Source organism: Chelmon rostratus, chromosome 5 (genome assembly GCF_017976325.1).
Source record: "Chelmon rostratus isolate fCheRos1 chromosome 5, fCheRos1.pri, whole genome shotgun sequence".
NCBI classification, from domain to species: domain Eukaryota; kingdom Metazoa; phylum Chordata; class Actinopteri; order Chaetodontiformes; family Chaetodontidae; genus Chelmon; species Chelmon rostratus.
Genome location: NC_055662.1, coordinates 7,218,749 through 7,362,927, shown reverse-complemented (window position 1 = coordinate 7,362,927; position 144,179 = coordinate 7,218,749). Strand labels below are relative to the sequence as shown.

The following is a 144,179-nucleotide window of genomic DNA, read 5'->3' as shown; positions in this document are numbered from 1 at the left end:
TTACCTGTTACCTGCGACTAACCCTCTGTCTGGTCTCCCTGCAGCCCCATCTGCTCTTTCTGACCCTGTCTCCTGCCCCTTCATCTCGTGGGCCTGGCTCCTCTGCCTCTGACTCCTGTTCAGCCCAGCTTCACAGACCTTCCCTGCTCTGCTACGCACTCCTTGGTCTCCCCGTTCGGCTTGGCCCTGGCTCATATCTCACTCTTTTTGCCCCTGACATAAGTTATTCTCTTTCTCCTCACCTGTTTGTGTTTGTTAACAAAACTGCAGGATTCATCCTGTGAAAATCCACGGCAAACGTCAGCACCATTCTGGCCTGATGTTGCCTAGATCTCTTTCTCCAGACCAAAGTGTTTGATCTTGTGTTTCAAGTTTAATTGTGAAAGCTGATAGAAACCTCCACTCTTATCACAGAGTGGATGCTGACTAAAGTTGTCTCCATACTAAAAAAAAAGAAAAGGGGGTGGATGTGGCGGATTACCACTTTAAGCACCCAGAGGCTTAGTGCCACTATTATCCTCCTGTGGTGGGATTTTCTGTGTGAATTATGTAACAGTAATGCTTCAACACAAATCAGTACACGGCTGTTTTGTTTTTTGTCTTTTTTCCACTGCTGCTCTATCTCCTCTGTTCAGCACTCGGCTCTCAGACGATGTGCCCGACTCCTCGGCTCCGCAACCAGAAACGCGGACTGACAGGAAGAGTGGACCAACTGTAGGCAAGCGGAGGCGTTGTCATGGCAACAGATTGACTGACAGGTGTTGCAATAATACCGGAGCACTGATGAGCAGTAACATGAAGTACAAGAAGTTCATAACCATCATGCAGGCAGCTCTCGGAGTCGCCCCCCTCAACAAGAGAGAGCTGATCCCACCGCCACGCAAACTCTGGAAACCTGCACGGTGAGTTGTTGTTGTTGTTGTTGTTGTTGTTGTTGTTGTTGTGTGTGTGTATATATGCTTTATCTAGGTATATTTCCACTGAGTATATGTGTGAGTGCATGGGAAATGAGCCAAAGTGGCGTGGTCAAGAAATCAATGTCAAATCAAAGAGAATCTATTTATGTTAATGACGCCTCGGCTCACTGCAGGCCTTCAAATCAAAAGCAGACATTAATGTTTAACAGCCACTCCAACTGTTCATCCACTTACATGTTTTTTGCTTATGCAAGCTCCATGCATGTTCACTGGTTTACAGAGCTGCAGAACTCTATTTTTTCAGTGCATTTATGAAAAGAATACTCACTGGTTATGGAATTTCTATAATATCTCCTACAGTGTCTTATTTAATTATTAGAGAGGAACCATCCATTAATGTAATTGCACTTAAAACAATTGGTTTTGAAAATAAAGTCACAATATAAACAGTGACTTTGCACAGAGATTCATACAATATAAGTCAAAGTATGAAAACAGTGTAACAGAACTACAATGTAATAAAATACTAAAAAGAACGTAGTTTGAAACAATGAGGTGAATTAAGCATATCTTATGTCAATACAGTATTTCATTCGACCAATACGTTGATGACCAGTGCTCAGTTCTGGAATATTTCCATTTCATTGTTGCAAATATTAAAGAGGTAATAAAATGAGATATAGATCTGAAGTTCAAGTTAACAAATCTACAGTAGCAAGTACCCTATATACTATATTATTTATATTCAAATACCTGCATGGCCAGATATGGCTGCTCAGGCGTTGGGGAAGAAATGAGCTGTGGGACCGTAATGAGCCACCATCCCCCCAGGTTTTATCATGTGTCACTCAGTTTGTAGTGACTTGATTTAATATGAATTTAGGAATGCACTGGAAAACAATGTAAGCACAATATAAAGTGAAATAATTTAAAGATTGTAAAATGAGATTTGGCACAGGGCATCTCCACTAAACAGGAACCTAAGATCAGGTAATGATGCAGGATCATCCTCTCTAATGTCACCTTCCACTGGGCTTTTCTGGTGAAATGTCCCAAACAGATTTCCAATTAATCAAATTACACACCCTGAGTGAGAAAATGAACGTTTTTTTCTTGTCCCTGAAGGTCTGAGGTCTTGGAGCAGTTGCTTGTGGGTAATCCATTCAGTTAAAATTTCATTTCATATATCTATTTCTATAAATTTCTGAACTGATCTATAAATCGGATTTGATATAGTGATATATTTATCATGGAACATCACTCTACTAGTTCTTGTCACTTTAATGTAAATGCAGTATTTTGTTTTGTTCTGTTTTATTGCTCACATTTGACTGGTGGGGAGTTGTGGTCTGTGGTGTGCTCACATAGATCTTTATCATATGGTTAAGGCCAATGTTTTTTTCCAAGCCTCCTAATCCTGCCTCATCACTCAAACTGACCTGAACAAAAAGGAGAAAAACTCATCTCAAGATCTTTTTTCTCCACTTCAAACTTCTGATATAAAACTATTGAAGTCAGCTGAAGTCTTCACCAGTTCCTCATCTGTTATTTTCTTACATATTACTTCACTTATTGCTCACTCAGAACATTCAGTTAGAGATGCCCACCCTCACCGTTCAACAGGGAGTTAACCACATGAACAGGAATAATGAATGCAGGCAAATTAATGAATAGCAGATCTTTTTATAGACTTGATGAGATGACATACACTAACATACAGTGTGCACGCTGCACACTAATGATGGCCAGTAACAAGGCCAAAGAATGCTCCCAGTGGAGCAGGTTAAACACTGCACACTACATCAGCCACATGGACCTTATGAATCATTCAATCCATTTGATTTATACAAAAGCTCGGGCAGCAGAAACACTCATCACTTTAAGCTTTCAGAATGTGCTGCCTTTTGCTCGATTTTCATTATCCTTATTCATGCTCTAAAGCATTTGGATTTGTTTTTAGCTGTTGTAATCATTGTTCCTGTTGTCATGTTTTGAATGAGGAAGATCGCCCCCGTTTATTATGCGCTTACCTAGTCGGCTATTTTTATACACTTTACGCCCACCGTTGATCGAAAGCAACAAATTCACACCCTTCTCACAGGATTGCTGAAAGGCACAGAGGCGCACATCAGTCACAACTCATATACCACAAAACTCCTTCAAAGTATTTAACAATGGAGTAAGAGCTCGAATGTTTTCACTGACTGGAGGGCGGATGCTGAGTTGGAACAACTGCCTGTGTGTGTGTGTGTGTGTGTGTGTGTGTGTGTGTGTGTGTGTGTGTGTGTTACCACTCATAGTTCTTCCATAATGTGGTGGGCACATGACATTACAGATTCAGTGTGACATCTAAATAATGAATGGATTCAAAGGCCTGAATTTATATAAATTGTGTGTGTGTGTTTGTGTGTGTGTGTGTGTGTGTGGCCATGTATTACTCAAACATCTGTTTACACATACACATTGTGGGGACTTGGCTTCCTTATGAGGACAAAATACAAATCCATATGATGGAAATCATTGCATGATTTGGTGAAGACATGGGTTAAGCTTAGGGTTAGGGTTAAGGTTGGTTTAGGGTTAGGGTAAGTCTCTAAATGAATCTCCAAATGAATGCAAGTCTATTTAATGTCCCCAGAAAGGATGGAAACATTACTTGTGTCTGTGTGTGTACAAGGGCATAATTCCCACTGGGGGATTACCCCCATCACTTTTCAAAATCCTATTTTTGCCTCCTTCCACCTTTCCAGTTTGAGTGTGATGAGAAGGGAGGAGTAACATAATAATGTTGATGCACTCATGAGAGTCACCTTCAGCTTTTATCAAGCACTCACAATAATTCAGCTGGCTGCTGAACTTTTTCCACCCTGTATTTCAGGCAACATGCATTATAGGGTGGACGCTGTTGCTTGTATGTAGAATGAAAGCAAGAATACAGACACTACTCAGAGCCGAAAACGTGCTTCCAGCTTATCTGCCAGACTTTTATATATATATATATATAAACAACATTTAACCTTACTAGAAAGAGACTTCATTGCAAGACATGAAGGTAGCATCAGTTGCTCCCCAACATGACAAACTACATTTATTTTTAGTTTATGCTCCAGTGACAAAGCCCTCTAGTGGTCATAGTAAATATGACAGGAGCAAAGAAGAAGAAATGAAAATAGGTGCTCAGTTTTATACATCCCAATTAGGAGTTTATGCTTTTGTAGTTTTTTTTATTTCTATTTAGGTCTGCATGGAGCAGAATGCAGCAAATTGCAGTCTGATTTACAGTAAATGTGTGTTATGTTCGGTGCTGAATGTAAATGTAGCGATTAGTGTATGTAAATGTGGAGAAAGAAGGAGTGGAAATGGTGCTTGATTTTGAGGGAGAGAACAGTTAGTTTTGAAAGATGTGCTCATTAAATGCGTTTTGTGTGAGGGCAGTGAAAAGTGATCTGCAGTTCAGGCCACACTGACTGTGTGAAGAGTTTGGAAAAAAGTGTTGGAGAAATGCATGTGCATCCTAAAGCTGAGCATTAGAAGCAAACACACACTAATGCACACACAGGTGCACTCACACACAGGTGCATGCGCGCACACACAGAGACATAGACACACACACACACACACACACACACACACACAGGCGCACACTCACAAGTCTCGCATGCAGCAGCAGTAGTAGCGCAGCTATCCTCCTCCCTCTCTCCCTCCATCTCTCCCCTCTCTCCTTCTCTCCTCCTCCCTCCCTCTCTCTCCCTCTCTCCCTCTCCCTCCCTCCCTCTCTCTCTCCTCCTCCTCCTCAGTCTTGCCCGGTCTCTGCTCTGTCAACAGCTCCTGCATCTCTCTCTGTCTCTCCTCTTTTTTATCTGTACATCTCACTGGCGTTGTTGTCGTCTATCACCATGCGTCTCGGCATCTCCTCCTTCATTTCGGACATCCTGAGCACCTCCAGTAACATCTGTTTCTGCTGGACTGAGGGCAAGGTAGAGTAAAACCTCCTCCACCTCCACCGCCCCGCTGCTGCCGTGCTCTGGAGCAAGGCAGCAGCTGGGCCTCTGGGTTCTGCTGAGGACACACACTTTGTTTTATTTCATAGTGGGCTGCTGTGGATATACTGTGGTGTGTGTGTTGTGTGTGGGCGTGTGTTTGTGTGCAGGAATTTGTCATTATTGTCATGGCTTGGCTTGCTCAGCTGTTTACTATTGGATTGGTTGAATTCATGCAACAATAGGTGACAATACACAGTCCAGGTTTGTGCATTTGGGCCTGCTCTATGTGCTGGTACTGGTGACAGTCTGGGGGTGTGTTGACAGAGGAGCTGTACAGAGTTCACACTCAGTTCATACAGGCTACTGTGGTTTTGAATGTTCTTATATTAGCCAAAGCACCAGCATCTTCACGCACTAATGGGGACTGTTGTGTTTCTTTGAATGCTAAGTTCTATCTTTTCCAACATAAAATCCAGTCTGAACAGTTTTACACTACCTAAAGCCCAAACGAATTGATTTGATTGCCTAACCTTCATCCCAGTCAGAGGAGAAGCCCGGAGTCCTGTCTGTGGATCCAGTGCAGAGATGTCTGGATGTATTTAGCCTAGCTTAGCACAAAGACTGGCTGCAGAGAGAAACTGCTAGCCTAGCAAAAGTTTTCCATTGCGCCATCAAAAAAAAAAAAAACGTTCCAAAAAGAATAACTGTCCTACACACCCTCTGTATCTTTGTAGCTAGCAAGCTAATCACCAATGATATCATTAATTATCTTAATTATATCATATACTGTGTTATCTTAGTGATGCACATAGTGATTCTCACAGTAATTATGGCCCGGCCTGACTGAGGTCCTGGGCTGGGTCTTGGTTGCTGAGAACCAGGAGGACTCATGAAGGTGATACATGCAGTCACTGAGCCCCGCTGCTGCTCATCGGGAAACTGCTTCCAAACCAATTTTTTTTTTCCCAAGTGACGGCAATGTCGACCGGATGGTTGATCCGCCACTCTGGCCCAGACTGAAATAGCCCCTCTTCGTAGGTTGCTGTGAAATTCATCGTCCCCTCAGGATGAATGTAATAACTAATCATCAGGTTAGAATTTTGAATTTGTCCAACCTTTTGGGTTACGACCAATAAGTACCTGCACAACTACTGACATTCCCATCATCCTCAGCTGTACTGTGTTTTTAGAGCTAATTAGCAAAAATTAAGATGGTTACCATGGTAAACAGTTCCTTTTGTATGTCAGCACATTCACATCTTTTATTGTAAAATCTTTTATTGAATCTGTCACTCTCGACACAGTTCTCCTTCTTAAACGAAAATGTTTGTGGTTAGTTAGTCTGAACAAATCCTCAGGGTAGCTAGATAGTTGATGCACAAGTCAACTGAATAGAGTTGATGTGTTTATTTTACAGAATATCAGACTATGACACAAACTTGCATCGCTTGTCTAGCTTCAAATTGAAAACCACTTGTTTCATTGCACAAACAAAATTGTATTTTAATTATTGCAACTAAGAAAATAACATTTTGTGCAGAAGGATACTGGCCAGGGTTACTGGTCACCAGTGCATGAGCTTCCTATCAAAGTTGATTATTTTTTATCCATCTTTCTCAGGTCAGCTCATCTGTGCGTGCAGTGAAACTGATGTTGTACGATGTTTGGTTGTAAAATGCACATTTATTTTAGCTGTGTTTGGCTGGGCTGCTTCACAAGGCTCTATCAGCGTATCACAACAGATGCAGCGTGTGTGGGTGTGTGTATGTGTGAGATCGTAACGACAAGAAGATAAAGAGATGACTTTATTGATATTGACAGACATCCTTTGGGCGTGTGTGTGTGTGAATCAGGCAGACAGAGCGGCAGAGAGACAGAGATATATAGAGGCTTGAAATTCTGAATGTAATGCAACACTGCTGCTGAAACGTTACTCAGATGGAGCTCATGTGTGTGTCTGTGTGTGTGTGTGAGAGGGAGATTGATGGATTTGTCCCGGGACTGGAGCAGTATTAGATTCAGTGCTGGGCGTCGGCGGGGCAGTGCAGAGGCAGCTGCGGATCTGTCGCTGATAAACCAATCAAACACTACAGCACACAGCTGGAGGAACACATCGTCAATCCTGCGCTATTTATCTAGTAGTCATTACTGTAACACAGCCCAGAGGCATCGATTCAGCTAAAGCTAAGGTGTGGCAAGGTCATCCGACGTCAAACGCAGCCAATGTACAGATAGCACCTGCATCCGGCTTATTTTGCCCATAATTCTTCAGGACATCTAACATCATTCCACTACAGTACATCCATATTACAGTATGATATAATCCAAACTGTAGTAAAATCCCAGAGTAAAGCAGAAAAAACTGCACTGAGAGAATGACATAGAGAAGAGCTCATTAATAACATGAGGACATTCATCATGCTTTAAAAACGACTGCCAACCACAGATTAAAGGTCTGAATGTATGTGCTGCTACGTCAAACAGGGCTGGTTTTATAAAGTTTTCCATCGAAGGTCATCACCTCAGTAAAAGACTAAAACCAGCAGAGTCAACTTCTTAATCTTAAAACATTTCAAGAATGAGCTGGACACTGTAGTTTTTAATCAAACGTTACACAAACAGTGGAAAGACATTTGTTGTTCAGCCGTGAATGAATCCACACTCGGTGCTCTGCTGAGTATTTGAAAGGTGTACGTGGTAGAATTCAGCAATCTGACCTGAACAGGACGAGTCATGACACATGACCCGGGTTGTGTCTTACTTTGGGGTGGGGTTGGATGATTTTCAAAAAACTTATCTCTTATTCTCTCTCATTTTCTCCTTCCGTCTGCAAGGATGCTTGTCAGGTGTTGCAAGTAGGTACACAATGCAGGAAGAGAGACAGCATGTCGCGTCAGCCTGGCAAGCTAGTAAAAACGTGCTTCCTAAAGCCCGAAATAATTCAGGGAAGGTCAGTGCATTGTGGACACATGATGACATTGTTGTGACAGCAGATAAAAACCTCCAACCTTCCTCATGGCCTTGCCTGCACAAAGTTCTGTCAAATCAGCCACGTTCATCTGGTCGATATAGGAAAAAGGCAAAGTGGATTAACTAACTAGTAAGGCAGGGCATGTATTTTTGACATTCTATAGTGTTGCATGAAGGTGGTTGAATGTCAGATTTGTTATTTTTTATTTTGAGACAAATACTTTCCAAAGCGAGCGTATGACTTTGTCTCTCTGGAAGAAATAAAAGAAGATATATGTATCTCTGTCTGGACATGAGATTAGTTGACACTAAGAGAAACAGACTAACTTGCTAATGTATTCAGATCCAGAGCTGAGATAACTGGTTTGCTTCCAGCTTCTTCTCACATACAACCACAGCATTCCCCACAGGTTGAAAACGGAGTCTGGAAAGTCTTGAAAAGTAACACAAGTACTCAACTGGTAGCACTAGTACTTTTCACAACCTTTTAAGGCAAGAAGTGTCCACATTCCTTTTGTTATTCCTTTCATTTATTCCGTCATATTCCCCGCACTCAGATCCTCAGTTAGACCAAATACAACAACAGTTAGAATCAGTTTTTCAAATCTTTTTTCAAGTCATTGTGGTGACATAACAAAAGCACGCAAAAACACTGAAACAGTGCATTTAGTAATGTCAGTAAAGTGTAAGTGTTGTCCTGCTGACTGAGGAGCTGACATGTAGTCGCAGCATCAATGCAATACATTTATTTGGGTGAGTCAGCCAAATACTATTGTTTTATCAATGAATCACTACATTAAATCACAGGAATTCTAATTCTAAATCTCTTTGTAGTGTGTTTTCACACTGATTTGAAACAGAGACATTTGTGAAGTGACAGGTTTGTGTTTGTGAACTGCCCACTGATCGTAATCCTCGCTGTATTAACGCAGCGCTGGTGCTCTGAGAGCTCCGGTCAGAAAAGACCCTGACAACACACACGTGCTGTCCATGCAGATGCACCTGCGTGCAGACGTTCAGCCTGGCTCTGGCCTGCCTCACCCTCGTCACTAATGTCCTCAGCTGTTTAACGACTGCGAGCTGAGCCTTCACGCCTTGTTGTAGGCCGCGGCTCAGTGCGAGGCAGTGAGAGTTTTCTGTCGCTCTCTGCGCAGTGAAGCCTGTGTGTGTCAGCACAGTGTCACCCTAGACTGGTGATGGAAGGAAGGGGGTGTCGTTTTTATTTTGTGTGTGTGTGAGTGAGTGTGTGTGTGCTTGCGGCAGAGCGCGAGTATTTGCCAGGGGTGGGTGGGTCCATATTTCTTATTCTAATCAGTGCTGTCCTGTCGGGGCTATAGGCGAGCGCTTCTACAGATTAATGTTCCTCTATCGATTGATCCATTTGGCCGTGTGGATAGATGGCACCCTAAGGTGACCCACAGCCTCCAGCATCCAGTGGCTCTCCGTTTACACACTGCTGCACACCGCAACGCACTACAATAACACTGCCACACACACAGGTTCACCTCAAAAGAGTGGCAGAGCGCTGTCAATGCAGGATAATCAGCAGCAGGCTGTATGTTAAACAGCCAGAGTGACCATGAGGTGACAGGTTTTACTGGGGGGGTGGCTGCTCCCTCTATGCTCCATCTACACCATTTCATTTAATCGACTCCACAGTCACTGTGATGTCACCCAGAGTTGGATTCTGGTTTACCGCTCACAGCAATTTTTCAATTACTGTAACCAGGAAATCGTAATGTGGTCAAAGACTTTGGAGCTGCCTTCCACCAGCAGACGCCGGCTGCCAAGGCCAGGCGTGACAGAAGCCTGTCAGTCAGTCAGACGCTTCCTCTGATGCTCTCTGCATGTGGTCAGCAGGCAGGGTGTGAAGCACAGCACAAAGGCAGAGAGTTTCAGTGGGTTACGAAGCTTTAAAACAAAATAAGGCGGGGGGATGGCCAGCTATCAGGAAGGTCACTTTCAGGTTACACTGGGGATCACTATCTTTACACTGTTAACAAGCTCAAAGTGAGACTGGTTAGAATTGAGCGCAGCAGTGATGCTTAAGAGCAGTGTGCAACATCCCAGTTAGCTTTTTTTTTTTCTGTCATCTGTCTCATGTGCATCTGATGGAACAGATACACTTCTGTCCTCATCTGTCTACACTTCCCAGTCTTTTTAAGTCTGCTCATGCAACTACACTACAGCGATCGTGTGTCGTGCTCTGAGCATATGACCTACACAGCTGCCCTGCGCCTGAACGCAGCCTGTGTGATACTGAAGCTGCTGCTCTGCTGACACGCTGCTTTCACCACGCAGCCTGTGGAGACATGTCATACATGACACGTGGATTCTCCTTAATGTCTCCCTAATGTTATGAATATATCCCGATACAATAATGATTATCATAATTTACACCAAGACACACAGTAGCACACGTTAACTCAGGTTTTACGAGCTTCGGATGGTTGCTGCTCTGCCCATAACTGTTTTTCACTAATGAAGCAATTTATGCTCAATACGGCCGCTGTCAGTCATTGAACAGAATATAGACAGGGGCCTCTTAAATGATTCAGGGGCCCAGTGCTGCACAGGGGCCCTGGAAAAATATTTACATCGTCAGAGCCGTTTTTAAGGTTCCTAACAAAAGAGCACCTGAGGATGTGACAGGCAGCCACTGGTACACTGTTTACTGTCACATGGATCTCTAAAATTAGAGTCCAGTCATAACACCAGTGCAACAGTGAGCCCTCAGAAAATGTCATCAGTCTGTCAAGTCAAGGTCAGAAAAGCTGAACTATAAATAACAACAGTGAAAAAACTGGTCTGTGGTGTCAAAATAGTGGTCTCTATGAAACCTCATACGCACACAGACGTTATTTGTTCAGTCCAATTTCAAAAGACCAGTTGAAATGATTTTTGCTGAAGAACTGCATGAGTGGAAGCATGTAGGACCATGACATACTGAAATCTGTGACTAACCAGCAGTGTATCACAGTACAACCTTCAGCAGCATGATCCTACAGCAGACTGATGAACATGTTCTCCTGCTAATGACTGCAGTCAGCACTGAGGGGAATGTCAAGGAGAGGGTACCAGACAAGATATGTTTACACAGAGGAGCAGAGTGAGGATCGTCCAGAGCGTTGATGGTGATGAAGATTTACATCAGCTCCAACGACGGGCAACGATTCGGCCCTTTCAGATCAAGGACGCTTGAGCAGTGAGGGAGCTTGTTGACAGCAGGCTGACCTCTGGGGTTTTCCAGGAGAACGATTGTATCTGGATGTCACCCTGGAACACAAAACCTGATTAAAAGAAGCTACAGAGTTTTGCCTCTGGTTCACCCAGTCACACACTGACGGCAGCGGGCTGCCATGCAATGCAGTGTCGTGCAAGGTCACACGAGCCAGCTCAAAGTTCAGTTCACTCAGGTTAAAATGAACCTGTTCACATTCATTTCTTCTGTTCTTTTATATGAGCGGCTCACATTCATTGAACAGATACATCCAGTTCACTGAAAACATGAGCACATCCACTGGCCAACCATCAGGAGTAAACTGGGTTTCAGTCTCTTATTCACACTTTGACATTTGGACAGGAGGAGTCGACCCACTTTACCTCCTGCCAACAGCTGCCTCACTGAAATAGGTAAACTGTAGGATAACCTGCATCATTTGAGAAATACAACCACTTACTTATATACAGATGATCCTCTTCTGTATTACTGTGAATCTTTTGCAAACTTGGAACACTCCAGAGGCTGAATCTTAGTCGATTTTGCCTGTGGAGGCCACAGCCAATGTTTCAGGACTTCCAGTGTAGCCAGCAGACACCCAGGTAACAGATGACAGAAATCTGGATCAAGGCTTCCTCTTCTGTGCACCAGTCATTGTTTAAAGTCAGATAAGCACCTTGAGACGCTTTCCAATTACATTTCAATTAATCTCTGTAGAAAGATATCTCCATAAGTGCAGATACATTTTTATAAAGCAAATTAAAAGCTAAATCACTGTCAGGTGATAACTAGTTCTGAAATTCAGGAAATGTGCTCCACCTCTTTTGCTCTTCACACGGATCAAAGCTGAATATACAAAATACTATTCAGACTCCAAACATAAACCAGAACACAATACCCCGCTCAACAGATTCTGCATTCTTATGCAGAATCTGTTCATAAAGGTTAGATCTTCTGTCCCAGATGCACTTCATAAACTGTAGTCTGTCTTTAATATACTGCAGTCTCAGCTCACTCAATCAACACTTGTGATGAATGCAGATAAAACAAAGTCGATGCTTCCAATGCTCGGAGGAAGCTCACAGACGTTGTGGACAGTGTTACAGCTCACAGACGTTTGGTTTGCTGAACGTCTGTTGAGACTGATGTGAGATTCTTACTTCAGACGCCCTGTTTCCCTTGTGAAGTCAGGAAAAAGCTGGTCACTGCCACCTTTTACTGATCCTTGATAACGGTAACACAACAGCACTCCGTCTCCATGTTTGGACTCTAAATATAGCACATTGACATGTATGAATAGAATTAGCATCACTCGTGTGTTTACTTCACAACACTTTGTGTTTTTTGTGACTTGTCTAAATTTGCTAATTCATGAGAATTAATAATTAATAAAGTTAATAATTTTTATTTAGCAGGTGTTTTGTATTCCAACTGGCCTGCACATAAACAAGCAGCCTGTAACTCAGGAGACTGCAGTTATTGGCTATTCACTCAGACTACCCAGCCCCCGCAAACACACTTCTACACACACACGTGCACACAAATGCACACACACACCTCTGCCAGACTTTCTATTTAAGAATTCTGTTCCAGTTTTGTCTGCAGTTTGGATTAAAAGCGGCTCGTTGTATTGATCTGTCTCACTTCCTCCATTTCATTAAAACGGCATAATGGTGGAGAATCCTGCAGACTCATCTTACCAGCTTACAGATCCTTACCTGCTGCCCCACGGTGCTGGCAGAAACACACACAATAAAATTATGCACTGGCTCATTTTGACACGTTTTTTTTTTTTTTTTGCGCCAGGAAGATACACACAAACACAAACACACAAGCGTTAATGCCACACACACACTTTGTGCATAGGAAACACGCACACACAGCATTTTTTTTTTTTTTTTTTGCTACCTTGACACATTTTCAGCAGCCACAGCGACACACAGGTGAAAATAAAACATGGCTCTGACCCAGTGTCCGGGGGGGTCACCTCGTCTTTGTCTTTTCCCATCCTGCCCTCTGCTCCTCTCTGCCTCCTGCTGTCTCACTCAACAACCTGGCAGCCTTCATCATGACACCCAGAGACCAGAAGACATTGTGCTGCAAGTGTTCATTAAGCTCACGAAGAATCAAAATGGCAAGAAGTGTGATTTATATATATATTATACTGTCTCATATCACCAGTGGCTGTGATGTACTGTATGTATAACTGCGGGTGGCTTTTTATCACTACAAATGATCCACAGCACTATTAGCCCCCCAGTCCCACTCTGTTTTATTGACCAATACTGTGCTAAGTATGTTGCTCTAACACACAGAGCGTGCACAGTGGGGCACGGCAGCTACACTGCAGAGGATGCAGTAGCCTTGTTTTCAGCAAGGTATTTTTATGTGCATTTGGATAAATCCCATTCAAAAGCTTTGATAGAAACGGCAAAAATTTGATAAAAACTCCTAGCAAAACAAGTTTTTGCGCTCACTTGAGGTGGTTTTTGGGTTTTTCGGAAGAGTAAATGGGAGAAACAGCTTTGTAGAATAAGTTCTGACGTAGCAAACATAGCTCACAGAACTGATCAGCTGTTTCTGTAACAAAACACAAAGAAGAAGAAGCTTTCTGCTGTCGTCCTCTTCCCCGAAATTTTTGTAATGCACAAAAACATGGCCGATTACTACGGCAGGTACGTGAAAACATGGCCAATACTAGCTGACATGAAAGAGTAATTATGACAAAAAGGCAAATTCGTGTTGTTTCCTGTTTTCAACATTCTTCTTCTTCTACTTTATTACTATTACTTATTACAGCACTGCATAACGTAGCTTATACAGGCAACTTCTGATGAAACTTTATGTAGCCTAGTTTATTTGCTCCAAACCAGTTTGTGGAAATGTGCCTAACTTGTATTTAAAATTTTCACTTACAATAGATGGAAACATGGCTAGTAAGTGAGAGTGCAAGAGTAGTTTAAGTGTAGCCCAGAAGTTTGACCACACAGTGGCAAATAATGATGAGTATGTTCGTTTGGTTGTTGAAGGCCAAATTCTAAAAAAAAGCTAATTTTCTGGTTTACAAATGCAGTGCTGGTGCAGTTCAAATTATTTATTTCAAAAAGACAAAAGGCTTATTAGATGGAGAGGCAGGCCAAGGTCAAAACCAGAAGAAGGAGTCCAAACACACAAACAAATCCAACACAGAGGACACTGTCCCAATAAAAACAAAGCAAAGATCCAAAAGCACGGAAAAGGGCTGGACCACCTGACACATAAGGTTTGAAGACGAACTGACACAGACTGAAGGAAAACACAGACTTGCAAACACTAGGAGGGACAGGTGAAACAGATCAACAATCACAAAGGTGGGAAAACACCAGATACCTGAAATAATGAAACTTAAACCCAAAACCAGGATAGTAACTCCTTACTCTTCACTTACAAAGACTTAAAAGCCTCATTGTAAAAAAAAAAAAATAATAAAACGGTATTGTTCCAATATTTAGCACACTAACACATTTTTATCAGCACTCCTTGTTCAATGTTTTGAACAGCCCAAACACATCTGTAGTGCTGGTCATCTGTTTTTATAGCACATCCCCTTGAGGTCACAATGTAAGTAAATCTGTTGGATCTTGTTAGACCTCGTTATTTATTTCACTCCTTCCTGTTTTTATCTGTTGTCAAAGCTCTACTGTCAAGCCTGCACACTCTATTTTAGATACTTTTAGCCAGTGTTGTGATCTAATTTGGTTAAAACTATTGTTCATTGGTTTCTTCTCACATGTGCATCAGTTCCATCTAGAAGCTGGCAGGTGTAAATATGTAAACGATCAGTTCACCCACATTAGTAAAAAACAGATTTCCTCCCCTACCTCTAGTAGTACCTGTCCATACAGACAGCTTTGCTTCTATCAGTCCAGGTGTTGTGATACCTGTCTCTGAGATTTGTGCCTCGACTCCAATACAACGTCACCTACTGACGGTAGCACAGAAAGGATTCAACAGCAGCGTCTCCTTTTAGAAACCGTCTCCCTGTCATCTCTCAATGGATGCTGCTGCTGAATATTTAGCTCATGAGTCCAGTGGCCACCAAAAACCACTTCCCATTCACTTCAATTGTATTGAGGCAGAAATCGCATAGACAGATAATTCAAAACCTGGACTAATACAACCAGAATTATCAGTATGGAGGGAAATCACTACTACTACCAGCACAGGGAGGTCAGAAAATATGCTTTAGTAATTCAGCTGAAGTGACCCTCTCATAAATAAGTTCTTGATAAGAAATAGTTGTGGCAGCATGTTTTGATAGTGAAGTATAAATCTTGACTCAGCCGACTTGTTGCAAGACCACCTCTGATTCCCAGAGACGTGTTTTCCACATGACACCACACATTATCAGAGAGAGCCATGCAGCCGATGTACGTGCATGTATTAACACAACACAGACCAGAATCTCCTCATCTCGGTCTATTCTTCAACATCTTCCTTCCCTCCCTCTCGTCTCATGTTTTACAGCTTCCAATGGCTCCTTTATCGTTTGTCCTTTTCTCTTCCTCCTCTCAGCTTCTTGTCCTGCACGTGCTCTCAGAGTCAGAGAGATGCGTGTGTGTGTGTGTGTGTGTGTGTGTGCATCTCCTGCAGCAGTGTTAATTAGGAGAGGCCAGATGGATGAGGTGATGGTGTGTTATAGTACCCTCCACAACGCCACTCCCACTGTCATCCAGCATGAGCACACACATGCACACGAACACACACACACGCACGCACGCACACACACACACACACACACACACACACACACACACACACACACACACACACACACACACACACACACAGACGCACGCACAGGCTTACATAACCCAAACACAGTGCAGTGCAGATGTGCCCTTACTTACAGTTATATCTATTTTGGGGTAAAAGTGAAAGTGTTCTGCTAGCTGTCTGCAGATAATTAGACTGCACAGCTGTCGTCATTTGAAATCTATGACTTTTCAACTCAGTTTCCTTCATTTCTTTTACTTCTATTTCTATTTCTGGTACCTTGGTACAGTTTATTTTTGGAAGAGGCTCAAAGGGTGACACAGTTATAAGACAGCCATTTTTCACACCTTTCCAAAAATAGTGTGGGCAGCAGCCAGTGAAGAACTGATTTACAGAGAGAGAAGTGGAGGTGGAGGTAAAGCCTGGTTTCAATATTCATGATGTTACTCTCTCTGCAGACGCACTGCAGTAGTCTCTCTCTCCTTCTCTCTTTCTTCCTCTCCACTTCTCTGTTCAGCTTCCTCAGCAGGTTGCCACTATCCCATAAGCATAATCTCTCTCTCTCTCTCTCTCTCTCTCTCACACACACACACACACACACACACACACACACACACACACACTGACACAGTGACCTTGACAGACAGCACCGGCACAGGCTGGAGGCAGAAGTTGCTCTTTGACTCTTAATCACTGATTCAGGATCAGAACAAGCAGTATTTACCATAAGCAGTATAATTACAAGGTCAGATCTGCAGCAGAGTAGAGTAGTGTAGGGTTACACTGTTTGTGACAGAACCTCTGCAGCAGACCTGCGAGATATTACACGTGCAGAGTGACCCAGCTCTGCCTTGCATTAGAAAATATACGATCCTAAAATAACTTTAAAATAAATGTAACTGTGATCTAAACCTTCTCAAAAGCTGAAGCAGAAGCAGTAAGATATGTTCATGCCATACTAACCAGTTTCAAAAGGGAATAAGGCATAAAGACGCTGCAGAGAAGTTGGCCAGGTACGGAAGCCGAGAACGGCCAGGTCCGTATAATTTTTTTTACCGTTTTCTCGTGATAACGAATTAATTATTTCGTTATCTCGAGATAACAAAGACCGTCTTCCCGTGATAACGAATTCAATTATTTGGTTCTCAGCATAGACTGGTTCTCGATTTCGGGGTTTCTACACAGACAAAACCCTAACATAGGCTAGTGCTAATTTAGCACGATGTAGCTTGATAAAGTGTTTATTACCAGTGATGTGTTTACATTATGGTTAGTGCGGCACAATGCATTACAGTGATCAGTTTAAAATGTGTCTATAATCAGAGGAAGTATGCCCCTTTGTATTTAAAGTTCAGGGTTTCCTCCAGTGATTTACAGGCCTGGTGGGCCGCCAGGCTTTTCTTGTCCCCGCCAGAGGTTAAAGGTAAAGTTAGCAGCGTCTGCGCTAATGTTAGCTCTGTGAGCACTCCTCTCTCCTGACTCAACTCTGAGTTGTCCGGAGCCAAACTCGGCAAAAAATCCACCTCGGCTCTGTGTTCCCTTGTCATCAAATTAACCGCCGTCCTGTTGGAGGTTCTGTGTGTAGGCTATACGGAAGCCTGAGAACCAAAAAATTCAATTCGTTATCACAGGAAAACGGTCTTTGTTATCTCAAGATAACTAAATAATTAATTAGTTATCACGGGAAAACAGTCTTTGTTATCTCGAGATCACGAAATAATAATTTGTTATGTGTATTCGAGAAAACGGTAAAAAAAAATAAGAATTATACGGACCTGGCTGTTCTCGGCTTCTGTAGCCAGATGTATTGTATTTCCACTATGTGAATGGGCATGAAAATCACCATTTATAGGAATGTTCTGCTTCATTGAACAAGACTGTGTCCAACAACATTTGGAGAGAAGTCAACTATATTACATTACAAACCATCCATCCATTATCTATACACTATAAGGGTCACAGGGGGGCTGGAGCCTATCCCAGCCTACCACAGGGCTACACATATAGACACTCATTCACACCTACACCTCAGCATGTTTTTGACTGTGGGAGGAAGCCGGAGAACCCACAGGGAGAACATGCAAACTCCAGAAAGAGGCAGGTTCGAACCAGGGATCTTCTAGCTGTGAGGCGACGCTGCTAACCACCGAGCCCTCTGATGGGATGACTGTAATTCAGTATCCAGTATTATGTCTACATGATCATAATATATGATCCCTGCATAGGCCCTGTTCATGTGTTACCTCAACACATGTCAATGTCAATGACAAGTTAATGTAGTAATAATGACAGGTATTGTTTTGACTGTTAGCAGAGGAAACCAATGTGCATTTGTATTATTTCGTGTTTGGAGACAGGAATGAAAGATTTGTGTTGACTGATGAATAAAGTTGCAGCTTCAGAAAACCGCAAGGAAATTCCACCAACAGGAAGTAAGAAACATGCTCCTTGGAGTTTATTAGTTCATCTGTCTGTGCTGAGCTGCACTGTTTCCAGCTGCGAGTAGCTCCTCTATCTTGTCTATCTTATTATGGGATAATAGAGCCCATCACTACTGACAAAAGACATCATTTTAGATACTTAATTTAGTCATAGTTCCAGTTTGAACCCATCATGCACTGAATACACAATTGGACCTACTATACAGAGTGGACACAGAGCAATCAGCAGTGACTGGCTGATGCAAACTGGGCTGAACATGTCGTGAAGTGGATGTGGAGGCCTGCTGGACTCACACCAATAAATTCAATCATCTTGAATGTAGCCGAACATCCCCATTAGAATTACAGAGGTACGTGAGATAAAACAAAACCCCACAAAAACCAACGAGCAGCAGCAGGAGAGTCAGCTGATCTGCAAAGGTGAGTTAGAAATGGTCACTGAGGCCGACAGAACCTGCACTAGTTCTGGTCAGGGCGTCTTCGTGAACATCTCCCACTGAGAGTGGGGGTATCTCTGATGCTTTATACTGCAAAGTGAGTTTGAATGACTTTTCTGCAGATACTGGCAAAAGTATAAATGTCAAAAGCCTCATGAATGGATATGAGGTCTGGGTCTGATGTAGAGAGCAAGTTCAAACCGAGATCTGCTGACTGCTGCTTCTACGGGACACAGCACAACAGAGGGGGTGTCTCCTGCATCACAATGCTCCACTTATACAACTGCTCTGTCGTCGGGACACACCAGAATCTGATGCTACAACCTGAATGAGGCTAAGTCTTGAGATTAATTGTTTCAGAAGATAATCCTGCAAAAGAAATGTGGTGTTTGACCTATAATCAATAACATTCTGAGCTCTTTGCCCTTCAAGCGACTGCTTCATTTATAAATATTAATGGGGATTGGACCAGTATGAGGTTCAATATCAAAACATCATCCTTGTGATAGAGGAGATTTATAAGAGAAAGGATAATGTTAATTCTGTCCTAAATATGACATGATAGTAAAGGTGATCCAAAGATCTGGATATTAAACTACTTCTACTGATATTTATGTAAAACCCATCCATCCATCCATCCATCCACCCATCTAACATCCGTCCATCATTCTAGGTCTTCCCAGACCAGGCAGAATTTGTATTTCCTCTAGTCATGTAGTTCTAGATCTTATCCAAGTTGGAAATGCCTGAAGCTACAGCTAAGTGTCCCGGGTCAGCTGCATGAACCATTTGAAATTCTTTTTCTTCTCGAGCAAGAAGGCTTTCTGCACCATCGGTGTCTTTGGTTGCAGCAACTCAGGGTTGCTATCTTGTGACTGTGGCTCTGTTGTACCCAACCTTGTCTTAACCAGACATTTCCAGTTTACACACACTACATGCCTGGGTTCAGTGGATCTGCCACCTGATCCAACCGACTCAGTATGAGTATCTTAGACACACTGTATGACCTCTGATCTGATGTGACCTGATACGCTTGAGCATAGTGTTCAGTATGCACAGCACAGAAGTCAGATAACAGAACACGTGTGAGCTCCTATTGTAATTTAGTTCTGTCAAAATTCCCTTTCTACCTGGTGTTTCCATTATTCTGTCCCATGCTTAGGGATACTGTGCCTTTTGTTAGTCCTGGTTAGCCTCAGCCTAGCTTTATTTATGGTTGAGTTGGCTGTCTGATCACATACACTAACAAGTTGTGCAACTATGTTTCTTTGGGCGTTCTTACTCTTTTTGTTCTTTCTGTAGGACACATTGTCCTGCCTCCTCTTTCTTTCTTTTTTTGTGTATAAGCACGTATGAAAAAGGTTCCAGTGTAAATGCCGGTGCTACTGCAGAATGTATGTAGAATGTGACGGATACTGCTCTGTCTGTCTGTCACCCACACACACACACACACACACACACACGCACACACACACACACACACCACACACACACAGCAGGCAACACGCATAGAGGATGAGGGATGGGATGTAGTGGTTTGATCTGATACACAGAGACAGACACAACTGAAATATAGGACTGACTTGCCACTGCTTGTGTGTGTATGTGTGTGTGTGTGTGTGTGTGTTGTTTATCCAGTTACCTTTATTAATGTGGATTTCAATTTAAGGAGTGTGCAGTTGTTGCTTTCAGTCAAACATTGGTGCATGTTATTCCTCACTGTTCTGTTCAGTCAGACCACCATACAAATGTTAGGAGTTGGTTCATGGAGATAAAGGTAAGAGATAAGAGGAGGGCAGTTGTTCTGGTTATTTTGTCCTAACCAATCAGGAGCTGCTGATGACACAGCTGATAAGGAAAGTTACTGAACTTACATCACATTTACTTAAAGGAGATTTATTTACGCACTTTAACTGACCAGCATTGATGAGAAGCAGTGAATTCCTCCACCCATTCCCCCCAGAGTGAAGAGGTATTACGGGTGTGAGGATGACTCCAACTGTAAACTGGAGATGTGGTTCAGGTATTGAGATGATTTGTGAAATTGTGTTGAATACTTCAGAGGAGAGAGTTGTTATAAAATGCATTTTATCCAAGTGGACTGACAACAGCTGTGCAGCTGTGTCGATCTCATCCACACCTCTCAACAATTCGTAGAGAATCTTTTCTGGATTAAGGTCAGGTGCTCACTGATGGATCGTCCTGTTCCTATACGATCCATCAGTGAGCACCTGACCTTTTACAGTCTCTAAAAAACGAGAAGTGGGCGTCGATTAAGAGGTTTAAAACCAGGCTGTGGAGAGGATTACTGTATCACAGCTCCGGTTCAAATAGCCAGATATCCAGACTGAACAGCCATTTTCTCACCATCCCATTTTTCTGTCTGACGTTGCCTTTCTGCTAGCAATTTTCTGTTGGAATAGGATTTAGTGTTGCTCTTCTCTTTTCAGGCGACACCCAGGCTGCAGTATGACAAGTTGCAATTCAAGCAGAAAACCTTGTGCTGTTTGTGCAAAGACAATTTTCTTTGTTTGGAATTATATTCATAGTGTTTCTAAAACCAGGTTAAGGTCAAAATGAAAGGATGCTGGCATGCTTTCCATTCACACCTTTCCACATAATATGATCCACATCCATTACCTTACTAGTACAACACCAAATCAGCTGCGACTCAGAGACCTTCAGGTGCAAGAACCAAAAGACAGATGTTACATGTCCAATGTGTGCAGTCCCTGTGAGGACAAATTGCTCTCACTGGAGCAGAGTGCTATTAATACCAGATAAAGAGGGGATTTTTTACTGAGCAAGAAGAGAAAGGAGAGTGAGAGGGGCTCGTCCAACAGCGGGGCTGACCTCGGGTTTCTATTGAGAAGACGAAAGTTTAATCCTTCGGGGAAAGATGAGGATCAGAGGAGAACGGTTACAGGTTCACCACAGGCTGAGGATCAAATAGGCTGAACCGTGGTATGAGGACAGTTCTGACTGTGCAGATTTTGTTTCATCAGTTAAGCTCAATCAAACGTTTGTGTTTTCTGGATCAGCAACATTTTGGCAAAACCTCTTGTTTCCTGTGTCACATGAGAACATGCATACAACATACAACAACGTACATACAACGTACAAGCATATTTAGCCAAGAACAATGAATGGAAGCAGAGGAGAGCTGCTAGCGTATAGCTCAATGCTCCCAAACCGCCTCATCTAAACCCTTTCTTCTAAAAATGGTCAAACTACTTTGATTCAGCAAACATTTTTTTAAGAAACATAATGCCACTGTGACTCCTTATTTTATATCTAGACAACAATGTCTATGTTACAATGTTCATAAAATGTTCACTGTCATCATATTTTGTTATTGTCCAGCAATAACTGCTTCTGCCAACGTATCCCCTTCTTACTGTCAGGGGGTCTAGTGTGCACGTGTGGAACATGTCTACGTCCATTTTGAGTGAGCACCTTAGTTTGTTGGAGGTTTAAATTTGATTATATGGATCAAACTGCTTGTCCTGCTGTACATGTGAGCTGCAGTATAGACAATGTACTCCATTAGTCAATTGTCTCCTCTAAACATTATTATGCATGTGCACGTTAGCTGTTGTGCACATGCACGTGCATCCTGGGCAGCCCCCCTACTACATTCCTGCACACATGAGGATAGATGGTAGAACATGTCAACATTGACATGAAGCACGAGATGTGACATGTTGAATTTGTCAATATTTAACCTAAAGCACCATCTTTCCCTCACCTCGACCACAGTGTTTCGGTTTCCTAAATCTGACCACATGCAGGTTTTGAGCCTCAGTTTCTGCTGCTGCTCGATGTTTCCAGTGAACATAATCCAGGCAGCAATTGCAGCCTTTTCTTGGGAATCAGGAGCGAAAACGAATATAGAACCAGCCTTTTTAATAAACGTATCATTGGCAGTGCTGCTGACCTACAGCTTCAAACAAAGCACTGGCTGCAAAACTGCAAAAAAAGGAGGGACTTTCCTCACGAAAAACAACCTGGACTGAGCTTTTTCAAAACTCTCTCTGCTAGTTCAGGTCCATATCAATATGAACACACAGATATTTAGATTTATATTTAGACCTCGTTCACAGACGCACCTTCCCATGACTCCAACGCTGTCTGATGTACTTGTTGTGTCCTGTTTTGTGATGTTATTGATGTTGCTTTAATCTAATTCTGAATATGTAGATGTAGCTGCTCTATGCATGTAAATCTGTTCAGCTGTGTGTCTTTGTCCCAATGTGTGTGTGTGTGTGTGTGTGTGTGTGTGTGTGTGTGTGTGTGTGTGTGTGTGTGTGTGTGCGTGAGCAGCATTAAGACAGAGAGAGTGCTGACCCTGGTGTTTCCTTGTAGGGAGTGGTACAGCTCAGAGGTGTGTGTGCTGAGGCACTTGGATGGCTTAAACACACACTGCCTGCACTCCCAGCAGCCTCACACTCTATGTGTGTGTGTGACTCCCTGTCGTCACCAGGTATTCCACCGACACACTCAACTGCCACTCATGTCATGGATATACTGTACACCACTGTAGGTCAGTCCGACTCCAGAGCAGGTGATTCAGCTGAGCTGGGTTACCTGTAACTTAATGCTTAATGTTTTTGCTTTTATTCAAACACGATCCCACATAATTCACATACTGGACCCGGACAACAGCTGCAGCTTCGAGGGTTTTTTTGTGTTTAACTTGTACTTTCTGTTCTGTTTCTGCAAAACCTACATTTTCACAGCATGCATTTCTGTCCTGCTATTGCACTGCATGGTTATGATTACCTGCTTTTCTGTTTAGCTTCTGTATTTCCAATCATTCATTTAACCTGCTTTGGTTTCAATGTCCTGTAACTTAAGGGGTCATTTTACCCAAAGCATCACCACAATATTGTGGAGAGTGAGCGGCTGCACAGGAAACTGAAGGTGAAATTTTGAATACGCTTTATTTCTATTCATTTTAATCTCTGATGTATCTTCTTAATTATTTCTTCTTTTCCTGAATGAGTTTGTAAATATTCCGGTTTCCGCTGTGAGACATGGGAAGTTTAGCTATAGATAGCGACCTTTTCCTTCCGCTCCTGATGCTGCTGTGTCTCTGTGATTAATTGTAGCCTGTTTGACTTCAGGAGAGGAGAAAATAGCTGCGGTCTCCCAGCATGTGACTATCTCCTGTGCACCTGTGTAATTACGAGTAAAAAGGGGAGCATCAGGAGCACTAATGAATTGTAATTATTTGTGAGAAGCTGATGGTCTTTCTGGATTTAGAACATGGGCAGCACCTGAGAAAGGCTCAGGGGCTGATCTTTACTGATTCTCATGTTTCTCATTTTATGTACTAAACTCGCATCACTGCTGTGCACTAAAATGAAGCAAGTGAAGTGAACATGAGACAGCTACTGTACGTTTACCCAGAACTAAAGACAGAAACATAGAAGATAAGAAACACACTTGATTTGTCTGAACTAATTTAACTTCCTGCATTTTGCACGTAACGTCAGTTAAAGCTCGACCGGAGGAGATCTCTTCAAGGTCAGTATGAACAGGAGGAATGAGCAAAAAACTGCTTCAATGGAATTCTCTTTCTTTAGTTTATTTGAAAATGTGATGGATGAACACTATCATCACACAGACAGTTAACTCACCTTTATATCCACAGTTGGGGTTATACAGGTGTGTCGGTATACGTGCAGGTTTGAAAGGTTGTGCAGCAGGATCAGTGCAGCGTGCTTCCTGCCGTCACCACTGTAACCTTCCCACATGTCTGTTTGGTCGATAGACAGTCCTGTGCTGCATCGGTGTGCCGGGGTCGCAGCCAGACTACCCGTTCGCAGGTTTCACCTTCCTGCATGCATTGATCGTGCTCCTCTTCCTCCTCCTGCTCATCTTTCTCCTCTCTTTCCTGTCGTCATTATCCACCTCACTCCTCCTGATTATCCAAAAGCAAAACAAACCTGCTTCACATTAGATGATTTGGCTCGACATGGGAAACAATAGCCGACAATGTTGACTAGCATTTGGCCAAAGCAGCGCCCACATGTCCAGCGCCAGCTTCTAGTGATACATATGTTTTGGCTCACGTCACTGTGTGCAGTGTGAAAGAGGTTGCCTTGCAGTGATAAACTGTAGCTCATTGTTGGGGTTTTATGGATGCTGCTTTACTGTTTTTGTGATTCACACTCATGGCTCTCGTCAACCTTATTTCCAGTAGCAGAAAAAGCTCTAAAAAGCCACAGTATGCTACCTGCTCAGCGCTAAACAGCAGACAGGCGCAGGAAGCGAATAGCTGGTGAACATAGACGCTAGAGAGACAGATATTTTTCTCCAGAGATTAGTTAGAGACCAAAAACAGATGGACAAAAGGATTGTGAATATTGGACTTACATTCATCAGGTGGACACAAACACAACTCCAAATGAATGAGAATGATGTTCTGTGACTGCTGGATGTGGTTTGTTAACATGTTCACCCTCATGACTTTATAAGGTGATGATATGCCAGTGATGGGTTTGCAACTTGTCACACTTTCCCAAAAATCAGCCAAAAAATCAGTTGCAGTCATACATACTTTAAAAGATGTGTGATGAGTTCAGCACTTCACACACACAGCCTCTCTCCCCACCGCTGTCAACGCCGAGCCTGGAGGGCAGCAGCAAATAATCTGATGTGCAAACCAGCACGTTGTTAGATGGTGAGTTAAACTGAGTTCCTGAGCAGCCACTCGCTAATTTCCTTAAGAGAGAACTGGAAACACAGCTGACAAGACAACAGTAGCATCTGGATACAGGTGATGCTATCCAGGCTGATACCTGACAAGTAAAAGCACACAGCACAAGTGTCACAACCATTAATAACTGTTTCCTTTGTTACAGCAATCTGTGGCAAGTATTGCATTAGAGGGTAACTAGGTGAGCACAGTATATGATTGATAGGCACAGAGTCCAGTGATGGTCAGCACAGACACTGACACCATCTGCTCCATTCATCTTCTCTTTCCTGTCGTCCTGGAGGCTGCCTTCCTCCTATAGGAAGTCATACAGTTAACAAAGTTCTGATGATTTAGGTCATGTGGCTTTTAATCAGAGCGAGTGTGTGAGTGTGCACAGGCACGACAGGGACAAAAGCAGTCAACTATAATGTCAGCCGGGACATAAAAGCAGTTTGTGGATGGAAGCGTTGCTCGGGTGTCCCTCCAGCTGCATCATGATCCCATGTAAGGGACTGATTCATATTCTGTCGACGGTGAATCTGTAAACACAAAGCACCTCATCTCTAATATGACACCTCAATAACCTTCTCTCGCTTCTCAGTTTTAATTCGTCACCTCACCGCGCCACAAACTGTTTATCGGCACACAGTGCAGCGTGATGCTCAGTGCGTCAGCTACACCTCTGATTTGTATGGGAGAAGATATACAAATGCAGATCAAACAGGTGACTCAGCAGCTACAGACAGATTTCATGTCAGTGTGTCACATTCTGCCAAATAACGTCCTAAAGAGTGACACACAATATCAAATGGCAAGCATCGTCGTCACATTTACACTGAAAATATGACCGTAAAAGAAACTTAAAATGTGTAAATGTCTGCACTGTTAATTGTTTTTTTTTCTGTTTATTAATTAGTTTAATATCCTTGTCTAAACTGTGAGATAGAGGCAAGTTTAGGTGGTAACAGAAACCTGCTGTAGTTCACAGGAAACTTTGGTGGTACTGGTATACATCTTCACTTCAGCAAGTTGAATGTTGGGTTTCTGGGGATCAGGGTCCTCAGGGTAGTTCCCCACTTTGCCGTGTTGGTATTGCAGCCTCGTGTGTCGGTCCGTCCATCCAACACTGACGCTGACTTCTCATCTAATAACAGGATATTCATTATCCCCAGAGGACAAATCAAACTGTTTCCCGTACTCCTCTGCCACTTTTCCCTGAGACATCATGGAACGTCTACCTAAACACAGTCGAGGGCTTGCTGTCATTTCAGAAATCAATACGATTAATTTGAGTATTGCTGTGGTAGCAGTTCATTGGTCAATATATATATATTTTTGTGCTGCTAAATTGCTTTTTGAGCCACATGACTAATTCACGGTGTAGCATTGTGCAATATGGAATTACTCTTGTTTTTCCCTCTCTCTTTCTGCCTGTCACAACATATTTCATCAGCCTCCGTCAGTGAGTCAGTTTTGGCAGGAGAAAGATTCATCTGCCATTAGTGTCACATCTCTGAAAGACAGACGGGAGAAAAACATTGCAATTCTAGGACACTGGAAGTGTGTGTGTGTGTGTGTGTGTGTGTGTGTGTGTGTGTGTGTGTTCAATGTGTTCAACTGTTTTGAGCTGGATGAAGGTGGGGTTCAGTATAGTGTGGCTCAATAACAAGAACCGCGTTTCTCAAAAGCATCTTAAGGCTTTGCTATCATCTTAGTCTTCAGATGCTTTGGGGGATCAGGGCCCAGTTCTTTTGTTTGAGCAACATTCAGCTGATGGTAGCTTATCTGTGCACCACTCTGTCACGTGGGAACAACAATGTTGTTAGGCGGTGTGAGTTATCGTCACTGAGTAGTGAAAGCACGGCAGCGTCATCAGAGTGGCTGAAGTGTGTGGTGTTGGGTGAAGGGCTGGAAAAGAACAAGATAACCCTGAGGGCAGTGAGTCACGTACATTGATCAAAACAATTATCATACAAATGACTGCATTGAAAAAATTGCAAATCGGGAAAATAAAATAAAAGAAGATAATAAAAATGAATTAGGTCTCCATAAACCATGGGGGAAAATGTTTATAAATACCTACAAGAAGCTAATAAAGAAAAACAAGTGAATCAAATACTGGGATGCATCAACAATGTTCAGTCTTAAAAGATAGACATCGAAAATATCCTTATCTTTAAATCTGGAAATCTGGAATGAAGAATGAGATCTGTTAATCATACAGTAGAAAAAATGTTTGCTCCAACGCCAAGAAAAATGGTTTAAGATCAAGTAACTCAATCCTTTAATGTTACGGGTGAAGCTGTATAATGCCTCTCTGTTTAGGAGGATGGTGTAAATGCTGCTGGGGCTGTTCAGTCCCACAGCATATTAGTGTGGATGCACAGCCACAGGACTCTATTGCTCATTAGTGTGTGTGATAGCAACTTTTCACCAGTCACTCGCCGTAGTTATTGCTACCTTTGTCTTCAAATAATAATATTGCAGTAGTGCTCTCGTGTGTCTCATCCTGCTGTTTGGTGTGTTTCCCTCAGCAGCCTCTAGATGTCGCCGCCTCTCTGTGACTGACAGTGATGCTGGAGTTTGACTGGTGGAGCTCTCAGCTGCTGGGACTATCTTTAGACTGAAAGGAGGGCTTTGTCTGAAACATGGCAGGCCCACTTGTTTGGGCACACACACACACACAGTCACACTCATAGGCCTGGCTACATCACAGGCCACGCTTGATGAGTTTCGTACATTTTTCCAGGAAATTCAAGATCAGTAGACACTGGATGGACTTCACTGCAGCTGATTGAGTGGTGTAACTATTTACACACTCACACTGTCATATGGCTATCCATTATTTTGTTTATCTAATCATTGTTGAGAGAATTCAAGTGAAAAAGCTTAAAGAAAGCTTGAAATAGTTTCATTTGTAGATTTTTTTAAATGATACTCTGGGATTTGATAATAAATGTGTATGTGTAAACAAGATTGGAAAATGTAGTCAGTTAAGGGAAGAACAAGGGCTTTTTGAAAAGTAGTGAAATAATCTAAAATATGAACTTTAGACAGTCGGCTGATGTAAAAAGGAATTAGGCAAAGGGAATAATTGGAGTCATTTGATGCATAATTGGCAGCAAAGGAACTCTATGTACAAAACTGTTAAAATTAAAATGAAATGAATACAAGGGCCCGCTATCATAATGTCATCATGGAGGGGATAATGCTGGTGATGATGATCAGCTCACAGTGGTGAACTGTGACAGTGATGATGGATTACGTGGTTCGAATGTGGCTCTTGGAAGACTGCTTTCAGAGTGAGACCATTATACACACAGTATATCTCTGACAAAGTTTTGCTCCCAGCTGTGCTTTCTGGTGCCACTGGCAGCGTCGCCACAGGCTGCCTGAAGTGTTCGTCAGCCGAACACCTTGATTCAGAATCCTCCACAGAGTCTTATCGTTCTGGTGACCCCTTTGACCTTTCCTCAAGCGCCACGCTCAGGAAATCACAAGTAAAAAGGAAATTTAATTCACTCTAGTAATCCCAAACTGGGAAATTAGTCTCTGCATTTCACCCATGCACATGCAACATGCAGTGAGACACACAGGAGCTGAACTGGCGACCCTCCGGTCACAAGCTGCTTCTCCAACCTCTAGGCCATGGCTGTCACACAACTCAAGTGTGAAAAACAAAAACTAATCAGCCGAATTTAATGACCTGAAACGTTTTTTGTCACCTGAAACGAGTTCAACAAAAGAACAGGCTCCACCAGCTGGTTTTACAGTTCAGCAGCTGCTGCTGTGATGAGTTTGAGTGGCAGGACTGTACTGTCCGGTTCTGAGCTGTGATTGGTGGACAGGAAGAAGTTTCCTTATGAAGGAAAAGTACAAGATGTAGTTCACGTGCTGGATTTCAGCAGGAAATCAGCCCTCTGTGTGTGTTGTGTGTTTGGTGAAGCCCACAGTAAACAAAGTTACAGCTCATTCCCTCACAGCGGCGGTGTTCACCACACTTTCAGAGGGATGCCTGACTACGTGTTGCTATTTCCAGCAGCACAGAAAAACAATGCTCCCAATGAAGGAAACAGGAAATGTGGTTTTCCGTGATTGTCGGCCTGTGGTAGCGGCGGAGCGAGCCCACGGCTGACGGACCTCCCTCTTTGAGCCTGCTGGCTCCGGTAGGCTGTCCGCCCGGAGGAACGGCCGCCCGTCTGCCCGCCTGCGAGGAGGGCGGAGCCGGCCTGGCTGTCACAAAGGCATGTTTCATTTAGCTAGCCACCGCGCTAACCGCCGTCCAAATCCACACGGCTCTGGCTCTGACCGCGACGACAAAGCGCCTGTTCAGACGACCCGAGGAGACGCAGGATGCCGGTGAAAGGCGGCGGGAGACTGGCCTCGTACCCGAGCAAGAGCGAAAATGTCGGAGTAAGTGCGACTTCACTGTGTTTGACATGTGTCGCGTTACATTTGGGCGACGTGTAGGAAGTTCACCCCGCCGCGGACACGGTTAGTGAAATCATCCGACTGTGGGTGTCAGGAGTGTGTATGTGCGTCATTTCCAAGCCGCTGGAAGTGACCGTGAAGCGCACGTTGGCCAGCCAATGGTCATCCCGTCAGTACACCTGTTGTGCTTCAGGAGAGCCAATAGAAAAGCTCGTCACAGAGCTGAGCTAATGTTTACTCTGCTGCTGTTCGCAGTTGTTGATCGGCCTGAAACCTGAGAAAAGTGCCAGAAGTTTCGCCTAAATGCGGTGGTTGTAATCTCGTCCAGACTGACATCTGTGGTTCTCCGGAGATTAGAAGGTCATAGAACATAATCTGTAGAACAGAAGGGAAACATATGTGTGAGGAAAATGAAGGTCTATACCGCCTTTGTGAAAAGCACCCTAACCTGCTGTTGCCCCCTGTGAAGCTTAAATGTGTGTGAAATTACTACAGAAGAAGGTTTAATCCTGCACAGGACAGAGAGGACATGTTTTCTCTCTTCCATTTCCTTTAAATCTCTGTACTTTCACTGCAGGACTCTTTAGCCTGGCGACACTGTTCAGAGGTGTAGCTGCTCTCTGTATAAGAAAACACTTTGTCTTTTAATGGAACGTAAACTAAATATTTGAAGCACGTAACTTAACCTCATGTTGTGCCAGAGAGGTGATGATCATACCAAACAGCTCTGCTGGTAGGTCAAGGTTGACTGTGTGTGTGTGTGTGTGTGTGTGTGTGAGTGTGTGTGTGTGTGTGTGCGCGCACACGCGCATCCCCCTGAGGCTCCCTCTGGTCTGGCTGGTTGGGTGCAAAAGAAGAGGGGCTGTTCAGATTAATGGTCATCCTTAATGATGAGCCTGGGAGCTGTGTGTGTGTGTGTGTGTGTGTGTGTGTGTGTGTGTGTGTGTGTGCGCGCGCTGTACTACAGTCTCCATGATCACACACTAATGACCATATGAAAGTCTCCAATCCTCTCAACCGTGGTCGTCTAACATCTTGCCCTGAATCCTGCTTTTCATTATGAATGCATGCACACAGTGTGCCTCGGCTCAGGTTTAGAAGTGAAGCGAAGTAGAAGAAGTAGTTGAAGTGTGAGCGAGTGCACTGAAAGGCTTTGGCGCATCATTTGACGAGGAAGTCCAAAAAGGAATTATGAAGCGCCAGCTGATGCGTAAACTCTCAGTTAAGAGATGGAGGTGGAGGAACTGTTGTTTGGTGTGTAAAGGCTGAAAGCTGTTGGATTATCAGTTGAAGTGTGAGGCCTGGAGATAGTTGAAAGGTGTGAGTTCCAAGCAGTGAGGTGTCTGTCGCCGTGTGAGCACTGACAGACTCAGCAATGTCAGATCAAGTGTTAGAGCCGTCAGTTTTCGAGAGAGAAAACTGAAAGCAGTTGCAATGCCATGTGACATGTAACAGCTGAAAGCAGCCGAAGTGTCATTTTAAGCAAACACTGAAAAGCTCAGTTGAAGTGGGAGAGATGAAAGCAGTCAGTGTCATGGACGAGCCTCCTGGAATGCTTTGAGCTTCATCCAAACGTTTGTGTTTGTGTTTTTTTACTCTTTTTGAATGAATGAATTGCGATAGAGTTTCTGTGTGGATTGTCAGAGGTGCTTCTCATCTAAGTTTAGAAAAGAAACTCAGCAGTGACTAATACTGAACTTTACTGAACCCAAATCCACTGCTTTTCTTAATCAGCTAAATCCACTCCTGTTCCTGAGCCATGTCTAATCTAGCCATGACACATTCACACAGACAAACTGAATCCAGCACAGCACCTTATTGTGTTCTGGAACATGAACGCAGCTGAGTCCTGTCCTTTCTGAAAGGGAGGGAAGTGTATCATCATGTGTACAGGTTACTGGAAGCCATCATCACCTTACCAAAAAAAAATCAAGCTCCTAAGTATCCTGAGTGTACTTCCATGATTCAGTGGGGTCTGTTCATCAACCCCATTTAGTTTTCTTACAATAGCAGAGAGCCGAGTTCGGTCTGAGTGACGTATTCATACTAACGCAGCTGCTGACGGTGAACAGGGAGAGCATTCACTCACTGGCACAGTCAAACAGTGATGCAACCCCCGGCCTGGGAACCGCTGAATTAAACCTCGACTTGTAAAGTATTTGATTTGCTGGATTAGCAAATAACACACAGTCCTGTGTGGGAATTCTGTCCATCGGCTGAAAGCGTGCTTTATCGCAGCATATATTCACATTGTTATGACAGAATGACATACAGCACAAATGGAGGATGGCATCCATATTTTCTACTGCTGCTGAGGGCTGTGAAAGGAGCTCATTCGTTTCCCAGGCAGGGAGGGGGAAACATTAGAAGCTGTGCAGGTCCGGTATAGCAATGTTAGAGTTAGAGTTTTGCAGCTTGAGCCATACTCTCAGCCTCTACTGCTCCAATTTTGCAAAATCTTGCAAGTCGCCCAACTTGACCAATTAATTTTTTCAGTCATAAATCAGAAAACAGTGAAAGTGCAGGCCTGCTGAGCTTTGCACCCCAGGGTGCTTCGTATCTGATTGTTCGGACTTTAAGTTGAGACGTGGTTGAAGTTCAGCGTTTTAACAGCGAGAATGTCTGATATCCCAGCGGGTGGCTTTAGAGTGTGTGTTTATTGCAGTTGTGTCTTAACAGTAATCCCTAAGTGATGGTAGATGTGCTCGGGGCTTTGGACCAGATTTGGGCATTAACCCCCCACCCCACCCCTCTACACACACACACACCCCTCCTCCCTCTCCTCACCCCACCCTGTAGTGCAACGCACAAAGACGTTCTATAATTAGACTGCTCACATTGGGACGATTCTTAAAGATTGAGGCTGTTTGTGGCTGTAGAACGAGCTCCTCTCGTCCTGATGTCACCGTGTGGAGCCGGGAGTCTGGAGCTCACAGGCCCTGAACAAGGCTTCACGTGGCTTTGTTTGTAAGATCCTCGGTACATTTAATGTTAAAAAATAACTGTTAGAATAATAAAATAGAATAAAAATGTTCTTTTTTTAGCTAAAAAATGTTTTACATTTAGCTGTAAACAAATGATTTAGTAGACTTTTACAGCCAGGGTTTGATATCAGGGTTTCATAAATCTTAAGTTTCAATGATTTAATGCATATAATTACTAAAATACCAAACAACAATATGAAAACAGAGTGTACATCAATCTGACTAGAGTTTTTCTGCTTCAAATCTTAACGACAGGACAGTTTCTGTTGATACTCCAGTTGTTCTCACCGGTTATTTCAAGCAGGGTTGGTTTTTGCAAGTGAAATCGAGACAGTCAACATTACCAGTGTGCAGGGGAGCCAAAATGGCGTGCAGACACAATCAGACAGGCTGTGGGCTGTGAATGTTATCTTGTAAGCAAGTGAGCCACAGCTCAGCTGAGCCTCGCCTCGCTCTGACAAACGCTCACCTGCCACTCTCACAGTCCCTGTCCATGTGTCTTCATCCACCATTTCACCTGAATTAGCTCACCTTTCTAGCCTTTTCTCGATAAAATGTAAGGCAAATGAATGAGCATGAGTCCAGTGGCAATGAGAGCAGACAGCAGGCTGAGGTTATGACGGGTTCAGATAGCAGACAAGTTCACTCTGTGATTCTCTGAATTCCTGGAGTTATGAAACTCCACTCTCTGATCCTCCCTGCATCAAAACATCTCAACTATGGCACAAAGTTTGGCATAGCAAGCTGGACGTGAATACTGCTGCTGTTTACATTCTGCTAGTCTGTACCATCTGAGTTAATTGTTGTGTAGAATGGGTCAATTTTCATGTAATCTTCTTCATCTGTGTATTCTACCTGAGCTGAAAGATACATGCATTCAATGTGAAAAACAAATAAGGAAGTACCTGCAAATTCCAACTCTTGTAAATTGATGGGAGTCAATATTTTCGTTCTTCCAGTAGCCTTCAGGCTCTGAGCCTTGTTGTTTCATGTAAATGTTTCACATTATATTCAGCTTTTTTTGTCTTCCAGTCAACCTAGGGTTAGACCTTTAACTTAGTGTCCGCTCTTTCATGTGACTGCATGTGGAAGCAGGAGGCACAGCCCTGCCCTCTATCATGCATTCATGTTAGTAAAGACTTGCGCAACTTCAATACAGAGGTCCCAATGGGGTCCAGATGAGAAACCTCATCCCCTGTTCCCTGAAGTGTTTGAGGAGTTTGCCTGTATGAATGCACTCCTTAAAGTTTCAAGATATTCCAAATATTCCCTGACCACTGGGAATCGTACCACACGGGCTCGGACAGCTGCTGGGAGTGGCTGACTGATAAAATTCCTGTGTGTGTCTTTATATCGCCCTCTCGCTCCCTTTCTCTGTGTCTGTGTTTAGTGTTTGTTGGTGCTGCCCTCGGAGGCCAAGGGCGTGGTGCACTGCTGAAACCCAAGCTAACATCAGGGAAGACCACATTTGGTGCAGTGCTGGTCTGTGCGTGTGTACCGGACTTGAACTGCATGCAAAGCGTAGAAAATGAGCACATAGACAGGGTGTTCAGTGCGTGTGCACACATGAAATCAGTTTGAATAGAGTAGACTAGAAACAGACAGTGGTTTGACATGGAGACACCTCCATGAAAAGTAAAGGTTAGTCAAGTGAAACAGCTTTGAAGCTGTTAGAAGGTGTATTTCTTCCAATTTTGATAGAGGTAGGCTAGCAGTTTCCCCTTGCTTCCAGGCTTTGTGCTAAGCTATGCTAAACACATCCTGGGCCTGCAGACCTGAATGTAGGTCCAGGATGTGTTATGCTCCAGGATGTGTTATGTTGAACACTAAGAGATCAAATATATAATATTCTCTTATGATTCTTGGTAAAATTGCAAAACCATGTTTCTAAAAATGTCCAACTGTTTAGAGCAATTGTTTTGGACCTTCACCCCAACATGGACCAAAAATAGGTCATCAATTTAAAAAAAAGCTGATTTGTTGGCATATGAACTGCTTCACAAAAATTCCAGATAAGTTTAAGTTAAGTTTTTTCAGTCAGCTGTGAGAGGAGTGGATGGTGTAAAAATAAAAAAATGCCCTGTGACCCTAACAGCCAAATATTTGGCCTAAACTGGCGACTCAGAGTCCAGCCCTGCTGGTTTCTGACCAAGAGCACAAGTAGTCAGGCTCCAGTGGTCCTACGTCACGAGGATGTGAAAATGTGGTGAATACTCTTGCTGTATGCTGGAGCAGGGATTTCTGTGTTTTATTTGCCATAAGCTGACCTCCAAGTACCTTATAAACCTGCTGAATATGAAAATACTGTGTACAGTTGCAATCCCATAAGCTCTCATGGTAGCAGTGCTCCAGTGCTGTTTTCAACTGATCTGTGTCCACAGCAGCACAGACTGAGCCTCTGACTGAGGGTGGACCTGATGAGCCTGTGCGGGACAGTGTTGGCATGCTTGTCCTCAGCTGATGAGCCGGCAGTATCTCTGCCCACTGGGAGTGACACGCTTGGCGCATGCAACTTAATGACATGCCACTTAGCAAAGCCTACCTCAGCTCTTCTGCTTCACTGCCAGTCACGAATACCAGTGCACACACACACACACACACACACACACACACACACACACACACACACACACATGCAAATGTTCATACCACTGATGCCATGTACTCCAGTGTTAGGGACTGAAGTGTTGGCCCATTATTGCAATTGATAACAAAAACGCTTCCTTTCTTTAGCATTCCAGCCCCCACCCTCACCCCCTCAGATCAGTTGACATACTTAAAATATCCTGTCTGAGGCAACTTGTTGTGCGGATGACTGTGGTGCTTACTTCACCACTCAGGCACTCAGGATTCATTCACGATAGAAGATTCAGAGCTTTGTTGTCATAAGCAGAGAGAATGAGTGGCACTCAGTGAAATTCTTATCTTGCTGTCCTCTCCCACATGTAGTGAAAATGTAAAGTAACGCAGCTGCATGTCAAACACCAGGCTGACACGCTTTAGCTAACAGTCTGCACTGACCCTCATCATATTCTGTCTTTGTTTTTGTTGGTGATGCAGTAACAGCTTAACAAATGGGACCTTATGTCTTTTAAACTTGCACGGTTGTCTCTAAATCAGCTCATCTGGTGGGGGTGGAAACAGTTGGCTGTAAACATGCTGAACATGGATGGTCACTACTGGTTGTAGCTGTGAGGGTTACACTATAGACCACAGAGTAGGACCAAAAATGACCCTATTTTTTGTCCAAGTGTCTACTGGAAACAACAATTTGTGAAGTTTTCCAGTGTTTAGTAAGAGCACAGCAGCCGGCAGCCACAAAAAGGGCAGCAATGTAATCCCTCCATCAATGTACGTCCACTAAAAGTGTTTGTTTTTGCCACTGATAGGCTCAGAGTATACATTTTTTGATAGAGTAAGATCCTTTTTGCTTAACCAGAAACAGCCATTATATCACTCTCGTCAAAGCCACCAGACTCCATTCACAAAAACAGTAATTTCATCATCATAAAACAAACTTAATTCAAATGTGACAAAAACAAAATAAAACTCAACAAAAGCTTCTTGGTTTGTCTTTTTACTGTTCCACTAATCGCCACTAATTCTGTTAGGTTGAAATGAACTCTTAATTAACCAAAGAGGGAGAGAGCTAGAGAGAGGGCGGACATCAGAGAAGCAGCGGGGGAAAGTGATGTTTTCACATCTACATTTAAACATCTTCATAGACGTAAATATGACAGATTTTCCCGGTAAAGCAAAACAAAACAAAAAACTATTATTATTGGATGATAGAAACTGGTTTTGTGACTCCTGTCTGTCATGCAGTGCTTTCCATGCAGCTGCCACAGTATTCACAATCAAATGTATGGAATTTTTTACAAGTCAAATGTAAATTTGAATTCATAATATTCATTGGCAGCCCTACCCCAAAGCAAGGAACGGTAAGCAGCAGTGATGCTAAATCAGTTTTTGTTAAGGCACACTGTTACTGCACACCATCTGTTTCTGCACTCAGCCTCAGGCTAGATGTCACTTATGGGTGGAAACTCCATTAGAAAAATGCATTTTGTAGTTTTTTTCAGCAATTAAAAGAAAAGAAAAGGAATCTTTCAGTTTACTGTTGTGTCTTTGGATGAACACTCACAAGCACTGACTTTCTAAGCACGTTCTCCATTGTTGTTTTGGCAGCACAGTTTGTATGGTAAATAATATGGGCTGCAGGCCATCATCCAATAATAGTTATTAGCCACACTAGCCACGTGGCTGTAGGGTTGGCACTGTCGGGCAGTCAGTTGATCTACCACTTTAGTCCAGGCTGAAATATCTCAACAGCTATTAGCTGGATTGTCATTCATTCTGTATGGACACTCGTGTCGCCCACAGGATGAAGCCTCTGCTCTTCTGATGTTTCCTGGAAAAACACCACCAAGTGTACAGTTTTTCATTTGAAAAAAAAAAAAAAAAATCCCCATCAGCCTCTGCATTACACACTGCACACTTTGTGTTTAATGCAGATTAGCAAATGTTAGCGTTGTGAAATGGTAAACATACATGCTAATTCTCCTCATGTCAGTCGTGCCATTGTGATCGTGTTGGCATGCTGATGTTGGCATCAAACGACGGGTGTGTGCAGCTTCAGACTGTTGACTCTTCGTCTCATCACTGTACTTTACGTTCATGTTGTTTGAGGAGGTTTGTGTTTTTGAGGTTCACATTTATCTTTGTTAACTGAAGTTTAACTGGAGGAGAAGAGATCTGAGATTAGGGTCTCTGGGGAGCTACTGGATGTGAGTTCACACAAACAAACAAAGTCAAATCTCTCCTAATGAGACACTCCAAGGCTTCCAAGCATGTATATCACCTCTGGCAAATACTATTTGAACTGAACAATATCAAACAGCAGCTGTGAGTGCAGTGTGGCTGCTCTGTGCTGGTTTTGTGTGGACATTTGAATGTGGGCGACATTACATTTGCCTGTGTGTGAGAGCACAGGTCAGTGTGTGTGTGTGTGTGTGTGTTGCGTGTGTGTGCGTGCGTTCCACCACAGATTGTTGTTTCCTGTGAGTGAACATGACTAAGAAGACGTTATCTGTGGAATGACAGGAACAGGGAGTGATGGTTTACAGGCTGCTTCCTGCAGCGGGAGCCCCTTTTCCCTGTGTTTCCACCTCACCACTCCCTGAGTCCCGAGGCCAAAACAAGACCACAACCACTGTTTGGACCAAAACAAAGATACACAGTACTCACTTTATCCCACAGGACCAGCGCTGCCGCCCCAGGCCCTCAATTATCATTCGTTCATGACATCAAATATGATCATGTCATGATTATCAGCAGTGGGATCTCGGCACAGGACCTGACAGGAGGTTGTGAACAGAGCTGTGTTCGCTGTGTATATGTAAGTGTAAACAAGCCTCTGGTGAGTCCTGTCGACACATCAGATATGTTGCTGTGATCCACTCTGAACTGCATGTACCACCCTCCTTTAATAGGAGTTGCCACACCTGCATAAATTGCCGTGTGTGTCATATGTAAATAAGGGACTGGTGAGTCATGCTGTTGTTGTTCCCACAGCTCATCCAGTTGAGAGTTTAGCTATGAAATCACCACTGACAGTGTGAAATACGACTGTACAGCTTCTGTGGTGACAAACACACACTGCTGTGTCGTTTACATATTAAAGTCATGTTGTTGGACAGGTTCAATTCATATGTAAAGTAGCTTTATATTATCCACTTCACGCCTTAGTAGAATTCATTAATGTCTTTATATGGGACTAAATCATTTTTGAGGTCAGTAAAGATATAGATACAGATCTGATGGTATTGACCAATAAAAGTAAACAGATGTTTTTGGCTGGACTGCAGCAAAGCCCATACCAGCCCTATAGATGTGAAGGTCTGTCCCTGATTGGCTGAGTGAGTGATGGAGTTACACCACTGGTTGATCGAGTGTAATTCATTACTTTTCCTCTAAATTTAATTGCTTTTATCAGTATGTGTGGCAGTCGCGTACTCAGTTGTATTGTAAAGAGCTAATGTTATGTTCCACAAGTGGCCAAGGCCATCTGTGCTGTCGGCACCAAGTCTCAAAAATCGGGAGGCACTAACTCGCTGCTACAACTTGCTCGATGCAAGACACAAGATGACGTCGCTTTTGGCACATGCACCCTCATGAGGGGACGCTACGTCATGCATCAACAAAGCTTTACAGAGTCCTCAGTGACATTGTCAGGTCTGACCATGGTTGACCTGTTGGTCGGTCGGTCTGTCTGTCTATGGTGACCTTTTGTCAAGAGCAAAATTAAAAAACTACTTGCTTTGCTTTTGTTAAAATGAACAGAGATTCATGCTCCACAGAGGTTGAGCCCTCTCCATTAGACAGCCTAGGCCTTAAATAATAAAATATATAAAGAGAGAGCCCAACCAATACTTGATTTTTGAGGCCAATATTTATCTGTTGGTGTCTACTTTGTATGACATTAATATTATGTTTATATATTTGCTATTGAGGAGAAAAATAACAAGTATACCTTTGATCCAGGACGGTTTAACTGAATCACAAGAATGTTCCCAACTGAAGTGCAGTCACGTCATGCCACTGGAGTTTGAATGGCATTTTTCCAAACGAGTGAACTAAACATCTTCACATACCAAACAGGTCTGGTGTGAACAGACCTGTCAACAAAAGAGTAACACAAACTGTACAGGCACAGAACAATGAACTCAAGTACACAGGCTGCAGTTCATGGAAAAGGCAGCCTACAGTAGTGTAGAACAGTAGCACTGTAGGACCGACTATGGCCTTCCCAAAATCTGCATTAGAGAGGTTGAAACTACAGTAAATAACTCACCTTATCTCCCAACTATACCTTTCTTGTTGAAGTGTCCTTTGTACCTTTTATTGAGAAGTCTCTGCACCAACATAATGCTTTCACAGAGTAAAACTATTAATATCAGTTGAAGTCAAGTGATTCCCGAGTTAAAGCAAAGAGCCTTGGAATGGTACCGCAGGTCAAAATTGTGATGAAGATCATCTTTTTAAGAATACACTGGTATGTCAGCAGCTGTCATATTTTTTCCCAGCAGCCATATTTCACAGATGTGCAGCTCTGCAGTTCACGGCTTGAAAGCTGTGTCGAAATCAAAGTGTTGTCCTGTCGTGACAGGGATGTTAATCTGAGAAATGAAGCTGTAATTACTGAGAAATAACAGGAAGAGCCCTTTAGAGAGCTGCTGAATACACTGGCTGTGTGTGTGTGATATCATCAGTGAAGTCTTGTCTCCAGAATGCTCTCTCGTAGTGCTTCCTTAAACATAACAGACATGTCTGATAGAGGAAACAGAGCCCTCTGTCATAATATGATATCATACACATATTTAAGGAAGCAGAGATGGTTCAATGGTTCATTTGTCCTCCGCAGACCAGTGTGTGATTAGTGTGTGAGGAAAGGAGGGCAGAGGAAGCTGCTCTGAGGTCAGAAACAGAACAATGGCTAGACTCACTTCTGCTCCTGGAAACCGGGGGGGGGAAGAGAAAATTGCATTTTACTGCACGGATTGCAGGTGTTTCCAACAGGTGTTTCTATCATTTTGTCCACCCTGTTTATACCCGTTTGGGTCGGCTATATATCATTTTTAACGCAAACTGAACTTTCTAACCTTCATGGGGGGGGGGGGGATTGTTGCAGGACTGTTGTATAAGATGTCATTAGTTTTATTTAGGAGGAGCTTATAAACTGACAAAGTGTGTTTAGATTTTGGAGAATTTCAAGTGCGCAAGTAAGATTTTAAGTGAGGGACAAACCCGACGAATTGTGTGTGCAGTGACTGTAATGGATGACGTGGGGGGAGTCCACTGGAACGCACAACATGGGTATAACCTGCTTAACCAGTCGTCAACACAATGCTATATGGTCAACACATTAAATGAGGGAGGCGACATGTTAGGTCGCCTTGTGAGGAGGCGCGATTCGCAGAGTCACATGAGATCACGCAAGCTGGTGCATCCTGCCCTCTGCTGTAGTGGAGGGGGGGTGTAGTAAACACATCAAACAGGAGTTTATACCTCCCATCAACTTGAGAAAATAAAAATCTGCTGTGTTTGGAGGCTGTCCTGCAGAAGAGCAGAGATTAAAAAAACTGTGAAATGTTGTGCTACATCAAATGTGTTAAATTCTGAATATGTTCTTATCGAATTGTTTTAGTTGTATTTTTTTATTATTATTGTTTACTTATTCTATTTTTCATCCACACATTAGGCACTCTTTGTAATGACAAAATGTGTTTCAAACAAAGAATTTCAATGTGGCCAAATTATAAATATGAGTTATACATAGACTTGTGTAACAAATGTTAACCTCAGTTTTCTTGTTTTAGATGTCATAAATATAGTTCCTGAACCTTAGTACCTGCACCTTCTGCCACTGTGTGTTGCTAGGCAATATGCAGATAAACAGAAAGGAGTGTTTTTCACAAGGCTGGGCCAGGAGTTTTGAAATCCTGTTAGCTCTCAAATCTTGAACATAATCAACAGGAGCAGAGATGTAGCCGCAATCAACCGTCTGTAAATGATCGTCAGCATAATTTGCTGTCAAACACACTGCAGCACCTTTAGTGGAGACTATTCACACCCCCACTCTGGCATCATGTTCCTTCAGAAAAGCAGTATGACCTTGTGCTCAGGTAGACAGTTTATTAGCTTCAACCTAGCTTGTGCAGACACACCTAATTTGCATTCTGTTTGTCGCCACACTTGGAACATAAGCTTAAAATTCCCATGATTGTGGAGTCTAAAGATTAGAATCGCTGTCAGGTGATCATGTAATAATTGACAGGTCGAACTGAGCCTGCAACGCTTGATAAGAGATCTTCTTGATGAGAGAAATGTCTCATGGCTCATGAAAACTTCCAACAGGTCAAAGGCTTAAATTAGGGATGCACAATAACTGTTTTTTAAAACCGATACCGATAACCGATAACTTTCAGCTCCTAAAGGCAGATACCGATAACCGATAACGCACACCACAATACCACAAACAAAACCAAAAACAGCAGCGCGCAGTGAGAGGCGGTTGCTACGCAACGTACGTTTTTACTTTCAGAGCCGCTGCGCAGTGAGAGATGCGACAGACGAGTAGGCTCATTTTAAATCAATAAAATGTGTTTTAATCACTATTTTATGTCACATTATTGAATGCTTTAGTAGTAAGCCGTGTTCTAAGCGGGGTAACGTATAGTGAGCAGTTTCCTACGGAGAAATAAACCCCACCGCTTTGCGTCGGGCTTCTATGTCATTCTAAAGAAAGATACATTAGCCCTTACTTAGACTTATCTATGCAAACAAACTGAATAAAGGCAGTCAATAGTAAGGCAAGCGCCATCATGTCCATGATTAAATCTTCAATAACCTTAGCCCGTGGGTCATCTTTGGCAAATGTCTTGGATTTTTCGAAAGCCTCGCCGACGTGTGTCAGTCCCGGTGGCTTCTTTGCGGCTGCCTTGCTAATGTTAGCGCCGGCCGTCCTCATACGCTTTCCAAACTCCGTCAAAGCGGTGGTTATGTTTCAGGTGGCTGACCAGGTTTGAAGTATTAAAGCTTGTGCAATTTCTCCCTCCTCGTGGAACTCGCTTGGAACATTCGTCACGAATAAACAGCGAACTGTCTTCTTCGGAAACTTTGAAGAAGTCTGAACTCTGTTTTCATAAGCACGCAGTGCTGCATTCAAGGGGTAACGTACATTCCCCTGTTCCCTCGTTTGGTAGTCGTTCTTTCGGCCGGCCTTTTTAAGTTCATGTTTCTATTCCTTATGTGTAACGTGTAAAAATGCTAATTCAAGTCAGCAACTACCAAAATTATGACCGAGTTATCGAGTTGTTTTCTGGCATGAGGAGGTATTCTTGATTTTTCCCAGTAAGAAAGAGTTTTTCTGATTATGCCAACGTCACATGAATGCAGCATTCACTGCAGGCCATACGGGTCTCATAGTGGGAGCGAGGCACTCTCGTGCTGACAAAAACACATATGTTATCGGGGCTGTTCGTCATGATATCGGACTTATCGGAATGACGTCATAATTTCCTGTTATCGGCCCGATAACGATCGTGCACCCCTGGCTTATATATTTAAAAACAGTTTGTGGAACTACTAATGCCACAGGTGTGTGACAGGTTTGATTTCAGTAATTCAACTAGCATCAATAACAATATCGTAAAGTAATGTGGAGCAACATGCCCAAATGTCCACAGACATCAACACAAGCTCCAGTCTCACTGTCCTGTTGAACAACACGTCTCACGGAAGCAGTCAGATATCGTCTCATCTCCTAATTGGCACGAAGTTATCTGAGTTTGGTCAGCTGGAAGTGAATACATGAATGAATATGTGAGTAGAGTAGACGTAGCTGCTGTAGTGAGTCTCCGCCCTCAGGCCTCACATGCGCGCCCACACACACACACACACACACACACACACACACTCACTCATATGCAGAACTGCAGGTGCAGCGAGAGGAGAATGTATAAATAGCAGCAGCATCATTTATCTCGGTGAAGACGCCGTAGCTTCCTCAGTGAGTCAGGTGGCTGCAGCCTCCAGCGCTGCACTCAGACCCGTCGCTGTGCCTCCGCCTGCTGCAGTCATTTACAACCCTCCACACTGTGACTGCCATCAGAGCGCCTCGCACTGTGCTCACATGCCAGCTGTGGTTGATTTTGTCATACTTGAGGAGATACACGCTATAAAGACAATTTGACACAATCAGTCTCTAAATGATGAATAAATAGACAAATGTGGGAATTCTGCAGAGAGATGGGTAGTGTAGGAAAAGGTCCACATGCTGCAGGTACATGTGTGTTTTTATTCTGCTAGCTGTGATTAGCAGGATTAAGTTGGCCAACCATTTGGTCAGACAGTCATATCCTCCTAAACTTTGGTACAGGACAAAAATACACTCACACTACAGGCCGGGTTGCAGTGACATTTCATTCATGCTCCCCAGACGATCAACGCCTCCGTTTTGCCAGATGTTCCCAGTATTTTGAAGTGTGAGAATCGGTTATTATGACAATTTTGATAATAAATTGGCTGATATTCATTTTTGCCAACATACTGATACATTTTATTTATCCATACTCTTTTTTGTTTTCACTTGGACCACTTCAAGCTCTCTTCATCTCCTGGCGTTTGATTAAAGTTCAGGGTATGCCTTTGTCATCACATAAGTGGATCCAACGTCAGCATAATGAAGACAGAATTAACGAGAATATAAAACGACATCAGACAGAGAAACTCCAGAATAGATGGCAGTCTGAATAAAGACGTGTGTGTTGCAGACAGTAGCTCTTCAGAGAGGCTCACTGTCGAAGCACAACTCCACCCTGAGACAGAGACAGTGTTGTGAGGTGGGAACACTCCGCTCTTATTGTTGGAGTGCTCTGAGCTAATACAGTGGAGAACAATGCAGATGGCTGAGGTGACCAGAGGAGACATCTTCTCTCTGATACCCTTCCTACTGCTCACCTCACCCTCTGCATGCTCTAGCATCTCTTCCTCCTCGTCCCCATGCTCCTCCTCCTCGTCCCACTCTGTGCCATTGGTGGACACTAGAAGAGTGTAGATCTCCACCAGGTGTGTGTGTTGTCCCCAGTGCAGGGGTTATTCAATTAAAGTCAAAGAGGTCCCTCTTTTTAGAGCACACCATGTGAAAATGCTTTTCTCTGACTCACGACTATATTTCTGCAACTGTTGTGTCTTTTTGTTTCTCCGCCATGAAGAAACAGAATTTCCTTTAAGTTTAAGCTTCCAGGCTGTTTGAACGTAGTTTTGAGGTTTTGATGTGTCAGCTTCAAATTTTCCCGCCTTCTTCTGTGTGCTGTATTTTTAACTATTTTATTACTATTATTCAGTGGTTTTATCTTATTTTACATTACCTTTCTACCCCTGTTTTCATGCTCATTCTATGTCTTTTTTATGTGAAGTACTTGGTGCATTTGATTTATTTGTTGTGCATTTCATGCATATAAGGTTCTATACAAATAAAGTTTGTTAGTATTATTATTACAACTCAGAACCGTGCAACCGTGCAACTCCACCGTGCCACCCGCTGATTTTCAGAGCTTGCTGAAATTAATGGAAATAATGGTCGGGAAGTAGGAACAACCCACTCAAAAATCTACGACTTTGCCATGATTTCGATAACAGTCAGCAGTAATGTTAAGTATATCATGTGATTTGTTTTAAATGGACTAAAGCATGCCAAAACAATGGTGTGGTTCTTTAAAATCAGACTGTCAGACTGTTGTCTTCTAGTTTTCACTTGCTTATTAGAAAGCTGTCTATATTTATACGTGCCTCTTGCTTGTGCAGAACTATACTTGAGCTTTGCTGTTTTATGGATTTTGGTAGCTCTATAAACCAATCCCACGGCAGTTTGACACCACTCAGTACTCACATGTTCAGCAGTGTCTGAACTGACCCACTGCTCGTATTGTGTGTTTTGTGCGTTATGCTAATTGTGCTACAGGCGACTGCTGGCTCGATGGAACTGGTTCTCATGGCCTTGTGCGCATAATGCAGTTTGTGTGTTAGTGTGTGTGTGTGTGTGGGTTGGAGTGTGCATGCCTGTGCAGATGTACTGTGTGGTTGCAGGTCAATGTTGTGTGTAATGTCACAATGTTTGCATTGTTTTCATTCTGAGTATGTGGGTGTGCTTTGAGCAGCTCAGGCTGAGGGGCTGCTGAGACACACATCTTTGTACATGAATGCTCTGACAAATTAGCATTGTTTGCTGCCTGACACTGACCTTGATAACAGTTTGTCTTCTTAATTATAACTCAATATGAATCGCTATTTTACAGTGTAAAAATGAACATGTCAGTGCGCTCTGGTGGGCAAACTGTAAAAAGTGTCCATGTTGTCATGACCCTCAGGCTCTTAATTAAACAATTCTGCGAAAGAAAACACTGTAATGTTTTGCGCGATGTAAAACCGAGATGTTGCAGCATCTGTGAAGCAGCGTTGCTCAGTGGAGCTCTGTTCTGACTCTGAGCAAAACACAGGGGACTCTTGGATGAGTTGATGATAAACCTGCTAACAAGATAGCAAATGCAATTCAGACCTTAATGCATTTGTTGTAAGACCTTTTCAGCAGAGATATGCTAGCAGTTTTCTCCCTCCGGCTTTTGTTCTAAAATAGGCTAAACTTCCAGATTAGGGTTGAAGTTTTAACAAGATTTGAACATGAGCACAAATTGTATTTTTCCAGGAAAGCCAGGAACACAAAATGCATGTCGTTAATCAGAATCCTTTCTGATTTCATTTATGTTGTATTATGTGGTAACATTTCTCATTACAAATGATGCATCTAATCTGATGGACTGTTTTTTCCCCTGTATCCTCTCTCAGTTTTAATAAGTGCAAGTGGTTACATGCATTGTTCTCATGTAGTTATTTCAGTTTGTTGTTTTGACGTTTTGAGGCACAGGAGCATTATTCAATACTTTAATTGCAAGCTGGCATCAAATGTCTGCTCACATGTGGAGTCTTGTTTACTTATTCTTTGATCAGATAGCTCCTGGTTAAAATCCAAAGTTTCAGAATGTATTTTATTCAGATAAAGTTCTTCAACTTATCTGAATAAAGTAAATTAGACATTTAGCATCTGAGAAGCTTTTATGTTTTGTTAAACGACAGGTCTGGGAGGAAAACATGTTTGTACAGTACGGGATTAACAAAAAAAGGTATTGCTGGAAATCGACAGCATCAGTGTTTTCACATGACTACAAGTTTGAGAGCTAAGAAGTGTCATTTTTTTTACAAAATGCCCGATTGTTTCTTGAACGGGGTTGTATAATAACGTAGCTGTGTGCACTGAGCCTTGCGGTATTTCAGAGTTTGCGCCCTGCAGGACGACCTTGACCCTCACCTTGCTGCTGTTTAGTTAGCTTGAATGACCCGCTCCCCGCACATCAGCAACTGTCAGGCCGCTTCAGCCTCAACGAGAAGTTTAGAGCGAGCTCAGCCTGCGCACATTCACACAGAATCTGGACTGTGGGCAGTGCAAAGGCAATCTTTTCAAGTTTGGTATTTTTTTTTAGCAAAGCGCCAGTGCTTTAATGTCAGAGAGGTGTTATTGTTCTCTGTGCTGCTCTGTGCCTGCAGCCACATTTCCACTTCAAAGCTCTCCTGCCTCATTAGATATGTGTATATCCTGACCTACTGCCTGTTTATAGAACTGTGCATTAGCATAGCACACACACACAGGCTGGCTGAGGATGAGTGTTCCTACAACTTCTAGAGTCTGTCTGTCTAAATAATTGCTGTTACCCCTGCCTACATAGATCTTAACATCTGATCTGTATGGACAGTGAACCATTGGGCTTCACATTTATTTTGAAAAAAAATCTTTATTTCCAAGAAGTATGAGTTTGAAATTTCAGACATATAATAGAAAGAAGTTTTTGCATGTTAATTTGTTTGGATTATGACATTCTGGCTGTTCAAATTCAACCTCCTGGTCGTAATTAAAGCCCAAACAGATAATGGATTTTAGAGGCTGATTCCAGCATTGATGATTGAGACAGCCAGCTGCTCTCACTGTAGGAGTCCCTGCTGACTGTTAAATGTACAACTCCTTTGCATGTAAAAACACTCAGCCGTGCAACCGTGAGCAGAAATATTGCTTGATTGCAGATCCCATCAGTATGGCCATGAAGGCAGTAAAGGGACAACAAACTGCATACTGTGTGTATATGTTGGCATACAGTATTAGCATTAACAGTCACTTTTTAAGAACGTAGCCCCGGTTATGTGTTGAAAATATTGTCATAATACGTCATTAAAACAAAGGTATAATCTACAAAACTTGACAGTTAACTGTGAATTTGGAAAAGTAGCAGCTCTCTCCTCCCTGAAACCAATTTTACTTTTACTTTAATCTGTGGTAAATCCACAGATTAAAGGACTTTGATGATGTAAATCAGAAGCTAGCAGTGACCCTCGCTGAGCCGAAGGAGCACTTTCACATCCAGGCTGTGCAGGTCGGACAGAAGCGAACATGTTAGTTTTTCACGAATTCTGTGTGGTAGCCAGTTTCAGACAGGTGCTGTGAGACCGAGTAGCTTCTGCGTTCACACAGACTACCGTCATCTGTGGTCAGCACGAACATCTTCCTCTGTCACTGTGGATGTGTTCGCTCTGACACGGCAGGAGTGGCTGTGGCACCTGAGAGCGCAACATTCATGACTGTGGGATTGTAGGAAATTCATTTATCAAGGTCTTTCTTTTGCTAATTTCAGCAGAGTTTTTTTGTTTATATTTGACAAAATATCATAAACATGTCCACACAATCTCTATGCTGTAATGGTGACCTTCTGATCTTTCGACCTCTGGTCAAACTTTACATTTGGTAAGACTGGGGAGGCTTTAACAGCTGTGTGTCATTTGCTCCTCCCGGTACTTTCATATTGTGGCTGCAATGAACAGTACAGCCTCTAGGGGCCACTAGCAAGTCTTCAAGAGAAGCAGGTGGCATGTGATTGGCTGAATGAATATACCTATTATTAGGAAGATTACTATTGATAAGTCCTGTGTGCTGTGGGTTTTATGGGGATTTATGGGCTATACAGCAGTCTTTGGTCTCATGAACAGCAGAACAGCTGGGAACATGGTCACTGTTGTTTGTTCCTTACAAACACTGGGACTGCGCAAAATAAAAACAACCTTATTATTTACTTTGAAATTGCAGATTAGTTCAGTTAGATGGGATCAGTTACCTGAGGTCTGGGAATGATATTTGGTTTGAGAGTATGCAGATAGTAGCACGCAGAGCGTCTGCAGTGGTCTTGCGGTGAGCTGCTCGCCGTTTGAACTTTCAGAGTTTGAGCCAGAGAGTCTTTTTTTCTTCTATCTGATTCCTCCTCAGCTCCTCCAGCAGTCTCCTCTGCCGCCGCTGCTGACTCGTCCTTCTCTGCGCTGATGTGGGCTGGAAAGGTCACAGTCTGCGATAGGGAATCCCTGGGCGCTCGGCCTCTCATCTCCTCTTTGAAGATTAGACTTCCATTTTAATGAAAGCCTTCTCTCTCACTTCACCACACCCCATCCCCCTGCACACTGTGGGACAGGGGGTGGAGTTTCCAAACTGCTCCAGTTATTCAGTCTTTTAATGTAAGAAAATCAGCTGGGGACTGTTGGGCTTTTTACCATCACACAAAAATCAATGCTTGCATTTTCTCAATCAGTGCTTTTGTATATACTCAAAACTGCAGACTTCTAGAGATTTAGAAATTAGAATAATGTAAATCTACATAGTGTGTGCAAAAAGTTTCACTTTAAAGTACTAAACAGTTTAAACATTAAAAGGCTATGTCATGTCAGATTGCTTTAATGGCATGCCATGGAGTTAGAGCTGAGCTATGCAGGATGACTGGTGCAGCAGAAGGCACACACACACACACACACACACACACACACACACACACACACACACACACACACTCGACGTGCTCTTTGGGTTGCGGTGCCGCAGTGTTAGCCAGAAAAGACCAGAAGGAGAGTAACGTGTGTTATCTGAATCCTGAATGTGCTTCTGGTTGCCCTTCATCTAGAGCTCCAACATATCTTCTCTTCAAGTGCTCATGCACTAGCTGTGCTCCTCAGCTTGGACTGGTTGCAGTGATGTAGTCACACAGTGCCCTGTCATTGTATTTTTATTGTCAGTTTTTGTCGATTTTATCGATCTGTTGCTGAAGCCATAAATAATAGATGAGCAATTTCTGCCACACTAACAGCAACAGTGATCTGTGTCCTGAGGGTGGCAACAGAGGCAAGGCTGTGCTCGTTCTGGTGCCACGAGACGTCTCACTGAAGTTAATCTCATCTAATCTGATCTCAGACTCAAGTTCTCAGGCTCAGATGTGGGTTGTTGTGAGACTTGGTTTAGCTTTCATCAGCCTAAGATGGACTTGGACTCAGTTTGATGAATATTCTGCATTGAGCTGCAGCTCAATGCAGAATATTCATCATCATAATCATCGATTGATTGACTAATTGATCAGTTAACGAATCATTTCAGTTAATGAATGGGAGGAATTAGCAAAATACTTAGAGGGTAATTACCTGTATCTAGCACAGTTGTCCCAGTGATTTTTAACCTCGATGTGTGTTGTGTTTGAGCTCCAAGGAAGGAGTTATACAAAGAATGCATGTTTTTACAAGCTGACATTTGTTGACTGTATATGGCCGCACTGCTGCGTCCATCGGCCCGCCATATGTTGTGTTTCCACATTGTCTTCATTTGTCACCTGCAGTGTTCTGAGCCCAGTATTCTGCAGCAGCCTCTTCCACAGCTTCATTAAGCTTTCACTTTAATTCTGCCTGACATCTCTGATTCACTAAAGATTTTTGGAATACAGATCTAAGAACAGCGGTTGTATAACACTACAGAAAAACTCTCATCTGATTTTCACTGCACACTGAACTGAAGCACAAGAAGTTCTTCAGCCTAAATGTGGTGTATTTTTACTTCACTTTGTCTCTGCTGTTTTCGGTTGTGGAGGTCAGCAGGTCGTGCTGAGCAGTAATGTCCTGTTCGTCTTTCCCAGCATCCATTACATGCCCAGCACTGTTTGCACGTAGTAAAGATGCAGCCCTCTCTTGTTCCGCCGTAGTTTTTCTCATCCCATTAGCCTCCTCTCTTTGGCTCTCTGGAGGAAACTTGTTCTTTATTCATAATGGAAAGATGAGGTCTGAAATATTTACAACAAGGAAAGTGTTTCAATAAGACATGGGGTAAAACAATGACAGAAGTTGCTCTCAGCTTTAAGGTTGAGGATGGAGTGAGTCTGAAGAACTGGGGGAAGACAGAGTCAAAATGCCTGACAGAAAAGTGGATCCAGTCTAACAGCCAACAATGGAGGATTAAACTGCCTAATCCATAGTCCCCAGATAGAGGAATTAGTTGTCGGGAGTAATGGACGAATAGAACAAAGCCGTTAATTTCATACATTTCATTTAAAGAGTAAATTAACACAGTAGTCCTTAAATCTTTTATTCTATAAATGTCCAGACTCAAGCTGAATGTCCAGAGGCTGTTCACAGAACCAAAACAAGGAAAACCAGTCCAAAACTGAAAGGGCTTTAGTTTGCAGTAACAGAGAAAGCAGCAGCTGCTCACTGTGGAGAAACTGGAAGCAGCTACAGTTTTGGATTATCACATATTATAAATTACTAAAAAGGTTATTTCCTTTATAAAAAAAAAATGTAGTTGATTAGTTATTTGCTATAGGAAACAGATATGATTAGACTTGGAACAGACTTTTTATTCCTGGTTTCTTGTTTTATTGTTTGATCATATTTTGATAAAAAGCCTCCCTGTTTTGCTGCTCCTGTCTTAATTTTTCTTCCAGATCGGTTCAGTATAATGTCCATGACTACATCAGCACAACAAAACTGCTCTGCTTCAGTCACTGTTTGATACAAAGATGCAAAGATTTTTCACATTAAACCCTTCTAGCAGCACAACGGGGCCTTTTCTGAGAGACTTTTAATGTGGAACAAATATAGGAAGTGTTGAGTCTCATCGCTCAACAGCAACAATGAGGAAATCAACATGTCTGTGACTTAAAACAGCATTTCTATAAAAAGAGCAGCTGATTGGTCCATCCTTCCTCAGTGCTCTTTACGTAGCCTTTATTAGGGAGCGCCTTTTATTTGTTTGTGTTGTCTGTTTCATTTTGTAATGATGGATTACTTCAATTAATCAATTATTAATCAGATGAAAAGAAAAAAAGGTACATTTTATTATTTCCAGCATTTCAAAAACCAAAACATATTCCTCGTCTTATCCTACAATGCTCTTTCAAGCAATTTGGCAAGTCAAGCACAGACAAGGCCACTAGAATGAAAGAAAAAAGTTAATAAATGGACACTGAGGATGCAGCCATGCACAGAGAATTAAAAGGAAATAAAACTAATATATTTGATCAGATGTCGCAGCTTTAAAATAGCTAATAGAGAGAGAACAGATGGAAGGTATTTCTTCGCATTATGTTTGTTTCTAAATTAGAAGCTGTAATCGTGTGTTTGTTCTTACTCCAGAGACAAAGCAGACGGCGTCATGTCCTGTAATACATCACACGGGCAACACAAGACGTGGAATTGTCCTGCTTACTGGCCGCACCTCAGAAGTTGCCACGAGAAGTTACAGTGTTTAGAGAGAGAAACAGCCATGATTGATGTCAAAGCCGTATTTTGCCTTTGGCAGCTAATAGATAATACATGCTGTGACATCATCACTGATAAGGTTGCGGCTAGAGAAACCTTTAGCTGTCAGTGGAGCAGCTAGTTAACATTTTTCTGTGATTTTCTCACGACATAGAGGTGACAGAAACCCAGGTGATAATACTATATGACAGTAAAATGATCCTTTCTTGAACTTTTTTGACAGTCGTGGCTGCGTGAAATGTATTTTCCATGTTCCCCGGCAAAATCCAATAGCAGGGATTGCAAGCTGAGATGCGTCTGCACTATCTTAATACTAAGTTATTTATACGTCATGTGTCAGTGTGCGGACTCCATGTGTGAACGTGTAGTTAACACCAAAGTAGCACTGCAGGTCCTTGCTGACACTTAATTAGCAGCTAATTACATTAAAGCGATTTCACCAGACTGGATGAACACCTCACGGCCCGTTTAATTACATCAGTAGTTTTCTGTTGGTGTCTGTAACCCTGCTGCTGCGATTCAAGATTCAAGATTTCTTTATTGTCGTTGAGCATGACATGTCAATGAAATTTGCACTGCAACCCCCATGTTAGAAACAAGATAATAAGAAAGATTATAAAATAAAATTTAGATACTAGAATAAAATAAACCAACATGCAATAAAAATATTCGTAAATGCAATTAAAAATATACCAGAAATGAATTTCTGTGCTGTCCTGTGCTGCCATAATACACAGATCAATATTTTGTCGAGATATTGAACAACTGAATATGCTTTTTTTTTTCTAACCTCACTTGTCAAAATTATGTTTTCATTAAACCGTTATATTTATGAAACAACAATGGGGGAAAAATGTTACATAGTGAAAGGGGTCTTCCACTTGTAGTGTGTCAATAACTGGTACTCCAGAGAGAGAGAGAGACAGAGAGAGAGAGAGAGCATTGAGTTTGGTGCGAGGGTGTCGTGATGACGATGTGCTGTGACAGCACTGAGCAGGCCTGTCTGAAGCTCTGAGGGCCACCCGCAGACACACACACTACCCACGAGGCAAGAGAGGAAAGGGAGGGAGAGTGAACCGAACGAGGCAGCACCCCCCACGTCATACTGAGAGCGGCTTTGAGACGGAGGCTGCAGTTTCTTACAACCGCTCGCACACACTTCTCTGCACCGAGTTCACTTTGTCTGCTCAGCACAATCAGCTAATCTGACGTCTAAAATGCACTGATACAACCGAGATGCACCTCTCAGGTTCATCTCTTGTGCCTGAACACTTTGTCTCCCAGCAGTAACACGCCGGCCTAAAAAACACTAACCAGCCGCGTTCCAAACATGTATATGTGACATACATACATTAAAGAACACATCACTGTGTCCACAGCAGAGGAGAGGATGCCAAATTACTGTACTTTTCATGTATGAATTATTGAGAGACCTACCTGAGAGCAGAGCATGACGTGTCATCTATTTTAAAGGCTGGCGGAGGATCAGTGTGGGCCTGGAGGCACAGAGCCACCCAGTTGTCTCATCCATCTTTGGAAAAATTAACCACTTAGTTGTTTGCCGGTTATTATCATTTCGCTGTGTGAACCATGTTAGCGTCAACAAATCCTAACCGCATCAATTTTGAGACATTAGTGTAATTACTATAAACAGTCCAGCCCATCACAGAGGCGATTACATCCTCCACCAGCCTCTACGCTGCACTTCGCCGCTTGCTCAGACCGGCAGGAAACATACTGGCGCACAAAGTAAGATTATGGCCTTGTAATGGGAAGCCCTGTGACTGCCAGCCATCAATCCACTCATCAACATGTCCATCCATTGGCTCTCCTGTCAGCAGTGGAAAAACTGCACATTTTCAATAACTGTACGTATTTTTTCTGCTGCCTTTGTTCAGGCTACATAATCACTTGAACACTCAGTGATTAATGCATTTTATGTTTTCTCAGCTCACACTTACGAGATTAGAAGTGCAGAAGGAGCTCCAGCAGCATCTGACCATGTGTGAGCAGGACAGTGACGATAACATGACCCAGTGCTCGCCACTGGATGGTCAGCAGAATGATTTTCGTTTTTCAGGCCATGCATTGCTGCTATTGATGTCTCTATCGGTAATGAATGTAGGGCACTGTGGAATGATGGTTGCAGAAGTGTGGACCGAGTGCTGCGCAGTCACAGAGTCCTCTCTTTTAGCTCTGTGTGCCTGCCGTGTGGTGCCGAGCAGGGAGCTGAGCTTTATCAGAGGTGGATATTGGCTGTTGCATCTCCTCCGACATGTTTGTTGTGGTCTCCTTGCTTCCTGCTCACCCACTGCTGCTGACTGAGTCTGGAGTGTCTGTGCTGTTCCCTCTGAACCCTTGTTTGCACCTTGTTGCTTGGAACACAGACGTGATGTTGGCGTCAGGCTGCATGTTTGGAGAGCGGCGACCACTTCAGAAAAAGGGGCTGGGGTTAGAGTGGGTGTTTTTATAAGAATATACTTTTGTATATTTAAAAGTGACATAGTTTTGCATTAATAGGAGAACAGGTCTTTATCCTTTGACATTTCAAAGCTGTTGTATTACACAAATAGCTTACTGGTCGCTTGATATTAGATGATGTTTCATGACGTGTGTGTGTGTCCACCTGCCAGGCTGTGCATTTCTCTGGGCCCAGCACCCTGCTGCTTATTATCCATTAGTCCAACTGCTCGTCTGTGCCAGCAGAAGATTTACATGTGGGTAACAAACCATGGAGTGTGGGCATGTCTCATGAATTCAAATTTGGGTGTTCTTATTTTTTATAGGTTTTTAAAACAACAACAAACAAATTCAAGAGGATAAATGCAAAAACAACCTTGAATAAGGCCAGATGTTAACACCGCAGAAGAATTCATAGGAATTAAATGTTGACTGTGATTCTTAAGGGAGTGAATATTGTTTGGGGGGGGGGGTCCTCACAAGTATGATATAAGAAAAGTGTGTTTGTGTATGTGTGTGTGTGTGATTGAGTAAGTGAGCGAGTCAGAGAGTGAGAGAGTCAAGAGGAAAAGCAGCAGGATAGTGTGCAGAGTGACAGACAGGGGGTGGAGGGAGGACAGGCGGAGAGCTCTGCTGGGCAGTCCTCGAGCCGGTCTCTCCCTTTGAACCTGTGGATCCCGCTCCTACCTGGCCATGTCATCCGGCCTGCGCAGGAAGTGGAGGAGCGCGGTGCGAGCGCTCAGGACTCTCCGTGGGACGGGAGCAGGAGGAGGTGGAGGAGGCGCTGTGAGTCTGCTGTTATTTTTAGTCTCTCCTCCCCCATGGGGCTAGGCTAATCCGCCGCTGCACAGGCTTATCCAGATTGGAGGTAGGACACCGAGGCAGAAAGGTTAAGCGCTTACTCCGGCGGGACGCCTGCTTCGGTTGTGATGCCGTGCAAACTACCCAAACTGAGCCAGACCATGTTGAAGCAGGATCAGGGCAGCGGGTTTGACGGGGCAGGGGGGACCGCGGCCGCTCCGCTCACATGAGCGCTGAGGAAGCGCCTTTGCTAGCCATGAGTCCAGAGTGGCTGCCGACCGGCTGCTGCGCTGTCTACCCCAGCTGGCATCGCTGCTGGCAGGCCGGGACGGGCAAGATCGGCGCCTCAGATGGTTGCAGGGAAGGGAAAGGCAGTGGTGCCGATGGGGGGGCCAGGATCCAGCTGAGGGGGCTGGACACTGAACAGCTGAAAGGCAGCCTGGTGGTCCTCTACGCACCTGCTGGGAACTCCTGTCTGCTCAGATTGGTGGGACATGCAGGGATGGATGGATGAATGGATAGATAGTAGAGAGCAGCGTGTGTGTTGAATTGAATGCATTGATTTTAATTTATTAAATTCAAATAACAGTTGTTTTATAGCATGGTGACTTTAGAAATGGCTGAAATATGCATAGTTTTAGATGTTGAAGTTGTCTTTTAAGGACAAGGAATTGATCCAAAACTGGATATCACAAAATTGCTGATTTGCTAATAACTACAATAGCAATAATAATTAGGTGACACTAAACAAAATTAAGTTTACTCGATGTCCATGTTGTAGATGACATGTTGATGAGATGCATATCCTTCATACATATTAACATTAATGTAATATTTAAATTATGTCATATGTGCAGCTTGATGATGAATCAGCTGAAAGACTCAACCTTTAGAGATCTATGAATTGTGAATGTGCGTGTGTGTGTGTGAGATGGGACACAGCACCAGCTTTTTTGCTTTCTTTTTGATGGATTGTGTTTTGCTTTTGTTTATTTGAACTCTCTCGCTCTGAACTTAAGCTAAATGAGCTAAATAAGCGTTTTATCAAACACAGAAGATGCAGTGTTTAAGTCTATTCATCATTGAAATACCTCACTTCTTTTTAAAACCGTCATCTTCACTTCAGAAATCCTTATGATAGCAATCAAAAGGCCCAACAGGCTGAGCAGTAGATTCAGCATAGCAACGCTGTCGAGGTGCAGTACGGCCGAGTGTTAGAAAGCTGTGAGCGAGCCGTGAGAAGTTGATGAACTATTGATGAGTGTTGCTGACTTTGCCAACCTGCAACTGGCTCTGTGCATGTGCATGTGTGTGTGTGAGTGTAGGCGTGTGTGTGTGTGCGTGCGCGTGTGTGTTTCACTTGACAGTGAAGCAGTGAAGCTCAAGGCACAAGGAGTGATGTTCAGTGATGTTTACATCGTTTGGTGCCATTTGATAGTGATTAGACAGCAGACAGTGAGAACTGTGTGCATGTTAGTGTTTGGTTTTGTCTGCAGAAGAGAAAGAACATTAATTTGTAAATGTCGGTGTCACATACATGTAAGTAATAGTGTTGCCACAATGCCAACATTTTGATTTCATACAAATACCAAATGTAGTATCACAGTACTGAAAGGATACTTGAAAGTGAAACGATGCTGACTCAGTACTCGATACCTAATAAACCAGGAATCATCATCCCATCTTTGGAGCACCCTTGGGCCGACTTAAGGGTGGTGGTAGTGGGAGGCTGACTTGTGGTTGATGGTTTGGTGGTTTCATGTGAACTCTGGCATTAAAACAAGAGGTCTGATGAGAAATGTGGGGCTGCAGTATGCTGTCGCAAAACCCTGAGACCTGCAGAGTGTACAAGACACATTTACAGAGAGATCTCAAGTATTTCATTGTAATTTCATACATATCAGGGCAGATAGCTAATCTATGGTTGTTTTTATTGGGTCAAATGTTAACATGTATTATACACCTGCCCTGCACAATGCATATGTATTATTCTATGAATAGTTCCCAGCTGCCACGTACACTTAAACATCACTCCAGCGATGTATTCACATTTTTTTTAAATTCTGGGGCATTTTGCTCACTATAGACAATGTTATGTCCGCTAAATTCTGCTCTGTCTGACACTATAGAGCCACTGTAGTTGTGAAATGGCATGTCGATATTAGTCCTATGCTATTTAGCTATATACCTGATTTAATGAGACCTAAATGAGACCTCCAATCAGCTGCAGCATCATACATTTGATGTTTTTAAGCCATTTAGTCAAATTATAAACTTCACCTTCGTCATCCATCGTCACTTCCACTGGAGACACATTTGACCTGCAACAAGTACAGAGTGTTGGAAAAAATAAATATTCTAATAATGAAAAAGTTCCTAAATTTTGGTGCCACAGTAACTAGTGCTTTCATATAATTTGGATTAACTGGAAAGAGTTGAATCTGATGAACAGTTGAAAATGATAGAAGTAGAGATTTTCTGTAGCACAAACCTCATTGTGAAACTTCCCCTGAGTGACAGTCAGGACTCAGTAACGTAACCTCAGTAACCATATTTTACGACTGCAGTAACGTAAAATATGGTGGGAATTGCCAAAATGTGGAAGCTTTTTACGTAAATCAGGGCTCTCTCTACCATTATGAATTTTTTTTTTTTACATCACCTATGCGGAATGAACAGAAAAAAAACATGCTGCCATGCTTTCATCACACCCTCCCACACACACACACACACACACACACACACACAGTTAGGTCATAGAGTCAAAGAGAGAGAGTGGCAGCATGCTAGCTAGAGCTAATGACTTCATCAGACTCTCAGAGCTGCAGCCACATCGGCAGATGGGAGCCAGGAGTTTGTTGAGGACTTTGTGGCTGTTTGCATGGAGTCAGATGTTCTGCTGGAAAAAACGAATGAAAAAGATAAGTCTGTTTATGGTCAAGCATTGCAAACAAGGAGGAGCGCTTCCTGATCGTGAGAGTAGCCTCTGTCAGACCCACGTACTCTGTGTGTTTGAGCAGCATGTGGAGGCTGTATCACAAATCTGTTTGACAAAAGATAATGCTGCCTTACGGCATTATAGTGAGGAAAACAGTAGTTATTGAATGTAACTCCAGTTCTATGAGTGTGTGTGTGTAGCCCTCAACCTGCATGTTATCGCAGCCAGAGTAAAGTACATTTTTAATATGCTAAAACATCTGCCATGGTAATGACAGTACTTCAGACGTTGTGGCAGAATGTGACACCGGTGAAACATGTATAACGTCCACCTCTGCATCGTATTTAATTGTTTAAACTGGGAGGACTTGTTCTTCTGTAACCCTTAAGTTCCACCAGTCACAGCTGCGCTGCAGAGTAGTTTTGTTAAATCTGTGACCAAGAAGGAGAGCATTGAGAGTGGGGAGGGTCTGTTACGTTAAAGCCAGCTTTACTGTCTGCCTCAAAGTTAGGCCTTAGGTCAGATCAACAATACATCTAATACCACAAGAATATTCTCATCATCTCAGGGAGCTTATTTTACTTTAGTGGTAGTTACGTGAAAACACACATAATTATAGCTATTTCTTATCTATTCAGGTTTGTGTACTTACTTAATACCTCTCTGGCACATAGCCTAGCAGTGCTTACCAAATGTAAACAGACCTGTAGTCCGCCATTGTTGTTGTTTCAGCCGCTCATTACACAAAGTCGTTATATCATTGTCTCTCCGTTTTACATATACACACGGATACACAGAAACTGAAGTTTGGAAAAATCTCCATTTCAGTGGCGTTAAATGCAATTTGTGTGTGACTCAGAGGACCAAGAAGAAAATCGTTCGTTTTCCAAAACATTCATATGGTGTGATCAAGGCCCGAGTCCAGCACTACAACACGTAGGGCTGCTGTGAGAAGAACATGCATTTCTCTCCTGGTGGTAGTGAAAGAGCAGACTGAGCCCTTTAATCCAATAAACTGTGTGTAAGACAAGGTTGATTCCCAGCGCTCAGTCAGCACGGAGTTAAACAGACATACGTTTCTATCCGCCAGGCATCGATGTGCCTAATCCATGATCCACTCCCAGAACAAAGGTAGCTGACTGAAGCGTTGTGTCTCTGACAGCGTGCAGTAAGTCAGCTTACTTCTTAGGTGAAGTCACGTCAGTGTCAGTGATGTCAGCTGTCAACAGTGATGTCAGTGTTTTCAGCTGTTGTTCAGTCTCTCTTTAAATAGCAGAAACTTCTGTATTGTTTATGACGTTTTCATGTTTATTCATAAACAGACAAGCGGAATTTTCTGCACACCAGTGAGGCTTTTGGCGAAGGTGTCAAGTAGTGCCAGCACTAAAGGATTCACACATCGTGTAGCATACAATGTAGTATACTGTGCAGGGACAATGACATGGTCCCCCACTGGCCCGTCTGTCCTCTTCTATTGTCTCTCAGTCACGGCTCTTGTTAGAAGCAGCTGAAGTTGAGCAGAGCTGCCTGCCTCAATCAGCGTCATCAGGGCGCAGCACACACACATCACTTATTTGGTGTGTGTGTCTGTGTCTGTGTGTGTGTGTGTGTGTGTTAGAGAGAGAGCGAGCAGTGAGGTGGAAAGGGATGAGGGCAGATGTCTGCTCGAATAGCTGTCCAATTAAAATTATACACCAGCCAGGCAGAGAGACAGACAGGACAACATGCAGGCTGCTGTTATTGACATTACACTGACTGTTCTTTCACAGAGGTCAGTTCCCACACCCACACACGCCCTTTACCTCCACTGTGCGTGCATGTGTGTTTTATAATCAAATGCATTAAGAATACACTGACGATACAATAGGTTCAGTTGTCCCTCATATTTTGCACTCGTGCGCTGTGCAGCAGGGCAGCAGCGCACATACTGTGAATGACTGAATAAAGGAGAGCTCCCATAGTGGAAAGGTATTGCCAAACCTTAACCAGTGGACACATTTCTAGTATATATTATATACATCATACCACCCAGCCCCAGAATGAAGTATTGTATACTACACTGCAGAGCTTCTCAGATCCGCTGAGGTCTGAGAGCATTTTCTACTTAAATATCTAATTATCATTTTGGATTTTCCATGTTTTTGGCAGTCTGCTCACACTGATGGAGACTCATAGAAATAACATTAACTGTGTAAGAAATTAAAAATATTAAATGATAATAAGCTAATTAGGTCTAAATATTTTTTTACATTTAAAACTTCAGCACCCACGTGTGTGTGTGTGTGTGTGTGTGTGTGTAATAAATTTTGTATTGATCAAGCTGGAGATCATTCGTTGATGATCCTCAGATGAACGTGGGTTTAATGTGGCTGTTTCCTCCATAGTTGTTGTGTTGTCACGGCGATGTTAACTGCTGGAGAGAGTTGTGTGTTGTTGCTGCTGAGCTCTCTCTCTCTCACACACTCACACACACTCACACACACTCACACACACACACACACACACACCGGAGAATTTGCCATCAGCTCCTGAATCACAGATACAGATCGTGTCTTGTCACCCAGCAGCTGTCTGTGTGTTGGTGTTGTTCTTCCTGGGTCTCACAGCCTCCACGGAGGATGCGGTGGTGTCCTCATGTCTCTGGTCCAATTTGAAGAGCCTCTGTCTCTTTCTTGGTCCATCACTATTTTTGGTGCCTTTACTCTTAGTCCCCTTCACCCTGGCAGCCTCCACCAAAGGTTCAGGCTCCAGGGTCCCGTGCTGCCCTCTCTGCCTCTGGAGGTGTTTTTTTTTCTGGGCTTCCCCGAGCTTCCAGAGCCAGGCTCAGAGACCCTTTTCTTCTTCTGGCAGCGCCATCTTTCTTTTCCCTTCCTGGTTTGTGCTGTTGTTACGTTTTTAAAATGAGACAAAGTCAGTGTTTACTAATGTTCTGTCCTCAAGTACAATGTGAAATTCTTTACTAAACTATACTTCATGTGACAGCTGCAAGTTCATTACACAAAACATATAATCTAGTGATATGATGTATTGGTGTAGGCAGTGGCAGTCATACACAGATCCTTTACTTGAGGAAAAGTTAATGTTTAAATTATAAGGTTAAAGTAAAATTATAAGTAAAAAATACCTGCTCTCCAAATTATATTGAAGTAATGTTCAGGAGGATTGCCAGCTAGATGTACTTGAAGTATCAAAAGTAAAAATACTCGATGGGTAGAATGAACATTCATCGCACTGTTTTTATTATATTATTATGTCTGATTATTGCTGAAGCCTAAACATGCAAGCAGGATCGAACTATTTCAAATTACTTATTAGCGTAATGACCATTCATCATATTGTAGAGGTTTTGTACCATTACTTAAAATAGTGACCTCAGTCAGCAGCAACAATGAAATGCTGTTTGCATTTGAGATATTTGATAATGATCTGATAATATTATCTAGTTATATAACACAGGAACCATCCTGGGTCATGTGTATTTCTGCTGATGACACTTATGCAAATTCAATGAACATTTAGAGTGCAGTACTTTAACTTATAGCAGTATTTTGTGTCAGTGGCTTTTGTGGTATTTGGATTTTTACTTAAGTAAAGGATCTGAGCACTTTATCCGCAAATTGGATTACCTTCATGTGGAACTGCAGGTTTTTCCAGGACTTCTCACTTACCTCTTCTCCCAGAAGCTGGAGGATGAGCAGTTTAAACCGCCATCCCCGTCCATGTTGAACAAGGTGTAAACACGATCTCTTAGCAGAAAAGTGCGAACAAACACTTGTACCGTGTGTGCGTGCGTGTGTGTATGTGTAGAGACTCATTAAAAGTCATAACTCTTCCTAAAAAGCAGTGAGTGAATGTAATAACCTTTTTTTCTAACCACAGCATGCACACAGCTATTGTATGAAACGTTTGTAGATACAGTTATAGAGAATCAACATGCTTAGATGTATTGTGGAATGTATACACACACACAAACACACACACACACACAAACACACACACACACACACAAACACACACACACACACACACACAGAATTTGTGTTATAATAATAATACATTTCTGTAAAATCTATCAAGAATGTGTTTATGGATAAAATAACCAGAAAGGAGTGTCTCTTTCTGGTTCAGCAAATCAAATACAGTGATGCAAAAATCCTGCAAAAATCCACTATAGCTATTAAACACTTCTGCCCAGTGATTTGTAGTAAATCCCAGAGTTATTAATGGTCACCGGTGTATAGGGGGTTGGCAGAATCTCTGGTGGTAGATTCATTTATTTATAAATTCTGAAACATTTCTACATCTAGTCTCACAGCGCACATCGTCATATCCCACATGTACGATGTGCATAATTCATGGAGAGAAGTCAACTGTGAGTCTGAAAAAGCGCTGTGAAAAGTTCTTTGGATGGTTCTCTGCAAAAACTTTTGTTACCGAATTAATTCTGTAGCTGGCGTTGAAGCGCTGACTAACCCTGTTGTGTTTGTGTGTTCCCTACAGAGCTCAGGGACAGAAGAGATGGTCTGGGAGCAGTTCACAGTCACTCTGCAGCGGGTGAGTCCAGCCACTAACTCTGCATTAAAACAGGATCATTTTTTTATGCTAACAGTCTGTGAAAATTTCACTTTTAACTGCAGTTAACTTCAGTTAATTTAATGAAGTTAAAGAAAAGTCAAACTTCCTACCTGTGTAGCCAGACATCGTTTTAATCATTTGCTTTAGCTTTGGCTTTACCAGAGTCGGTAAAAGGACGCGGCCGCCAGTGATTTAGGCACGCGCTAACTGTGTCCACAACCGGACGTCCAGTTCACCTCGCTGTCGGCACATCGGGGACTTGTACTTCCTTCCTCCAAAATATGATTTCATGCTTCAACAACTCTAAATTATACAGTAAATGCTCCTTATTTCCCATTTTGAGTGAATACCACCACCTGCTGGATGTTTTCTTAAACTCGCGTCTCATTTCAATGACTTGTAAAATACTTGCTCATGCATTAAATTTTGCAATTGCTCTCACATGCACCATGTATGTATTTACAACTTACACCTGTAATACAAACAGTACAGAGAAAGATTCGTTTCTAAGATTTATAGCAACATTTATCAAATGGTAATGTTTTTCTAAATAAGACAAAAATTGAAAACACAAATAAAAAAGTAAAGAAATTGATGAAAAAAAAAATTAAACATCCAAACACCAAAGGTATTCATGGTCCAGCTCCTCCTCCCAGACACATGGTGTGAAACCACTTGTTGCAGTGGACACTTGAAAATCAATCCCTCCCAACTGTCAGGGGGGCCAGGTCTCCTGCGCTGGCAACACCACGTTCCAGCAGTGTGAGCTTCTCACAGAAAGAAATATCAACTATATGTCAGAATATTTCCTGATCCTGTTACCGTTAAGCGAATATCGGTGGATGTCATGGGTTCAGCAGACGGGGAGGAGGAGCTGGGCAGTAAAGGAGTGCTGGAGAGGCTCTGCTGGAGGGTCGACAGCTGTATAAATAAGAGACAAAACTTAGACATTACTCATGACGATGTTACTAGCATGTCTAGTAATCAATTTATTGCCAAGTAAGTTTTCACATACAATGAATTTGTCTTAGTATTTTGAAAAAAGACAGTAAAACAGCACTAGAACCATCTAGAAAAACCATGAATAGAAAATACCCAGTAAAGAAAACATTTAAAATATGTAAAGAATATTTTAAATGTGTCTGTGTCGAATGAAAGCAATACCGAGTATGAAGAATATGTGCAATGTGCAGAGAGTGATCCAAACGAATGAGTCAGATGTGTTCATGTGATGTGTAGTTCAGTGTTTCATCATTTATTATAATATTATTAAAATACGTACTAATAATGTCCATGCATCACAATAGTGAATACATTTCATTTACATCAATCCAAATATAAGATAGGTATGTTTGACCATTCACTTGTGGACCAGGAGATGGTGGAAGATGTTGATGTCTCTGAGCAGGCAGGCTCGCTGGGGATGGTGTGGTGCTGGGTGCGGGCACTGGGTGACCGTAGGAGGCACAACAGGAGGCAGAGTGGCCAGAGGGGCTGGTGACGGAAGAGCCTGAACTGGTGGCAGGGGTGTGAGCCTCCAGCCAGTGTGGAGGAAGTGGCTGCTGGACTGGTGTCCTCAGTCCGCTGCTGCTGTCTGTCTCTTCTGGCCAGAGCTTGGGCTCCAGCCTTGCAGCACGGTACTCTGCATCCTTTGTGATGTCGGACGTCTCCTGAGCCGTCTGTGATTTGGCCTTAGTGGGATTCCTCACTGCCAGTGTCGGGGGTGTAGCTGATCTCAGCTAGGAGGTGGGCTAGGTCTGCTGTTATCCGACCTGATGTTACCTCTGTGCCTCCCTCTGGATCCAGGCGGGATCCGTGTCCATCTGTGACGAGCAGCAGTGGACGCTCCTTCACTGCAAACTTCAGGAAATGCCCGACAAACCACTTCCTAAAAAGCTCGCTGTCCACATACCCTGCCAGCGACTTCCTGTAGAGGGCATCGGGGACCCCTGCCTTGTTATAGGAGCCCCCCTAATATCCTGCCTTCTATGATGAAAGGGGGGACATCCTCCCCAGCTGCGTTAAAGCAGGATGGTGATGTGCAGTAGCAGCTGTGCTAACTCTGCACATCACTTTCATTGATTGACAAGGAAATGTACGTCGAGCTGATACTTGATGTAATATAGTGTTTCTTATGCTTCTGCAAAATAAAACTAACTCTGTGGCGCTCCCTCTCCTAATGATAGCATTTGGACTTACAAACAGTAATAGCAGAAAAATTTAATACCCGCACAAAAACTGCCTCTTCATCCAACACGGTCCAGATGAAGAGTCTCTTAAACCTCCTAAATCCAACTGTGCTTAAGATAGCAGTCACTGTCATCTCTGTGGTCAAACTAGCCAGCCCTGTACTTGGAGTGCACACATTTTCTGACCTTTATGGCATTGTGACGGTCAAGAGCAAGCTGACAGGGAGGGCTACCGACTTTTCCCGGCCAGTTCTCTCACTTGCCAAAGACAAGTGTTTGAGTGTGAAAGTCTTACCTGAAGAGCGGCTGAGCACCCCACATACAGCACAGTTTATCAAAGTGTGTTGGACCTGGCAAAGTTCGCACAAGGATGGACGTGATGATGTCTGTCTTTCAAGGTGTTAACACATACAAAATGCATATGTGGAAATAAGATTAAGTGGATTATATTCAGTAGAAGTATAAAACATGTTAACTGTGTCCCTTATGATGTATATATGTACAACAAATAATCCACTAAATTGTGAGGGAACTTAATAATCTGCAATGTAGACCAGTTATAGACAGGTAATAACAGCACATAGACAGACAGTAAACAATAAAATCGTTATCTCTGCCCTGCAGCTCTTCCTCTTATAGTCTGAAGTAGTTTTTAGTCCAGACCACATGTCTCTGGATTTGAGCCTGGTAATTGGATAACACTGTACCTGTATTGTTTCTGAGCACTGCTAATACCTCTGTGGAACATGTACCTGTATTTCCTGTATTTCTGCAAAACACTCAAGCTGCCCACAGTTAAACCCGGCGGCTGCGTCTCCTCTTTCTTTAGTGTAACTGTTTTTTGGCCTGCTGACCCTCTGCCAGTCTCTCTCTGCTCGCATTACATGTGCGGATGGTGGCTATTGCATTTCCTCTGACGTGTTTGTTGTGGTCATCTTTTTTCTTGTTCTTTTCATGGTTTATGGTGGTCGTACCCGACCAGTTCAGAAATATAGGCTATAGTGTTATTATAAGTTAGAGTGGTGTGGTGCATCATTAACATTCATTTTTATAAGAAAGACTATATTTTTGCACATTTATAAAAGGCACAGTTTCACTTTAATCTCTCTACTGTTATTAGTGGACAAATGCAGTTTGGAAATACAACATACAAATAAATAATAATAAAAAGAATGACACAAAGAACCACCTCTGTTATGATATAAACCCTGTCAGAGCGGTAATTCACTGCAGGAGTATGATTTGTTTGTTCGTGTTTTCCGCTGATCCTCTGGTTCCTCTTGTGCTTGGGTTTACAGGGTTTGCTGAATGATAATCAGAAAGCTTTTACTGAAGAGAGGCACTCAACAGGGATGCCTATCATCACCTTTACACTCTGCACTTGCTATAGAATCTCTGGCTATCTCCACATAGAGAACAGCTGCGTATCAGACATTCAAGCTGAATTACAGCATCATAAAATCACTTTATAGACAAATGTCATTTTGTGTTACCCCCCTTCCAAATCCCCCTCTGTCAGTCTGTAATCTGATGAATAGCTACGATGAGGCATGTGGCTTCTCCATCAGATTGGTCAAACGTGGATCATTTGGTTTTAAATTTACATCTGAGTCAGAAAAAACTTAAGAATCCACATTTAATCACAGCTTAACGAAACATTAAAGCTAATTTTTACTCTTCAATTACAGGCTATTAAATACATCTGCTCATGGAATAAATTAACGCTATCTCTTTCAGCCCAGATTTCTACAGTGCAGATGAACATTATTCTAAAAATAGACCTGTCCTGACCCGTGCTAACCCCCCCTTGGGTTCCTCCACTACTTACATTCACATCAGCAACTCTGACTCTTCAAACCCTGAAATTCTTTTTATGTACAACTATTGTGAAACAGCAAATAACATTTAGAGAGAAATTCAATTTTTTATCAACATGGTAATGACAAAACATTGTTACTGAGTGTACCTTGTGGCAAGATTTGTCCTGGTTTGTTTTAGGCAACTCAGAGCACTTGATTTAGATGAGGGAACGATGGTGGTCTCAGTTAAATATTGAACAAACTCAATGCCCTGTTTACTCTTTTGATATTTTACCCAAACCGTGATCTTTCCCTAACCTTAAGTGATGTTTATAGTAGTCTAAACCTCAGTTCATGTGAGACGCAAACTCCTCTCTGGTGTCAGAGTCCAGCCATGCATCCCAACCGCCTCCCTACGACGTCTGTGCAGTACATGGAGGTAATGCTTTGTGGAATAGATGAAACATTGTCAGCGAGCGTAATCCCAGAAGCAGTCATGTTTCCTCCAACACATGTGAAGTTAAACCTGCCATGACAGCAGTTAAAACCCTCGCCCCAGTTCGGCTGAGTGCTGCTGTGAGACGTGTTCGGTCTGAATGTACTGAATTTGCTAACTGATTTTTCTTTCTGTAGGACTCTAAGATGGGTTTTGGCATCGCTGTCTCAGGTGGGCGTGACAACCCCAACGTGGACAACGGTGAGACGTCGATCATCGTGTCAGATGTGCTGCAGGGAGGACCAGCAGATGGATTACTCTTGTAAGTGTGTCAAAAACTGGCCAAAGTCCTCCTCAGTGCCTCAGTGGACTGCTGCTGTGAGCGGTTTCGTTTTGTTTTATGGGCTTTTTTCCTGTATTGGACAGTTTGACAGAGAGCTCTTTCTGCAAAGTAACTTGCAAAAAAGGGCCACAAGAACACAAAAAATGTATTAAAAAATAGATCAAGTTTCGTGGAATTATGCACAAAGCAGGGCTTGACTATTTGTAAAACACCTTCTGATTTTTGTTCTCACAATTCTCCCATTTCTTTGTGTCTCTTCTTTCCAGTGAGAATGACCGTGTCATTCAGGTCAACTCCATCCCCATGGACAATGTGCCTCATTCCTTTGCTGTGCAGTCTCTCCGTAAATGTGGCAAAGTGGCCAAAATAGTGAGTATGAACCTTTTGAACAGTTAAGACAATGTTTGTGGACGCTCGCAGCTCTGATGCTAATAACTGGAAGGTAAAATATGATTCTCCAGGGGGGTCCTCGGGTAGGGCAGGAACCATCTGCAACAGAAAATGAATGCACAGTGTCAGTCAATGTGTGTTTCATTTTGTGAAGCACTGACTCAGACTGTTTCAGCCACGCTGATGGATCTTCCTCTGCAACACTCCCTTCATCACGGTATTTAGGAGCCAAATTCCTCTGTCTTCAAGTTTTGTTTATGTTGTTATTGGGCATTTTCAGTTATGTCTCACCACTTGAAAGCAAGGTGATATTTACTTGAATTAAACATCATTTTAAATGTTACATTTTCAAACTAAAAAGGCAATGCACATGTAAATGACTATATTAATAATACTGTGAGAAATTGTGCCATTGCTAAGATTGGTGACCTCCCAGCTCACAGTTTCCTCGTATCATCTCAGCATGCCATGAAAAAAAAGTTCACAATGAAGGAGTAGTGTTGTTGAAAAAAGGTGGTGCCTCCAGCCTGCGTTCCACTGAACACAGTTGGTTGCGTTTGCAGATTCTGATTATAAACCAATGATCATGAACTCCAGTTAGCTCTGAAATTCATCAGATAAGTAAGTCGTCTTGTTGGAACCCCAAGTAGCCCCAATGGAGCTACTGCAGAAGCTTTCCTCCAATGGGAGCTTAGCCTTGCTTTTTACACTAATAAGAGAAGTGTCAAAAGAAATATCATTGATTTCCTCAATGATTTCTAATTATTGGAAGATTGTATGATTGTGAGCTTGGCTGCTGTGTGCACTACTCTGCTACCAAAGGGGTCGGTGTGCCTCTTTGAGAAGGATGGAGCGTGCCGCGGGCTGTAGTCGGTAGTGGCCGAGCAGATGAAAGGTCTGAGGCAGATCACTGACTCATCACTGCAGCTCAACAAACACACCACAGAGAGAGGGAGGGAGCCGACACGCCTTCAGCACCAAACACCGGGTCTATGTGTCTTGTGAGTGGTGTCAGTGCTGTGATGCTGTGACCTGTGAGCAGCCCCCCTAGACACACACACACACACACACACACACAAACACAAACAAACACAGTGCCAATGCAGGGGTATGATGACTCATTTAGGTGTTGCACACACATATACAAATAAAAGCCTTTACGGCAGAGTTTGTTACAGTTGGGTAATTATGGACTTATTATTATGATATGATATTATTCTGAAAGTACTTGATCTTCTGCTTTTTGTTCACCCGGACGAGCAGTGGAACATAGATTGTTTTCAGTTCATCATTTGAAGCATAGCTGACTTTTTCCTTGAAGCAAATCTGCAAACCAGATTTCCTCTGGATAATCAAGTCAGAGCAGGATCAGTGCCGGGAGTTCATGAATCATGCACGGGGCCCGGCTGTTGCTTTTATCACAATGGTAATGACATTGTTCTGCACGTGTATACATACACAGCACTTTTGGTCAGCTAACTTGCGTTATGTGGAGATGATTGATTTTAGACGTAGCCTGAATTACCCTGATTGTTGTTAAGAGTTTCATTCTCTCCTGAAACGTAAATTCAACACTATTTACCCTTTAAAGCATATTTAGGATGCTGCAACAATAAGTTTAGTATTTTGTATATAAACCTTTGACATGTAGTAAATATCGGTGTGGTGGGATGGTGGGAGTCAGCGTTAACTCTCCTCTCACCTCATTAAACCCTCTGCTGATTTTAGAGGGTTAAAGAGAAAGAGACGGCCTGGAACGTCTGCCAAGTTTCTATTGTTACAGAATAAATCCACTTTTCTTTGAATTGTTGGGGATGAGAGCACAAATCTAATCAAATGCTGCATGGCGAGCCAGCACAGAGGAGGGAAAGAGCGCAGAGGAGCAGCGCTCACTATTTGCTACATCTACATCAACAGATAGAGAGAGGGTTTGTGTGTGTGTGTGTTGGTCGTCTCTTGCAGAGTAGTGTCTCAGGTTTTCTGCCTGGCTGCCCCTCACGCTGCTGCAGCGCTAAAAGTAGCAGCGGCTCTCTCCTGCGTGCACACTGGAGTAATCTCACCGCTCCTCACAGTTAAATATAAAAGCCTGACATGTCGAGGGACGCTGATTTGCTTCTTTGAATCGCCACTTTCACGGCACCCAGCTGCATCTTTACTCTCGCTGCTGTCCGAGAGAGTCAGACAGAGAAGCCACTTAGTTTAAAGTTTCTTTTTTTGTCTTTCTTTTAGCGTTGTCTTTCCAGTCAGCAGATAAAGTCTGTCTGTGCACGTTTGTCCTTTTTTTAAACCAAAAAACAGACACAACCAGAAATCATTTCTAGGCAAAAGTACACAGATCACAGTTGCAGTCATTAACTGATGGTGTGCAAATGTCCAAGCAGGTAGCTCACAAGACAAAGTCAACCTATTGCGATGCTGTTGTGTGTTTTTGATAGTGAGAAAAATTGGTAAATTCAGTCTGTTTTCAGTCATTTCTCAAATGTTAATTAATCAATTTAATGCATCTGTTTCTGTATCTGCTGTATTTCTAGTTATCAAATGCGTTTCTTGTGTTGATGAATCATCCACTGATGTTTAACACATATAAGAGAAGATTACCAACCAAAAGCTTGAGACTGGAACAATGCCTCTCTCCTGTTCTGGAGCAAGTGGGAAGTTTTTTTGACTGGTAGAATGTAAATCATTCTAATACCGACAGTGGGCCTTCTTAAACGTTCTGCTATTTAAAGGCCCATAAACTTAAAATTGTGAATTTGTAGCTTAAGTGTTAATTATGTTGCCCTGCCATCAACTCTTAGAAGTGTTACCCATTGCTGTAAATTTGTTCTGTGCTGTTTCTTTACCTCAATCTACTCTTTATTTTCTGGTTCGGATGCTGTTTTTTTAGCCTGTCACTTACGTGTCACTAACAGTCATCAGTCATCCACTCGTGTCACGTGTCGGACAGCGTAGGGCTATTGCAGCTGAACCTTTTGGAGGATTTTTCACCGTGAAATCATCTGTTTATTCCAAATGTCAGTTTTCAGCACAAACAATCTGGTCTAATATTCAGTTTATGGCTCTGAGTTTCCTCCGTTGCTTAAGATTTGGGTTCATCTAATTCAGAGAAACTAGAAATCATGATTTGGTTCAGAAAGAGTCACGTCATAGAAAAAAAGAAGCACGTATATTACAGAAAAAAGCTGGGAATCACTCATCTGAAGGGTTTTAATGTTGTTTTTTCTTTCCGTGTCAGACGGTTAAGAGACCTCGTAAGGTGGCGGTCCAATCGCTGAAGCAGCCCCCGTCCCCAGGCGGAGACAGTCGGGAATACGCCCCCTCCACCCATTATTACGATGCCGATGACAACGGCTGGTACCGTAACGAAGGCCGGGACCACACCTCTGACAGCAAAGGATACCTGGAACCTGAGTACAGGGGAGGGCGGGACTACAACCAGAGAGGGAGGAGCCGCGGAAGGAGCCAGGAGAGGTCCTCGCCCAGCCCGGACAGATCCAGGAGGGATGGTAGCCGGGGACGAGCCCTGGACTCCAGCGCTGACCGTCAGAGGTACCACAGCCGAGGACGTAGCCCCGGGGACAGCTACCGCTTGGAGGACAAGTACGAGCGAGGAGAAGGAGGAGGTGGAAGAGGAGGGAGATACAGGAGCAGGGACCATCTTAATGACAACCCTCCATCCCCAGAACCTTCCAGGGAGCTGGAGCCGCTGGACAAACCTGTCAACGTCCTGCTGGTGAAGAACAGACCCAACGAAGGTAAAACACAGCTGCCACCGACCATGACTGCCCCTTCAGCTGAGAAGGGGTCATGTTTTATGTTTTACTGGCTGCATGACGGTGGAAGAAATGAGAATTATTTCATGCAGAATTGAGATGATTTTCATCTTTAAATAAGAATATTTTTACTTTCTCTTTACTCTTGATGCCCACAGAAACACAGCAATTGTGCTTTGTTTGCTAGTTTTTTTTTTTTTAAGAGGCTGCGGTTAAAAAATTTAACCACAGCCTCTGACATGACTAGAAAGTTGAATTGACACCTGTCTAAACATAGACTTAAGAATAAAGATAGGACCTGTTGCAGGGCTGTTGGATTGCATTGGATTGTACAGAGGTTTCTATTGTTCTTGTGACCCAGTGTATAGAATGACTAGAGAAAGAGTGTACAGAGCAGGCTCTGTAACATTTGAGGAAAACAGATGTTTTCTGGATTCCCGTGTTGATTGGGACTCTAGCTTTTTGCCAGGGAAGAGGTTTCTCTCTGTGATCTTCATGTGCCTGATAGCTGCTCAGGGGTGGTGGTGGTCTGTAGGCTTTTTGTGTGGAGTTTGGTGGCAGGGGTTTTTGTGGTCTCGGTACCTTCAGTGTGATGTATTTTGGGGAGATGTGTCAAGCTTTTAGCCATGCCAGCAGTGCAGCCCCATGGATGCAGGCTTGCATCTTTCAGGTGTCATGGGATTGTTTGTTCTGACCTTTTGTGTAGACATCCATGGTCCACAGAGGAAGAATGCCAATAATTTTGGTGATTCTCTGATTTTTCCTCTAGCGCCACCAGCAGGTTGACATCCTGGCTGTGACATATCTCAACAGCTGCTGGATAGGTCGCCGTGAAATTTGGTTCAAACATGCTGCAACACTGCTTGCGTATGTTCTTAGAAATGTTGTTATTTTTTTGAATCTAAGCAAAGCTCCACACAGCAGAAGTGGCACTGGTCACCTCGTCCTCACCATCACCAGCAGAGTTTCCTGGACATGACTCATTTGTCTTTCACTGTTCTCCCTCTCTTATTTGTTTCTTTCTCTGTTGTCTGTGCACAGTTCATCGCATGGTGCAACACGGTCTTGTCATGTTTTAATGCGTCTTAAAGAGATACTGCTTTTTTTTTTTTAGAACAACACCTTGTTGCACCAGGTAGCTTTGATCTGAAGCTAGAGTGTAAAGTCACAACTAACTTCTACATTGTAACTAGTCAGTTTCACTCTAAACTCACCACTTTCTTTGGTCATCTAGTGCAGCAGTCAGATAATAAGAGAAAGACACTGCAGACTAGTGACCTATAACACAATTTCATCTGAAATGTAAGTGTGAACTGGCATATGATACAACATATGACACAACAGTCAAACATCACCTCAACATCATGACTTAATATCAAAGAAAATTTCTCTGTGGCTCTTCTGACAGTAGTGACAACCACCTCTCAACAGTTCTGACAGTCAAACGTTTAATTAACAGTGACACCGACACCTGCTTTAAGTTCTGCCTTAACTCTATAACTAACTTGTATGATGCAACAGCCTTAACTGTGTCTTTTTATTCCATTGTGTGTAAGTGTGCAGAAGGCTGCAATGAACCACTTGACTGTAAGTACAAAATAATCTAAGGTCAAATGGTTCAGTGTAGAATGGATAACTTATGTAGTATCTACAAGTGTGAAATTGGCTTTTTTTTTGCAGAACATGATCCCCGCTAAATTGTTGTATGTGTCATACAACAAATAGTTTGGGGTGAAATGTGGTGTACATTCTTTGAATCTGTATCCACATTGTGATGCCGTGTTCATGTGCTGGTGGAAAAGCTCACATCCAGGCAACCAGATCCTCCACTGAACAGCACTACTGTCACCTTCTTGTCAAGAGGTTCCAACCTAAAATATCATCTGTCGGTTCCAGCAGGGGTTTGCAGTAACTGTGGTCTCTTGGATGTTTTTGTGTGTTTTTTTTTAGAATATGGTCTACGTCTGGGGAGTCAGATCTTCATCAAACAGATGACCAGCACAGGCCTGGCTGCCAAGGACGGGAACCTGCAGGAGGGAGACATCATTCTCAAGGTGCACACATTTATTCACAGTGCAGTCAGTGCTGTCACACAATCACATCCATCACAGATTGGTCATTTAGCACAGTGGGTCCCAGTCTGAGACACTGGGACCCTCCACCGGCTCCGAAGATACATATGAGGGACCGCTAGATGGTTAAAGGAATGCAAAGGAAAGAAAAACATACCATTTTTATGTTCATTTTGTTAAGGTAATGTTTATAATCTTTATAATGAAATACTGGATACTGTCACATATTTGGGTCTTCAAAAACCTTTCAACAAGGCAACAATCTGAGTAAGAAAAATCCCTCTTTGGCTGAGCAGTTCACACCAAAGCCAGGACCTGTGATGACAAGTCATAAGCAGACATTGATTTAAGAGCTCACAATCCAAAAAGAGGGAACCGCCGACCTTCAGATCTTATGCAAACAGTAACGTGTCTTCTTCTTCTTCTTTCCTCTCTAGAGGTTTTTCAGCACCCTTGTCTTTGTGCTGATTCACTCACCAGCTACACTGACTGTGTTAAAAAGCTGGCTGTGCTATTCAATTCCTCCAGTCGCTATGTCGTCTATAACATAACTTTAACAACTCAGGCCTGTACTACACCTCAGGAAGTTGAACAAGCATCTAAAAGTCCTCCCATTTTGGATGCTTCGTACAATCAGAGTCCTTTATACCATCACTCCAAGCGAGTGGTTCACCAACATAGACCTTAAGAACACCTACTTCCATGTTCCTATTCATCCAGAACACAATAAGTTTCTTCGCTTTTCCTTTCAAGGTTATGCATATCAGTTTGCTGTCGTTCCATTTGTCCTGCATGAAGGCAGCCTTAACGTCACTATGTCCGAGGGGAGTGAAGAGTCTCCCTCACCTCCACAACTGACTGATTTGCACCCCCTTGTCAGCGAGGCAGAACAAAAAATCTTCAGGGTCCTCACTCATACTGAGGCACTGGTCATGTCTGGGGATCGGAAGAGGGCTTGTTTTGTCCAATCATCCATCCATCTTGGGGCAATTTTGACTGTCCAGACATGGCTCAGGTTGCTCGGGATGCAGCCTCAGCAATCACACTCCTGCATGTGTGTCCTCTGTAGAGGTGGTCCAACAGCCTCCTCATGGACCCTTATTTACACAGGGGCGACTCAGTGCATTATTGGTGGAGGGACAGCAGTCTTTTGCTGCATGGTGTTCCTCTCAGCTCAGTCCCAGTGAGGCAAGAGGTGGTGGCAACAGATATTCTGACCACATGGTCAGGCGGCGGTGTGGCAGGAAAAGTCAGTCCAGGGGTTTGGAGCCCTCAGTTAGGAGGGGAACACATCAATGTCCTAGAACAAGAACTCTTTCTAAAGGCCAGGAATGTTTTCATTCAGACAGACAGCACTTCAGCTGTGTTTCATATAAACCATCAAGGAGAGGTACCAGGTCACGGAAGTCCCTAAGGGAAGCCAAGATACAGTTGGACTCATGGAGACTGGACTCATACATGATTGGCCTCTCCAGGAGGCCAGTTTGCTGTGTCCAGTCGCGGCATTGAGGCATCACAACATTAGGTGCTCAGAGCAGCTGTTTGTCTGCTACGGCGGACATGCGCTGTCTGATCAAAGGCTCTCCCAGTGGCTTGTAAGGACAATCAAACTGGCTTACTTAGACTAACCCACCCCCTCAGATGTCAACTGCCATTTTTCCTGGGATGTGTCCCCATCCTGGCCAGCAATAAGGGGGGGTATCGCGATCTCTGAGATGGTCCTGAAAATCACCTTGCATTTTCTCAAGGTTCTCGCATGTTGCATGTCTACGCTGGTATCAGCTATTCTGCCATTGGCTTCTGCAGTTAACCAATAGGTGGGTGCATGTTCTTTGTGACACTACTGTCACAAATCTATTAGTTGTGCTGTCACTGGCAGTCAGGAAGGAGCGAGAAAGAATGGAAGTTATGGAGGTAACTATGGTTCTGTGAATTCCTGGATGACTGCCAGTCATGCCAGTCACTCTGAACCTTTCAGCGTGGTAGGAATGTGAGAGGTGTAGGCTACCTCATGGTATTGATAGCTGGACGCACACGTGACTTTGTTTGCATAAGATGGTTATTGACACTGACAGTCACCCAGCTTGCTTGATCCATATGAATCTTTTTACGTTTTAAACTTTATAACAAACAAAAAGGAACACTTAGAAATACAAGGGGCAACGACCATGAGTTGCATAACAGAAAACAATGCTGTATATGCTCAGTACTGCTATACACCAAGATACAAATATGAGACATACACAGATCTACAGCTATAGATACAAAGTTCACCGGGTTTACAAAGCAGGCTCTTAGTCAAAGCTCCTACAGCCTTTGACTGTTTGTACTGTGTGTGTTTGTGTGTGCATGTTTGTGTGTGTGTGTGTGCGTGCGTGTGCGCGCGCCCACAGATCAATGGGACAGTGACAGAGAACCTCTCTCTGCATGACGCTGGGAAACTGATAGAGAAGTCGAGAGGGAAGCTGCAGCTGGTGGTCCAGAGAGACAGCCGCCAGATCCTCGTCCGCATCCCCCCCCTCGCAGACTCTGATTCTGATAATGATGGTGAGTCACTGAATGCACGGTCTGACGAACAGGGTTAGTGTTAAACCTCGGGGAGGTTCGTAGTGGTTATCATGTGGTGTAGGCAGGACTGCTACGTACAGTGTCTCCCACAGCTCTGACATACAGTTGTTGTGGTGCTCTGGACGGTCGACGGTTATTTGTCATCAGGCAGATGACAACAAATGGTCTGTTTGTGACCTTTACTAGAATATTGAGATTTTATTCATAAATATTTTTCCGAATTAATCTTGTCAATCTATTTTTATACTTCTATTTACATGTCAGTGTCAAAAATGTTCACTCAAATTCATTTAAATGAATGTGATCATTAATAAATGGCTTCATATTACACAATATACATGCACTGCCGCATGTTGATCAGACTAGACGAACTGAGTAAAGCCTGTTTGTGGGAAACACTGTATGCTATATGAGATTTTTTTTTTTTTTTTACAGATATGTAGCCATACTTCAAACCACCAAACTTCAATCTAAGTCCAGGCCGGGGAAAGTTGTTTTACAGGGATAGTTTGGGCATTTGAAGTGGGGTTGTATAAGATACACAGTAATACAGTATTACCTACAGTATAGATGGCAGTCAACATGTCCAGAGAAGCAGACAGGAGTATGGCACAGAAGCTAAGCAATGTACTGCTGTGGTGGGGGCAGCAGCAAAACATATTTAGGCCACCTAAAAAAAGGCCCACCAAAAAAATCAGTATGAGTTTAAGTGTACATTTCATTTAGAATATTTTCCCTGCTTGACCTTGCTGTCGGATGGGACACTGAAGCCATTATATTGTTCTCTCCAAAGCCACCAGACTTCTTTAACAAAAACAGTCATTTTACCTCATAGAACACGGGACCTGCCGAACTATCACTGCCGTGATCAGTTAGTTTGTGTTATTGTGTGATTTCAGTGAATTCTAAGTAACCCTTTGAAACATTGAAGTCATGTTGTGAGAGGTAAAATTACTGTTTTTGTCAAATGAGTCTGGTGGCTTTGAAGAGAACGCTGATAAATGCAAGTGACTTGAGTTTCCCGTTGGAAAGGACTGTCTGACAACAAGCAGTGGAAATATTCTACATACAGTGTACACATAAAATGATTAAAAATGTTTTAGATGGCTAAAATGCATTTTGCTGCTCCCTTGAGTCAACAGCAGTACATTGCTTACCTTCCTGCACAGCACTCCTGCTGCTTCTCTAAACTGGGGGCATGCTGATGGCCATACACTTACTATGGATAAGCACCACGTACAGCCCCACTTCAGAAAACCTGAACTAACCCTTTAAAGCTGAGATTCCAGTTAGGATTGATCATTCGGTTTTAAGAGTTCACATGCTTTGTTAAATTGTAACAGGTGCTCATATGGTGAAAACATACAGTATATAATATGCACGATTTTTGGTCCTCTGTTACCATAAAACTGGCAGATGACCAAAGAAATAGGGCCAATCAGATCTGCTCCTAGCTGTGGAGGTTGAAGTGTGCCACCAGAATAATTACAGGTCTATACGTAAAAAAGATTTATTTCTTTAACTTACAATATATAGCGACAGTTTATATAGTAATTGATTATTACATATTTAAATATGCCACCTATTAAACTCAGTTTATTGTGCTCAGTTGAGTGAACATATATTTTTATGAGCTCGTTGGACAGAGGACACATTCAACATTCAATGACACACACTATGAAAAGCATCATAGAAATAAACACAACTGAAAAGAGAATTGGCTGAAAACAGCACAGTTCACCACTCATCAGGGAGTGAGTGGACTGTTTTTATAAAGCCGAGTTGTTTGGACTTTCTCCCTGAGGGCGGTTCTTCAGAGGGGAGCTGCTGGGAGGGAATCACCACTATCACATCACATCACAGGCTTTTGATGAAGTCAAAATTTGTAAAGGAAAGAGAGTGATGGAGGGAGGGAAGGGTAATTGAAAAAAATGAAATCTCTGATGAGGCAGCTTTTAAGATGTATTGCTCTCTGATCCATTTCAGGTTTGCAGAGATTATAGTGCCAAGAAATCCAACTATTCTCAGTTTGTGTCCTCTCTGCTGAATCTATGATCCCTGTTCAGTTTCTCTAGTTTTAAACTGAAGATTATTATCACTGCACAATATCAGAAATTCTCTGACTATTTGTACTATCTGATGTGTCCAAAGGCCAGTAATTAATAAATACCAAATAATGAAATGGTGATCAAAATCAAATTAATTTTCGAAATGTTTGATGTCATAATGGATTTTAATTAACCAGACTTAATAATTGTTCCTTGTGACACACTTGAGCCTCCGCACACATTATAATGACGGGAAGGATTTATAATTAAAGTGAAGTGTCCATTGGCATTATTTCAACTGTTTCCTTGATACATAGAGATAAAATCATCTTTAAATATGCATAACAGCTTACAAAGGTTAAAAATATCTGGCCTTCAAGCTGCTAAAAATACCATCTGAAACTAAGCAGTCTTGAGTTTCTGCTTGCAGCTGCTCAGCTACTGTGTATCACTCAAAAAGAGAGAGGTCACCAGCAGGCCAGGAATTAGTCAGGACCTCACTGTGAGCTGTTTTTAGGCAAAACCTCCAGCCCCTTTTGCTGAAATCTGACTAAAAACTGACTGAAGTGATCATACTGATTTGAAAGTGCTCATCTTGACAAGCAGAAGCGATCCCTGTAATCGCTCAAAAGTGCAATCTTTGTCTGTGTTTTCTCTTCCAGATAATATGTCATACTTTTAGATGAAGGACCACCCAAGACACAGCATGTGTAACAATCTGTTGCCTTTCTCTAAGCTGTAAAACGGCTGTGACACAACCTGACTAAGTTGTAAAGCTTTCACACCTTTTTGCACTTCTCTTTATACTGCTCTAAATCTTTTAACTTTTTAATACATGATTCATTTTCCTGAATAAATAAACACATTTAAATCACTATGTACTTTGAATTGTGTGATTCATTAAGTGTAGAAGTTGAATAATGCCAGTGGAAGAAGGCAGTAAGCTGTCTTCAGATGAATGTGATTCATTGCAGAATATTGTCAGATGTCTGAATCTGGAATGATGATGTTGCAAAGGGTGATGATTTATTTTTGTGAATACAGAGTGTTGCATGACAAAGCGTGGCTCATAAAGTGGGTAAGATGTTTGTTGAATTTTCAGTGTAATAACATATTAATGATTTGTCCTAACAGTGTAGAACTCGCCGTTGTCTGTCCAGGTGGTATATCTGAACTCCCGTCACCTTCCTGTTGTCTCCTGCTGCGTTTCCATTTCCCACAGACATTCTCATATCACGCTCACACATCTCATGGCACTGACAGGGTCACTATAACTTACTAATGTCTGAAACCTGGAGCCTGGAGAGCTGCTGCCGGCTCAGGTTGTTGGAATCTGTGTGGAGCGCTGCAGATTTGCTATTTGGAAAGTGTACAGCTCATGCTAATGCAAAGAAGGGTCAAAACAGACACATCTATTCTCATCTAACAGACTGCATAGAGAACTGTACTAGGGTTGTCGCTTTTAAGGTTTTAATATTTTATGTAACAGTTCCATGTTCTTAGGAAGGAACTTGGGAAGGTTTGGAGAGAGCTACATTATAAGGGATATAGGAATAATGTTCTGAGACACAGCACATATCAAGCAACCACTTTAGTTTTTAAGAATCAGAACTGATATGACAGCTACAAGCTGAAGTTGTGCCTCGTTTGTAAGATGTTTCCAGAAGTTTTCCAGAAATATTTCCTTGAACTGTTCAACTCTTAATGACTGGAAAAACGGAGATTCATTTAAACCCAATTAATAATAATTTAGAATAGGAAATGTTATCCTCTATAAATATTGAATTGTATGCTCGCCTGTAATTAACAGCTCTGTGGAATTACAAATTCCTTATCCTGGACATTTGCACTTCAGTGACAGTGAACATGTGCATGCTATCTGGAGTGTATAGATCATAGAGAAAAACATGCAGAATTCTGGCATTGTCTTTATCATTTCTGTTCATTTTAAATGAAAATAGATAAATAAATAAAATCTCACTTCCAGTGCTGCGCTACAACATGTAGAGTACTGCACCATCCAGTCATGTCAATAAGTTAAGCAGAATTCTTTTTACAATCTGACTCAGACTCAATTCTGGTCTAAAATAATTTAGTTAATAATTAACTATGACCACGTCATCATATTGAGCTAAGAATATGAACACACATATATTGTCATTGTCAAGTAACCATGTTATAGATGTTACTTTTAACAGCATGCGATGTACTCAGGTAAAATAAATCAGGTGACAATGAATGTGTCTGATTTTGCCTTCATGTAATGTTCCTCAGAATGTGCGGTTCTCCAGACAGTGGCTGACCCATTTAGCTCTCGACTCCTTTCCCTGAGAAAAACCTCTGCTCTGTCCAGAGATCACCCCGACCCAAGCCCCACAGTTATTCCCACAGTGTTTCTTGTGTGTTGGTAGTTAGAATGTCTGCAGGCTGTGGTGGTTGTTCACCTGGAAATCCACGCCTCCTCACCGCATTACAACACGGACTAACAGATAAAGCTTTGTTCCCAGTAGCCCCTCAGAGGTGAATCCATGTAAAAAGGACGTGAATCAGTTAGACTTAGAAAAAGCTCTAATATCCACACAGATTGGCTGTTTCTGCTGCTCTGGCCATGGATGAATACACAAAAGAAGCTCCACTCGCAGCTGCAATGATAATTCCATCCCACATTATGAAAGTGTCTTATGGAACAAAGAACATACTGAGGATTTAGCTATTCTGAAGACTCACAGTTTGTGGGGCTTTTGAAGCTGAAAATGTTCCTGAATTTGGTGGCAGAGGAAGTCATGGAGTCATTAAATTAAAAGGGTTCATCCCCTGAGAAGCATGAATGTACTCAGCAAATTGCACAACAGTGTTCCACTTAAGTTTCAGCATTTCTTGTATACGACCTGGTAAATCAAACCTGGCTGCTGAGGCACAAAATGTCTCCAGAGCACGCTGGAGCTGTGGAGGAGACACATTAAATGCTTTTGATAATCTGATAAAGACCATTTTAAAAGGAGAAAGATTTTTTTTTTGTTAGCATGTATGTTCAGATATTTAAAATGTTTTCATAATATAGACTGAAATTTGTTGCCATAAGTTTTTTTTAGTAGACCAGGACAGAAACTGTCCTGATGGTGGCGCTAGCTTAAAGATTTGTGAGGGTCATCAAAAACAAAAGGATTGATTCTGTGGGGTCCAGGAACGTCCAATCTGTCCTGTAGTTGTGAAGATGTCTTGCTGTAGACTGGAGTGTTTGACGTACAGATGGATAGACCGGCCCACATCGCCATCTTTAGGCCCCACCTCCAGAGGGCACACGGAGAGAAAACTCAACAGTGATTGGTTGTGAGTGATGGTCTATTTGTGTGTTCTTAACATCAACCCAGCATCCAAAATTTGGCTCTGTGACAACAATCTGAATGATGCATGTAGTTTAGGACAACGGTTGCCCGTATCAAGTTGGACACAGTGTCCTCACATTTCTCCTTTTCTGTGTCTCTTTCATCCTCTCTCTATTTTCCATTTCAATGTCTCATCCTCACTTGTCAAACTCCGCCAGCTCTGTACAGCCCTGCATGCAGAATGTCTCTAACCCTAATCAAACTAATCAACACGTACTAGATTGTACCTGGTGGAACACGGCCGTGCCTCTCTGACCTCTAACTGCTGCTAAATTAAAGGTAGAAGTGATCTGTGATCACAGCCATGAAAGAAAGCAACAGCCCTGTTACAGTGACAGAGTTGTTGGCTGGTAAAGAGGTTTGTCATGGCGCGTTGTTTTCAGGGGGACAGACTTGACGCACCCGTTCTGTTCGTGCTCTTTCATGTGGTTCCCTTGCCTGTCATCTCACACCTGAGTCCTCAACTGTTTCTTTTGTTTCTGGTTTCTTGGTGTAAAGGCTTCTGTCAAAGCTTCCATCTTCAGCCTCCCTCGCTCTCTTCAGAGCATCGTGCTGAGTGTCACACTCTGACAGATAAAAGCAGCCGAATCAAAGACTCTGCCGCCCATGTTCGCTTCAAAGGGGGAAAAAAATGAGTGGGGCTGAGTGAAGGCCAGGCGGTCTCTGTGGATGGAGAGCAGGGCTGTGTGTAAGCACTTTGGACCAGCTTGTTTCTGGGTGGTAAAGCAGCATGGATACTCCCGTGAGGCCAGAGCTGACCTCATACTAGTATTCCAGAGGTTTCCTCATGGATCGTTAGAAGGCTTCTAGAAAGACTCTAAACATGAATTCCTTCTTTTTGGTCTGACTGTATCTCCTAAAATGTATCATCCTGATCATAACATTATATCAAATCCCATTTTTGTACTTATGGCCAACTGCCCCCCCACAACCAACGTCCACACAGGAACACCCATGTACACCTCCCAAAAGACGTGGTTGCAGGATGCTTTCCACCAAACATCTGCAGTACAAACTGTATTTGTAGTCATGTTTCCCCTCACAGATGTTGTTGTCGAGGTGTCATGGACTGTCCGTTACCTCAGCACCACGGACAGCGCCATGGATTTATCGATACACAGCACAGTGCTGCTGACATTTCAGAGCCGTGGTTAGGGCCATAGATTCGCACATTCAAACTTGCACAATGCCCGTTGGTCATTTTGCTAACAGGAGGGATGGCATCCCCTCTCATCCCGTCTCAAATCGCCTACTGCACCCATCCTCCTTCCAATGGTTATCAGGATTTTGGGGTGGCACTTCAGACGTCCTCCTGGGCATTGCGAGGATGTAGTCACTCCAGCATGTTCTGGATCTGCCCCAAAAAAGCATCTAGGAGTCATCATAATAAGTGGCCACAAACTTCCCCAAATGGCTCCTGTCAACTCAGGGGAAGTGATTCTTCTCCAAGCTCCTTCCAGACGTCTGAGCTGCTCACCCGTTCAGTATTCTTTAAAGAAGATGCTGTCTTCGAGTGTCTCTGATGAGAGACTGTGTGAAAACATTCTATGCTGCTGTCTCCATTTGTACAGTTCATCACATCTCGTCCCTCTCTGCTTTCACCACGGCCAACAGCTATGAGCACTTTTGCCTTTAGATGTGGTTGGACGACACTTCGTACAAACCAGATAGTTCAAAGAAACCTCACCCCTTAAGGATGAGCCTGGACATCCTGTGAAGGACTTGCATCGACCACTCGTATTCGCAGACCTAGCCTTTTTGTCACAACTCACAGCTCATTACCGTACATGGTCAGTGTACTGGTATTCTGTTACTAACTAAGGCATGGTTGCTATTGTTGCTGGCCAAGTCCTTTCATGTGCAGGGTTTGGGTTGCATACTCTTGCACAAGTCATTCACAGGAAACAATGCATGCACGAATTGGACTCAATCTCGAAGACAAAAGCTGGTTCATGCTCGTAATGCCAATGCCAGGCATTTCATGTATAGGCTGTGTAAAGCGTTCCTTACACCCTTTCTGAAAGTCCACACTGCAAGGCGAGGTGAAAAGCACATTGTCACAGCCTCCTCCTGGCTGCATCCTCAGTCTTTCTCCAACAGCTTGGTGTCTGCTGCTGAACTGTACAAAATGGAGACAACGGCTCACATTTTTTGGAAAGTCTGCTCTCGGGAGCATTCATTGTTGAGCTTGTTAAGAAGTTCCCGCCTGCAAGTTTTTTAGGCATCCACATACTCTTCTGGCTGAGCGGCTCCTTGCACTCATGAATTGCACAATTATTTTCTAATTGGCATTGACACTTTTTGATTTTTGTTGGACTAATTGGTCAAATTGTGTTAAAACAAAGAGTCATTCTGGACTGTTTGTGACACAAGAAAAAAATGTTGGTTTTGGGGGGCAGGGGGAGTCTTTTGACTATGGCCACTACTCCAAAATGTTCGGTGCTGTTCTTAAGGACTTCTTTGCTGCCCGAAGTGATCTTTATATCAAACAAAACTGTGCTGTTGACCTTTATCCTAAGGAAACCAGTGGCTGTCTGGAAGGTAGGAAAATAATCTAAAAACTTTGGGTGTTTTTATGCAAATCAAAATAATCTTGCTGTTTTTCTGATTATTTCTGGACCATGAATTGGGTGTGTTGGAGTAATAGCTGCTTTTATCTTCAATACTGAGCTGTGACCTGAGCTTTGTCCTCGTAATCTCTAATAACATCCTCTATCTGTCCCAGGCAATAATTAGCTGGTGTCGGGGCTTCCTGAGGCAACCATTTTCTACTGCTGCTGGTGGTGGTGGTGGTGGTGGTGGTGGTGGCACGTAGCCTGGACGGGGGGATTTAGCTTGAAAGAGACCCATGTGTCTAATTGAGATGTCTGTCTGTTTGTCTCTCAGACATGTCAGAGATGGAGTCGTATCATTCCTATTCTCCCCCAGAGGAGAGGAGGTCCCGCCAGTCTGACCTGTCCTCACACTCGTCCAACGAAAGAGACAATCCCAGGTAGGATGGATGGAAGCTTGGATGGATGGAGCTGAAAGCAAGAAAATTCATTGTCCCTAGAAATGATGGAAACGTGACTGTGTGTATGTGTAACAGGGAAGAACCCATGAGGACAGCCAAGATGTCAGCCATGGCCTCCCCATTCAAAATACCTGAAGACCCCCAGGCCTCAGCTGAGGTGGACAAAGGCACACCGCACATTGAGGAGCCTCCAGGTTAACGCTCACTACAGCATCCACCTCACACTCGTCATATTAACAAACACCAGACACACCACCATAAACTACATACAGACATAGCTTATTGGACTGAATAAAAGACGAGTCATTATTTTGAGACCACACTTGCAATCTTAAAACTGCTCTAAGTGATTCTTCTGTTCACCGCAGGGCGGCAGAGACAAGTTGTAAACACAACATCTGACGCATTATCATCTTGTAAAATTCATGTGATGAAGATGCAAGCTATCGAACCGGCTACTTACACAACAAAGCAGCAATCACAAAGCAACACTAGCATTTATTTATTTCATGTTCAACCAATGAATGTAAGTTTAATTCACTCTCAATGTAGCTCCGGTTTTGGCCTCCACCAGCTCCTGAGGCAAATATCCGGCTCTTTTAGCTGCCAATGCCTCATTATGTTCACCAGCTAGTTGCTGACTGTCTGTCTGCTGTTTGGAGCTGAGCAGGGAGTGTATGGTGGGTGTATTGGAGCTGAAAGAGACCAAAAAGCTCAGTAGAGCTGAGCTGGACCCAAGTCGGTGATCATTCTCTGTATGTTCGTTACTACAAGCAAAATCTTTTACATCACAGGTAGTCATTTGATCTATGACTAATATGAAAAATACTGAATCTGATTTTTGATTATAAGCAGTAAGCGTGTCAAGCTATTTACTGCTGGTTCATTATTTGTCAGCTGCTCCTCTCTAAACGTTGACAGTCCATTCTGCATCATTTCTGTTCTCCAGCCTGACTTTGAACCCTTTGCTAATCTCCAGAGCTTCGTCAGACATTTGCTGACCTACATGTTGTTGGCAGACGCTAACAAGGCTCTTCCTGATTTCCTTATCTACAGTTGCTGTAACAGCCACGCCCAAGATTCTCCTCCGACCAAGTCCAGAAGATGAAAAAATATATGGGCGAGTGTTTCTTTTTCTCTCTTCACAGTCCACGACACTATAAACCTTTTCCTGTGTTGTTTTTCTTTCCCCATTTATGTTGTATTCGTAATCACATGAGAGGCCCACAGTGAATTATTGAGCCTGACTGTGAGCGTTCAGGGCTGGCTTCAGCCTCTGTTGTGTGGTACAGATGTAAAAAAAACGTATCACATTCCATATATTTATTTGTCTCAAACTGGTCCCTGGTCAGTAGGTAGTGAATCACAATGCTGGTTGACGTAATGACATGACACTTACAGACCTCCTCCACAAGTCCACAGCAGCATATAATAATATCACTTCCACCACATACCTCTACAGAGTGTGAGGGTCAAATCATTACTGTTATCAGCAGCAGCTGTGTCCACCCTGCTCTGTGGCCCAGTTTCGTACCAGGCACCAAGTATACACTGTGTGCTGTACTAGTTTCCATAGAAGACTGTTTTTGCAGTTAGTATACAAGAACTCATGTACTTCACTATTTCATACTGACAGGCAGAAGTGAAAGGAGTATTCAAAGCCTTCACTTAGGTAAAAAAGCAGTGATAGGACGCTATAAAAAAGCACCTGTATTCAAAGTCTTACTTAAGTAAAAGCACAAAAATGTACATTAAGTGCTGAAACCTAAATGCATGTCATTATAAATGTCATTATGCAGAAATGGCTTCTTTGATGTAGTCTTCTTGTGTCTTGTCATAACAGGCTTGAAGGGCTGTAGCAGATACATCACCTCACCTGCCTGTCAATTAACTGATTTGTTAACAAAACATAAATGTCATTTCAAAAAGAGATGAGAGGTGGATGTCTCTAAAGCCAGCGGTGAGTGGATGTGTGGGAAATATGGTGTGTGGATGCTAGTGAGGAAAAAAAAAAAAGTATTATGCCACCAAAGCAAACCAAGCGCATGGAGAGAGTCGCTTATAGAGGACTCAGGTGGCAGCTTATGTGTTGACTGGGAGCTCTGGCCCCAGGTGCTCCCAGTCAGCCTGAGTGGACAGCCCCGCCTACAGGAAACCTGTATCTGCAAGAGAAGGGCAAACAAGGTAGATTTGTTTTGTTTTTGAGAGAGAGAAAATAAGGGCAAAAATCATTTGATCATCAGATTTTGTACACTGCATCATATTTTACTGCGACAATCCCAGGTAGGATGGATGGCACAGCTATTATGATGATGTTTTTATTTGTTTTAAGGTTTGCATTATGGGAGAATATAGTGCACCAACAGCACAATGAGAAATGTTTTTTTGAGTGCATAATAAACACTTAGTTTTAACAGTTGACTCTATACTTTGCAGTCAATTGAGATTAACTTATGAATCATCATCATTTTACACCATCACTACGCAGCTGTCAGGTTGCATATTATAATTTTCACATCTTTCATCGGCAAAGCATTGCATTGTGGCGTTTTAAGCAGCACCTTGTGCACATGCCATGGACAGTCTGACGGTACATATCAGTATACATTATACAGTCAAAAGGGAGTGGTTTCAAACCCAGCTCGTATTATGCAGGATGTAAGGGTGTGATTTCGCGCCACCTCGAGATGGTGAATGCCTAGTGACTGAATGATTTGTTGTCTGGTGTTGAGCTAGTGTTAATAAACATCAGTGTTCATGATCAAAAGATCTTTAAATGAGGGATCAGTTAACTCAGAGATTGACTTCCATTGAACTGATCTGTCACTCATCCGTCTGCTTTTCAAACTCCTGCATCTCATTTACGGCCTACTGGGATAAATTTTATGGTGTTTTCAAGGAAATTTGTGATTGCCTGTCAGTATGCTATGATGGTGATGTCGACCAAAAAACTGGGTAATCATGAAAATAAGTGTGTTATAGCAAGCAAACACAGGCTAAACACATATATATGTATGTATATGTAATACATACTGCCCCATCAAACAAGCACACTAGGCTGGTTGCAGTTTTGCACATTATTTATGCAATATCACAAAACATGGGAGGAGATTTACTGTATGTGTGGCTGATTGCACATTCCACGGGACTAACAAATGTTTAACATTTGGAAGTCATCATTATATTATGTTATATCATTTGTACCATGGTACCATAAATCTGGCGCACATTCTTAAAGGCAGCGTGTATTTTCCCTCCTGCAGGCCAAACACAGTGATGGTGAACTTCCAGAAGGGAGACAGTGTCGGGTTAAGGCTGGCAGGAGGAAATGATGTTGGCATCTTTATCGCTAGTGTTCAAGAGGGCAGTCCTGCTGAGGAAGAGGGCCTGCGCATCGGAGACCAGATCCTAAAGGTAGCATGCCCAGACAGAACTTATTTACATTTTACAGCTAAAATAAGTCCAGAGAAGCCACAGTTCAAACTACAATGTGACTGCATGTTTTTGAAAATTGGTTTTATATATAATATCAATAGCAACCGAGTGGTGATTATTGTATCCTTTGTTTGTGTCTTGAAGGTGAACAATGTTGATTTTCAAGGTGTGGTGAGAGAGGAAGCTGTGCTCTTCCTGTTGGAGATTCCTAAAGGAGAAGTTGTCACCATCCTGGCCCAGAGCAAACCTGATGGTAAAGCATCAACCTCCAGAAACACCGAAAGACACGGAAGCAAAGTCAGAGTTACATTTCTCACATTCATAAAACGTGGATCAAGAACACAGTCAACTTTGATAAAAAACAAATTCTCTTTATCTGTAAAAGGAGCGGCGGGGCATTTACTACCATCATTAGCCTCAATATTTCATTTTTATGCAAAAAAATAAATGACCATAAATCAGATTATCATGAAATTTAATGAGCGCATTCATGAAGAAGACCCTACATTTATTCCTACAGTATCATCCACAGGGCCGACTTTACATTTTTTACTATTTTAATCCATCTGCTGGTAAATGGTGACATGTTCCTCCATTACCATGAACACACACGGTCTAGTTAATGTTGACTCAGTCCCACACACACCAGCCTGCTGGAAACACTCACTAGAGCAGCAAGTGTGGATTCATCCACTGCTGAAATTAGTCCCCAGCAAGTCCCATCTATTTCCTCCCGTTTGAGTAACCATTGCTAAAAACTACAGTGGCTAGCTGTTTTGGGAAGTTACTGAGCCTTTTTATAAATGACACTATACATCTTTGAGGTGATTTGAAAGATTTACACCATCAATAGGAAGTGATGGGCTTGGATCTGAGAGCCACAGACAGGATGAGGAAGTCAGAAAGCATTTCAAGACAGACTGACACACTGTTGGTTTGTGGCTTTTTATGGGCTTTTTGACAGGAACAATATACATACATAATACATAAATAAATAACACCATCCTTTAAGCGCAACATATTTGCATGACATAGCCTGAACCTGTATTTGATGTTCCACTTGGACTAGAAATGCTGGATTGATGGAAAGTGCTAATTGAGCAGTTGTAAGCTCGTCAGAACACAGTGTACCTAACCACAAAGCTCTGCCAGCCGTCACACTCACACCTCAGGACCATAGTCTCTCTCTCTCTCTCTCTCTCTCTCTCTCTCTCTCTCTGTCTCCCTCTCTCTCTCTCTCCATCTCTCTCGCCGCCATCTCTCTTCAGCTCTGATGTTTCCATTTAATGAGGGAGGTACCAGCTTGGTCCCCCAAGGCTTTTAGACCAGATCAGGCTAGTTTTTATTCAACCAACCGTGACACACATGGACACATGCACCCACACGGATCCGCTCAACAACACATCGGGTGAGAGAGAGCGACACAAACTGTGTTATGTAATGAGCACATTGGCCCCTTGAGCTCGTGGCTCTGAAAAAAATGGGTTTTGGCCTTTTATTGAAAAAATCTATTTATGAAGCACAGCACGTCACACAATGAAGCAGAGCGCTGACCTGACATGAAAACTGTATGACTCTTCACTCCCCAGCACTGCTGAGAGGACAGCTAAGGTCGTCAGATAGAGTTGGCAGGACCTCACGTTAAAGTGGTAGTGGTTGAGGTTAGAAAGGTCGGGGTGGCAGCTGTAAGGTTTGTTTTACATAGGAAGGAATTTTGATGATTTCAGGTTAGATTTACGTTTCAGGAATAAACACAATCCATACAAGGTCCTTACGAGAACAGTGAGAGAAATATATGTATGTGCACTATACTTGTTCTGCAGCCAGCTGCAACAGCTGTTCTTAAGTTCCAGCTTGGCTTGGTTACAATGGAAGAGAGTCACACATCACTAAACTAAAAGATGTGGCACCACACAAACTAGTTCCTTTGCAGAATAAGTTTATTTATATAGCATATCTAGGATATAGGAGCCACTCCTTGAGCTTCGGACGCCTCTTTTTAGCCTACAGTGAGGAACGGCAACAACAACAAGTCCTGATCAGAGGACCCCCAGAGTAGTTTTCTAAAACCTGATGTAAGGTTTTGCAATATTCTGGGGATTAAAGGAAATATGCAGTTGGATATCATCTGCAGAGCGGTGACAACATACACATTTAAAATGACTAATTTTGTGCACAGACACTGTGAACAAAACAGGACTCAGGACAGAACCCTGGAGCACACCACGCATTGTTACAAATATTTACACATGTTGACTGCCAGGCGTAACTGCTGAATTAACCAACTGACAGTAGTAGTATGAAGCATGTGGACTACTTCTTGTTCTGTCACCTCATGCAGTCTGGTAACTTGACTGTGATGAAGATTCCAGAGAGTTACTGAATAGTCTTGCACATTAAACCACAAGGTGTTGTTTTTAAACTTTGGTATTTGTATGTATTAGATAAACAAGATATTTGGGATTAATCAGTTAGCTTTACAGGTTCTGGTATTTAGATTTTGTTACCTTTGGACTGAGTCAGACTGGCTTCCAATTTTTAGCTAAGATAACTGGCTGCAGGCTGTAGCTTCATATTTACTGTAAAATAATGAGCGGTATCAGTGGTTTTATTTAACTCACGGCAAGAAAGTGACTCAGCATGTTTTCCAAAGGCCTGTCTAAATTTGAATTGTGCAACCTGATTTAAATGACTTCGTAATGGATTCACATACAGTATGCCCTGAACAACCCAGTCCTGATAAGTCATAATGGAAATCTTTTGTTAAAACTGGTTTCAATAAAGACTGCTTTGCCAAAACACTTTTAGACGATCATTAAAATAAGCATTAGCACAACAATACATAAATATATGTCTTCTTTTTCTTTAAATGTTCTGTTTTTTAAGTGGAGTGCCACGACTTCAGGTATTCTGCAGAACACTGCACTAGAGGAAGGTATACAAGGGAAACCCTTTGTTTTATATGTTGTATCAGTGTGAATGTGTGATTAAAGTGGACTGAATGTGAGTCCACAGTGTGGATGAAGTCTTGTGTCTGCAGCCAGCCAGCCTCGGCAGCAGTGGATTGGATTGTAGTCAGTGTGACTGTAGCCTCTGTCGGTCCTTTTGGGTCAGTGCTTTGTCGGGCCACACAAATCAAATCAGGGAGCTTCACGGGAGCCGGGAGCAGGCTGTGAAGTGCATTTCCATGCAACAGTCAGGCAAATATGTGCATTTTGTTTTGATTGTGCAAATGAGACTGGAATTTGAGCGAGTGTGGAAGTTCATTCCTGACCTTTGAGAACAGTGCATGTAACAAAATAATCTAAGCTGAAAGGTCCACATACGAGTTATTTTGAGCTTCAGCTGCATCTCGAGGTCTTTATTGTGAATGTGACCAGTGAATGGAAATAGCTCAGTTGTCATCATGTAACTCCACCACATAAGACTGAAAATGATCATCACAGCCCACAGTTGGAAAAGTTAGACGGTACCAACAACATATTGACGACTTAGCGACTGTTCTTTAGCCTTATGAGTAGCGAGGCTAAATAATGTAGATTGTCCTGCTGGTGGTGCTTCAGGAAAGTGCCCAGGAAATGAGATTATGAGATACCATTTGTAAAAATTGAATATTTAACCTTATGTGGCACTATAGTAAAGGTCAGGAGGTCAGTCAAATAATTAGAATGCATCCTCTGGGGACCATGAATATTCATACCAAATTAAATGCTAATGTGGCCTGTAGCTAAATGTATTCTGATCTTAAACCCCACCTCTCGTGAGAGATATCATACATAAATTATTACATGCATGTTTAATTTCTCGTCGACAGTCAGCTGAGGACATGAAGCTGATCAGCAGAGAGCTACACCTTCGTGCTGATCATTGTCTCTCTGAGAGTGTTTGTTGTTGAGAGCCTGTTGAGAGGGGATCACTGCTGCTCTGATACTCAACCATGTAATATAGAGCATGGGACTGTTTGAGAGCTCACTACAACATAATACTCGTCCAGTAGTGTCAAACTTAGCTTGGACCTTCAAGACAATATGATAACCTCCAGCTCCTTCAAACAGAGTTGAGGGGTCATCACATTGTCTGAGCCTCGTTCTAACATTTTACACCTCTGTTGCTATTCTTTATCCACCTCTCTCACTCTTTTCAACGCCTCCTTCTCTTTATCTCTCACTTCAGTCTATAATGACATCTTGGTTTCGGGGCGTGGAGACTCCTTCTTCATCCGGACCCACTTTGAGTATGAGAAGGAGACTCCTCAGAGCCTGGCCTTCAGCCGGGGGGACGTCTTCAAGGTGGTGGACACCCTTTATGACGGCAAGCTCGGCAACTGGCTGGCAATCCGTGTTGGCAAGGACAAGCAGCTGCTAGAGAAGGGCATCATTCCCAACAAGAGCAGGTAAGGCCATTAGGAGGCCTACAAAGTCTGTGAATGTCTTTCCTTCAGAGGGCTGAAGGCGTCAGTGTGTTTCAGAAAAAGTGCTTGTCACATCAACTAGCAGCATCTGAAACCCCCTTTCTAATGGTAATAACTGGTCAGGCCGTCATCCAACAACTTTTAAATCAGACAATCTGACTTTCATGCCCACATTATGCAGAGATTGCCTGCATGATTCATCAAGTCGAGACTACAAAGACCTGCAAAGACACAGAGCTGATGAAGAGGGATCAGGGAGGCAGTGTGGTGGACCCAGGAGGATACTGATAGCAGGCTTTTCACCCTGCCTTCGAATGTGGACATTCAGAACAAGTAGAAACACTTCAGGAAACACATTATGCAAAAGAGTTCACTTGAGGGATAGAAACAGGACTTGTTCTTCCTCCCAACCATACCATCATCACCAGTTCCAGTCTCTAGCTTCATCGTGCATGCTGTGCCACTGTGTTTCAACTTTTGTAGTCAGGGTCCTCACATCATTTTAGATTAGGTCAGAGGTACAGACCTGGAAAATACACCAACATCAATTCAAGTCAATTAGTTGTTCATGATGTAAGAAAAGCAGCATACGTTCAAAAGCTCATTAGATACAAAAAATACACCAATTCAACAAGACAGCAAGGTGGAATGACTTTGTGACCAGTACCATGTGGCCACAACAGGTGTGACTGCCAGTTGGTCCTCAAGTACTCACTGCCTTCTACAACTTTTTTCAGTCCTGCTGTTGAACCACCGCAGTTGTACATTTGCAGATTGTGTGAAGACACAACCGGGTGGCAGTTACAATATTTTTCCTTTTCATTCTCGATCCAGATTCTCTGGAACTTGAATGACCGTATCTCGGACAAACCTTTCAGATAGTGGTTCAGATGGGTCTGTCCTGGCCACAGGTCAGCTCCGGTTATCTGAAAAGACCAGATGTTACAACAGATGTCTGTCCAGCCAACCATTCTTCCACACATCCTCTCATCTCCTCTTTTATCCTGTATCACCACTCTGTTCTGATTCATCCAGCTCTTTCTTTATGGGTCTTATCTTCTCCTCCCTGTCCTCACTGTCACCTCTGCTCTGCGCATTATGTGCGCTCTTTGTTCTTATCTAGCATGTAGGCAACAGATACGAGTTCTACATTTTTGAGACATGGCAAACTACATGTCAGGCACCAGCCAATCACAGCTTGCCATCTTTCACAGCCTGCATGAGGTACAGAGGGGTTGTGTACGATGCCAGGGAAAGACTTCATGATGAACTGTTAAACTGGAGTCGTTTACAGTCACTGGGTGGTGATGGTGGACCCCCTTTTTTTTCCCTTCCCACTCAGTAGAAAGAGGGTGAGTGTGTAGGTGAGCAACATACCTACACAGGTGTGATTAATTTGGTACAATGCTCCTGACCCGAGGGTAACAGTCACATGGTGACATGTTCAGCTATTTCTCTCCTCTGTGTTTCTTCTTGGTCGACATCATCTTCTCTTTTTTTGTTTGATGCTGTATCACCTTTGGTCTACTGTGGCACACCACACAGGATAAAATCAGCAAATGTCCCGCCTCACCCTCTTTATCATTCCCAATGACCCATGTTCGGCCTGATATCGTATAGTCTGAATTAGATATTAGTTTAAGCCGGGAGAGAGAAGAACAGCAAAACCAGAAGAAGACCTCAGAGACCTGCTGGTGATGTAGGGCTACAGCAGACCAATTTGATGGAGACCTTTCTGTGAACGTCATTATCAGCTGAACAAAACAGGACGAAGTGCTGCACATGCTGGTCAACAGGGAGACCAATACCTCAGAAGGCAGAGTTAATCTGTGATAGATCTATTAAGAGCACTTTTTTCAAGTATATCCATCTCCTGTGTAGAGAAATATGCCAAATCAGCCCAGCAAGAACATAAAGAACTAAGAAAGCTAAATTAGTTTCTGTCTTCTACAGTTTGATGCACCACAAAGTTTCAGAGGTGTTTTTTTCTGTGAACATTTATGGAAATAATGAATGGACGAGTGACAGGTGTGTCTCTCCTGTCAGAGCGGAGCAGATGGCGAGTGTCCAGAGCTCCCATAAAGCTGTTGCGGGCGACCGAGCTGATTTCTGGCGGTTGCGAGCTCAGCGTTCTTTGAAGAGGAAGGACCTGAGGAAGAGCAGAGAGAACCTGAGCAGTCAGACCCTTGCCACCCGCTTCCCAGCGTACGAACGAGTGGTGCTCCGAGAAGGTGGGTGAAAAAAATAGATTAAAATTGAGTCACACCTGGAACCTCATGTTTGCTAACATGATGAGGCACCAGACAGGATCAACTTTACAAACCTCAAACTGATGACATGCTCATTGTTCTCACTGTGGTAAGTTGCTTGGTTTGGTTTGTTGTGAGAGGGACTGAGAAAGACCAATAAGTGTGTTTTTATTTTGAAGTGCATGGACACTGCTCACAGACCATTATCAAGGCTCATATTTGAGATCTGAGACATCCTTTTTTCTCTTACCCAGGGTCTGTTGAGATCTGGAAATAGTGGCCATCTAGATCACAGAGGTGCATTGTACACTATATTGTAATGTAGATGCCCATAGGTTCAACTATCACGTGACAGGTGTAGGCTAGCTGAAGCATTACTTACTTCATGTATTATGTTTACTCCTACGAGATGACTGGCTAAAAGTATATAGATGTTTTTCTTCACTGTTCAAAAAAGAGATTCACTGTGATCCACGTAGCCACCAACAACACTCATGCTGACCATGGTAACAGCCAAAAACCTTCTACTGCTGAATCAAAACCTTGTGTATGTAAATGTATCAGCACGTGTGTGTGTGTGTGTGTGTGTGTGTGTGTGTGTGCGTGCGCGCGTGCGTGCCTGTGCGCGTGCCTGTGCTTTGATGTCCACAATAATGAAACTGTTCCAAAGTGTGATCAGCATTATAATATCAGTGTGTCGTTGCAGCTGGTTTCCGGCGTCCTGTGGTGCTGTTTGGCTCCATCGCTGATGCTGCTAATGAGAAACTGGCCTCTGAGATGCCCGAACTGTTTGTTATTGCCAGTGAGTGTCTGCCAGCGTCTTTCTGTCCTTGTGTTTGTGTATGAAAGTCTTCCTTCCTAAGAGAATACATGTCCTCGTATTGCTTCTAAATGACCTTTTCCTTGCTTCTGTGGTATTATCTTAGAAACTGAGCCTAAGGACGCCGGCTCTGAGAAGTCCTCAGGAGTGGTTCGACTGAACACCATCAGACAAATTATCGAGCAGGTACCCTCTCCTTCGCATGCACACATGCACACACAGATTTGTACTTCTATCCTCACAAAGACCATTGTTAACATATCAAGTTAAAAACTAAACCTAATTCTAACCTAACCCTTACAATCCACTGTTTGAAGTTTGGTTAAAATCTTGTTTTGTGTTTTGCTGTGATGATGCAGCTGGATAGGATGCTCTCAGCAGTGGAGGGGGGATCTTGAGGTCTGCATTCTCTGCTGAGCCCTCTTGGTCAGGCAGTTTTTAAAGAGCTTTCAGTTTTTATGTACACACTCAGGAATTTGGCCCTACTGATAAGCAGTGGGGAGTGGTCAGGCCGATGACCACCTGAAGTCCAGTAATGACTCATTGTGGCTGATTAGGCTCCACTACTATGTGTGTCACGGTTTGAGCTGGATTTGGTTGAACAGTCATGGGTCAGCAGAGTAATCAGCTGCAGGCTCAGCATGCAGTGCTCAGAATCTCTGTGGATTTTCTGATAAGACGTCCAAGATCCAGTTCTGCAGAGGGAGGTGTTGAGACCAGGTTGAAGCAATATGGGGTGAAAAAGGTCAGTGCGACAGGGTGATCCTTGAGGCGGGATACAGTTGATTTCTTGGGGGCCGTGATGATGGTGGCTGTCTGAGGCCTGCGGGGATGGCAGCCTGCTTCAGTGAGATATTAAAGATGTCTATGAGGATGCCAGCCAGGTGGGCTGCCTGGTCTCCTAGCACATGGCCACGTATGTTGTCCAGTTCTGGTGCTTTTTGAGGATTCACTCTGACTCGGCTCCACATCACATCAGTTGCATCTAGCCTGAGCGCCTGCTCCCTCGGGGGATGATGTTATTCTTCCCTGCCATATTATGCAAATGTGGGCATAGAAATCATGCAGCCTGTCAGAAATGTAGGCACTGACACTGGCTTCTGGTGTGTTTTTATAGACAGTTATGGCCCATAAGCCCTGCAACATAAGCCCTGTGTACTTGGTGTCACAGAAAGGACAGATTTTTGTGCATTGGCCCATTTTCATTTCTGCTGGTTTGAGAGCAGTCAGACCTGAGGGCTGCTCATCCCCCATCTCTTTTCTTTCAGGAAGTTCCAGTTTCCCTTTTTAATTTTCTATTTAAAGTGAGCCTGTGTCAGCTTTGCTAAACAGCGGCCGCTGTGGCCTGAAGCCACAATTATGGGATAATAGTAAATTCTCAAATGTAGTGCAACAGTAGTAGAAGTAGAGAGGAGTCGTGCAGATGGTAACTTGACCGATTACACTTGCACAGCAGTGTCTATCTAAAGTTTAGCCATTAGCCACCATCAGCTACTGGTCATATCAAACCCAGTCAGGCTGCAGCAGCAAAAACCACCAAGCATGTTTGTGGCTATGGATTCAGCGTTTACTTTGTATGAGGACGGTCAAATGTTTACCTGCTGGATGTGGATGTGTCCTTTAAAACGAACACACACACATCAGCGGATTTTTCATTAATTGTAAATGAAAGACCAAGGCCGTAAGTGACTCTTACTTTTTAGTTACCATTTTTAGTACCAACTTTCCCCCTAAATTGTAGATAAAACAAACAATAACAAAAAGATGAGAACCTCTGCAATGTGAGCTGTTCCACAGCTGGTCTGGTGAGACAATGACCTACATTCCTCACACCACACAGGACAAGCACGCCCTGCTGGATGTGACACCCAAGGCAGTGGACACCCTAAACTACACCCAGTGGTACCCTATCGTCATCTTCTTCAACCCAGACAGCAAGCACGGGATCAAGACCATGAGACAGAGGATCATCCCCAACTCCAACCGCAGCGCCCGCAAACTCTACGAGCAGTCGGTCAAACTGAGGAAGACCTGCTCTCATTTATTCACTGGTACAATCAACACACATACAGAGACTCATCAGGCGTAATGCACGGTATTACAGCTGCAACTGCATATTTGCTCTTATTTGAGTGCGTTTGCTGAGGTTGGATGCTTTTCTCATCCAGCCACCATTGATCTGAACTCAGCCAACGATGCCTGGTACGGCAGCGTCAAAGACTCCATCAGAGAGCAGCAGATGCAGGCTGTCTGGGTTTCTGACGGCAAGGTAAACACACACACAAACGTGTGTGTATAACGCAACACAGTTCAACAACACCACAAACAATCCTCCACAATGTTCAGAAAGTTGTACCAACACCTCTCTAAAGCTGTTTCAACGCAAACACATTAGTACCTTCATGAAGGGAACATTTATTGTAGGACTGTTAGACCGCATTAGTTTTAGTTATGTGTACCTAATAAACTGGCAACTGAGTGTATACCATAGTTTGCTGTTATTGATCTGTAGTGGACTAACTGCCCCTCTATCTTCCTGTCATCGTCATAGCAGCCACTTGTGTGTGCGCTCTGAGCATGCTCACTGTGTGTCTACCTACTTCCTACCAGTAGTGCTCTACAGCTCGGCTCTGTTTGTCTTTCTTTCTTCTCTCTTGTTCTTGTGCTATCCGTCTGTCCATCCTTCCTGCCTGTACACCCAAGATCCACCATGTGTCTCTTCTAGCTGGAGGGAGTAGAGAGTGATCTGGACTGCCAGGACGTGGAGCGTCTGTCCTTCCTGTCCGCCGACTACCTCAGCATGGACAGCCGGCTGACCTCCGACCTGGACGACACTGCCGACGAGGGCGGGACCTACACCGACAATGAGCCGGATGTGGAGACGATGCACATTTCCGCCATCAGCCGCTCGTCTGAACCTGTGACAGCTGAGGAGGTCGGAGTCAAACACACACACACACACACGTACACACATACAAAAACACACAAACAAACAAGCTTCCATGCAGGCACTTGTACCTCACTTTGGTTTAGGTTTCAATATTCTTCAAACAAGCTAGTTTGTATGAAGTGTCATCTAACCACATCCACATACACTGTTGATACGTGTTGTAAATACTCACACTCACAGGGTGAAAACCCTGCTATTATAGATCGGGTGAGACACAATAAATACAACATACACTGGGATTAATGCCGCACACTTTCACTTTTTCCTCCAAGACATTCAGAATACATACAGAATGTAAAGGCGCAGCGCAGTGGAAGATATGAAGAGATAGCTTCTCATTTGTTTTAATAAAAGGCAGGCGCGGACAGAAAAGTCTGAAGCCTCAGTTAAAAAGACCTGAAAGCTGGAGCAGTTGAACAGAAACCAGTTTTCTGGGAGTCTGAATCTTGCCTCTCCTTGTTTATCTTTGACCATGGCAACAGTTAGCAAACCTGTTTCAGATCCTTGGAGACGTGTGGATGGTTTAGAACGTCACCTTCATTCTTCACTTCTTTATAAACCAACAGTTGTATCTCTTAAAATGAATTCTTGAACACACAGAGGACTTCAGTGCAAATATGTGAGAACTGGACTGATGTAATCCACCTTGTTGGTCTTAGTGAAAAGTTGTGAATCTGTCTGACACACTTTTTAGGTTGATGTAATTTTCTCTATAGTTGATAAATATATCAAATATTATATATATATATACTTGCTGTCAAGGCCTCAGGACTCTGGAACCGAGCACATCTTCACTGTGTTGGCTAAGTGTTAAGTGCTATATGATCATGTCAGACACACGCTCTCATAAACGCACAGCCTGAGACACACACTTCAATTCTCCAGGCTTTCCTCCCTCCACTCTCAGGATGGTGCTGCCATCTGCAGTGCAGACAGGGAATTACATCTCTAAGCCTGCCATGACAGGAAACTATAATTGGCTTTTGCTCAGCGCTTGTTTTGTTAACTAAAAAATTAGGTAACACAGGTTTTAAAGGCTGTATCTACAGTGTACGGTATTTACTTCCTTAATACATCAGGAGAGCTGCATCAGAGGCACACACCATAGATGCTGTCGAAACAACACATTTCAAAAGCCTCACTTTTAAACCTTTCTGTGTCTTTGTGTCAAGTCAGGGCTTGAGTACTCTGGGACAAATGCTTGAAAATATCTTCCTAAATCTTTTTATTGAATTTTACTATTTACCCTACCCTATGTGCCTCTCCTTTATATCAACCCCACACTTTCACCGGGCTGACCAAACATAGAAAAACTGCATGAAATAAGCATGTAAAACAAAAAAGTTACAAAATAACAATAGCAGAACAAATAATAATTTAGAATTATTAGAATTGATCATCATCAAAAGACAAACAGATGAAAAGAAAGAAGGAGGATGGCACTATAATAAAAAAACAAAACAAAAAAACAAATGCTTGAAAATATAACTTGTCATTTTCATGATTATTTCTGAGATCAGGCTGCTGCCAAACGAACCAAAGTCAGTTTGTGAAAGTGCATCTTATCAGACTGAATGAAGGGATCAGCAAGTCTTTGACATGAACATGAGGAACACCAACCCCTGTCATGGTGCTGCCAACTGACCTGTCCTGTGTACTGTATGGATCTGTACAATGTTTGTTTGTGTGTGTGTGTGTGTGTAGATCTTGCGCAGGTATAGTCCAGACATCAGGAGTCGCATGAGGAAAATCAGCAGCCGGGAAGTCCTCAACAGGTGCAGCCCTCCACCTGTCTTCTTACCAGACAATAAGGTGAGAGAGACATACAGTAGAGCGACAGTCCACTCCACCTTCCTCTCTGTTGGAAATTATTTTACATTACTGCTCTTATGTTGCTCTGTGTCTGCTGGATTTGTGAGCAGCCATTTTGCATATTTGCTGACACATTTGCCATATCAGCTTTATAAGATGATAATGTGTCATATAGGTAACCCTCCCCAAATGGCCAAAAAAATCAACTTAATTAAATTAATTAAGTAAAAGTCAAATTGGACAGCATGTACACAGAAAGGGATGTTCAGCTCCTGAACAGGAACTGGTTGGTTAAGACGTAAATGTAAATGCTGTATTACACCATGTGCTGTTTGTGGTTTGAGGTGGTTTCTAATGGCTGCCTTGTGGTGTGGTGTGGTCTAACAAAGTAGGTAAGACTCAAGCATCCTCAACTCTTCACCGCATATCAAAAGCAAATGTATTGCTATATAGTCAAGAAGATGACAATATGTTTTAGTAGCAAACGGTAAGTATGACAGCCTACAGTAACTCTGACCACAGCGGCAGCTCTTTGCCTTGGGAGCTGCCCTTCTCTGAGGAACAGCCTGATATGGAGCAACCAGTCCCTCTGCTGTTCAGCAGCTCGTTGGACCAGATGGGTACCCAGAATTCCCCTCAGTTTATGGATGTTAATGTTCAGGTTTTCATTCCAACAAAACACCACAGCAGCTGATGTACATGATTAGTCTTCATGTCTATTCAAAGTAAAAGTTGTTGAGGAGCTGCTGTTTGGAAAATTATTCAGGTGCAATAAAAAGACAAATATCACTGCAGGACACAAAGGAGAAAGGTCTGCACACTGCAAGGCTCCAAATGAATCTTCCTCAGCTCTGAGGAGGATCTTGTAGGTCGAATATATACTTTACTCCTTTGTGCCTTTCATCTCTCATAGCCGGTTTTAAGTGTAGCTTTAAAGTCTGAACTACAGTGTTGTTTGACACATTTGTTTTTTGATGAATAGGTATTTTGATGTACTGAGACTTTATACACCAGTCAGTTCTGAACCCAAACTACCACTAAAACGGACAAACTTGCCTTAAAGGTCATACATACATACTGGTGAATGTTATATTCCATTTCTGCCATATTCTGCCTGGGCCACCATCTAAAGCTCAAACTGGACTAGACCGAGCCTATGTTCCACGGGGGGTAAGGGTCTCCAGTTTGGAGGCTGAGGAACCTGGGAGTGACACCGGGAGACAAACTGTCATCCTTGGAAAACATGACAGCAGTCACCCACCCCCATCAGTTTCTCCTTTACAACATCAGGAGGAGTCACCTCTTCCTCTGTGAGCAGACAGCACAGGTGTTGATTTGAGGCACTCGTCATCTTCTGCCTGGATCCTGCTAATCCAGAACGCTGCTGCCCACCTGGTATTCAACTTTCCCAACTGTTCCCACATCACTCCTCTTGTCTACTCACTGCATTGGCTCCCTGTTACTGGTCGCATCCAGTTCAAAACTCTGGTGCTGGCCCACAGGGCAGTGAAGGAAGCTGCTCCTTGCTACCTCCAAGCCATGGTTAATCCCTGCGCCCCAGCTCAAAACCGGTGCTCCTCTGCCTCTGGACGTTCAGTTGTCCCATCACTCAGAAGACCCTGTGATCGCTCATCTCTCTCAGACTCTGTTCTGCTCTGAATTACAAACCGAAAAACTGAAGGACCGGACCCTGTATCATGGGAGTTTCTGCTTGGTGTTGAACAGCTGGACACCAGCAATGTTTGCTGATAGTTGTTTGAAAGCTAGAAAGGTTTGTGTTACATGGTTGTGCTTATTGTAGAAGTATCTGTTCTGGTTCTAATGTTCCTCTCCTTGGTCAGGTGAAACTGTCTCTGAGGGAAGATCCAGTCCTCATATCAGGCTCCACGAACCCACACCATCACCACCGTCAACACCACCCTCCACCCCCTAGCTCCAGCCGAAGTTACGATTCCCCCTCCAGCAGCAGTCCCGCCAGCAGCAACAACGACCCTCCACCACCCATCTCCCGTTCAGCTGCCTCTTCCGGCCCACTGCCTCCGCCTCCGGCTCATCATTTCAACTCCTGCGGCAAACTGCGGCCCCTGGGAGCGCCCCAACCTCCCCCGGTGCCCAAACCCAGCAGCTTTGGGAGCACGGCAGAGGTTGCAGTTCACTCTCCTCTGGCTCTGTCAAGTGCCACCGTGGCGGCCTGTAGGCTGCAGCAGGAGGCAGCAGAGGACAGCCCTGTGGAGGATCCGTCCATGAGGTCCTTCCTGGGGAAGATCAAGGCCTTCGAGAAGATGGATCACTTCGCCCGAGCCCAAAGGATACTGGAAGTGCAGGAGGCGCACAATGCCAGGGTGTGTATAGCTCATTGGTGCATTCACAATATCCAATATCTGGAGGGATGAGTTCTGGAGTGCACTGTTATATAATTAAAGGTGTGGTATATTATTCGAGATTTAACTAGAAGAGTAAAAGAGTACTTCACTACAGACCCCTGAAGACCCAGAGGAAGATGTAATTGATACAACCTTTTAATATTCCAGCATAATACAGTAGCTTCCACACCTCTACCTTTTTTAAGCTTGTAAGCCCTAACCAACACTGCAGTTTATCTGATTCGTCACAGCTCCCTCTGGACTAACAAAAGTTTTGGATTTGTAGTGAGCAAAAGGAAGTTGTTTTCTAACCAGAAGCTGCATGTTAATTTGGATAACAGTCATAAGAGACATTAATCAGGTAATCTGTGTTTTCAGTTGGAAATTTCTCAGAAGCACCCAGACATCTATGCTGTTCCCCTGAAGACGGCCAAGCTGGATCACAGTCGCCCACAGCCTATCGGGTAGGCTCACTACTGCCATACGGCTCTGCTGTGAGTGTGCTTGTCAATGTGTTTGTGTCTCTGCAGTGTTTGCTATCCTCCCAGTTTGCAAGATTTCCCTGATAGTGCAGCCTGTGAGGCTGGTATTGTGATGAAGTGAGAATTACATCACCAAGTGCAAGATGAAGACACTTTTCAGAGACAGAATTTGCATATCTGGAAAAGCCTTGTGTGTGAAGGCAATTTGAATACAGGACTGGAATGGCCGGCTCCACCACTAACAGTAAAAGTATTGTAGTAATTATAGAATGTAAATAATATTGATTGAAAAAAAATGTAGCACACTAATAGTAGTATCAAAAATAGTGTCTAATTTCCTTACAGTCTGAAGGATTATAGCTTTAGATTTTAGATTTATGTAGCAGATTCAAGGCTTATATTCAATATGTGTGCAATATATTGTGAAATTTGTGCTGCTGAGTACATAAAATAGGTAGCAGTTTACTCGTCATGAGGATGACTACACAAACCTGTGAAAACACTACAATGTCTTCTGTGGCTCTTGGGGAGTCTTGTCGGCCTGATTAAGTAAGTGGGGTCGTCAGGGTTATCTCAGTTATGGCTTGAAAACTGCACATTTACTGCAGAAAGTCTGCTCAAAAATTTAGCCAGCGAAACACAAGCTAGTCTGGAAGTGGGGCAGGACTCAGTGCACCTTGTATTTTCTGTGTCCTTCCAGCTCCAGCTCCTGTCCTGAACCCCAGAATCTTGGATCCTCCAGGGAGGGAGGTCCCTTCTACCCCAGCGAAGAGGAGGCACAGGAAGAGGCAGTGCCAGGATACTTCACTGCAAACTCCTACCAGTACCAGGACACTGAACTGTAGGGCCAGCACACAGCAGCTGTGTCGGCCCTCAGCCTCCTGGACATACATGTACACACGCACTGCACATGCAGTATATTTACACACTTGCCATTCCATCACGTCCTGCACAACAAATAAGCTGCTGACTTTGAACTGACTCTTGCTTCTTAAAGTTTAAGGGGGGACAACTGCCTTTTTTTTGCTTCAAGGAAGTTAAAGCAATCTGTACTATCCATTTGGATAGGACCACACTGTCTTCACTTTACTTTTTATGTTGTATTTGATTGTTTCTTTCTTACGTAACACTTTTAACGGTCAAAACTGAGTGACTAGGAACTACTTATTTTCTTGCCTATGCAACTCTTCAGTTTGTGCACACCAACTGAAACCTATTGCCACGAGTTTTGCCCTCACAAAAACCTCAACAAACCCACAATGCGCTTTATCACGTCTATCCCCGGCTTTTTTTAAGCTCCTATTATTGCCAGCTACGATCAACAAAAGTTACATATATATTATTACATATATATAATATATATATATCTAAAGTAAAGTGTTTATACTCTGTCTTTGCATTCCTTCGTATATGACAATGCCTGTGTATACATACAGTATATATCTATATATATTCTATCTAGTAACTCTGGAATTTGTTACAATTTTTTGAAGTGCCTTTTACTTTCTTAGTCCCATGAGGTTTGGGTTGTCTTTCCTCCGCCCCTCAGCCGCCCAGCTGTACTAAAACCTCTGCTGCTGTCAAGCTTAAAGGGAAACCAGGGAACCAGTGACACCAAAACCTTAATGCTGTCCCCACACACACTGTACTGTATGTTGTCACCTGCAGTGACAAAACATGGCCACAAAACTACAGTACACACCTTGCACCTCCAGTCCCGTCTGCCATGTGTAAGAAAGAGCAAACACTGTCTGATCTCAAGCATTCGATCAAGAACAACACGAGTGTAACACCGGTTTGAAATTAGAAATTGAGATACTCAGACATGGTCAAAGCTATAAAGGCCCGGTCACTCCAGCAGAAAAACAGCCAAAAGGTGAGGCACAATCAGTGGACAAGTAAATCTGAGCAAGTCTTCCATGTCAAATTCAGTTTTGGTGAACTGTAACCTGGGCAACTAACCAGTGGTGAGCTGTCTTGACAGTGACTCTGAAGGGAAGAAGAGCCAGAGAGTTTAAAGAAAGGAAGCTATCATAGCGTGTTAGCTTTTTTACACTTTTATATGACCTTCTCTCTCAGAGTATAGACTACTCCATGAAAGAGCTATGAAAAGCTATGAGACAAGAGATGATAAACATGTTTCCTGAATAGACTTTGTAAAACTATTGTCCCGTTAGCAACCATGTTCACTAGCTTGCTAAACTGAATAAGCTAGTTAGCCACTGGCTAGCATGTTAGTGATGCCACTAAAGTTGGACGCTTTCAATTAAAGGGAAGTTCTGGTTTTGTACAACTTTGAACTTTCATAGTTTTTGCCATCATTTCTAAATGTTACTGTAATTAACATTAGTATTAGTCGTAAAATTGTATTTAACCAAATCACCGATATCTCTGAATGCAGCAAAGTTGCTAAAACAGTCCAATCACTGAGCTTAAATGGCTCGCTAAAGTCAGTTAGCTCGCCGGCTACAGTAGTTTGCCAAGTAGTGCTGTGAGTAGCTTGTCACTACATCACCAAGCTTCTAGCACAACATGTTTTATTAGGACGTCCAGTGAATTTTGCTGTGCCACTTCCTGGTGTGACTGGGCCTTAAGATGATTTTTTTTTTTTTTTTTTTTTTTTTTGGCCATCTTTGGTGCTCAGCATTCGTTGCTGTATTGTTTTTGCACTGTACCTCCCAGTCAGACATGATTTGCAAGTCTTACTGAATGGCCAGTAGAGTGATGTCTTTGCCTTGGAATGCTTTGTTCATTACGTTTCTGCAGGTGGCGCCCTCTTCTGTCTGTTTAGCCATGGTGGCTATCACTGCCTATGCTAACAACCCTGTTAAATGAAACGGTGGGTAATATTCTATATTTTTCTTATTGTCAACAAATCCAATACAAACCAACAATGAATTAATCCTTCTAACGAATATTATGTGTGTATTCAAAGCCTGCTGTATCATTTTCCTCTGTGCCATAAAGCTCAAATGTTGTCAAAAAAAAAACTATTAAAGACACATGAAATATTTGCTAGAACACCAAATGTGTATTAATCCACTGCTGAAAATAATCCCTAACAAATCCACCATTTCCACCTGGTTGAGTAATGTTTGATAAGAACTGAAGTGTCCATCTGTTTTAGGAAATTACTGCACCTTTTAAAAAAAAATGAAGCTATGCGTTTGAGCCATTTTTCACATTTTTATGTCCTCAAAAGAAACTACTCAGAATCACAGACTCAGACTCACACATTGTTGGTTTTGGTCTTTGTGTGGAGTTTATGGATAATAAGAAGAATATAGAAGAACACCACCCTTATCTTTTCAAAGCTGTGTCCCATTTCAGGACAGCTTCATATGAAGGCTCAGTGAAGCACAATCTGTCCTCTGAAGGTATGGCCGGATGATCTCGCAAGGCGGCCTCAGAGCGTTGTGCCTAGACTTCAACACAGAACCGCTCTTCAAGATCTCAAGATCAATAAAGCAGGATTCACCTGAAGGCCTTTATCATGTCACTTGATAATGTGGTGCATATTCCTAAACAAGTTCACAGTAAGCTTTGGCCTCTTGGGAAGTAGCCCTCTTAGCTAGGCTGGTAATCCAGCTTTGTCTGACGAACCGCGTTTGTGGACTGTGTCCTTCCAAGAGGGAAGGCTCTGAATTGAGACACAACTTCTTTTATTATTCTGCACCAGCTTTAGACATTAAACACAGGACTTCCTGTACGCTAGCAGACATTTCCCCACAGAAACCTACCAGACATGGAGAACAGCAAAAGTAAAATCTTCAATGTACAAATTTCTACACCCGGAAGGAAACCTGTGCTAGATGAGTCCCAGCTTTGAGTGGGAGTGTGTGTTCCGCCATGGTCTTGCTGTCTGTGGTGGAGACACTCAGCTGTCTTTGCTTTGGGCTCCAACATCAATGTGAATGAATGGTGTCCCACATGTTCCACATATGCTTGATTGTATATCTCAGTTCACTCTTTACCTCCACACATGAGTTGCAAAGTGCTTACTGTCAGAATCCAAGTGCTAATGAGTGACGTCCTCCACATGGACTGGCATTGGACTCATGGAGTATACTGTACTTTGTCATGGCAGAGGATTATATTACAAATGAAAGGGGGAGAATGAGAAGAGTGACTGGACTGTGTCTGTTGAGTTTTTCCATGTTTTCACCTTAAAAACACCAAATAAAACAAAAAGTCTTAACCACGTGTGGTGTATGTACCGTGATCATTTCGGCAAGCCGGGATTTCATACCTCCTCAATGGATTCATCAAGTCGTTCAACTCAAGCCTCATATTGACTTCAGCTGAACTTCGAACTTCAGGATGCCAGGACTGTGGATTCTGACGTTTCTTACAGAAAGTCAGCCTATGAAGGCACTGTGTCATAGTCAGGATGAAAACGAATGATTACAGCAAAGATAAATCCTTCAATGTGCATATGGAAGGTCATATTCCATAAAATGGGCTTTAAAACAGCCAACCCCACCCTTTAATCCTCTGTTCTTGTCCTTTCTCAGTGTCCTTGAAAGCCTGGTATATCCACTTAGATCTACTCATTGTCTGTCCAATCAGTTGACAGTTGTTCCCTCTATGCTTTGTGGCTCAGAACAGGTTCACCTGGTTTGGACGTCAGAATGCAGTGGACAGTGGAGAAAGCAGTCGACTGAAACTAGCTGGACAGGGCATATGGGTGTCTGAGGTAGAGATAGCTGATGTCTTAAATATTCCTCCAGTCCACCCTTCTCACCACCTTTTTGGCAACTGGTGGGATTCCACAATTTATTTTGACTAAGCTGCAGGATTAACCATGGATATTTTGTTAAATATAGGTGCTTAGACAGTGAATTCAGCTAAATAAAAGAATCAAAAATCAAGTTTCCTTTTCCACATGCTGGACAATTTCATGGCAGATCCCCTTCTTGATCTTGTGTCTGTCCAAATGAACCTGCCTGATGAGGAAACAACTGGTCTGGACACACATCTAAAGTTCCTAATTATCTTAACTGACTCCATCAAAATGAAATAAGACAGACAAAAAAAAAAGAAAAACTGCTTCCTTCTCCTGTACTAAAAACATCCTGCCTGGGTCCAGACCTTTGAATTCACCGACTCCACCGAGCTGACTGACTTGCCTGTCATCACAAGATGGAACATCTAAAAAAAGCAGACAATCCAATGAGCACTGCAGGAGACCAACGGCTAGCCAGTCAACGTTTGGCACATTGTGAAACGTAAAATACGCCAAAGGAGACCCCGAGCTGTTGAGCAGCTGAAATCGTACGTCGAGCAGGACTGGAAAAACATTCCACTGTCAAGATGACAGCGACAGTGTTGTTAAAAGAAGAGGTGATGCAGCAGAGGGGTAAACATGACCCTGGCCCAACCTTTTTGCTGCTGGCTTCAGATTCTAAATGAGGATATCATTTTCAAAAACAATGAAATTGATCAGTTTCAGCATTTGATATGTTGTCTTTGTGCTATTTTCAGTTCAATATGAGGTTTCAATGTGTTGCAAATTGTCACATTCTGATTTTTATAAGTACATTTTAATAACTTGCCCATCCAGAGGAGAAATACACGTCTTTGTACTGTTTTTTTTCTGTGTGGCATTTTCCTGGGTGGTGGCGAGCCTTGAGGCCCACTAGTCTCATTACTTTCCCTCAGTTACATCTATTTATTTAATTTCTCTCTCTTTATCTTGCTTTATCTTTCCACTCTCAACTCAGATGACTGAGGACATTCATTCTTTCAAGGAAACCAATCAGATTTTGCCATGACCTCTTTGAGCCAATCATCTCGCTGCTGTCAAACCTTTAAACTGATCCTTCTGCTGCTGCTCTCAGCTGTCATTTCAGTGTCATATTGACCCAGGGGTCGGCAACCTTTACCACTCAAAGAGCCATTTGGACCCGTTTCCCACAGTAAAGAAAACATTGGGAGCCACAAAACCCCTTTGACATTTAAAATGAAAAAACACTGCATAAAACTTTTTTTGCCTTTATGCTATGTATAAACAAACTCTGATGTGTTGCATTGATGAAATCAATGAACGACTGCAGAGAAGATGAAATGACATTTCTTCATGCAACAAAAACATTTTGAACTCAGAATCAAATACATTGGGTTAAAGGTTATCTCAAGTAAAATTCTCAGTGTCTATTTGAGTCCTTCTTGTATTTATGAAAAACACTCTCCACCGGCAGCAAACCAAAAATACCGTCCACTCTCTGCGTGCCGTCAGTCTTTTACTGGCGCGTCAGCTGTCAACCTGAATAATAAAAGGACTATTTCACTGAACAATGAAGAAAATATGAATATCTGCTAAATAAGAGGCAATTAAAATATTAATCAAACGTGGTTATTGTGATTTCTGCTCCTGAACCTCAGCGCAGAGCGTCTGCACATCAGCGCTGTGCGCCGTCACCTGCATCTTTACGCAGGATAAGCTGTCTTCTGTGAGCACTCGCGGTGTTTGTTTCAAAACGAACAAACCAAACTAGACTAAAAATAAAATACATTTTAAATAAATGCTCATTAATTATTTTCAGGAGTCGCATCAGAGGGATGAAAGAGCCGCATGCGGCTCTGGAGCCGCGGGTTGTCGACCCCTGGTTTAATCAAACGGAATCTAAATTCCATGTTTCTTTGTGGGATTGAAGAAACGAATATCATTGACGTTGTAAATAAGTTCAAGAATAAAACATCAACTGATGTAAACCTTATTGATATGTGTACACATAGAAAGATCATCCATAGCACTGTAAAACCTCTAACGTATATATGCAAGCTTTCCTTCCAGACAGGCATCTTCCCACAGGACATGAAACGAGCCAAAGTAGTACCCATCTTTAAAAATGGTGACAGACACAGTATGAACAACTACAGGCCAGTAGCTTTACTGCCACAACTTTAGAAAAGCTCTTTATAAAATAATTAGATAACTTTATTGAAAAATATAATATTTTAAACGAACAACAATATTGATTCAGAAAGAACAGAACAACTACATATGCAGTGATGACGATGGCTGAAGAAATAGCTGATGCAATTGACAACGATCTTCATTCAGTAGGTATCTTCATAGACTTAAGTAAAACTTTTAATACTATTGATCATAACTATTTACTGGAAAAAATAGAACACTATAGATTTAGAGGGACAGTTCATGCCTGGCTGAAAAGCAGACAGCAATATGTTCAAATAAATCAAACAATGTCCAAATTTAAACCGGGCACCAGCGGATTGCCTCAGGGCTCCATCATTGGCCCCAAATTGTTTATTCTTTTTATAAATTACATTTGTCATGTTTCGAACAAGTTAAAATGTATCATGTTTGCTGATGACACAAATTTGAACTCCTAAGGGGAAAATTTTCAAGAACTTCTGCAAGAACTTGGAGTTTTCAAAACTTGGTTTTGTCATGACCCGTGCCTTGCACGCCGGTTTTTGTTCTCTTGTTGATCTTTTGCCTTATTCAGTTTGTAAGTGTTCATTGTAGTGTTTTCTTAGTTCATGTTCGTTTCTCTGTTCAAGTCTGTGTATTCCTAATATCTTAGTCTATAGTCATGCCACGTTTTATGTAAGAGTTTTTGTATTGTCTTGCCTCATCGTGTTTGTGTTTTGTAAAGTTTCCCATTGGGTGTTGTCTTTGCCTGGTTTTTGTTACTTCCTGTTTTATTTTGAAGGTTCTTGTTATGTGTCTTTGGTTTACTTTACTTCCTGTGTTTTCCCTCCTGTGTAATTGTCTGATGTGTTTCACCTGTGTGCCATTAGTGCTCCTCCCTAGTGTATTTAAGTCCGTGTCTTCCCCTTCGTCCTTGTCGGGTCGTTGTCTGCGTTACCTTGTCTTGTCCCCTTGCTGTCTACCACAGCCACAGCCACAGCCACAGTCATTGTCCTAGCCATAGCGCCCATTGTGAGTGTTTGTCGTGTGATTTCTTTGTCATGTCCGTGTCGCGTTCCAAGTAAGTTTGCTTCTAGTCTTGTCATTCTAACAGTCTATGTGTGTTTACTTTGTTCATGTCCAAATGTCCGTTTCACAAAGCAGGTTCAACAAACTCTGAGAGATAGGAAACTGAGTTTTCGATTCCACAATAGCAGATTTGAGTTAGTTTGATTTGAGGAGTCACCATGACAACGGGGAAGCGGAAGGCTGCGTACTTCACGCAACTGGAAATTAGACATTTTAATGCGCTCATACAGCGAATATGAACACGTTTTTAGACGGAAGTCCAACACCGCTGCAGCTGCGAAGGAGAGGGAGACGGCGTGGGAGAACATTGCTGCTCGGGTCAATGCGTGAGTATAAATGTGGTCCTTTGAAATCACAATAATATTACAGGGCAAAACTGCTTGAATGGTTGCCTATTAATTTATTTTATTTAGGTGCAATCCCGCGGGGGAGAGGCGCACTTGGCAGCAGCTTAAAATGAAATAAAACATTGTTCAAACAGGTAAGACCTCTGCATGATCTCATGGAGGTAGCTACCTCATTTTGATCATGTTTTACATTGTAAAGTAAATATTAAGTGGGTCCCTTTCATTGTAAAATTGGTTATATTGTGTTCATATAATTTTTTGTTAACGAATGAAATAAAATTTAAAAATGAAAACAAGTGTTCTCATCTATATCATGTTATGTTAAATAAGCCTATATTTAAACTAACACAGACTTTTACTCAGCTAACAGAAAGAGGCAGATGCACGAAGAACGGGTGGTGGCCCACTTCCGACAACTGTCTGGAAAAGCAAGAACATCGTGGTCTGATAACGATCTCCCGACGAATATTTAATTCTCTGCGCAGTATGGCTGCACCTTCATCCACGGGATCATGATCAAAAGACGTTAACATGCCATGTTAACGAAAAAAGTCACCACCTACTGTGCCTAATGGACTTCCCACTGACTGATATTTTTAATGTTTTTTTTTTTTTATAACAGACGGCAGAACTATGCCAAAACTCGTCTGCTGAATGAATGAGGAAATGAAATACGGTGTGGTTGAAAGGGCGGAGACACAGAAACTCGAGGATCCTTGAGTAAAACCTGGTCCCGACCAGGTTAGGTTCACTCAGTTTAACTTACCCCTGTCTGTGAAACAGACTTGAGTTACCCCTCTTTCTCTGGTTTGACTTACCTTCCTATGTGAAACAGAAAACTCAGTTTCCCTCATTTCAGGGTTAACATACTCAGAGTTTTCAGTAAACCTGCTTTGTGAAACGGACCTCTAGCCGTGATTTATGTGATTGTATCGTCTTGTTCTAGTCTTAGTTCATGTTCATGTCTTTTATGTAGTGTTCCCCGCCCTTAGTATTGTCTGTTATTCCCTAACTGTTTCAGTTTCCCATGCCATAGTCCTGTCGTGCGTGTTATTTGTTTGTACGTGCATAACTTAGTTTCTGTTTTCTTGTCAGTTTTGTAGCTTGCCGATTTGTTTACCTCGATAAAGAGTGATTTTATGTTTGAGTACTTTTATTTCTTTTTTTCCCCGTTTTTAGGAGTGAACTTTGAGTTTTTTCTTATCTAGTTCTGTCAGTTGCGTTTTCATAGCTTTTGTGTTCGCCTCCTTCGGGAGCGTTTTCCGTTTATTTTATTCCTAGTCGTGTCTGTCTATAGTCCTCCCACAGTTAATGTAATTAAGTTTCTAGTCATGTCGTAGTCCCGCCAGGTTTTGTTAGTGAGTTCTTGTGCTGTCCCTGTCTCATCCATGCCTCATTGTGTTTTGAGTTAGTGTGTTTCTATTGCTCAGTTTTTCCCTGTGTTGCCTCGTATGTATAGCCCTTGTCCCTAGAGTGTTAATTATAGTTTCCTTAGTTGTACATTTTCGTTGTCTCAATAAACGTATTAATTTGATTCTAGCGCATCCCTTGGTTTATCTGTGTCCATGTCCTTCCGTGTCATGAGTGGTTTTCCTTGTCTTTGATCATGTCCATGCCACGTTTTATGTGTTAGTCCCCACTCCCTGACAGGTTTGATGTCAACAAATTATCTGTTAATATAAAAACTACATTTATGATATTTGAAAGCCAATCTGAAAGTAATATTAAATTAAAAATCTCTAACATTGAAATAGGAAGGGTTTGGGAGACCAAATTTCTCAGGGTTGTGACTGATCACAAACTAAACTGGAAAAAACATGTTAAGAATGTAAAAGGGAAAATCTCAAAATCAATTGCAATCATGTGCAAAACCAGAGACACGCTAAATCACAAAAGTTTCAACTTATGGCTGGGTCTTCACCTGTTCTGTCCTGCCATAGCTCTCTGACACAACAGATCTCACTGTCATTTGGTGGAAGGCGGCATAACGCAGCAGATTTCCTCTGTATGGTGAACTTCCAGTGCAAATTCTACTTGCATGCTAGTGATAGCACTAGCAAAGGGATTTTTTTCCCCCTTATGACTATGAGAGGGCCCATCATGGGAGGTAAGCTTTGGGTTTTGTGTGTGTGTGTCAGGCTGTGTCAGTGGCATCTGGTGTTTGACGGCCTCCATCAGCTTCTGCGTAGGAAGGAGGAGCAGCCGTGGAAGTTTGGCCATGGGCTATCTTATCTTTTTGTTCAGGTCTCTGGAGGAGTCAAGGTCTTAACTGGAGTTTCATGTATTGGACAGAGGACAGAGATTGGATGGAGAATTTAACTTCTCCTAGAAAACATTGGCAGTCTGTTAAAAACTTTTCTGCCTTTTTTACTGCTTTTCCTGCCTTCCATTTCTGCATTCTCCCAGCCTCTTGTAGCAGTGTTGTGATCTGCTCTAGAGTTCCTGTAGCCTGCTTCATGAAAGTATTAAATTCACTCAGTTTTGGTGGAGCGCTTTCACCAAACATCCCTTTTTCCTGCATTTCCCTCCTCCAATCTACAAAACTTTCTAATCCCTTCTTTGCCTCATCTTTTTTCAACTTTCTTCTGCCATCTTATTGTTTCAGCTAACACCGACCCCACAGAGCCGGATTTGCAATCCTTCCACTCATCCAAAATTTTCTGAAACATTTTTAACACTATTACACGTGTTATTCAGAGAAGGTGAATGGCACAGTGCCCAAGTGAGGACCCAATCAAGAAGCTTCTACAGACTGAAATATCTCAACATCCAGAAGATGGATTGCCAATAACATCTGACTTTCATGGTGACAGATATGATTAAATATGAGGTCTTTTTAAGTGTCTATGAATGTAGCTGTCAACTACTGAAACTTCTCTTGTGAAGTATCTGTAACTGAATGCTGGTGCATAAACAGATAATGAATGGCATCAAAACACAGCTGTGTGTTCATAGAAAATACTGCACATCAATAAGAACATATAATTATATTATAATGTGTTATACACACTTGTATTATTTATTATGATAGCTGAAGTCAATGATGATGATTATAATAGTTCAGCATTTTTGGTTAAAGAACAATGATATTGTATCATCCTGTGCCTTAACCAGCCATGTTTTATGAATTATTTACACCAGATATCTTGACTTGTACTTGAAATGATCAGCCTGTGAAGCCCCCGCTCACTGCACCATGTAATGAATAATAGTAAAGGTCACAGTCTGCTTTATTACAATGTTTATTACCAGACAAAACAGACTTTTTATATATTAGTATGTGCCTCACTGGCACGTGCCGAGAGCAGCAGTCAGTGCAGCTGACAGTAACTCGCCTCTCGTGAAAACCAGGGATTCCCACAAGAGCAAAGGCGTGAGCAGATGTCACCTTATTTTGATGGACACACTTCCAGAGATGTGTAGTGCTGAGGACAATCTCAAGACCACTGACGTGGAGGAGTTGTCCCTTTGTAAGGAAGAGCACACCTCCAAAAGCCAATACCCATGTGCTGACACTGCGTTTGATCCCTGCTGTCTTCTGATGCAGGAAAGAGGATGGGATGTTCCTAGAGATGCATTTTCTGCTGCTGAACTGTACACCTTATTGAGATCTGAAGTCCTGCTTAATGTCTGAGGGTGGACAATTCTCTCTGCACTAAGGAGGATCATTGGTGTAGTCTTCAAGGGCTTATTTTTATTGCAGTGATGGTATCATGGTGAAATTGGCATCTATAACAATGGACTACATGTGCTGCAGCATTAAAGACTGTATTATCCTCACTTAATTTCTCACCAAATTAATCAGGCGTTGGATTCGCTCGAGCATTAACCTGTTCAACCAAAACTGTACCTTAGAAAATATCTGAACTCACTGCATATTATTTGTAGTATTGGCTTGCAGGTAATCAACTTAATGAACAGTTAAATCGACCATGCACAAATGAAATTGAAACACTTTTTAAATATCAAATGATGAACATGTCTTGGTCCATTTGTAATGAAAACTGCACAGATGAGTGATTTCCTTTTTGTAAGTAAACTCAGATTTGTTTTTTCTCTACCTTCTTGTGGGATGTCTTGTGTCTCACCCTGTAATAAATTGAGACAAATTACATCACCTTATTAATAGACCATCTGAGGGGTAGTCAAACAAGCATAGCCAACCTGCCACGTGCTACATATACTGTGTCTGTGGTGCTTTTATGAAATAAACTGGTATGAAATTACAAAAAAAAAAAAAACATTTCCGAACAACACATTTGCACAGTTGCGGCATGACTATGGAAGGCCTGTGTGCACCCTGAAGAAGTGCAACCACAAAAGGCTTTTTTAAGGCACTAAACAAACATGCAGCAATTCAATGAAGCTGAGTGAATGTGTGGAGACACAAGTTTTGCATAACTGTGAACATACTTAGAAATCTAAAACTGAACTTGCATTTACAGAAAAATGTATATGTACAATCACAAATATTGATTGGCCTGTATAACCCCCCCAGGAATTTAACATGAAATAGTAAGGTGTAATTATATTATAATACTCCAAAATTTTTAAACTCTAAAAGTGAAAAAATAGCATGAATTTAAAAAAAAAAGTCTGCAACCACGTGATCCTGGAATAGCCCCGCCCACAAATGTTTGTCGTCATCAAGACGTCAGAGTTCAAGCGCGTTGATCTATGATTGAACCTGCCCCCAACACAGAATTAATGACTTGAATCAGCTACACACACAAGCGCGTTTTATTGAGTGTTCTACTACGATCTTCGCACACAATTACAGACTGCAACAGACAAATACAGTCCACTAGAGACCAGTACAGTCCGCTACAGACAGTCCAATGGCTTACCGACGCAACCCCAGAAACCCTAACCCAAGAAACAGGGATCACTTTGTTGGCCCTGTTTCTCAGGGCAATCCGATCCATCCCGGAGAATTTCTCCGTCTGCACTCTGCTCTTGAGCAGAGTCGCCACCAGAACAACTTTCTGAGAGTCCAGTTGAACCGCGCCTGGTTTGAAAGGGATCAGCTCCTGAATGCGAAGCGCAGACACGTCTACACTGTGTCCAACTTGGAAGAGGAAATACGTAGACTGAAAAACAGCAGTGAGAGCAGCGCATCAGGTGAATCTGACGTCTCCCCCAAAGAGACGAGCGTGGAGTCCCAGGTGGAAAACATCCAGCACCTGGAGAACAGCGAGATGGCAGAGACTCAGAAGAGACTGCAGATGCAGGTGAAGCAGCTGGAGCAGCAGCTGCAGGAGAGGGACGCCCAGATCCTGGACCTCACAGAGGAGAAAGAGCATCTCTCTGAAATGCTCGCAGCGGCCACAGATGGCGCTGAAGTTCTCAAGACCAACTTCACAAAGGAGCTGGCCGAGAGGGAACAGAGCTGGGAGACCAGACTCAGACAGCTGGAGGCCAGAAACAAACAGCTGGCTGACAACGCACAGCGCTGGCAGACCATCGTCCAACAGGTGGAGGAACTGGAAGAGCTCTGCCAGAAAAGGAAGGAGACAGAGATAACAACGGAAAGTTGTAAGACTGGACAGGAAAAGGAAGAGAAAGAGCAGATGAAGGAAAGGAAGAAAAAAGAAAAAGAGGAGAGGAGAGAAAGGGAAAAGAAAGACAAAGAAGAAAAGGAGGAAAGGAAAAAGAAAGAAAAGGAAGAAAAGGAGGAAAGGAAAAAGAAGGAAAAAGAAGAAAAGGAGGAAAGGAAAAAGAAGGAAAAAGAAGAAAAGGAGGAAAGGAAAAAGAAAGAAAAAGAGGAGAGGAAGGAGAGGACAAAGAAAGAAAAAGAGGAGAAGGAGGAAAGGAAAAAGAAAGAAAAAGAGGAGAGGAACGAAAGGAAAAAGAAAGAAAAAGAGGAGAAGGAGAAGAAAGCTGCCGGTTGCTCAACCACAATTCCCTCTCCCCCCTCCCTTCCTCCCACCCGCATGTTCGGACCTCACTTATATTTTGACGTCAGATCCACGGACACCCCTTTCCCGTCCTCCCGTCCCCGCCGCTCCATTCCACGCCCCTAAACTCCACCATCACCCCTACCTCCTTCCCCCCTTCCTCCCACCCCCCCATCCGTCTGTCCTCTAAATTTCCGGACAGCAGGATGGTTTACAATTTGGCATCAATTGCCAAACAAATAAAAAATCAATCAAATACAAATCAATCAAAATCATATTAAAATCAATCATTAAAAATCAAATAAAAATCAATGAATTCGATTAAAAGGCACGTGTCTGCGTCTGTGAATAAAGATATACGATAGAAAAACAACTGTAAGACATTATGGTGGTCAAAAGAAGAAGTGCTGCTGTCTGTCATCAAATACTGAAACGACACTAAAATCCTGTTTGAACACGATGAACTTCAGCTCATTAAATATGTTTCCAAACGCTCAGTAACAGCAGCTGCTTCTGTACTGGTCAGTGGTGGAATGGAACTAAGAGCATTTACTCAAGTACCGATGTGACGTACAAGTTTGAGATACTTGTGCACTGTAAAAACTGTCACTGGGTTTAACTATTACTATTTAGTAAATAAATAAAGGTAAACTATACGCACTAAACATACAGTGCTGTTATTAAACACTGTTCCCTCTTTGTGGTCAGAAAGGAGAGACGATAAGATGTTCATGGAACAAATATAAAATGAAGGACTGACAAACTTTGTGTCTTCATTTGTGTCTCCTTATGGATGAAATTTAATAACTCTGGTGATCCCTTAACTTTTGTTGTACTGTCATATATCTGACAGATATGATTAAATATGAGGTCTTTTTAAGTGTATATGAATGTAGCTGTCAATAACTTAAACTTCTCTTGTGAAATATCTGTAACTGAATGCTGGTGCATAAACAGATAATGAATAGCATCAAAACACAGCTGTGTGTTCATAGAAAATACTGTACATCAATAAGAACATATAATTATATTAAAATATGTTATACACACTTGTATTATTTATTATGATCATTGAAGTCAATTATGATGATTATAATAGTCTCAGACGTGTTGTGATGACGCTCCGTCCTGCTGCAGGTATTTGAACGGCCTCTGGCAGCAGAAAGAAGTCTGTTCTGCGTTTATGTCCCTCAGAAGTGAAAAATGAGGCGAGTGGGTGTAGAGAGCAGGGGCAGCCACTGGGGGGCGACACATACTGACAGGCTTCCACCCGAGAGGCGCTTTTACACCGACATACTCCACTGTCAAGTTTCAATGATTTATTAATCACATTTCACTCAGGTTTGTCTCAGCTTTGCAACACGATTAGCTGCCTTTTGTCAGTAAGCTAACGCCATACTGCCACTCAATTAGACGGGACAAAATAAAGAGCAGAGAGGGATACATTATTAATGCGGGGAAAACGACCATAATACGTTAACTTTAGAAATTATTAACCTGCTGCCTGACTAGCCTGACTGTCTTTCAGATGCCACTGAGTTGTTTAAATGCAGTTTTGTCCAAACTAAGATCATCACTCCCTCTAAATACATCCAGAGTTTGACGAGGCTGTCCTCCATCCGATGCATTTTTCTCATTCCACAAATTGAAAAGAATTCTGATTTCTGGTTTGAAGCCTTGGCTGAATGAATTTACATTTGAAAAAAACGAGGTTAGTGTTGAATAGCCTGTGTATCATTTTCTAGCTCTATGGCTCAATTCACACAGTCGTGGGGTCGAAGAGGCCATAGGCATATAAACGCAGACGCCTCATGAAGCGGATTGGCCCGTTGCAGCGATACGTCAGCGTGTCCGCCATATTGGATGAGGCAGATCTGCCCGTAAACTAATGCAAGGAAATGGACCGAACTTTATATATAAGTCGTCTACATTTCTGGCTGATCTCCTCAGACATAGATGATAAGGTGGAGTCCGTGCTAATATACCTACAGTTCTTACAGATCATCAGGCCGTCACAATTAAGGTTACTATGGCAGCAATGAGATACAACTCTAATTGCGACCATTGGAAATTAAATAAAACATTATTACAAAATAAGCAATTTAAAAATGAAGCCCTAAAAATAATTGAGAAATACTGGAGGCAAGCAAACTCATTAAACAGTTTTGGGGAATCTTGGGAATGAATTAAATATGACATTAGAAAGATAGCTATTGAATCTGGAAAAAAAAATTGCCACATCAAGTAGAGAAAGAAAACATCAGATAATTACAACATGAACTAGACAATTTTGACAGTGGCACGAGGGGGCTGCTGGTGTTATCTATACCACTGTTTCTCAAGCCTGGTCCTGGAGTACCACTGCCCTGCATGTTTTAGATGTACACCTGATTCAAATGAATAGCTCGTTATCAGGCCTGAGCAGAGCCCAGTAACGAGCTGAGCATTTGAATCAGGTTTGTTGGAGCACGGAAACATGCAGGGCAGTGGTACTCTGAAACACTGATCTATACTAAACAATCAGTAGTCACAATTTCAGTTAAAGATATCTCTCCCTTGTTTTAACTTGTTAAAACATAATTGAAGGTCACTTCAAGGGACAATATGTATTGTCCCTCTATAGCTCAAAGAGTTATAGTGGCTCGTGCATTGCCTCGTGCCACTAATAAGCAATTTAAAAATGAAGCCCTAAAAATAATTGAGAAATACTGGAGGCAAGCAAACTCATTAAACAGTTTTGGGGAATCTTGGGAATGAATGAAATATGACATTAGAAAGATAGCTATTGCATCTGGGGGAAAAAATTGCCACAGCAAGTAGAGAAAGAGAACATCAGATAATTACAACATGAATAAAACTATCAGAGAAATTTAGTCTGTCTGGAGAAGAACTAAAAGAATTGTCAGCTTTACAATTAGACAGAATGTATGAGCAAAAGGCCAGAGGAGCCTTTGTCAGGTCTTGAAGGACATGGCTAATTGACCCAACCCTCCTACACCCCCTTCACTTCCAGTTTTCATCACAACCAGCACTAGTGGGTCCTTCCACTGAGCTCATAAGAAGTCCAGCTCCACATCATGTCCATCCGGACTCTCAGGCAGTGCTGTCTACTGCCCCCTGCTGCATGGAGCTATTAGAAACACCACCATCACACCGCCTCAGGCATCATCATGTGATAGTCATGTTCATGTCATCATGTTTGATACTTTAGTCACGTGACAGCACCTGAGCCTAGAAGGCAGATAAGTAAAATCTAAAAGAGATGCAAATGCACAGAGAAGCATGTATGAGTCGCTTCAAGCAGCAAGGGGCTGCAGGATGCTGTGTAACAAGACAAGGTGCAGGCAGGTTGTCAGCAGAGATTTAGTGGTGGCAGGTAAATGGTTAGTATGAGGCTGTCAGGACACAGCCAGGTCAACGCTGTCATCACATGAGCTTCAACAGCAACACACATTACTGAGGATTTATCACTGCTGTTACAGTCCAGGAACGATGTCTGAAGGTTACACATGATTCATGCCCACATAGCTGCAGTACATCAACATGGTGGATCCTTGGAACCTTAAATTCTCAATGGTCAATAGGAAAGGTGTGTTTTCCAACCGGTATACAAAATGCTTCATTGTGGAGCTGCAATGAAATGCAGAGCTTTCAATCTGCTTCACTACTTCTTGGGCCAACTCAGGCATCAACCAAAATGCCCTCCTTTAAACTAGATGCACATTTTCATTCAGCTCTACAATGTATCTGTTCAACCCAAGCAGTGGAAATACAGTATGTGTAAGTAATTCATGTGCCTAAAACGAACCAAACATTAACCACAGAGTTGGCAGATCATGAAACGCTCATATGAATCATCTTTTGTTGATCATATGCATTTTGGAGGACACTGACTCCAAGTACTTTGGAGAACTTGTGGACTAGAAATGTTTATGTCTTACTTTAGGTTGTCTGTGGAACAAACAACAGCTCTGTGTCATTAGAAAACAGCCGGTGTTGGTGGGGGTGTGTTGCTACAGGTGGGGTTAAGGTTAGGGCTGGGGTTAGGCTGATAGTGGCTGTGTTTATGGTTAGGGTAAGTCTCCAGGAAATCAATAACAGAGTAGAAGAACTAAACAGAGAGATTAAGTCGTGATGATGTAGCTGTTGTTTTCACCTTGTGACAGAGAGAGAGTAGGTGAGTGTGTGTCATCATGACAAATTGTGGACCTGGAGGCGTCTACTCTAGCGGAAACTACTATGTCTGTCTGTCTGATTGTCTGTTTCTGTTTTTTGTTAACATGATAGCAGCACGACCATTCAAAATGCTGTCAGGAACTATACGGGCCTGCAGCTGAGATCAAAATGAAGACAGAGTTTGAAAATGAGTGTGGCCAAACCCATGACTACTGAGTACTCATGTAATAATGTAATAATAACAACTGCAGCATGTTGACAGGTGTCATGGCTGCGACCGTGTTACACTCGCTCCCTCTGTGTGTTTTCCGGTAGTGTTTTCTTGCTGAGCTGCGACAGAGGGATGGTAATTCAAAAAGGGAACTGTGTACTAAAAACTTGAACTTTGGAGTGAAAGTTTATCACCATGTGAGAAGCTGTAACAGGCTACAGATCAGGAAGTCTGTATTGAAGGCTTAGCTGATGCAAAGGCACTGCACAGCAGTTTATCCTCCTGTCAGATACAATTTTACAATTTTGCAGAGTAATCACAAAAACAATCATTTTCTCCTCTGTCTTTGTGCTGAATGAGCACAATTCTACATTACACACAACATTAGGTATTGTACCTGGTACATGTGTAACAGGGTATAGATGTTAAATTATTCCACTTGCTGTGATTTGTTTTTTATTTATTTTATTGTTATTGGCTCAATAGCGCTCCCCTCTGGAGCTATAGTGTGCCACCGGATCGGTGTAGCACTGTCAGTTCCCAAGAGGCGTGCTTGAGGTAGGTTGTCGTGCACAGCACAGAAAATAAATATTTATTGGTATGATGAACCCTTGTCTATTTTCTAAATGTATATGCAGTATGAACTACTTGGATGTAGAGTGTGTGAGGGATATTTAATACTACTCCATTAAGGATGTTACCGAGGAGTTAGGGTTTGACATACTCTGTATGCTAGCTATCCAGTAGCATTAGCGTAAATGAATGTGCTGCTCCTGTTATAGTGTGCTGTGCACGAGACGCAAGAGCCCACTGACCAGACTGTTCTCATGTTTACCAGGTACATATTCTGTATAATTGCAATGTTCTAATTTTGTATTACTGTATAAAATACAGTAATACCAAGAGGCGTGCTTGAGTGTGCTGTGCACGAGACGCAAGAGCCCGCTGACTGGATGGGTGGTCGGATAATAAACTGCATGAAAAAAGACACTTCAGCTTCTCGACTTCTTTAAAAAATAATACACAACGCAGAGTCGAGTGAGTTTGAACCAGCCAGTGACAGAGTGTGACTGAGCATGGTTACACATGCACTCATATATTTAACTGGCCTTGCGGTATGCCAGTTTAAACTGCAGGATTACCCTGCATGCTCCTGCCGGTCTCCTACGTACTGCAGCACCACGACTTTGCCAACGCAGTGGTCATTTCAGTGTGTTTTAGTAGGACTGACTCAATCATTCATTCATTTGAAACATCGTCTCCTCTTCTTATTGATTGAACTGCATCATTTACATCTCTCACCATGTAAATGTGATGTAGCAAATTAATTCAGATCATTCAGGGGCCTTTTGGTATATTCATATTCTTATCCGAGGCTCGTGTTGAGGTTAGGCTCTTGTCAATCAGGTTGAGAACAGTAGGTCCACGTCTTGAGTTTTGGTGATGCAACTCTTTTGTTTCCACTTGTCGGCTACCTTTAAAACCCAACTGTGAAAAGGTGGAAGGAAAGGTGGGCTGTAGTCGGTGCTATTGGGTGCTTAAACAAAATCACAAGCCTTTTCTTTCTTTTTGCTTTGGTTAGATTAATGGTTTGACACTGGTTTAATTGGGCTTTTATTATTAAAAATACCCTGACCGGACCTGAGAGCACATTTTAATACCAATGACAAACAAATACACAAATGTGCGGAGTATATCAGGGACGGGGTGTGGTTGGGGCCATTTTTGATTCAAGCCCGCGACCTTCGGAAGTGTGCGCACGGGCCTGATGAAGAAGCGGCCCCGGAGCGGTAGAAAAAAGACGGGGACTGACTTTAAACCGTGTGGAACACCATGCCAAGCCCCGGACGGACGTTTCGTTAGTATTTTCCAGGATCTGAAGAAGGCACACTGCCCTGTTTACATGTTACACATGGCCTGCTGTGCCCCTCCCCCGGCCTCGCTCCTCTCGACCCGCTGCCAAAATATGTGAAAGTCAATCCAAGCGCTGCCGCTCAGCGAGCATGTTATTTAAAACTGGACACCATCATGGCAGGGGTACCGAGCGAGGATCCACCCTTTAATCCGTGAAAACAGCCCTTCTCTGCGCTAACCCCAGCTCCTGATTTTTCGGGTTTTTCGTCCAGTGTCGAGATGTCGCTCCCGGTGGTGCTGCCGGGGTCTTGCTGTCCGGTTACCGGGGCTTCGCAGCTCGCAGAGCCGCCTCACCGAAACCGACCCCGTGGCTTGTCCGCCTCTTCCCGGATCGCCGGCGGTGGCTCTCGGCTGCTGCTGCCCGGGCGGCCGCTGCTCTCGCTGGGCTTGTTGCAGCTGCTGCTCGGCGGCTCCATGGTGGCGCTGTCCTTTGGAGCTCTGTCCCTCAGCAACTCGCCCCCCATCCGAAACTCCTGTCCCTTCTGGGCAGGCTCCTCGGTAAGTGAGCCACGGGCTTGGGTGTCATCGGTGTGCATGGCATTGCATGTTTTATGGCGACGGAGCCTCGAACACAGGCGGCTGAACAGGCTTAGTAAGAGTTTCACATGCTGCAGGCTGTGTGAGCAGAGCAGCACATGGGACAAAGCCGTTTGTTCTATCGCTATTTACCATTTTAAAAACGGAAATGACGACAGAAAGCATGCATATCACAAAAGCATGTGAGTTCTAGCTACTTTGACTGGTTTCCATCAATGCTATTAATACTGCCTCTGTCAGACATCATGAAACTCTGTCAGTGCTTCCTTACATGTGTCACTGTCATGACTGCAGCTGTAGTTTCATGTGGACTGTGTTGCTGCAGTGAGAGCCCCCAGGTCACTGTCAAAGAACCAAAATCCCATAAACAAGACTCCTCTGCTGCTGAATGTCTGTGCAGTTTTGATGCCGACGGTGTGGAGCCTGCAGTGCTTGAGTCAGGCTTAGAGGAAAACAACAGTTTATTTCAACTTGGCTCTTGTTTCCTACCACAGTTCTCGGGTTGTGTCAGTTCAGATAACATTGTCCTCACCAAAGCAGCCGATGAGCGTTTGGATCACAGCCGCACATCACAAACACTGAGTGGCAGCACGGTCAGGCTGGTTGTGAGCAAACGGACAGGTTTTCCAAAAACCTTTTGAAGCGAAAACATGACATATTCCACAAACCGTCCATTCATCACAGTTTACAGAGCTGCTCGACTTTGACCCACTGTTTTTCCACTAGTTGTGTGTGCAGACTTTATTCTGTTTAATTATGGATTATTCATTTTGGGTGCGCTCACTTTCAGTTTGATCTCCAAAGGAAGTGGTGAAGATAATCTGGATGAACTGTCATCTTGTTGACGTGTCTGTTCTAAATTAACACACCACTGCTTTAGAGGGACTTTGTCACACTCAACACTTCAGAACAACAACTGTGGAGGAAAATGTCCACACAGCATTTCATTCTAGAGATTTGCAGCTTGATCTGTAAATTGCTAACAAAGACTTGAGACTCTGACAAAACCTGGGACTTCTTCAGATCAAAGATCATCATGATCATTGTCATCATTCAGAGACCAGAAAGACTGGCTGGACGTACAAGTTACTTGTGAAAACTTGTGACTTGACTCAGACTGTAAAGCTGTATGAGAGTGATCATTTTCCTTTTCTAGTGCTAATAAAACCATTATTGTTTTTCAGTCTATGTGCAAAGCTAGGCTAAACACATCCTGGATGCGCAGCGGTTAAGATGTAGGGCTATCAAAATTGGCCAGAAATGACATTCAGATATCTATTTTTGCCCATTTTGTCTGTAAGAGGGACAGCCAATACATTGAGAGACAAACTACTTGTTTATGTCTACATAAACACCTTTTAAAACATCCAATACCCACACATTAGAAAAAAGGCAAATAAAATAATGTCCTATACAATGTTTTTGAATCATGTGCTCATATCAGCTTGATCTGCATTTCATTTTCAATCAATGAAGTGACGTGTGCAGAGTCCTGTCCTGTGCCATGTCCTGGAAGATGTCAATGTCACGTAGTATCTGATTATGGACCCTGTTTTCTCATGTTTTTTACACCCAAGTGACTAATGGAAACAACTATTTTTGAAGTTTTTCCAGTGTTTAGTGAGAGATCTCTGCAGCCGGCAGCCACAAAATGGTTAGCAATGGTTATTTATTGACAGCCCTTGCCTTTGTAAGAGGAAATATGTAATTTTCCAGAATATTGGACTAATCCTTTAACTGGCTGAACATCACAGAGAGCTCTGTCACTGTCATCCTTCACAGTTCAGAACATTTTCTGATCACCAGTTGAATAACATGGCATTAAATAGAAATCACATGGCCGCGGTAAATGAGGCGTTGTTGTTTGAAGTGAGTGTTGCTGGTGAAATTCTTCCCATTCCACTGCTGTCTTCCTCTGACACAACATCTCATTCTGCTGCTCCTCCAAACTTTGGAGAAGATTAAACTCCAGTATGTGTTGTACTGTAAACTTCCATCAGTTCAAAGCTATTAAAGGACAAAGCCTATCACTGTTCACTCCAGCCATCCAGTCTCCCTGAAGCATTCCTGTGTTTCACACCAGAGACAGCATGTGTGTTGTGCTGCAGTGTGGCAGCGATTCTGGTGGACTGAGAGGAGGGAGATGTACATTTCATTTAGCAGCTAAAGAGCCAGATGTTTCTCACAAGGTGGTGGAGACCAAGCCAGAGCCAGAAGGACAGTCACTACTGGACTCACAAACATGAGTCTAGGTGAATACCAGTGTGGCTCCGTACCTGCTGGATGTGTGACTTTAAACTGTTTAATCAGTTATCAATTCATCTTTCAGTTTACAAAGTGTAGAGAATAGTGGAACATACCCATCACTTTTAATGATCAATGAAATACTTATCAAATTGATTAAGTTAGTGATGACTTTTTTGTCTGTTAATGAACAATTAATTAGTTGTTTGTGACAAATGGGTTGTCTGGGATATCCATATCAATGACTATTTTGGTCAAATATGGGCACCCCAATCAAAATACCATGTACGATGAATGCTTCACTGAACAGCTGCAAACCTGACCTCTAAATGGTACAAAGTTAAACTTCACATTTCTCACAATGCAAAGCGAGATTCTGTTTTTAATTTTTTTTTTTTACTAATGCAAAATAATAAAAGAGGTGAAAAAGCCATGTGCAAAAATTTGGGAACCCTTTTGGATTATGCTTTGTCACTTTTGACAGCCATGATTACTAAGGTCAAGACTCAGATGATTTACTTGTTAGGGCTGTAGTGAGTCAGATGAATATAATTCCAAGGCTGATTTATTTATTCTGAAGTAATTCCATGCCCATTAAAGTGTCCAGCGGGGGCAGCTGTTCTGTCTGGTGTGAACGACCGCAGGTTCATCTTAGCAGGTGTTCGAGGATGTAAGAATCAAGATTGTTCACTTCCAACAACAAGGAGAAGGCTGAAAAACTGTTTTCTCAATGTTTCAAACTACCTTTTTCCACTCTGAGAAACATTATCAGAAAATGGAAGATTACAGGGACAGGTGAAGTCAAGGCAAGACCCGGGAGACCAAGAAAAACGTCAGAGTCACCCGAGAGCTGGTGAGAAATGTTCAGAACCCACACATCAGTGCAAAGAAGCTGCAATGAAGAGTGGCAGATGCAGATTAATTATGCTTGTGCTTTGGGTTGGTATGGCATTTGGGGGCACAGGAAATATTGTGCAGGTGGATGAAATAGTAGAGTCCACCAAATATCAAGACAATCCAGATGCTAATGTTCAAAGGTCAGTCCACTTTGAGTTGAAGAGAGGTTGGGTATTTCAGTAAGACAATGACTTAAAAGCATACCTCAAAATCTGACATGAAGTACCACCAGGAAAGACAGATGAAGGTTTTTAAAGGGCCACCGCTGTCCTCAGGCTTGAATTGGAAATCTGTGGAGAGATCTCAGACAGGCTGTGCAGGCAAGAAAGCAGGAGAATATTTCTGCAGCTCGGGGTGTTCTCTCAGGAAACATGGGGGGGAAATCCAAAAGCAAGAACTGAAAGACTCCTAGTTGGCAAGCTGCTGAAGTTGCCCAAGAGGGAGTTATAAAGTGCAAACTGACACGATTACAAAACTTTTACACATGTCCTTTTTCCTTTTTTTAAACTGTTAAAAATAAAATAAAAAGTAATCCTCCTTTATATTTTGATGCTTCATGCTTGTGCCATTTAGAGGTCAGATAATCTTCTGTTTGCTTAAACATTGATTGTAAAAGGCATTTTGATTAGGGGAGTCCAAATTTGTGCACACCACTGTAGGTTTTCTGCCATTGTTTGGTCCAGGAATCAAACTCCTGATGATGCAACCATGGCTGGAAACTTTGTGATTCCACCAGTAACAAAAGGACTAACTGTATACGTGCTGCTAGAGTGAACGCCTGTGTCCTCTTTTGACACAGTGAACCACCAGATCTGACAAAAAACAAAAACACGCCTTTCAGGAAGAAACACATCCAGCAGTTACAGTAACTGCGACGTACTGTGTGCAGCCTACATTTATTAGAAAGTGCTTGTATGCAGCATTGAAAAGAGGCCAGTGCCAGCACACTGTAGCAGTGAGTCCTGTTCCAATTCAAGCTCTGTTCCAGAAACTACAAAATGGTCTTATTTACTCAATTTAAAGTGAAGAGGGACATGGGCTGAAAACAAATGAGCTTTTAAAAGTGAGCTATACTCCTCCAGAGTAATAAAAACCATTAAGTCGCTCAACTGCAATGTTTGTGTTACTAATGATATTTTTAAAATCAGACATTTATGTGGAGTTTTGTGTGCTTTGTTCGATATGTGCATCTGTTTGTATAGTTCTGTTCTGGGTCTTTTTCAGTGTTGCAACACATGAACATGCATATTTTTCTCCATGTGTTTCCAGGTCATTCTGTCAGGCATCGTAGGTCTTACGACATGGAGAAGGCCCATGCTTCTACTGGTAAGGGACATGGTTTTGGTTCCTTCTACAAAACAGTGATTGACAGCATTGATTACAATGTTGTGTTACATTTAAATGAGAATCTAGTAGTAAAAGGAAAAGGTTGATATAAAGGATCACCTAATCAGAGGTGTGTTCCACGGAGAGCCCAACAGTCCAGAGGATTCTGGAGTCCATCCACTGATCAGCACTCCTTCAGGTAGAAGAGAAGAAGTCATCAGTTCAGTCACCTGTTGAGGTACTGTTGTACCTCAGCTTAGATGAAAATCTACTCTCATGATGGCATCATGGCACATGATTGGACAAATCAGACCTAGATAAAGTAAAAGAAGTGAAAGTGAAATTGGGTTTCCTTCCAAACCCTGCAATATTGGAAAGTGATCCGTTGTGAAAAAATGCAGAAATTTACATTGTGTTTCCTGTGAGTGCCACCCTGTTGTTCGCTTAATGAAGTCACTGCATGTGGGGCAGCGGTGTTAGCATTAACAGAAACTAAATCTTCTTATGATATGGCCACAGGTGAGTGAACAGTAAACAGTGACGCTGATATCAACCAGATCAAGTTACAAACGCTGACACTGGATTACATGCTGCATTGTTTCCTGTCAATACCTCGCGTCTGTGAATGCAGTTTAAATCCAGTGTGGTCATGGCAGACTCTGCCTTTTATAACTGAAACAACTTTAAAACAAGATGACTAGGCCAGTGAATGAAAATGCATTGAATGACTATTGCTGAAAGATGAGTTAACTAGTTCATACAACATGTCATCCAACCACATCTGAAGGAAAAAGGTTTTTAGCTGTTGTTTAGCCTGTAGTTATAGTACATGCAGTAATCGTACAGATGAGGATAACAGGGCGCCCTTTCAGACTCCTCCTCCTCGAAGGCATTCATTATGTTGCACTCAGTTGTACACATGAAACTCACTGACGGTGTGTTTTCTCACCTCCGCACACCTGGCCAACGACACCATGAAGCGTGCAGGATCGTCTCGCCACCAGGTTGCAGGAATTGCCACCCACAGTTCCCCTCGGTTCAAGTGTCAGAAAGGTGTGGGTGCCGGGGGCTTCAGGCCATCTGACAAGCCCCTCTGTTGAAGCGTACTGACTGACACCTTCAGCTTCTGCTGAAGTTGAATAATGTGGCTCTGTACTCTGAGCTCCTTTTTCAAAGTGATTCCATCAAGTCAGTTCAATCTAAACAGTCAGTCTTTGTGGGTCCTATGGTGTTTCTATTTAAGCCAGGACGTGGAGACAGATTTAGAACACAGAGTGCACTGCTACCAGGCCGTGCTGGCTGGCCTGTGTGCATGACACCCAAGACAACAACCTAATCATATTGATTACATGGAATCCCACACTTTCACAGCAGTGTCACAGGGTGTTGTACTGGAAATGCCTCCTCTGTTGGTCCCAGAATATCAGATCAGCGGTGAGCTACTCTGGATCCATTCCCTGTTTTCAAGAAACGTCCTCGGTAGAGTAGCCGACTCTCCAAGGTCTGAAGCACATGAGCTCCATTACAAACACAAGTCTCTGAGTCTGAGACTTCAACATGTAGCTGGGCTTTTAAAGGCCTGAGAAAGCTAGGAGGTGTACCTTTTGAGTTGAGCTGATGTGGTCAGACAGCAGGTGTAGGCAGTTATTTTTAAGTGTAATCAGCTGTGCCTGGCTGAGGTGCTGATGTCAGCAAGAATGCTGTTGTCCCGGTAACGCCAGGCCACGGCGTCCTCCTCTTCCTTTGACAGGTTCAGATTCCCCAACAACACAAGTCCAAGCTTGGTGTACGCTGTACTGACGAAGGCCTGCAGACTAACAGCCTGACGACAAGCAACATGAGAATCAGAGACTTTGAACAACAACCCACAAATTTCTCCTTATCTGTAAAACAAAGATACACATTTAAGGTGCTGTGTTTGTGTGAAAATGACTTGCGTCAATATTAACAGTGTTTCCAGGTGGTTTCCATAGAAACTTCTGTTCACTGTTAAACATCTGAACAACATAAACCTGCTCAATGTCGTCGTCTTTGCCCTCTTTTCAGTCGGCAAACACCAAAACCACACATCACAGCCAACAGCTGGCACAGCTGCTAAGATCACTCTTATGGCTGCTGGGTGGTCTGAATCAGCATAAATACAGGTCAATGACAACAGCTGTGCAGTATGCTCAGCTATGTGGACGTTTAAAATGCACGATCACAGAAAAAGCTGGAGATGACTGAACTTCGCTGCCGCACAGCTGCTTCCTCTCGGCAGCCTCTGATCAGTGTCCCCCTCTCTGTTGTCACCGCATTTTAAAGCAGCTAAATTCAAGATATAGTTCTGTTGTCAGATAGCCGGACGAGCATTTCCGAGCCGCTGTGCTGCGGTGATGAAATCATTATTTTTTGATTGCGACGTCGTCTGAAATCAGCAGAAATCCAGATTCAGATGCCTGGCGTCAGACTCGGTTTCCATGTGCTAGGTCTCGCTGAGCATCATGACTTTGTTAAATCTCCATTCAGCTGGCACGCAGTGAAACAAGTGTAAGATGTGCACACGGTTTGGGAAAAGCTCTGTTTTTGAGGAAGAAAAAGGTTTCCTTCTTGATGGAGGCCTGAAACAGTGAGGAAGAGATGATAGCTTGTCACCTGTAGCTCATTAAACCACTTAAAAGCGTACCTGCAAACTTTCAACATTCGACGGTTGAGCTGCAGACCGCTGCGGTCGCTGTCCTCAGCGCCCCCACCGCCTGTCCTCGGCTTGTCACAAACAGTTTCCAGGGTAGTTTTCCATCGTGTCTTCGTGCTCCTGCTGGCACTCAAAGGCTTCGAGACTGAAGGAACGTTTCTGATGTATCTGTAAAGACATTTTTTCCTCCTTTCACTACTAAAAATGTGTTAACAATGAATTAGAAAATTGCAAAATGACTTCTGTGATTTCAGATGGGCTTTATTCTAATCTGTCTGTCACCTCATCTCTGTGTTTGGCCACATTTCATTCGCTTACTGTAACCATTTGATTACACCATGGTTATAAAAGATTTTTTTTCACAGATGTCCACATGGTTAGACACGAGTGTTCAAGCCACAATAATCCATCTTCCCTTCCTTCTGTTATCCACCCCCTCTCCCCACCCCTTCATCTCCAGGTCAATGTGTTTGTCCTGCTGTCTGTGGTGTGTGTGCTCCTTAATCTGGCTGGATTCATCCTGTGCTGCCAGGGAGCCCAGCTGGTTTCCAGTATGACCAGCTGCCAACTGGTGAGGCTGTTACCTGTTTGTGTCTGTCTGGTTTTGGTCTCATCATTTGTAGACTTTCTGTATTCTCTCTCCGTCGTGGTCCCTCTGCTTCCCTCTGCTCCTCCTGTGGAAAGTCAGGAGGAAGTGACATCACTCGCTTTGTGATTACTTTGTATAACACAATCATGTTGGGTTTTTTTTTTTAAAACAACTGTGCAGAACAATACAAAACTCAAGATTAGATATTGCCAGGGCCTAATCAAGGAAACTAGATTTCAGCTGAAGCTAATGATGTTATCTTTGGAAACTGTTAGCTCAGAGAATTGCGCAAATGATAGGAGGAGACGTGTTAACAGAGGATGATTGCATATTCTGCTGGATTTACTAAGGTCATGTTGTTTTGTGGGGAAAACTCTCTGAAGACCAGGCATGAACGTAGCACCAACAGGATTTACGTCAACAGAAACATGCATTAAACACAAACATCATGGAAACGGGTAACATTTTCAGGTAATGAGAGACCTCACAGCTTAATGGTGATTGTTAATGAGATTTGACTGAGTAGGACAATATCTAGCTACATGTCACGTACAGTTAAATATTTTCTCCCTCAATACATTTGAAGAATGTCCGGTTATTATGGTCCATTGATCTTGTGAACACACGCCACACTGGATGTGTATGTTAACGCAGTGGTCCCCAACCTTTTCTGTACCATGACCCAGTTAAATGTCTGACAATATTTTCACGGCCCAGTCTGAAGGTGTAGCAGATAAAAACAAAATAAAATGATAAGATCGGCATTAAAAACTGTGGTATTTTCTCTTTAATAATAATAATAACAATAATAATGAACGTAAATCCACTTTTTAATCATGTCAAGAGGACCTGGCTGCAGACTGGCACTGTCAGGCACCTCCACTGTCAGTACGGGAAATCACGTGATACGTTTCAAAATAAAATTGCAAAAAAAAAAAAAAAAAAAAAAATGTGAAGAAACAAAATAATGGAAATTATTTTTTGTTTCTGTGCGGCCCCGTACCAAATGACCCACGGCTGGGTTGGGGATCAATGTGTTAACGTGTTTGCAGGATGTCATCGGAGGCACGGTATGGCTCCACAGCACCTCTCTCCTGGCTTTGACAGGGTAAAATGATTTCTTATCAGTCAGGCTGCAGGAAATGTGACGAGTCGTGTTCAGGCCAGAGCTCCTCTGTGTGACCTTGTGACCTTTCCTGCGCTTGTGTTGCCTTTCCTTCCTCTCGCTGCCAGGTTTCCTCTGCTCCGTCTCTTTCCTGTCGCTCTGTTTTTCACCTGCATTTATGTCCGTCTGTCCTATCTGTTAGGGGGTTGAATGTATAAGAATAGATGGGGTTGTGCAGTGTTTTGCACTCTGCTCTATAAATAGAGGTCAGTGTGTGTGTGTGTGTGTGTGTGTGTGTGTGTGAGTGTGAGTGAGCCTATTTGCTGGTGCAGATGAAGCGCAGTACTCCAAATGTAGCTTCATTTGACGTCATATGTTAACAGATCTGTAAATAATACTCGACTGACTCATTGCTTGTGCAGAAATAACTTTGGAGGCACATGGTTATTATTATTATTATTATTGGAGTAGAGATACAAATTGGCCTGTGTACTCGCTCCTGTACACAACAGCTTAAGAGGTTTCAAACAACATTATCAAATCTGAATCTAGTTATCATCTGCTTCTGTCATCTGAATCCTTCCAGAGTGTGAGCTGTTGGATGATGGATGTCTATCTAATGTCTGTGTATGTGGCCTAGCTTAGCATAAAGACGAAGCAGGTGGAAACAGCTAGCCTGCCTCTGTCAAAGCTCAAACATACACCAACAACATCTCACTAATGAGCATGCTGTATCTTGTTTGTTTAATCCATACACAGAGAGAAATGTAAAAATGATCCAGGAACCTATCCAACAGTGAACATCAAGCTATCATTAAAAATAAAATCCAACATTAATGTGAAATAGATTACAAACCTCGGGAATGGTCCAAGAAGGGCGATACCCTAACTGAACATTCGTATTGATGGCGTGCTGGGCTTGAAGTTAAATAAACAACTGTATTTCTGGCCCCTGCAGGGGCCCCCTCGCAATCTATTAAAGAAAAAGTTCAGATTATTCAGTCAGTTTCAGTCCCCCACAGGGGGACGTGGTCCTGGATCAGTGTCGCACGTTATGTTCCTGGACCAACATTGCATTGACCAATCACAGCCCTCTGATATTACCAGTGTGCTGCTGTGTGTGTGTGTGTGTGTGTGTGTGTGTGTGTGTGTGTGTGTGTGTGTGTGTGTGTGTGTGGTGTGTGTGAGACTCATTTTCCCAGTTAACCACAGCAAGTATAATGAGTTTTCATGTTTTCAGTGTGACCCCGCTGATGTTGCTGTTGTCCAGCTGATCCTCTATCTTCCCCCTGTAGTTGCTTTTTCCCTCCCTGATTCTCCTCCTCAGCTACCTCCGCACATTCTTCAGCTCCTCTTTATTTCATGACCTAAAGACCTTCTGTTTTTTTCTGTGAGGGGAGCCTCTATGTCAGGAGTAATCCAGGGTTTTTTGTTGGGAAAGCACAGTACAGTCCCGGTGGGTAGGACATTCTCCACGCAAAACTTAATAGTCCATCATACATGTTTTGACTGTGCGAGTGGCAGCTGGCTGCCTATAGAGGTTTGTGCACAGGCAGGAGGTGCACCAGGTTGTGATCAGATCTTCCCTGGAGAGGGTGAGGTGATGAGCTATTTGCCTCCTTGGTGTTGCCATAAAAATACATCAAGTATGTTATTGTCTCTGGTGTAGCATGTAACATATTGAGTGAATGTGGGCTGAGTGGAGGACAGGGATGATTAAAGTTACCAGAAATAAGACGGAGGGTATGCGGGTGTTGTGTCTGCAGTAGGGGAATATCCTCCGCTGTTGCAACAACCTGCCCACAGTTACACCATCTATCATTAACAAATATGACCAGCTCTCCTCCCTTCGTCCTTCCACTCCCCTTTGTCCTGTCCACCCACATCATCTGGAAACAGTCCAACACAGTGTTTATGTCTGGAGTTAGTGTCATCAGTCATGTCTTGTCTCATCCGTCTTATTGGGGAGAGATCTTTACAGCATCTCCTCATGGTTTCCCCGTCTCTTCCCCCTCGGCTCAGAACTAGAAAAAAAAAAAGTTTTGGAAGCTAGAGGAGGAAGCTCAATGGTGAGCGAGAGCTGCTGTAACAGGCTGCCACCAATGCTGTGCCATCTTGGAATGCAAATGAGCTGAGACGGTCTGAGAATTCACAGTCGGGGGTTCAACAGAATAATTAAGAGTCAGCCTCTGGGGACCAAGAACATCCACAGCAAGTCTCATGGTATATTCTTGTCAGTCACTACAGGGATCAGTATGTGTTGTGTGTAGCTGCATGGGTTATTTATTATTTTTAAGCTGCTCCAGTTCAGAAGAGATCCTGGTCTTTGCAGGTTGTCACAAATTCAGAAATGTTTCAATTCATGGTAAAATGAACCCTCTGTGTGTTTGTGTGTGTTGTTTCAGAGTGAGGCGGGGGATGTGTGTTACTGCTGCTCCCTCTCCCCCAGCTCCAAATGTCCTGAGGAGAAGCTGCTGGAGCTCCACCCTGCGCACTCCTGCAGCACCATGAGGATCCTGCTGAAGGTACGCTGCAGAGCGTGCACTGTGAGCTGACCAGCGTCTACACCCCCGGCGCCCGACATTTAGCTAAATTTACTGAGGTGTGCCTGAAGGCTCAACCACAAACAGTTAACACGCAGCTTTAGTTGCTACAATGGATTTTAAGAGCATACATAAGACTGGAAATGAGATCACTTTAATCCCAGAATGCTAGACACATGCTCCAAATGTAAGAACACTGAAGGAACAACCTTTCACTGCTCACGAGAGCGTAATGAGGTGAAAAGTTTTTGGAAGGAGGGCCTTGACATGGTTAGCCTGATAACAAGACTGAAAATCCCCCTTGTGCATCCTGGGTATATATCCAAGTCATTTTATTGACTGGCCACTCATAGACTTCTGTCTCTTAGAAAATAAGAGAGCAATAGCTATAGGATAGAAAAATATGAAAGGACCCATCATCATGTGTTGCTATGGAAAAACCAGCTGACATCACTGAAGGAAAATATGTGGTGGAGCTTCATGGAGTTTTTGAAGCAAAGTGCTAAATAACCAGCATGTGGGTGTTGCGACTGGAATAAGATTAGGAGGAATACACATTTAAATAGTACACATATTATAATCATCACATATGTTATTAGGAGCCATCATGGATGTGCAGAACGCTGTTGTTTTGGAGTTAGAACTGAGCCGTCTGATGTGTGTGGAGGTGTGTGTGCGTGTTTTAGTCAAGGTGAACGCAGTGGACGGACGTGTGTGATGCGGCACTTCTCCAAGCAGAGGCTGCAGATTTAGCAGCACACGTGTCCTGCTGCCTTCAGGCGGCTGAAGGGATTCAGTGGACCGAAGGAGAAGCTTATAAAGCAGCTGTGAGCGGCAGATACTTTAAAAATCGCCCAGATTATAGATCATTGCGGACAGATTCACTGACGTTCCTGCTTTAACCACATTAAACGCAGAGTTAAACACATCTACTGTCTGTTTAGTCACAGTTTAAGAATTATTCCATCATTGCTGCATTTTTTCTGCAAGTATTTAGTCTGCGCTTGTTGACAAAATCCCTGAAGTGGCAGCGTATTGGTGCTGATCCTGGAACAGACATGGTTGAGCGCTTAACTCAGTAACCATGGAGCCCCTGGTCTTTTTTTGGATATGGATAACAGATAACGTCTTTGTGTCTGCCCTGTTTTAACTGATGTGATTGTGTCTTTTTCCCTCGCAGAAAGTGTTGTTTGCACTGTGCGCCCTGAACGCTCTGACCACAGCTGTGTGCCTCATGGCAGCTGCCCTGAGATACCTGCAGATCTTCACCACGAGAACACCCTGCATGGTACGATCCCACGGCGTCAGGTCCGCTGCAGCGGGGCTAGTGTCGCCCGCCGCCTACAGCGGGCTGCGGTTGTAGCCTGCCGCTTACACGTGTCCGTCAGATATGAGATGATGATGATGTGTTCATATGCAGAATAGCTGTGTACTTGAAGAAGAAACATACATCTTCACTGATTACAACCAGCTGTCAGTCTGAGTGTCTCACACTGAAATATGTATTCCTGGACTCACTAAATACAAAGAAAGGGGATTAGAAAATTATGGAAAATCTACGTTACCCTTGTTAATTAAGACCACATGGACTTGGGACCTGGGCAGCGACCACAACAAAAAGCATTTATTTGCAGCGTATGTCACCAATGAGCACTTTACATTTCAACAGTCAAATTCTCAACTCTGAGCCGTGGGTCTACATTGACCCCCTTGGTTTGTTTTCTGTCAAGCTCATGTCGGGACCATGCGGACCCGTCCCGGTACAAGCAAATGCACGGTACAAGCAAATGCACACTATTCCTTTAACAGCACTTCATGCTCATGGCAGGCTGCGTAAGCCAGCTTATTATGTAAAGCTTGAGAATTGATTTTTGACACTGCAAACAGCAGCTGAGGACACACTCTGTAATGATCAGTGCACGCTCCGTCCTGATCATGTGAAACAGCACATGATCTTCCTCAGTAGAGTGGCCAGCTTTAAACTCTTCTCGTCTGTGGCTTAAAAGCTGAAACAGCCTTGAACCTCATCTATGAAGACCACCTAGGTGTTATTAGACCCTCTATGACGGCCTTATGTACATCCTGCCCCAATGTGTCCACTCGCCACGTGACCATGAGAAGTGCGCCTGAGACAGTAGCATGATGTGTGATGTCACGTGTCCCCGCTCTCTGATAGGACGAGCCCAGGGCCACAGTGGAAGAAAGGGAGGAGCCTGCTCAGGTCCCGGACCCAGATGAGTTTGTGGCTCCAGCCCCTCCCCCCTCCTACTTCTCCACTTTCTACTCATACACGCCTCGCCTGGCTCGCCGGTATCAGCCCAAACACACGCACACACACACACACTATCAGTGATGTACTTTTCATCCTACAGTCTGGTCTGTTAATCCCCGTTCCAGCCTTGTTTTCAGTGTTGATGTGTCACATTAATTGGTAGAAGATGATAACTCGCTCACTGCTTTGTTGTTTGGCTCGCATGTTTCAGCATGCTCGGGGACAGCGTGATCCCTCTCCCTCACATCTACGGGGCTCGGATCAAAGGAGTGGAGGTCTTCTGTCCGTTAGACCCCCCGCCTCCATATGAGGCTGTTGCTGGAAGTGCCGCCAATGCAGTCACACAGGTACAGAGCCAATTAGCATCCTTTCCACCATAGCCCAACTGATACTGACATAAATATCTGAGATTTTAAAAAATCCAACATAGACACATAACTATTTATGGCAACTAACAATTATTTTCATTTTTAATGAATCTGCAGATTATGTCCATGATTAATTGTGTAGTCCATAAAATGTCCAAAAAATTGTGAAAAAGAGCTCAAAGTGACGTCTTCACATTGTTTCTTTTTCCCACCAACAGTCCAAAACTCAAAGGCTCTTCATTTGCTATCATTAACGACAAAGAATAGCATCAAATTCTTACACTGAAGAAGCTGGAACCAGCAAATGTTTGCTTGAAAATGACTGAAACAACTAATTGATTATCAAAATAGCTGTAATAAAAGCAATAGTTCATTTCCATCGCTTCATTGATTAATTGACTGATTGTTGCAGCAAGTTAATATGTATAAACATATAGTATAAACTGGCAACTTGTCATGTTAATGAATTCTGGGTGTAAAGACATGAAATGAATATTTAAGTGATAAGATGAAGATTAGAGTAGATTAAATTTGAACTATCATTACCAGCTGATCGCTTTTTGCATCTTTCATATCATGCAAGTGTGACGCTCTGTTTATTTCAGGAGACAGAGATTGCTCTGACAGACGTGGCTATGAACCCGACTACCTCTCCACCAGGAGCGTCTGCACGAGGTAGGACATGTCCCCCACCCCCCACCCCCTGCGACAACTCAGAGACAACTGCTCTATGACCCTCTGATTGGCTGATCAGGTGGAACAGTGATTGTCAGGGTATCATACTGTAAAGCTGTTTCACTTGTGCTACACAAACTCTGTTAAGATGTTTTGCTGGTTTATCTTCTCAGTTTTTACGCTTCCAAGCCGACAACAGCCGTGTCCGGAGGCTTTATTGTTTTCAGTATGTACTGCACGTCCCTCTGTCCGTCAGTCCCAGTGTCATAAACACGATATCTCAAGAAAACCTCGAGGGAATTCCTTCAAATTTGGCACAAATGTTTATTTGGACTCAAAGATTATTGATTAAATTTTAGTGGACAGTTTACTGTGACCTCATGACCGTCCAGGCATATTCTGTGCTGCCGGGTTGAAGATGTGTGTGAAGCCTCCACGTTTTATAATTTGTAGCTCCTTTGCAGCAACATCCATATTAAAGCGTTGTAGTCCAGCACAAGCTCATAAGAAAAGAAATGTCATTTTGGTATTTGTGCTTTTATTTGCTTGTTTATTTTTGAGGGAGTTTGCTGTCAGCCTGTGGAAGGAGTTCAGTTCTACACATAAAAGTGTGAAAAGTGTCCAGCTTTAGTGCGTTCTGTCATTTTGTGAGAAAGTTTGCTACATTACTCCAGACTTAAACATTTGGATTCTGTGTTTTTGATTTGAGTTGAACCGCAGACGCTGCCTTTGTTCTAATAGAGCTTTGGTCCATCTGTCTGTGTTTGGTCTTAGACACAAGTGCCCAAACAGTATCAGCGTCACCAGGCATCCTTCCGCAGGCCAAGCCCCAGCTTCCTCCTCCTCCTCCTCCTCCTCCTCCTCCTCCTCAGCAGCAGCAGCACGCTCCAGCACTGATTCCCTGGAGGAAAGCAAGGATACACCGCTCCAACAGTGACCCAGTACTGATGGACCTCGTTGCCAAAGGTTGGCTCATGTGAAACAGTGATCATGTGATCAGCACAGACTGCTTTATGGCTGTTCTTGCTTTAACCACGTTAAATATTCAGCCCTGTTTGCGATGTGTTGACTGTGTGGATAACTGGAGAACCTGAACCCCGTTCTTTCCCTCTGATGTCTGCTGTAGTGCAGAGCAGCAGCGACGCTCCCCTCGCTCCCTCCCCTCAGACCACAGATTCTTCCACCCAGACGTCGCAGCCCACGCTGGCCGCCCACACCCAAGGCCATGTCACGCTGCGACGGGGCAACAACGACAGCAGGACGCCCCGCCGGCCCCGGCCCTCGTCCATGGTGGACTACCAGAGCTACCGACACACACAGCAGCTGGTCAGGAGGATCCTGGAGCAGCCGGCGGCCCAGGGCCTGGCCCCCGAGGTCCAGGAGCTGGTGGACAGCATACGAAATGTCCTGCAGTCTGATCAGGAGCACATGGAGGAGGCTGTACGCTGTGCCAGTTTCATAGAACAGGTCAGGTTCATACATGCACAACATTTATCATGCAAAACCTCAAAGTAGTGATCAGTAAAAGTAATATTAGTGAACAGGATGAGGCTAACGCCCTTGTTTAATGTTTCTTATGATCATGAAAAGATGTGTTTGTGTGTATAAACATTTGGTAGTTTTGACTATATTCAGCAGCACATTTGGTGCTTTAGTGAGCACTATATACTACAGTATGTGTGTGTTCATGGTGATGAAGGATCTTGTCACCCAGTGTATCAGTGTGGCTCACTGATATGGAACAACAATGGAGCCCTGCGCCACAGAAGAATAAGATTTGTCAAGCTTTGGATACACACACAGTACGTGTTAGTAGACATATTCATTGTTGGTTTGATTGTGTACGTGGAATTTGTCAACTATACGACAAATACAGAGCATTTAGACTGCGATGTTAAAGGATATTTGAAAGACATTTGCTGAAGTCTGCAGACAAACTGATCATGTGGACAGAATAGACCAACAATGAATCACAGTATATGCAGACATTGATGACAAAAATATAGCTATATATAGCTATATGTTGAACAAGTTACAAGCTAAGAAAGACACCCCCACACGCTGTGAAAAACAAAAAAGATTGACAGTGTTTTTCTCAAAGGATTATTCACAGAAACACACTTAGAATCATTATTTTGTCACAGAGACACCAAACCAGTTCTGAAATACATGAAATGCACCAGAATCCTCCAGAATGTTGAGAATATACAAGATTACGTAATATCAAACCCTGTTATATTCAAGGTTTTGGACGTGATGGATCTCCTTTCTTCTGTTCTAGACAGCTGCAGCATACTGGCTAAGAATCGGTATTATTTCTTAGAATTTACACTGAGGCTAAATCTGAGGAATGTTTTTTTCTCGTGATCATTTTGGCTTCATCCAGGAAACGTTGCAAAGGTCTTCCACCGTTCTTTGAGCAGACATCCAGTAGAAGTTCAAAAATTGTTTCAAAATGAAACCTGACCACAACCTTTGATATAAATGGGGTGGACAAAATAACAGAAACATCGTCAGTGTAACACACAATTAACAGCAGCACAAACAACAGCCTCCAAAATAATCATTAAGCTGAGTCATACCTTTCTAAAACAGTTGCATCACAAACTGAAGGTTCTAACTTTAATAAACTGCCAGCTGAGTGTATGTCACTTCCAAGATATTCAATCAGTACAAATTTATAAACAATATTTTTGTTCTGTATTTTGTGGTGTCGTGAACACAACATTTCCTGTTTGCTTTCAGGTATTCACTGGCTCAGAAATGGCCCCCGGTCAGCCTAGACCTCCTCAGCAGCAGCAGCCAGAAAGCAGTTCCTCTCAGACTTTCCCCCGCCCCCCCAGGAGGAGGCCTGGTCTGCTGCACCTGCAGAGCTGCGGGGACCTCAGCTCCTTCACCTGTGCTGCGCTGGAGTCCGTGGAACGCCGAGGAAACAGTAGAAAAGTGGGGTCGACAGCGGGCTCCAGAGCGGGTTCAAGGGCGGGGTCAAGGACAGGGTCCCGCCTGGATCATCCCGAACGGCCTCACAGTCTGATCGGAGTCTTTAGGGAGACGGTGCTTTGAGGGGAAACCAGTAAAATACGTTGGCAGCACAGTTGGATGCTGCCCTACCTGTTGCTCAACTTCAAGAGAAAGCTACTATAATCCAACCACTGATGAGTATCTGTGGGGGCGTGCGTTTGTGTGTGTGTGTGTGTGTGTGTGTGTGTGTGTGTGAGTATGTATGAGTCCAGTTTTTTAAAAAGAGTTTTGTTCCTCTAATGCTGTTTTTGTGACACTTTGTGAACTACAGAAAAAACGGGCACAGTGTACCCAGCATCCAGTGTTTTGTATGCTTTCTACGCCTTGATTGAGATTTTAACAATGTAACAAGTTTTCATTTGTTCCAATCAACTCAATACAGCTATACATGAAAGCAGTTCTTTGACATGTATCTTGTATTTAATGGTCAGATGCATTGGCGTCAACATTTTCAGATATTGATAAAACAATAATGCTTTATTTTATGGTAGCATCATTTTGTACGTTTCTTTGAAATAAATTTGGTACTAATTGTGCACTGACTACAAGAAGCTCCACTGGCAGTGAATTAGAATTAAAAAGTACCAATAGAGTTCACACCAAATGACACAGTTCTTTCCAGGAAGCTTCTTGGAAATAATTTGAAAATTACAGACGATTTAATAAAGTGTTCCCAGCCACAGCCCCCCAGCACAGTGAGAGGTGAGTAAGTAACAGAGCTTGGTTGCTAGCTGGGATTGCAGACCATGCCTCTTCAGTGGAGCCGTTTGCACTCGAGCAGAGCGGGGTCATATAAAAGTGGATGGTGCGGCACAGCTAATATGATAGCTCCCTCTATTTTGGACTGTCACTGAAATGTCAGCACTGTCAAAGGCTGTTTGCAAACTACACTCACAAGTTTCACACAGATTAATTTGGCCTCTATAGTGAAGCGCTTCCATCCAACGTTGTCAGTGTTCTAAATGGTGTGAGTGGGCACTAATGGTGCGTTCACATCACGCAAAGGTGGTGATGGCAGTAATCCACATATGAAAGATGACTGTTAATGACAACTCAAGTCAGCTGTATGTTTGCAGAGTTGGCCGTGCATGTCAAGAAAAACTCAAATCATTCGGTTTCCTGATGTGAGGCATTTTTCAGGGACTTCTGTCTCATCAGAATCAAGTTTGTGTGCACAGACAAGCAATTTGACTCCAGTTTACACATTGAATTCAATATACTTGCAAAGGAAAAAAGACGTACTTATTTAGTACTTACTTGTAGACTATATATAGAATATATCAATATGTATATGCTAGTAGAATATACTGGAGCTCTCAGAAAATCTAGTTTCCCAGTCATTATTATGACTTAAATATTGACATAAATGGTTTTCACAAATGGGAAACTGGTAATGACTCCCACATTATGTGAACCCAGTATCAGAAAGTGTCATTTTGGAAATACATACGTTCGATGGAGGCTGTAAATGTACCTGCTTATGGCCTTCTTTGGCTGTCCTTCTGTTACTTTCGTTCCCTGCACTGTTGTGTTGGCTGACCGTCCTGTGGTCCGAGGGTTTATCATCACAACTGATGGTGCACACAGGAGGGAGAGGAGTTCTGTAACAGCGAGAATCTTCATACCATCCTTTTTGCAATGGGAAATGTGAAGCTTCTTGCAAACAGCAAGCGCGAGCCGTCCAGCTCGGTCGGCGCGCAGCAGAATAATGCAGCTGCCTCACTGTTTGAGATGTGTCAGCAGTGGGAAATGCTGGCAGGTCTCCAGACAAACAAAGGGTGGAAACTTGAACCGCGCTGCAAACAAATTCTGAAATATTTTGACATGGACTTTGTCGTTAGCCTCAGCCTGCACTGCTCAAAGAAGACCTTCTGTACACACACAGCATGCAGAAGTGTGTGAGTTTGGATTGTATGTGCCCTCTACTGACTGGACATTTCACCTGTTATTTTGCATTTTATGATCTTATGAACACAGAGATTATATCAGGTGGTTTAGAATCTATAAAGCCTCCAAAAAGTCAGGGTTTTTTAAAT

General features: G+C 42.9%; 2 protein-coding genes across 4 annotated transcripts; both read left to right on the top strand.

Moving 5' to 3' along the window:
- Positions 1–29,631: 29,631 nt before the first annotated feature.
- LOC121607097 (tight junction protein ZO-2-like) lies at positions 29,632–107,581 on the top strand. Of its 3 annotated transcripts, none has more exons than XM_041937772.1 (23): positions 29,632–29,842; positions 62,765–62,818; positions 67,461–67,585; positions 67,873–67,975; positions 71,232–71,751; positions 73,720–73,823; positions 76,235–76,388; positions 84,730–84,835; positions 84,932–85,050; positions 85,913–85,976; positions 88,120–88,270; positions 88,436–88,544; positions 92,465–92,684; positions 94,749–94,933; positions 95,658–95,753; positions 95,878–95,957; positions 97,612–97,822; positions 97,940–98,040; positions 98,497–98,706; positions 100,426–100,533; positions 102,375–102,875; positions 103,275–103,360; positions 104,079–107,581. In XM_041937772.1, exons 1-23 carry the CDS (start codon positions 29,783–29,785, stop codon positions 104,221–104,223), a joined length of 3,612 nt encoding a protein of 1,203 aa, XP_041793706.1. In that variant the 5' UTR covers positions 29,632–29,782; the 3' UTR covers positions 104,224–107,581. The 3 variants fall into 3 exon arrangements, with proteins under 3 accessions (XP_041793706.1, XP_041793705.1, XP_041793707.1); XM_041937771.1 differs by lacking the exon at positions 29,632–29,842 and adding an exon at positions 55,160–55,311; XM_041937773.1 differs by lacking the exon at positions 29,632–29,842 and adding an exon at positions 55,161–55,311 and having other exon boundaries at positions 103,275–103,390; positions 104,079–104,216.
- Positions 107,582–123,785: 16,204 nt separating this feature from the next.
- fam189a2 (family with sequence similarity 189 member A2) lies at positions 123,786–142,613 on the top strand. Its single transcript, XM_041937664.1, has 11 exons — positions 123,786–124,390; positions 128,840–128,896; positions 132,031–132,141; positions 135,670–135,789; positions 136,988–137,095; positions 137,984–138,117; positions 138,291–138,426; positions 139,053–139,122; positions 139,897–140,088; positions 140,249–140,589; positions 141,868–142,613. Exons 1-11 carry the CDS (start codon positions 124,112–124,114, stop codon positions 142,183–142,185), a joined length of 1,866 nt encoding a protein of 621 aa, XP_041793598.1. The 5' UTR covers positions 123,786–124,111; the 3' UTR covers positions 142,186–142,613.
- Positions 142,614–144,179: the final 1,566 nt, after the last annotated feature.

What these genes read in the sequence shown, in the direction of transcription:
- LOC121607097 (XM_041937771.1), top strand. Translation starts at nt 55,219, where the DNA reads ATGTCATCCGGCCTGCGCAGGAAGTGGAGGAGCGCGGTGCGAGCGCTC. An exon ending in GAGGAGGTGGAGGAGGCGCT is followed by an intron (nt 55,312 to 62,764) that starts GTGAGTCTGCTG and finishes TGTTCCCTACAG; the next exon opens with AGCTCAGGGACAGAAGAGAT. An exon ending in TCAGACAAATTATCGAGCAG is followed by an intron (nt 95,958 to 97,611) that starts GTACCCTCTCCT and finishes CACACCACACAG; the next exon opens with GACAAGCACGCCCTGCTGGA.
- fam189a2 (XM_041937664.1), top strand. Translation starts at nt 124,112, where the DNA reads ATGTCGCTCCCGGTGGTGCTGCCGGGGTCTTGCTGTCCGGTTACCGGG. An exon ending in GAAGGCCCATGCTTCTACTG is followed by an intron (nt 128,897 to 132,030) that starts GTAAGGGACATG and finishes CTTCATCTCCAG; the next exon opens with GTCAATGTGTTTGTCCTGCT. An exon ending in GTGCCAGTTTCATAGAACAG is followed by an intron (nt 140,590 to 141,867) that starts GTCAGGTTCATA and finishes GTTTGCTTTCAG; the next exon opens with GTATTCACTGGCTCAGAAAT.